This window comes from Armigeres subalbatus, chromosome 2, assembly GCF_024139115.2.
Source record: "Armigeres subalbatus isolate Guangzhou_Male chromosome 2, GZ_Asu_2, whole genome shotgun sequence".
NCBI classification, from domain to species: domain Eukaryota; kingdom Metazoa; phylum Arthropoda; class Insecta; order Diptera; family Culicidae; genus Armigeres; species Armigeres subalbatus.
The window spans coordinates 403129206-403273384 of NC_085140.1; the positions used below are offsets into that span (position 1 = coordinate 403129206).

Below are 144179 nucleotides of genomic sequence, written 5' to 3' on the forward strand. Positions count from 1 at the left end.
TTTTTTGGTCAGAGTGGGGCCATTCATTTTTACGTCGACCGGCACCTCATCTAACACACCACAGCCATCACCTCCGCCTCCCCCGGAGACCATTGGGGTGACCGATTAAGGCCACTTCGTCTAGCGAAAGGGTCCTTCCCGAGCATCACAAGTCAAGTGAATCTGGTTGCAACAACTTAATTGTGACAGAAGTTGGTCACATATAAATTGCTGTGATCTATTTGAAACATGTGTGCTGCTCGGGTCCTTACCGCCAGACACCGCTCCTCCTACTACTTTTTTATTTTGTTGAAAAAATCACAGCTGTGGGATACCCCTTGCGGTTACTGTTGAATCCTGCGGGTGTAGTCGCCTTATTGATCTCATGGTTATCTATGCATACCTTGCGACATGCAGGGAGGCCATGCGACCCGGGCAGAAGCTATGAACAGAATAACAAAACATGATATGGACTTGATTGATATAAGAGATAAAAGAACAGGCAACAATATCAAAAATTTGCACTAAAATATCATTTCAATATCAAGATATGCTATGGATAAGAACAAACTAATGGCACATGATATTGATTACTTCTTACAAATAGCATAACTTGACCTCATTATGATATTTTAGTACAAAATATTGATATTATCGTCTGATCTTTTATCTCTTATATCAATCATGTCCATATCTCATTTTGCTACCTTATCAACATATGATATTATTGAGTTATTTTCGTCCACCCGGGGAGGGTTGACACTCTAGTGTTCAGAGCCAGATCAGCACTAGTCAGGTAAGAGCATCTGAGCCTACCCCATACAGTTTGACAACTGTGTGACAGGATTGTACTGCGTGCTACAAGACCCGCCACGGTTTTATGGGACGGAAGACCGCCTGACCATTCAGACCATTAGCCCATTCGCCATTTCAGGTCGGTGCCACCCGACCTAACTAAGAGAACAGAATGTCCATTGTCCAGACTACCAGCCCTCGCTTCACAATATTGAAATATTCAAAAACATAGTCAAATAACATGCATCCAGTATACCATAATCAGAATCTTACTGAAATCAACCCTGATGTGCTTGTGCTTTTAAAGCGGAACACAGTCGCTTCGACTAAAGTCTGCTCACGGACACTTGTGGTTTTCGAGTGGGATTTAGTAGAGCCCACTGCCAAACCCCACCACGTCCTAGGCAGACCCCCTACTCGCAGTGACTTGGGGAGGGATCGAAAAGCCTTTGGACATAGTCCCTGCTGCCCCTGCTACAACAGTCGGTTATTGAGTGCAAAGCTGTTGTTGCCTTTCTGTCCGTCCCATACCGCATCCCTGCTGGAAATAGCAGGTTGGAATCTGGACTTGTGGGCGATACAGGAGATAATATCATCTCCTGACAATGAGGGTTTTGTCAAAGCAAAAGTAAACGGAGTATACTTTTGTAGCTGCTACTGTCCTCCTAGATGGAGTATAGAGATGCGTGAGCGGTGCACTAGGGTTGCCGGTTCTCTAACGCTAGAGGTCATATCCTGCTAGAGTCTCTACCGGTATTAAACGTAGTCCTGCTGAACGAAGACCAATTGCCAACGTTCAGAGGCCCGAACGATAATTCATGTATCGGTGTGACCTTCTGCAGAACGGGATGGTCGGTGGAGCCACACTGGAAGGTTCATGAGGGGCATACTTCCAGTGACCACCAGGATATACGTTTTATGGTCGGATTTGCGAAATTGCTTGATTCTTATACAATACATGTAAGCTTTTATACAAATATTGCTTGAAAACCGCTTCTCTCTGACACCTGATGGTTATATTTACCAGTTGTCAAGATGATGCACACCGTTCATACACATCTTCTACCAAAAATTCCAGCAATTTTTTTAAACCATCTCGAATTCAAACAACGTCTTTCAATCGTGTACCATAAAACTCTACTGCCACAAAGTTCAACTTCTTAAAATATTTGTATTCATCGAATTGTGGAACTGTCATAAAGGCACGGATCCGATAAATAGAGATGTTCTGATGAGTCCATTAGTCCACTCACGATAGCGTTTCGGCCGGAGCTGGCGAGCAGCGGCGCATGCGAGCCTCTGGCTCTGGCGTGTGAATTCCTGGCCGACGTCTCTGGAGAATGGTGACTTACATCTTTCCCGCGAGATCGTGAAGATCATAATGCCTTCCAACCGTGTTCCATCGCGCAACAATATAATATGCCATCAAACACCACGCACCCTCCCTCCCAGCAAATGCGAAGACGTTGCCGGACGGTTGAAGAAGTCAAATAAAATGGAAATTAAGATATCGAAGATGATTTGTTAATTTTCGCCGTTTTCTCGATTCTCATGCGGACATGATCCGCTTTGAGTTGTGTCCACTTCTCATGTTTGTGTGATTTTCTCTTGGCCGTCCAAGGAATTTGGCGTTTTGGTTGTAGCCAGCAGCAGAGAATACTTCAACAGTAGGGTGTCCCATTAGTTGCTAGTTTAGTCAGTCATGACGTCCAATTCTAAAATAGAAAATGTGTCTTCTGAAAAATAGCAAAATAAAAAAAAGTAAAGAACAATTCTCAAGAAATTGCTCAATTATTAATTTATAGGAACATTTCGATTATTTATTCCATTGGTTGGTGATTTTCCCAAAGCGAGATTTTTTTTCAGTTACCCTAACCAACAGCAGCAACAGCACCCGTTTGTGATGTTGATGATGATGATTGTTCACTTTTTAATTTCGAACACGATTGCTCGAATCGATAAGCCGATCTCTCGCGCAACGACCGACACGATCAAGGACCCCAACCCCCGATTGTTGCTGCTGCCGAGATTAATACGATCAATTTCAGCAAAATTTGTTTGCCAGCGAAATTATCGCTGATCCCGGCCTGGGCATCAGTCTTCGATAATGGGCTGCGCTAATTGCGGGCAGTTTTGGATGCAGTCGGGGTGCGCGGAAGGATAAAACTCCCAGGGAAGGCCAAAGGGGGCTCAACCTGGGACGTGTGGAATGGGCAAAATAAATCGCAACTAAGGCATGCTTTAAGGCAGATTTGGGTCAAGCTGATTGGCATACAAAGTCCAGTGTGTCTTTATGGGTATGAGTTGCAATTAATTGGCCAATTATTTCGATTCAGTTTACGAGCTTTTTTTCCAGACAGAAATTGGGTGAATGGGAGGAACTGGTTGTCCAGTTGATCTGTTTGTTGTAATTATTGTAATGTCATTGCAAATGTAATCAAAGTATAATAATTGGGTGAACAACTTTTTACGATTTATTTAGTATCTATGCTTTATTTCCTTCTCCGGGTCTTGATCACCACCATACTTCCTGAATATTATCACATCCGCTCAATATTTCTTCAGTTTACGAGCAACCTTCATATAGTAAATTCATGGTCATCATACTCTACGGATGTTCAAACTTATGCAAGGTTAAGTAGTCCACAAGTTGAATCATCCATATTTATAAGAAGGATATAAAAATACGGAAGTATGTATTGATATTATTGATTTGAGAAGGTTTTTAGTTATTCTGAACAAACATTTCTGCAAAAAACTCGAGATTTTTAAATGCAAATGTAATAGAAAATTTTGATCACTGGTAGCACGCATATATTTAGGAAAATGGAATAATAAGGATATTTCATAACTCATATTCAAAGATTAGACATTTCTACCTCAATCTTATTCAATTCTCCCAAAGTTTGTTGAACTATTTCTTGTGACCACATATGATCACTGATTCTTCCCAACCAATGGTGTAAATGGGGAATGCTCATGTCCTTTTCCGGTATGTCGCGACAACTTCCATATGACGATGGTGGTGTCAAGAAACTACTCATCACTGATATTGTCCCATACGAGATGGATGGTGTTGTGATGCTTTTAAGGATGTTAAATTATTAATGATAAAAATTAAACATTGAAAGCACTTTTATTTGGCATTGATTAATTGGATTTTGATGCTAATGACGCTGGCGGTGAGTACGCGACTTTTTGTAATGGCAACGGGTGACCCAAGCCCAACAGCGTGCCAAGAGTCTTGGTGCGCCACACACAAACTGGCCTGAGGTCCGTATCGTGGCATGAAATTTTAATTAATTACAAGACTTACGGGGACTTCGGAGGCTGCTGTTGCGCGATGCGTCTGTGGTAGGTACTGTAGACGCAACCTTGTGCCTCGCAGGAGCAAATAGTGCAGTTTGAATGCTTTTAAGAGTTGCAATATGGTTTTCAGATAGGATTTGCCTTTTTGATGACTGCGAAAATGAAGTAGGGTAAAAGTTCCCATAGTCGTGGGTGTTCCTATAGTTGCGGTAGTGGTGTTTTCACATAATCTACGTATTAAACGCAGCAACCCATGTGAATATTCAATTTGTTGACCTGTCATTATGTGAAATAAAATAAAACAGGTTGGAAATCGCATCAAAATCGGTTAAGTATCACTAAAATACCTTATCTTTGTCTTTGCTTTGCACCAATAATTGCGGTAGTGTTCCAATAGTTGCGAGTATCATATGAAAACATTGGGGTATCATTGGGGGCAGCAGGGACTATGTCCAAGGGCTTGACGATCCCTCCCCAGGCCATCTGCGAGTTGTGGCGCCTGCCTAGGATGTGGTGGGGTTTGACAGTGGGCCCTGTTAAACCTCTATAAAAAGCTGCATGTATCCGCAAGTAGGCTCCGCCAAAGCGACCGTGTGCCGCTCAAAGCGCACAAGCCCAAGTCCTGGTGTTAGGTGTGACGCTAAACAGCCCTGATACGACGGCTCTCCGACGAGACAGGAGGTTTGCGCAGGCCCAATAAGCCGCCTTTAAAAACAACTATTACGAACGACATAGAAGATAATACGACTCGATACAATCGGCAACGACCTAGGCGACGAATAAAGGATCACGATTGGAAGCTTGGAACATGGAACTGCAAGTCGCTAGGCTTCGCAGGTTGCGACAGGATAATCTACGATGAATTACATCCCCGCAACTTCGATGTCGTAGCGCTGCAGGGAATCTGCTGGACAGGACAGAAAGTGTGGAAAAGCGGGCATCGAGCGGCTACTTTCTACCAAAGCTGTGGCACCACAAACGAGCTGGAAACCGGCTTCATAGTACTGGGAAAGATGCGCCAACGTGTGATTGGGTGGCAGCCAATCAACGCAAGGATGTGCAAGCTGAGGATAAAAGGCCGTTTCTTCAACTATAGCATCATCAACGTGCACTGCCCACACGAAAGGAGATCCGACGACGAGAAAGAAGCGTTCTATGCGCAGCTGGAGCAGACATACGATGGGTGCCCACTGCGGGACGTCAAAATCGTCATCGGTGAAATGAACGCTCAGGCAGGAAGGGAGGAAATGTATAGACCGGTCATCGGACCGGATAGTCTGCATACCGTATCGAACGACAACGGACAACGATGCATAAACTTTGCAGCCTCCCGTGGAATGGTAGTCCGAAGCACTTTCTTCCCCCGCAAGAATATCCATAAGGCCACATGGAAATCACCTAATCAAGTAACGGAAAACCAAATCGACCACGTTCTAATCGACGGCAAATTCTTCTCCGACATCACGAACGTACGCACTTACCGCAGTGCGAATATTGAATCCGACCACTACCTCGTTGCAGAATGCCTGCGCTCAAAACTCTCGACGGTGATCAACACGCGTCGGAGTCGTCCGCCGCGGCTAAACATTGGGCGGCTACAAGACGGTAGACTAGCCCAAGACTACGCGCAGCAGCTGGAAGTGGCACTCCCAACGGAAGAGCAGCTAGGCCCAGCATCTCTTGAAGATGGCTGGAGAGATATTCGATCCGCCATTGGAAGCACCGCAACCGCTGCACTAGGCACGGTGGCTCCGGATCAGAGAAACGACTGGTATGACGGCGAATGTGAGCAGTTAGTTGAGGAGAAGAATGCAGCATGGTCGAGATTGCTGCAACACCGCACGAGGGCGAACGAGGCACGATACAAACGGGCGCGGAACAGTCAAAACTCGATTTTCCGGAGGAAAAAGCGCCAGCAGGAAGATCGAGACCGTTAAGAGACGGAGGAACTGTACCGCGCTAATATCGCACGAAAGTTCTATGAGAAGTTGAACCGTTCACGTAAGGGCCACGTGCCACAGCCCGATATGTGTAAGGACATAAACGGGAACCTTCTTACAAACGAGCGTGAGGTGATCCAAAGGTGGCGGCAGCACTACGAAGAGCACCTGAATGGCGATATGGCAGACAACGGTGGCGGTATGGTAATGAACCTAGGAGCACGCGCGCAGGACATGCGACTTCCGGCTCCGAATCTCCAGGAAATCCAGGAGGAGATCGGCCGGCTGAAAAACAACAAAGCCCCTGGAGTTGACCAACTACCAGGAGAGCTGTTTAAACACGGTGGTGAAGCACTGGCTAGAGCGCTGCATTGGGTGATTACCAAGGTTTGGGAGGATAAGGTTCTGCCGCATGAGTGGATGGAAGGTGTCGTGTGTCCCATCTACAAAAAGGGCGATAAGCTGGATTTCAGCAACTACCGCGCAATCACATTGCTGAACGCCGCCTACAAGGTACTCTCCCAAATTTTATGCCGCCGACTAACACCAATTGCAAGAGAGTTCGTGGGGCAGTACCAGGCAGGATTTATAAGTGAACGCTCCACCACAGACCAGGTGTTCGCCGTACGTCAGGTATTGCAGAAATGCCGAGGATACAACGTGCTCACACATCATCTATGTATCGACTTCAAAGCCGCATATGATACAATCGATCGGGACCAGCTATGGCAGCTAATGCACGAAAACGGATTTCCGGATAAACTGATACGGTTGATCAAGGCGACGATGGATTGGGTGATGTGAGTAGTTCGAGCTTCAGGGGAATTCTCGAGCCCCTTCGAAACGCGCAGAGGGTTACAGCAAGGTGATGGTCTTTCGTGTCTGCTATTCAACATCGCTTTGGAGGGAGTAATACGATCCTGCCCTTCGTATCACGACCCTGCCCTTCGTATTGACACGAGTGGTACGATTTTCACAAAGTCCGTCCAGTTATTTGGTTTCGCTGACGACATTCGTATCATGGCACGTAACTTTGAGATGATGGAGGAAGCCTACATCAGACTGAAAAGCGAAGCTAAACAGATTGGACTAGTCATCAACACGTCGAAGACGAAGTACATGATAGGAGGAGGCTCAGGAGAGGTCAATGTAAGCCACCCACCACGAGTTTCTATCGATGGTGACGAAGTCGAGGTGGTTGAAGAGTTCGTGTACTTGGGCTTACTGGTGACCGCCGATAACTATACCAGCAGAGAAATTCGGAGACGCATCATGACAGGCAATCGTACGTACTTTGGACTCCGCAAAACGCTCCGATCGAATAGAGTTCACCGCCGTACCAAACTGACTATCTAGAAAACGCTCACTAGACCGGTAATTCTCTGCGGACACGAGACCACAGGGAGTTTTTGAAAGGAATGCGCTGCGTACCATCTATGGTGGGGTACACATGGCGGACGATACATGGAGGAGGCGAATGAACCGCGAGTTGCATCAGCTGTTGGGAGAACCATCCATCGTTCACACCGCGAAAATCGGAAGACTGCGGAGGGCCGGGCACGTAGCCAGAGTGTCGGACAGTAGTCCGGTGAAAATGGTTCTTGACAACGATCCGACGGGAACAAGAAGGTGCACAGTGGGCAAGGTGGATCGATCAGGTGGAGGACGACTTGCGGACCCTCCGCAGACTGCGTGGCTGGCGAAGTGCAGCCATGGACCGAGCTAAATAGAGAAGACTTTTATGTATTGCACAGGCCACTCCGGTCTTAGTCTGGTAATAAGTAAATAAAGAATCCATTCCTACCTTTATTCCGGTAGAAGTCATTAGAGCAAAAGGGCCCTGCGAAAATTGGTCATCTGAACGGTAACAGTAATAATCCGAACCTCAATTTTTAAATAACTTTTTGAATATGAGATTTTCAGACTTATTCATGGCGTCTTGTAGTCTTGGCTCCGAAAGTCTCAGAAAAACCGAAATAGCGGACAGAACTAAGACCATTCCAATCGACATGTTTATTTCCGATAAAAGAAATATTCTTTGTTTTCTCTACCTTTGGTTTTGTAGTCGGTTCGCTAATTGGGCCTGTAACTACTAAAACTGTAGTATTTTCCATACCGTAATTCTTGACTTTGGCGCCCTCCTAAGAGCTGGCGCCATTGGCGGGGGCCAACCCGGCCAACCGCACGCTATGGCGCTGTCTTCATGTTTTCAAAAAGTATCAAAATTCAAGCGGTCAGCCCAGCATCACAATTCTTATACTAAAATAAGCCTCCTGTCAAAATTTCAGCTATTTCGGATAAAATTTCGAGGTGGCTCTAGTAAATTTAGTGTTTTTGGACTATTCCCAATTTTGAAAAAAATCTAACAAGAGGTATAAACGCTGAAAACTACCGCAACAACCTCTATGCGTAAGCTTTTTTTACCGTTAAACTCTTAAAAATCAGAAGTTGTTCGAACAAAACATAAATCAAATCTCATGATACGAATTGGAGGATCTGCAAATCACTCTTACTGTTTTGGGTTCTGTGATTTTTTTTGGAGATTTTTCGTGATAGTTATAATTAATGTTTTTTATACGTGACAAAACTATTGTGATAATAATCAAACCTATAAGATGCATACCGTCCAAAAATCAAATTGACCGTTACAGGATACCCACGGAACGATTGGTTCGACGAAGAGTGCAGACAGATTCTGGAGGAGAAGGACGCAGCGCGGGCGGTCGCGCTGCAGCAAGGTACCCGGCAGAACGTGGAACGTTATAGACGGAAGCGGAGACAGCAGACCCGCCTTTTTCAGGAGAAGAAACGCCGCCTGGAAGAAGCGGAGTGCGAGGAGATGGAACAGCTGTGCCGTTCTCAAGATACACGCAAGTTCTATCAGAAGCTCAACGCATCCCGCAAAGGTTTCGTGCCGCGAGCGAAATGTGGGGGGATAAGGATGGGAGCATCTTGACGGACGAACGTGTGGTGATCGAAAGGTGGAAGTAGCACTACGAGGAACATCTGAATGGCGCTGAGAGTACAGGCAGTGAAAGTCAAGGCAGCGGAGGAGATGACAACGTCAGTTCAGCGGACGATGGAAGCCAACCAGCCCCCACCTTGAGGGAAGTTAAGGATGCCATTCAACAGCTAAAGACCAATAAAGCAGCTGGTAAGGATGGTATTGGAGCTGAGCTCATCAAGATGGGCCCGGAAAAGCTGGCCACTTGCCTGCACAAACTGATAGTCAGAATCTGGGAAACCGAACAGCTACCGGAGGAGTGGAAGGAAGGGGTTATATGCCCCATCTACAAGAAAGGCGACAAACTGGAGTGTGAGAACTTTCGAGCGATCACCATCCTTAATGCCGCCTACAAAGTGATATCCCAGATCATCTTCCGTCGTCTGTCACCATTAGTGAACGAGTTCGTGGGAAGTTATCAAGCCGGCTTCGTTGACGGCCGCTCGACAACGGACCAGATCTTTACTGTACGGCAAATCCTTCAAAAATGCCGTGAATACCAGGTCCCAACGCACCATCTGTCCGTTGATTTCAAGGCGGCATACGACAGTATAGACCGCGTAGAGCTATGGAAAATTATGGACGAGAACAGCTTCCCTGGGAAGCTTACCAGACTGATCAAAGCAACGGTGGATGGTGTGCAAAACTGTGTGAAGATTTCGGGCGAACACTCCAGTTCGTTCGAATCACGCCGGAGACTAAGACAAGGTGATGGACTTTCGTGCCTGTTGTTCAACATTGCGCTAGAAGGTGTCATGCGGAGAGCCGGGTGTAACAGCCGGGGTACGATTTTCAACAGATCCAGTCAATTTATTTGCTTCGCGGATGACATGGACATTGTCGGCCGAACATTTGCAAAGGTGGCAGAACTGTACACCCGCCTGAAACGTGAAGCAACAAAAGTTGGACTGGTGGTGAATGCGTCAAAGACAAAGTACATGCTTGTGGGCGGAACCGAGCGCGACAGGGCCCGCCTGGGGAGCAGTGTTACGATAGACGGGGATACCTTCGAGGTGGTCGAGGAATTCATCTACCTCGGATCCTTGCTAACGGCTGACAACAACGTTAGTCGTGAAATACGAAGGCGCATCATCTGTGGAAGTCGGGCCTACTACGGGCTCCAGAAGAAACTGCGGTTTCTTTTTTTTTTCGCCACCGCACCAAATGTGTCATGTACAAGACGCTCATAAGACCGGTTGTCCTCTACGGACATGAAACATGGACAATGCTCGAGGAAGACTTGCAAGCACTCGGAGTATTCGAGAGACGGGTGCTTAGGACCATCTTTGGCGGTGTGCAAGAAGACGGTGTGTGGCGGCGAAGAATGAACCATGAGCTCGCCCAACTCTACGGCGAACCCAGTATCCAGAAGGTAGCTAAAGCCGGAAGGGTACAATGGGCAGGACATGTTGCAAGAATGCCGGACAGCAACCCTGCAAAGATGGTGTTCGCTTCCGATCCGGCAGGTAACGGCGACGTGGAGCGCAGCGAGCGAGATGGGCAGACCAGGTGCAGAACGACTTGGCGAGCGTGGGGCGTATCCGAGGATGGAGAGATGCGGCCTCGAACCGTGTATTGTGGCGTCAAATTGTTGATTCAGTGTTATCTGTTTAGATGTTAACTAAATAAATGAAGGATACCCACCATCAGTGGCGCCGGGAGTGGGTGGGACAAGTGACATGTCCTACGCATGAATTTTCTTGGGTGGGACAGCCAAAGCATTGTCCTACCCATGATTATGGTAGGATGAAGTCAAGGCTGGCAAGAATCTGTGTGTTAGCAAATGGTTATTTCAGAGTGCTAACAATAATCATAGAGATTTCTGCGATCAAGAATGTTTTTGTTTATTTAGTAATTTGGCCTCGATGTAGTATGTCAATAAGTCACTTCAGAGACTAAATTTTAAAATGTTTTGTGTGGTGAGCTGCTAGTGTGAAGTTTTTTCTACAACTCTTCTGAACAAATTGTTGTTTGAATTTCACTAAACAGCTAAAGCGCTAGTTGTTGCAACTACAATTGAACGATAATAATTTCAAGATGTATGTCATGCCTTGCCACCGAATTTCGGAAAAGCAATATTTAAAATGGAAATCGTAGAAAATTTCTCAAGGTACGTGAGTATTCTGTCCGCGATAACTTTTCAAATCCTGATTAAATATTTTTAGAAACAATTATACATTTGGAACGGTTAAGGTCACTCCTGACAGAATCCAAGCCTCAAAGTGCTCGCGTTTTCGGGGGCACATCACTCGATACGGAGGCGGCGGACAACTGTCATAGTGTCATTTTTGTTGATTTGGCTTTGCTGCGTCGCAGCATGCGTGAAAAAATAAAAATGACAGTAGTGCGTTGCTTGCGTATCGAGTGGTGTGCCCCCGAAAACGCGAGCATCCCGAAACCTGGATTCTGTCAGGAGTGACCTTAAGCCTTTCTGCGGCAGTATAGATTAAACGCGCATCGATTTCTCAACACCAGAACTTTCTGAGACAAGCTCGGTGTTCTACACGCTTAAAATCAATAACACAGAGATATGTTTGCTTCGCACAAAACGGACCTAATGCAGAACAACACCTAGATGAGCGACAATTACACAGCCACAAAAATAGCTCGTGTGGTTTTATTGAAGCTTGGATTACAATATTTTCAACAATATTTGGTTCGTCATAAAACAAGGAATCTGTACAAACGTTTACATGTTAAAAAAGGACCGTTATCACGACCGTACGAAGCATTTTTGTGCCTGTGTAACTGTCGCTCATCTAGGTGATGTTCTGCATTAGGTCCGTTTTGTGTGAAGCAAACACATCTCTGTTTTATTGATTTTAAGCGTGTAGTGGCTATACCGCTTCTGTCTATAAGCAGAAAGTCGTGCGTTCTGCCGCAGGTTCATCCCTTTCTTATTTTGCATGGCTTAGTTCTTCATGTGTTTCTTGTTCTCCCAAAACGATTCCTACTGTTTACCTGCCACACTAACAGTTGAAAAACCTACCGTGGCGTTGGATAGTGCCTCTGTGGTAACGGATGGTAGAGATGCTATTCTCATGCAACAGTCTAGGCTTCTAACACGCACGAATTTGTTCGAAACGCTAATGCTTTCTATTTGTCCTACCCACGACTCAGAACGTGGATGCGCCTCTGCCCACCATACTTAACAAACAACAATCACAATTTTTTCCCTGAAGAAAACATCGAACCCGATGTCGAAACGTAGGACAAAATTTAAAAATTTGTTTTAATAAATCAGACTACATAACCGAAAAATATGAAAAAAAAAATAATAACAGAGCCCAAAACAGTAAGAGTGTTTTGCAAATCCTCCCAATTCGTATCCGTTCCATTCCCAATTAATGAATGCTCTGGAGCTTGATCGTGAGCTACAAAGCCTGCCTAAGGTTAATTTTTTTATAACTTTATCGTGATTTCCGTAAACGGAGCATCGGGCTAGTCAAGACTTCAACGATGGCGTTATGAAATAGCTCTTTATCGTTCCATTTTTACCAAATCCCGCAGAAAAGTACGACTTTCAAAAGTGAGCTAGGCATATCGAATGGCATCTCGAGAGCCAAACATCATGGAAATATGCAGAATATAGGGAAAACAATTTCGCAAGCCGTGTACATTAGACCTCTTCATGTTTTCAAAGAGTATCAAAAATTCAACCGGTCAAACAGAATCACAATTCTTATACTAAAATAGGCCTCTTGTCAAATTTTCAGCTAATTCTGATAAAATTTCGAGGTGACTCAAGTCGATTTAGTGTTTTTGGGCTATTTTCAATTTTGAAAAAAATCTAACAGGAGATATAAACCCCAAAAACTATCGCAACAACCTCTAAACAGAAGCTTTTGGTGTGCTCTACAAGTCTTGTGAACATTGCGATTCGTTCCGTTCACGTATTGACCATTGTACAGTAGGGCAGTTCAAATTTCAAAAATGTTCGAAAATTCCAACTCCCATATATCTATTAGCATCATTTTGATAATATAGGAGTCCTGGCAAAATTTCAGGCAATTCGGTGGCCATTTAGGGGTGGCGCGAAGTCAATTTATGTTTATATGGAAATTTGTATGGGAAAAACTTAAAATTTATTCAAGTCTCCCTATAATTGTCAAATTGTGATGAATTCAAATAAACATCCCCAACCTCACTTTTTGGAATCTATACAAATGAGACCTCCGGATAACACATTAGTTATGAGTGGAGTGAACGGTTCTATTGACAGTGTGAATATGAGATAAATGACTAAAATGGTGTAATTAGCCTCAATGTAGCAGTGGAAATATAAATCGAAATTAATGAGTTACCCACTGGTTGAGCTCAAATAGATTCCAAAAATGGAGTTTGGGGATGTTTATTTGAATTCATCACGATTTAAGAGTTGTAGGGGGATTTGAATAAATTTTAAGTTTTTTCCTTGGAATTTTCGAACATTTTTGAAATTTGAACTGCCCTATTGTACAGCTATGCACGAAACATCTCAAAAATCACCACTACAGTCGAAGTCAACAACCATTGAAAAAAATATTTATGACCCTCGGGAGTCGGTGTATGCCATTTCTCAAAGCGGTACCTTAATCTGAAGATGCTTCACATCAAGTTTGGGACACATCGAGATAGAAAACGACTGCTTCATTTCTTCTCAACAGCAATGAAGTAGAAATACATGCACAGCACCAAACAAATGGCACGACTATTCATCCCGAAAAAAAAGTTCCGAGAACAGGTTTATGATCAAAGGTCCTTATCTGCCATGATGAGGCTGTTATAGCTTAGTTGTAGTTTCTAGGGAAGGTGTAGTCCCCTGTATCGGGTCAGGGAGGTCGAGATACAGAAAGCTAAATTGTATGAGGATTGAAGGGACTGAAGAAACCCTTTAAAGGACAGAAGAAACCCTTGTCTACATTGTGAGAAATATCGAGAAACAGAAAATCGACATGTGGAAAATCTACCTATAATGCTCGAGAAACGTACCATCACTGCTAGGTGAATTAATCTTTTATATTAATTGTTTGTTGGTATATTTTTCATAAACAAATATGGTCCTTACTCAAATTTTACTTGAAAATATGTACCAGAATCTCTGTTGCATTCGATCTTGATTTATGTGAAGCAGAGCTGAAACAACTTTTCCCCGGCGACCGATCGTTGTCGTCGGGGAGGTATTTTGCGCAATCGAGTGAGGACAGGACCGCATGAAAACGATATTAATGGTTCGATTACACTCTATCGTTGGTCTTATCACGCGATGTTATGAATGGTACTTTCTGAGGCGTTGATGTTCATTTGTGCTGTTCCATTTGGTAGCGAGATGCAAGCCGGGAGTTTCTTTCGCGTGTAAATAACTCACTTCGGGATGTTGTTCGAAGCATTGGTTTAACCACACTTAACAATAAATATTGCCTTCCTATTCTACTTATTAGTGAAATGCTTTTAGTAATGATCAATCCTAACATAATGTTTAAAGCTTATTCGAAGATCTGGTAAGTCACACTGCGCTGTAAAACAACAATTTCTTGGGTTTGCATCAATCAATGGGTTCAATTTCAAATTCTAACTTCCTAAATTTCAATTAACATAACGTTACAGCCAAAATCACTTCTAGAACAATGCTCGTTTCCTCACTGTTGTCACTTGGATCAGTCTTGCCGGGTTATCGCCTGAAAAGTTTTCATCCCCTGTCCGTGTCATCGTGTCCTTACCTACTTACAAGTATAGACTTCCTTCACATCGATACATGTGCTGCATGTCACCTCGCAGCACCACTTGAAGCTACATTTGCAGTTCCTTTTCACCTCAACCTGCTTCCTGCTCTGTCCTCGCTCGCAGCACATCAAGTTGCAACCATCCACCCCGTTCGAGGTGATATTACACTCTCGGCCGTGGGTTCCCAGCGAACCCGTCTTCGAATTCGGCTCACAAAAATCATCCGAATCTTCCGTGTAAACCAGGTCCCGTTTGGTTGGCAACTTTATCGACGGATCATCCGGCATGAAACTGTGGCCATCGTTGCGGGCTATCACTTTGGTTGCGCCGTCAAAATGTTCTTTGAGACGGCCGCCGACCTCCGAGAACGGAGGCATTTTCATCCAGCAGGTTCGCATGGTACAGGAACCGGACAGCCCGTGGCACTTACATTCCATTCGCATGAATTGCTTAACGGCCTATGTAAATTGAATAGAAAAGAGAAGGAAAAAAGTTGACGAAGGCAAAGCTAATAAATTAATAAGACTGATTTTTTTTTGGCTTTTTGAAAATAAGAAATATATAAAATGCAGAGATAATTACTATAAAAATGTGGGACGGAAACCATCCGATAGATGATTATTGTACAATACGATTTAAAAAAAGTCAAACCTATTTACGTAGAAATTATGAAACCGAATATAAACACCTATTACAATGGTAGATGCGTTTTAGCAAAGCAGGTTTTTAGAATTATGGGGCTCACTCACCATAGCCAATCTCATTTATAACCAAAAATATTGATGTCGGTAAGATTAGAGCAATTATGTCAATTTCTGTTATATTTTTATTACTAATTTACATTATGCTCACCAATCGTCCGGCGTTGTAAATTGAATACAAATGAGAAGGAGAAAGGTTGACGAAGGCAGTGTTAATACATTAATACGACTGTTTTTTTGGCTTTTTGAAAATAATAAATATATGATTATTGTTCAATACGATTTCAAAAAAGTCAAAACTATTTACGTAGAAATTATGAAACCGAATAAAAATACACCTATTACAATGGTGGATGCATCTAAGTAAAGCAGGTTTCTAGATTTATGGGGCTCAATCAGCATAGCTAACCTCATTTATAACCAAATATTGGTGTCGGTAAAATAAAAGCAATTAAATCAATGTCTTCTGTGTTATATTTTTATTACTAATTCACATTATGCTCACCAATCGTCCGGCGTTGTTATTATGCAGCTTCACAAGCGTGCGAATGTCACTTTTCTTTCGTAACCGCGCGTCCAGAAAATCTTTCGATTTCCTAAATCCAAAATTCACATTATCATCACACCCACCCCACTCCCAGCTTCCATCCTTCCCATTGCCTGCTGCTGGCTTTTGGCCCTGCAACGGTTTCAAAACGTCCTTTTTGTTGGCACCAGGCGCGGCCTGACTATTATAGTTGAAATTGCTATTGACGTTCCGATACGAGGTAATCAGCATCGTGTTGCGTGCGTTCACCTTCCGGCCGGACCCGGCTCCATTTTTTCCGCCTTTGCGTCCGCCACTCTTTCCACCACCAGGCCACGGTCCGGGCCCATCAATACCTCCGGCGCCAAGCCCTGTAACGTCACCCGCCACGATACCCTGGGGGTAGTTCTGGACGCTTTTCTTGATATGGTTTTGGCAAGAGCACTCCACCAGATCGCCCATCGTACAGGCCTTCGTAACGGCGTACGTGATTCCAGCGGCTGTGATTGCGTGTACGAACGCCGTCTCGCGGGTATCTGCAAGCAAGAGGGAAACAAACCCAAACGTTAAATAATCCGGTACCGTACTGCGTCTGTATTCGGAAGCTGGTCACATTGATTTGGGCGAACATTAGAATTTTTATAAAGAAATATTTGTCAAAAATGTTGGTGGATTTTCAAAGGTTAATTTTTTTTTAATATAAGAATATCTGATGGTTTGGTCTTTGTGATTTATATACTTTCGGAAAACTATTATCAAGCCACGCCTCTGGTGTTTGGAATCGTTTCCCTTGTAGAACCTTGTAGAAAATGTCATTATAGATACATAGATGGTTACGCCGGAAACTGGGCGACTTGATACTTTGAATTGCTCTGATTAAAGCAGAACTTGTCATTTCCTAACTCACATACTAATTTGTTTATAGAAAGTCGACTATGAATTAGTCCTGCTAAAGGTTTTGTAATTCCACCATCCGGGCTAGCGATTTTTGAATTCTTTAAATTTGCGGTGACTGGCTGTAGGAATAATATTTCAAGGCTCTAGTTAGGTCCACGGAAATCGAATTGAAAGAGTTATGAAAAAGAGAAAATTTTCAATCTGTATTTATCGATGCCACATGATTTTCTATGGAGACTTTTCTAAATACGAATTCACATTTATTTATATTCCTGGTAAAATACGTGACAACCGAATAGAACTGCTATCGACTACTGCCTATTTAGATCGCTATTTGATCGTGCTCATAAAATGAGTGAGTTTTCTTCTTCTTCTTCTTCTTATTGGCATTACATCCCCACACTGGGACAGAGCCGCCTCGCAGCTTAGTGTTCATTAAGCACTTCCACAGTTATTAACTGCAAGGTTTCTAAGCCAGATTACCATTTTTGCATTTGTATATCATGAGGCTAACACGATGATACTTTTATGCCCAGGGAAGTTGAGACAATTTCCAATCCGAAAATTGCCTAGACCGGCACCGGGAATCGAACCCAGCCACCCTCAGCATGGTCTTGCTTTGTAGCCGCGCGTCTTACCGCACGGCCTAAGGAGGGAGTGAGTTTTAAATACCTAATATTCTGGCTATAACTTTTGTGGTCATTTTCAATACAAAACATTGGGACTGCATCGTTAAATGCAAATTGTTGCAATAAATCGGTTAAAGATAAATGCCCGTAAAACGAGTGAGTTTTTGAAAGGCATTTTGCATATAAAAAACCCAGATTAATCCACCTAGCGGTGATGGTGCCTTTCTCGTTTCTTTCGAGTGAGTAATTTCTACGCACTTTTGGTGAAAAAAGAAAATATTTTGACCATAACTTCTGAGCCTATAGTCCGATCTAGAGGCCTGAATAAGAGAAACGCGGATAGAAAATATGACTCTGCCAACACTGTATTCAATCTTCTTCATCAAAGGACAACACATGAAAAGGAAGAAATGATTCATGTAGATAAAATCTTACAATCCCCTATTTTATGTGTCCACATCACATAACAATAGAATCCAATAAACAATGGAATTTCATTTCATAATCTATTTATAACTTGCATATATTATTGAAAACTAATGTAAAATACATTTAATTTTGTATATTGAAAAATGGCACAAAATCGAATTTTGCCGTTTTCAGTATTTGAGCCAACATTTTGGCTGCTTGACAGGTCTCCTGCTCGATTGGCTGCTGTTTTTTGACGGTTCGATTGGCGGCACATACCTATCCGCGTTTCTCTTATTCAGGCCTCTAGTCCGATCCGGCCAGGAAACAATGGGACCGGATTCCGCATCGAATGCAACTTCTTGCGAGCAAATCGGCTGAGGATACATATGTGACTAAAATGGCCATAACTCCATAGTCCGATTCCGCCAATTTTAAATACGAAACAATGGGACAAGATTCCGCGTCGAATGCAACTTGTTGCGAGAAAATCCGTTAAAGATAAGTGCCTGATAAATGAGTGAGAATTTTGTACGTGTATCTTACGTAAAAAACATAATTTTAGCCATAACTTCGAAACCCATAGTCCGATTGGGCCAATTTTCAATACGAAACAATTGGGCAAGATTCTACGTCGAATGAAACTTGTTGCGAGTAAATCAGCTAAGAGTAAGTGCCTAAAACGTGAGTGAGAATTTTTCTTATACATTAATATATTTTGGCCATAATTCCGAATCCCATAGTCCGATTGGGCCAATTTTCAATACGAAACAATGAGACAAGATTCTACGTCGAATGAAACTTGTTGCGAGTAAATCAGCTAAGAGTAAGTGTCTAAAAAGTGAGTGAGATTTTTTGTTGTAAAAAAATATATTTTGGCCATTACTTCGAATCCCATAGTTCGATTCGACCAATTTTCAATACGAAACAATGGGACAAGATTTCGCGTCGAACGAAACTTGTTGCGAGCAAAACGGTTAAGCATAAGTGCCTAAAAAATGAGTGAGAATTTTGTACGTGTTTCTCATGTGAAAAAGTGGATTTTGGCCATAACTTCGAAACCCATAGTCCGATCTGTCCAATTTTCAATACGAAACAATGGGACATGATACTGCGTTGAATGAAACTTGTTGCGAGTAAATCCGCTAAGAGTAAGTGTCTAAAAAGTGAGTGAGAATTTTTGTTGTAAAAAAATATATTTTGGCCATAACTCCGAAGCCCATAGTCCGATTCGGCCAATTTTCAATACGAAACAATGGGACAAGATTCCGCGTCGAATGCAACTTGTAGCGAGCAAATCGGTTAATGATAAGTGCCTGAAAAATGAGTGAGATTATTTTGCGCACACACATACACACACACATACACACACACATACACACACATACACACACATACACACACACATACACACAGACATCACTTCAATTCGTCGAGCTGAGTCGATCGGTATATAACACTATGGGTCTCCGGGACTCCTATAAAAAGTTCGTTTTTGGAGCGAACATATAGCCTTTACGTATACTTTGTATACGAGAAAGGCAAAAATGTATTTTGGCCACAACTTCTGCGCCCATAGTCCGATATAGCACATTTCTGATACAACTTGTTGTGAGTAAATAGGTTAAGACTAAGAGTCCGAACAATTTTTGAAATGTATTTTACGAAAAAAATTTGTCTCCGGGCCTTCTATAAAAAGTTTGTTTTTGCCTTTCTCGTATACTAAGTATACGGTAAAGGCTATATGATCGCTCCAAAAACAAACTTTTTATAGAAGGCCCGGAGACCCATAGTGTTATATACCAATCGACTCAGTTCGACGAATTGAGGTGATGTCTGTGTGTGTGTGTGTGTGTGTGTGTGTGTGTGTGTGTGTGTGTGTATGTGTGTGTGTGTGTGTGTGTGCGCAAAACTACTAAAAAAAATGTCACTCATTTTTCGGGCACTTACCCTCAACCGATTTGCTCGCAACAAGTTGCATTCGACGCAGAATCCTGTCCCACTGTTTCCTATTTGAAATTGGCCAGATCGGACTATGGGATCAGAAGTTATGGCCAAAATACAAATTCATACGAAAAAATCGCGTAAAAAATGTCACTCATTTTTCGGGCACTTATCCTCAACCGATTTGCTCGCAACAAGTTGCATTCGACGCAGAATCCTGTCCCATTGTTTCCTATTTGAAATTGGCCAGATCAAAATATGGGATCAAAAGTTATGGTCAAAATACAAATTCATACGAAAAAATCGCGTAAAAAATGTCACTCATTTTTCGGGCACTTATCCTCAAGCGATTTGCTCGCAACAAGTTGCATTCGACGCAAAATCCTGTCCCATTGTTTCATATTTAAAATTGGCCAGATCGGACTATGGGATCAGAAGTTATGGCCAAAATACAAATTCATACGAAAAAATCGCGTAAAAAATGTCACTCATTTTTCGGGCACTTATCCTCAACCGATTTGCTCGCAACAAGTTGCATTCGACGCAGAATCCTGTCCCATTATTTCCTATTTGAAATTGGCCAGATTGAACTATGGGATCGAAAGTTATGGCCAAAATACAAATTCATACGAAAAAATCGCGTAAAAAATGTCACTCATTTTTCGGGCACATATCCTTAACCGATTTGCTCTCAACAAGTTGCATTCGACGTAGAATCCTGTCCCGTTGTTTGCTATTGAAAATTGGCCATATCGGACTATGGGATCGAAAATTATACCATTTTTTATGGAAAAATCGCTAAAAAAAACTCACTCATTTTTCAGGCACTTTTCCTCAACCGATTTTCTCGCATTAAATTGCATTCGACGCAGAATGTCTCATATTTTCTTATTGAAAATTGGTCAGATCGGACTATGGGCTTAGAAGTTATGGTCAAATTACTATTTATTGTGAAAAAGAGTTCGAAAAAGTCTAGCTCACTTTTTTAGCACTTAGACTTCATCTATTGACGCTCGCAACAGATTGCATTCGATGCAGAATCTTGTCCCATTGTTTTCTATTGAAAATTGTCTAGATCGGACTATGGGATCGAAAGTTATGGCTGAAACACAATTTTCGCCTTTTTATACGAGGCTGTATGTTCGCTCCAAAACCAAACTTTTACAGAAGGCCTGGAGACTCATAGTGTTATATACGTATAAGCTCGACGAACTGCGATGATGTCTGTGTGTGTGTGTGTGTGTGTGTGTGTGTGTGTGCGCACCAAAAGTGCGAAAAGTTTAGCTCACTTTTTTGGAACTTATCCTCAACCGATTTAATTCCAACAATAGATAGTAGAATATATAGATGAGCGAAAGCATGGCTGAGTCGATTTTTCTGCCCGTGCACACGCACATATGACGTCACAGCCCTTAACGTTTCCATTGAAATCGTGACGTCATGCTCGTTTGGAGACACGTTTGACAGTTCGTTTGGATACAGAGGATTTATCTTCACTCATCTATATATTCCACTATCTATAATTCCAACAAGTTTCATTCGACGAGGAATCCTGTCGTATTGTTTTCTATTGAAAATTTGGAAGATCGGACCATGGGCACAGAAATTATGGCCAAAACATACTATGTGTTATAAAAAAGCGAGAAAAAAAGTCTAGCTGACTTTTAATGGACTTACCCTCAACCGATTTACTCACAACAAATTGCATTAGATGCGGAATCCTTTTCTATTTAGAAAGTTGGCCAGATTGGACTATTACCTTAGAAATTATGGCCAAAATACTTTTTGCCTTTCTTGTGCAACAAAGTTGTACCGAAAGGCTATAATTTCTTTCCGAAAACGAACTATCGGATGCTTCCACACTGAAACACTTCCCTCCCTCTTCATACGGGAGTTTGGCAGAAAGACGGTCATGAGATTTATATCATAACAAATATTGCCCTCCGCTCGTTTGATGGGAATTACATTTTCGTTTTCTTTTTGGGTAGTCGGAGTTTCATTTCAATTTACATCCAAAAGTGATATCCTTAAAATATATGACTGGGTAAAATAAAACAGGGGTATGTACGTCAAAAAGATTGGAAAAGGAAACAAAAATGTCGAAATTCTTATTAGCATATTGTAGATCAAGCTGAAAACCGAACCGAGGTTTCGCGACAATCGCATTTTCTCGCGTTTCCGGATGTTGCAACTGCATCGCGAGTAGTGCACAACTTTGCCATAGTCGGGCACCACTCGCGATGCAGTCGCGACACCCGAGAATGGGACAAAATATGATTTTCGGTTTTCAACTGGATCTACAATATCTTTGCCATAAATAATCTGATTTTCATAGAACGGACAAAGAAATTTGTCTTTTTTACTCCTAGCTACTAGCTCATCTATTTTCAAGCACACACATTTTACGAAGGTCGAGAAAGGCACCATCACCGCTAGGTGGATTAATCTGTTTTTTTTTGTTAAGTATAATGGCCAAAAACTCTGAAACCAGAGTCCGACCAGCCCAATTTTTAATGGAACACAATGGGACAGGATTCCCCGTCGAACGCAATTGTTGCCGATTTGCACCGTTAACGGATAAATGGAAACAGCTTGAAAAATTGGCGAGACTTTTCACGCCTTTGCTGCGTAAAAAATGTATTTTGACCATAGCTTCTGATATTATCAGCCCAGTTTTCAATAGACAGCAATGGGACATACATCCCCGCCGAATGCAACTTGTTGCTAGCAAATCGGTTAATGATAAGTGGCAAAAAAAGTTACCTAGACTTTTCCACAATTTTCAATAAGAAACAATGAGACAGGATTCCGCGTCGAATGCCATTTGTTGCTAGCAGATCAGTTAATGATAAGAGCCCAAAAGAGGGGCCCTCCTTAGCCGTGCAGTAAGACGCGCGGCTATAAAGCAAGACCATGCTGAGGGTGGCTGGGTTCGATTCCCGGTGCCGGTCTAGACATTTTTCGGATTGGAAATTGTCTCGACTTCCCTGGGCATAAAAGTATCATCGTGCTAGTCCCATGAATGCCAAAATGGCTTAGAAACCTCGCAGTTAATAACTGTGGAAGTGCTTAATGAACACTAAGCTGCGAGGCAGCTCTGTCCCAGTGTGGGGATGTAATGCCAATAAGAAGAAGAAGAAGAGCCCAAAAGTGAGCTAGACTTTTGAACATGCTATTTTTTTTTATAAAAAAAAAATTATTTTGGCCATAACTTCCACGTCCATATTCCATTCCAACCAATTTTCAATTGGAAACAATGAGACAGGATTCGAATGCAACTTGTTGCGAGTAAATCGGCTAAAGATAACTGCCTGAAAAATCAGCTAGACTTTTTTACTCGTTTTTGTCTAAAGAAAACGTATTTAGGCCATAGTTTTCAGCCCATAGTCCGGTCTGGCCAATTTTCAATAGGAAACAATGCGTCAGGATTCTCAGTCGAATGCAACTTGGTGCAAGTAAATCGGTTAAAAGTGAGTGTCAAAGTAGTGTGTGATACACACACACAGACATCACCTCAATTCGTCGAGCTGAGTCGATTGGTATATAAAACTATAGGTCTCCGGGTGTCCTATAAAAGATCCTATGAAAGCTTATACTTCAGGTAACTCTTTGTTGAACAGTTGTGTTCATTTTTTTATGGATCACAAGGGCACTCTCCGTTTTTAGAAAGTTATTAGAGACTCCTACATAGTTATGTGCGTAGAACTTAAGTCATATGCTCCAGGGAATTCTTAGAAGACTTTTTGAATGGAAAAGTTTGTGCCCTTTTGTCGGTGTTGGCCGCTGTTCCTCCAGTTTCCCCGAACGTTCAGGATCCGATTTCACCGCGTACAGTCAGCGTGTTTGTGGCCTTCCACGAAGTCGCCGGCCTCTATCTGGTTCTCTGAAGAATATTGTTTTCGCTATTCTTTCTTCCTCATGATTCTGCGCTACACGTTATTTTCTAGTTTTCCTCCTAGTATTGTACGCCGCATTTTCGCTTGAAAACTCCGAAAGCTCTCCGGTCCGCCTCTTTTTACGTCCATGCTTCATGTCCATAAAAGGCCACTGGTAGGATCAGAGTTTTGTAAAGAGCAAATTTCATTTCCGTTTGCATGTTGCGGGACCTAATCTGGTTACGTAATTTGCAGAAGGCCCTATTTGCAGCAGCAATACGTGTGTTCACTTTACGGGAAACGTCATTGTCACATGTCACGAGCGTTCCAAGATAAACAAATTCTTCAACAACTTCAAACACATCCCCATCAAGCACTACCTCAGCACCAACACCACAAGTATTCCTCTATCTCTACCTGCCACCATGCACTTTACCTTGTGTTGGGTCTGAGTAAAATGCCTTCAGCGTGTTATAATAGATTCACACATCAGCGTGTCAATCGGCGAGCAGCAAGCCATGATTTTGCCTTTTCCAGTCAGACCTCCGCGGCGTGCACACGCATCCTCGGGGAGTCGCCGTCATAACTTCGTTCTCCACTTCACTATTGCTATGCGATCGATTCCAATGAGGTCGATGGTCCGCAAAGTCCAGGAGCATATGCGACCGTGTGATGATGGTGCCGTTCCCCTGCAGGCCAGATCTCATAATAGCGCCCTCGAGTGCAATGTTGAACAATAAATTCGAAAGTACATCACCCTGCTTCAATCCGTTTTAGGTCACAAACGAGGTTGAAACTTCGTCTGCAATCCGAATACTTGATTTCAAGCCATACAGCGTTGCACGTATCAGTCTAATCAGTTTCGCCTGAAAACCATGTTTACATTATCTGCCACAGCTCATTTCTTTTCATTGAATTGTACGCTGCTTTGAAATCAATGAACAGCTGGTGAGTCTGCCAGTTGTACTCCCGGAATTTATCAAAGATCATCCGCAGAATTTTGTACGCCGAGTTCAGAAGGGTGATCCCTCTGTAATTGCCACACTCTAGTCTGTGCCCTGTCTTATAGATTGCGCATATGAGACCATCCAACCAGCCGGCAGGCAGTTCTCATGCTCCCATATTTTCTGGATAATGTGGTAGATTGGATGATGCAGCTGCTCACTTCCGTGTTTGAGAAGCTCGACCAGGATATCGTCCTGCCCAGCAGCTTTACTGTTATTCAGCTCGTTTAGAGCCTTCTTTACCTCTTCCAGCGTTGGTGGTTCAACAGCTTGAACGTCCACGACTATGTCCATCCTGCTTCTTAATACACCTTTGTTTCCACCGTTCAATACATTTCGAAGTGCTCCTTCCACTTGGCTGCCGCCATAGTCTTGTCTGTCAGCAAATTCCCCTCTCGGTCATTGCACATGGCGGGTACTAGCGCAGTATTATTCCCGCGCCATTGACAGTTGCGTAAAACCTCCGCATATCGTTTCTATCTATGCTTTACTGCGCTTCATCTATGACACTTCGTGTTGTCTTTTTTCTCCGGTGGATTCGTTTCTCATCTGTCGCTATCTGTTGAAACGGATACGAGCCACTGGCATTCGACTCCTAGCAACATTTTTCTCGTCCGTCACTCGCTGGCACTCCTCATCAAACCAACCATTTCGTTGGTGTCGCTGTGCAGTGCCTAACACTTCCTGCGCTGTTGTAGTCACAGCTTCGTGGATATTCGCACAATCAGTTGACGTCGACAGATCTGACATCTTGGTGGTACTGTTCAGCAACTCTTCCCATTGACAAGCGTTTGCAACTACAAGGTAGTGATCCGAGTCAATGTTCGGACCATTTGAAGCATCTAACATCTATAACATCCGTGAAATGTCGTCCGTCGATCAGCACGTGGTCTATCTGTGAGCAAGTACCTCCACTCGGATGTTGCCAGGTGTGTTTACGGATATTCTCTTGTGTGAAGTAGGTACTGTTGATTGTCATCCCTCTAGCAGCAGCAAAGGTCACAAGTCGCAGACCATTATCGTTGGTAGCGGAATAAAGGCTTTCCATACCAATGACAGGGCGAAAGAAACTTTCTCTTCCGATCTGCGCATTTGCATCCCCGATGACAATCTTTACAACGTATGTTGGACACTCTACGTAGGCATTATCAAGGCTCTCATAGAACTCATCCGTCACGTCATCAGGCTTAAGAATTTGCCCTTCATTCTCATCACGCAAATCCGGTCGCTTATCGGCTTCCACCGAATAATGGGCTTTATCTGCTTCCCGGTAATCATGAAGCCAACTCCACGCTCTGCTTTGTCACCGCCGCTATAGTAAAAGTGGTACTTGAATGAAGTGTTCGCTATGGGATCCACCGCCCAGAATTCACATTCTCCAGTTCTAGGCCACCGCATTTCCTGAATGGCTGCCACACTCACGCCGACCTTCTGCAGCTCACGAGTCAGGATCCCAACAAGTTCTCACGCTCCAATCGTTGTTCACATGAACCATTTAAAAAAAAACAGGTCTTTGGTAATGCGTGTAGACTTTAAGGCCTATCATTCAGGGAATTCTTGAATGTTCTGGAAAGGTCTTGGTTATGCGTGTTAACTTATTCGGCAAAACAACTTTTTCGGTCTAATCTGGGGACAAGTGCGATCTTCCCTAATTTGCAGTAGCCATCAAGCAAATAAGTGCATTGTGTGTGTTATTCGTCGCGAGGAGAATAAAAATATATCTATTTGGTATTCGGCGTTTCTTTCGCTTGTATTGCGCCTTGCTTCGGTTGAGACAAGTGCTATCTTCCATAGTTTGCAGTAGCCTTCGGTCAAAAAAGTACAGAGTGCTGCGCGTCGTTTCGATTGCCCAGAGCGCGATCCTCCACAGTTTGCATTCCACCGGGCTGTGATTTTTTTTTCTCTCGTCAATGTTTGGAAGATCGTGTGTTGGTGCTGCGCATCAATTCGGTCGTCCAAAACGCGATCCTCAACGGTTTGAATTTGCCACCGGCCATGCACGGTGAGAAGTGTTCATACTCGGTACATAGACATTTCGTTCGATCTAGTATTGTTGTGCTTTGTGCGATCGAGAAGTGAATCAATTGATACGCGTTGAATCGTGTTCCTGCTCGGAGTCCTGGTTGTTAGTTAGTTCTGCTTTGTTCGGCCGAATCATAGTTAGTTAAAATTATTGTGTAAAACAATGGCACGGTCACATCGCTTATCAGAGTGAATCCCGATCCAACGATGCCTATCGACTAACTGATAATCCTTCCTTTGGTTTTTGTGGAGACGCAGATGTAAACATGGTCTACAATTCGCAGAAATCATTAACTAATATTTCTTCCCTCTCCCTAACTGTCTAACAGTTAATCAATCAGGTTTTCCTTCGTGCAATTTTACTGATTCTGGTCAATCACGGATTAGCAACCATAGATATGTGTAGTCAGCCAAAGCAAAACTAAGCTCAAAAGCTAAACAACTTTTTCGATCTAATCAGCTGTTCGGCCAAAAGACATTTCCAGGCCGTGTGACCCATTCAGTCTCATGCCATTTTTGACCAAATGGCAATTTCTGTCAAACGACCATGTAGGCCAACGATACTTTCAGCCAAACGACTTTTTCGACCAAATAAGCAGTTCGGTCAAACGTGTTTCGCATCGGACGCGGATCCAGGTATTTAGTTCTGTTTTGTCCGGCCCATTCAATTATTGCAGGATTGGACGTGTTTGCAAAATCATAAAAGTATTTGGTTCTTTTTTGTGCGGGTGAGTAAATTAATAAGAAAGTAAAGCCTTCAGTGCGCGTTGGTTCGCGTTTTATATTGGACGCAGAACGATCGCGCAATCATAGTTGTGTTTGGTTCTGCCTAGTATGGTCGATAAATTGATTAATTATTGCGTGTTCATATGAGTATAAAAAGCTTTGGGGTCTTCTTCTTCTTCTTCTTCTTATAGGCATTATCCCCACACTGGGACAGAGCCGCCTCGCAGCTTAGTGTTCATTAAGCACTTTCACAGTTATTAACTGCGAGGTTTCTAAGCCAGGTTACCATTTTTGCATTCGTATATCATGAGGCTAGCACGATGATACTTTTATGCCCAAGGAAGTCGAGACAATTTCCAATCCGAAAATTGCCTAGACTGGCACCAGGAATCGAACCCAGCCACCCTCAGCATGGTCTTGCTTTGTAGCCGCGCGTCTTACCGCACGGCTAAGGAGGGCCCTGCTTTGGGGTCACACCACTTATTAGTGTGAATCCAGATCCCACGATGTTCCTCCATGTGAATTTTGTAAAGACGCAAAAGTGAACAAGGTCTCTAAATAGCATACATCACCTATTAATGTTCCTTCCTTTTTCATAATTGACTGTAAGAACTTGGCTGGCGCCGCTATTAATCTTCTAAAAAAGTGTAACTGCAGTCCTCTCCCCGTTAGACCGTCCTAACGAAGTGTTCCTCGCAACGTGCTTCTTACCTACAATTGTTTGTTTTCAATAACACCGATCTCCACGTAGGATCAAGATCGAAACAAGGCTCGAAATCCTTCAAGGCCAACACGTTGCAGCTTATGATCAGCGGCTGGAACTGATGCTCCACTATAAACAACTCAACTGAAAACGCATTCATTAAGGGCCGACAGTCACTCTTCCAAAGATATCTGCCACATGACACTGAAGATACGAAAAATCTTTTACCCACGGGATTGACACTTGTATTCCATCACTACAGTTCGCTTCGTAACCAACATTGAAAATTCCACACTGACAGCCATAAGGGTAACCATGGGAAGAAAAGAAATAGGTGAGCTCCACGTTGATAGTTTCATAAACGACAAGCAGGAGACAGGAGACCCCCAGAACCAAGTCCACGTTCATGGACACATTGATTTAACAAAATATCGTGTAATTCGGTTCCAACTGATACGTTGCACTTCTCGATGTTAATCGAGAAAGTCGGCAGATTGATGGTTACTTTTGGTCAGCTTCGATCGAACGATGGCCTCCAACAGCTGCCTTATCTTGGAATTTGTTCTCACCAAATCCATGAATCTAGAAGAACCCCTTGATGCGAGGTTCACTGTTATTAATGAAGATGATTATAATAGCCATTGCAAGTAGTACATACGACTGACTGGTAAAATCATGTCCGTAGTTGCCATATTGGATACTTAGAAATCAGGTATATTAGGGTTGAGGTTCTGCGGACCTGTAAACTTCTCTTGATTACGTCGCTTTTGGAAATCCAAGCTCGCCCCGACGAACTGGCCCTGTCAGGAATAAATCACAACAGTGACTATTGATGAGCTTGGCAGAATGTACAAAAAAAAATACACTCAACCCTCTTTTTACGGCAATTTTTTATACGTCACTTCGTTTTACGACCTCCTTTTTACCACGGGACTGACACTTGTATACCACTACCACAGTTCATTCCGTAGCCAACATAGAAAATTCCGCACTGACAGCCATAAGAAGAATAATGGGAAAGAAAGAGATAGGTGCGTTCCACACTGACAGTTCCATAAACGACAAGCAGAAGAACGGAGACTGCATCTACACTACGAAAACATAACCAAAACATCAGACCCCCGCTTTTTACGGCATGTGACGTAAACAGAATTTGAAACATTATTGACATCCAAAAGTAAGCCTATAAGAAGGTACTGTTAGAAACCCAAAGAACAAAGTAGGTGAACTGTGGGTAAAACCGACACTGCGGCTAAAACCGACACCACTTCAAATCTCTGATTTCAAGTGATTATCGGACAGAATTTCGACAAAATAATAAACGTTTGATTTCTTGTATTTCTAGACATTTTGTAAATGGCGGAGACGTGTAAGAGTCATAATAAACAGACAGTTAGCATTGATCATCATTGAGGAGATGAGTTATGTAAAATTTTGGCATAAGCTTTTACGACAATAATTAGCTAATTTTTAGTATTTAATCCATCTCTGATCCATAATTGAACATCATTTTGTGTATGTTGTGGAAAAATAGTTAACTTTTCTAATTATAAACATCCATACATCCATCATCATTATTATGTTATCAGTTGGGGTAAATTCGACACCTGCCATCGAATCACGAAATACCTATGTTTTATTGGACTCGTCATTCGCAAAATATAATTCAAATATTGAAAAACGAGGCGCCGGGGAATATAACTTAATCATAGACTGATTACATACCATATCATCATTGGGCGTGACAATAGGTCTAGGGTGTAATATTAAGTCATCAAAGAAAACATGCAGGTCGGATAACAATAACGCTCGAAGAAGAACCGTATTTTTAGGCTTATTTTGCTTTTAGATATCAATCCGTTCTCTAGTGTTGTCCTTTCGTGATTCATTTTCACCCCTGTAAACATGTAGCTTGTCACCTACGGCACTAGTCGTTTTCATTTCTTGTCATAACTGCACCATACGCATTTATTTGAAATCGCCGTTATAAACAACTTTTTAAAATAAGTGAAATTTAAATGTAGGTCAATATTTACAGTAGTTAGTAAATTTGTTACTAACATTCTAATACTCTATATATTTTTTACCCGACCCATTAAGGAAACTAAATAAAATATGATATGTGGTGATGATTTTAAAAATATAAAATTCTGTTCAACCATCGTTTCTTAGTGACCCCTAATATAAATTCCATACACAAATATCAAAATGAATGTTGTTTAACTTTTTCAATTATGTTGTTACATAGTTTAGAATTGTTCTGACGTTCAATTCCATACTGACCCTGAGGTGTCGGTTTTACCCTCATGTGGTGTTGATCTTACCCGCTCCCCAGCTGTTTGGACTGTTCGCGTTTTCATCATAAATCAAATTCTATCAAGAAAAATTGTCCTGAGAGCTCATGGAATGATGCATGAAGAGCCAAACTATGCTTGTATGAAATTTCTAGACCGGAAAATTGCTTCATTGATTGGAGAACTGTAAAGTTGCTTAAGGTGTCGGTTTTACCCACTTTTCCCCTAGATGCTTTGTATATTCATCATTTGCTTTCAACAATTGTTCCATTCCAGGTCATCCAAGAATTTCCTGGAGTCTACACGCGTAACCAATGACCTAAGGTCTACAAGCGTAAGGGAATTAAGAGCTGTTATCTCTATTTAAAAATGGTTCATGCCATATTTGATATATTAAACCAAATTCCGTTCCAGGTTATCCAAGAATTCCCTGGAGTATAGGTCTTCAGGTCAACCCGCGTAACCGAAGGGGTGTTATCTCTTTTAAAAATGGTTCATGCCCTATATGATTTATTAAACCAAACTCAATATGCCTTAAGCAGCCGTTCCTTTCACGGTCATCCAAGAATTCCATGGACTCCTCAGCCGCGGTAGCAGCCCAATTATGTCCTCCGAATATTTGTCTTTTACTTGCGTCTCAAATTTAGACATATGATATGTAGTAAGATCTCCAAATCGTCCTGGAGTTTGAATCAAATGGTCTGCCGAATCAACCAAGGTTTCCATGATGTACCCAGCCGCGGTATCAATCCAATTATGTCTTCTGAGTATTTTTCTTTCACTTGCGTTTCAAATCCAGGCATAGTTTGAATCAAATGGTCTACCGAATCAACCAAGGTTTCTATGATGTCCCCAGCCGCGGTAACAACCCGAGCAGCACAAGTCAGATAAAAATGGTTGTGATTAAATCCGGTCACATATGAATTGGGTCATGCCCTTTTTGATCCATAGAACCAAAGTGGATACGGCGTCAACTATGAATATCATGCATCCCTGAAATATAAGCCTTGGTCTACACGCGTAACCAAAAGGCTGTTATCTATTAAAAAAAAACATGCTCATACCCGTTTTGATCCATAAGACTGAATTGGGTACCTCTTCAACTATTGTTCCATTCCATTCCATTCCATTCCACATAATTTAAGAAAGTCATGGGTGAAATGTTAAGCAGGACAGGTTTATTATTTTTAATTTTTTTGTTCCATAGACCCATATTAGATACGCATTCGACAATTATTCCATTCCAGATCATCTTAGAATTATGTGGCGTGGAGGCTTCAAAAGCAACACGGAAAACCGAAGGGTGGTTGGCTTCTTTCTCAAAAATGGTTCATATTTTTTTTAAACCAGAGAAGTGATAGATCAATACTCAGAAGACAAAATTGGGTTGACACCACGGCTGGGGACATCGTGGAAGCCTTGCTTGATTCGGTAGACCATTTCATTCAAACTTCAGGACAATTTGGAGATCTTAAATCATCTCATATTCGCGGCTGAACCTCAGTAGATACAGTAGACCATTTGATTCAGACTCCAGGACAATTTGGAAATCTTACAACTTCATATATGCAAGAATTGAAAACGCAAGTGAAAGACAAATAATCGGAGGACAAAATTGGGTTGACACCGTGGCTGGAGACATCGTGAAAGCTTTGTCTGATTCGGTAGACCATTTCATTCAAACTTCAGGACAATTTAGAGATCTTATCTGGAAGATAATATGCCTGGATTTGGAGAGATCTCACAATACCTCATGTAAAACGCACGTGAATGTATTTAAAAGTATCAAATGATCAATAAATTAAGTGAAATACCTACTAGAAATTTTAGCAAAAATTCTTTTTACGTAACATTCGGTTCACGTCCCCTCAATAAGTGACGTAAAAAGAGGGTTGAGTGCAAGGATGTTATCGATCATTTAGTAATCTGCGTTCGATCATTTAGTAGTTTGTCAATAACTCATTCCAGAGGCTAAATTTCAAAATGTGTTGTATGGTGGACTTCTAGTGCAAAGGTTTATCTACAACTCTGCCTAACAGCTCGTTGTTTGAATTTCACTAATAACGGAGCTATAGCGCTAGTAGCAGTAACTTAGACTAAATGATTGCATATTTTGTTATCATTTAGTATAAATATAGCAACTAGAACCGTAACTCCTTTAGCAGTGGAATTCGAACATCGACCTGTTAAGGAGAGTTGTAGAAAAACCTTCGCACTAAAAGTTCACCATACAACACATTTTGAAATTTAGCCTCTGGAATGAGTTATTGACAAACTACTAAATGATCGAACGCAGATTACTAAATGATCGATAACATCCTTGGTTGTAGTCTGACATTCCTTCGCGAGGTGCCCAGATTAAAAGCAGCTTGTGCATGCCTCATGTAGTAATGTAACGATGGTCTGCGGATATTGATACCATCCAAAAATATGATCCCTTACGGTAGCGTGTGAAACCGGGGGCTCCGAAAACCTCCGCACTGCGATAAGACCGAAATTGAAAGTCAATATAAATTTCCAGCTGAAGGGTACTGATAAAATAAATATCGTTTAATTAAATTATGTGCTGGCACCCCTTTGGTACCCGCGCTCTGTACGACACACACCGTTCGACACGCGGTGGGAGAAATCTCCAAATTAGCATAAATAAATACACTCGACTGTGCGCAGCTTTTGGGGTCCCTGCCCAGATCTCGCGGGTGGCGCTAATTGATTTCAAAATACGCAACCGATGATGGCTAACATCATTTGCATTTGCTAAACGATGTTGCCACTGGCTGGATCGTCCTCGTGGGCCTGGTAAGTTGACTCTTTGCAGTCAATATTGGCTCTGAATCGGTGAGGGGTTCATCGAAATTTTTCGACGACCAAAGACGCACCCAAAAAGCGACAAAGCATTTAACAATTTCTCGTTAACCAGATTGCGGGTTTGTTTGTTCCTCCATGAAATTATGGAAAATTGTCTTCGGCTGAATCTGATTAAGTCATTTTCGGTGTTCAGACACGACCGACGTTTGCTCAAAGCGAGTTGTTGGCGTAGGCGGAGGCGCCAACGAGCTTCATTTCAGGTTGCCGGTGGGCTGCGCGCACGGTTCGGCTCAAAGACACATGAATTGCTTCACTGGAAAATCAACAAACAATTACGGATGTGCACGCGCTCATGGAAGGCGCCGCCGATGTATTGATGGAAATAGAAAAATTGGTTAAATTTAGGCGAGATAAAATATAAACAATTGATGCGAATGCTGGTGACTATGACTGGATGGATCTTTCGCAAATTATTATACATATGGATATGTTAAATAAATTAATTAATGCTTGCAATGAAATAGGAGTCTAATAAGAATATCAATTATTCGACAATACATACTTTAGAAAGAAAAAAAAATACTAATTAATTTATTAATTCTCAAGTTCACTTTATATTTCACGGGGTTATTTTCCACAAACATTAGGAAATATTGTTGAACGTGAGAAAATAACTCTAGAAACAACTTCTGCACAATCAGAAGATATATTGCATAATTTCCCTCAAGAGACAATCGTGAAAAATGTCCGAATATTTCATGTTAAATTACCGATAATTGACGGCTGGAGGGCACTCGCCCAACTAAACCCATCCTGATCCAGATTTCCTGCAAAATGTCAACGCTGTCCGATGGCTGTCGAGTTACCTCCTTGCTTCTGATCGTCTTTTGAATCGAAAAATTTAAATCGAATGTAACGATATTGTCATCGCAATAAATTACATTTACCCCATTGAGAGTTTCAGTTGTTGCGGAGTGTGCATGTGGGACCTGGCTGCATCTTGCATGGGAGAATGCGGTTACTTTTTGACGAAACATAAAGACTTGCACAGTTCCATTTCTACACCAAGTCAATGCTCGAATCGTGCCCTTCCTCGTCGATCAGCTTCTCCGAAAAAAGAGACTACCGTCATGCACTTGCCCTTTATTAGCGACATTCATCCGGATCGAGAGGGAAAACGACGTGACATCCAACGACAACGAACGGGTGGAGGCAAGCGCTGTGAAATGCTCTGACTTGGCCTGTCGGAGATTTGTTAGCGATCGGATCAATAAAACAAACAAACAACCTACCTTGTCTCAGGGAGCTGAAGTCTGTTATTGTTTTTACGTTCCACCCCCTTGGTCTTTCTTGGGCTGACCGCGCCAGCACATGACTACTTTATGCAAGTTCGGTGTAAGGAATGGTCAAGCGACGGGGACAGTCAATTTTCTCTTTTACATCAGGACGTGGCCCGATGTTTGTTAACCGTTTGTTGGTACCACGCGTAATGCGGCAGATCTACTGCCATGTTCACGGAGGAAGCGAGTCACGCTGCTCCTATCGATCCATTTTTGGTGGACCTTGACGTAGATCTTCGCGGAGGTCAAAAAGAGACCGCATGATCATTATAATACGCGAATGTGTTTATATTCTGCAGTGAGGATTATCAGCGCATTCTCACCCATCCATCTGGACGACTCCCGTGGACAAGGAATGTAACCCTTTCGGCGCGGAACGTTGAGCACAAGCTGGCCAAGGTGTTATTTACCTGGACTGCTCTGGATAAACGACCTCTCTATAGGTACCCAACCAAGTACGTTGAGAGTTGGGATCATCCTTTGTCGTCGTCCAGACATACTTCCAGAAAGGGGTTGTAAATCACATTCTGCCTCCATTTTTACCCAAAGTCCACATATCGCTGATTCCAGCTCGAAGCCAGATTTGCCTTTCAGATTCCATCTCCGATCCGATCGCCCTTTCTTGTCGTCCGCCGCAATTCACTGAAGATAAACAATCTCATTGAAATTGTCAAGATTACATCACTTAAATTCAATAAACATTAACCATGATTCGATCGCATAAAGTTAATTTAAGGTATTCACAAATTGACAGGTAAATTGTCTCCGCTAGAGTTGGATCTGGACACGGACGACCCATCGCTTCATGGTGGTGGGACCCAGATGGTTCTGGTTGATCCTATTTCGAGTCGAACACGACATGCCAATCAACGCGGGCAAATAGTGACTCCCCATCAGACAAGCTCACAACTACTGACTGGCTGACGACGGTGGTCGATGGCAATGGCAAAGGCTAAATGGTAAATACGTTTCGATTACAGAAGGACCGCGATGGGATTGCCTTGCGCGTGATCGGTTTACAATCAATTTGGTTCGACGAACGAGCGCAAATGGTCCGAACAGATGACTGCGGACGGATTACTGACGGGTGAATTGACTGGTTGACACGAGGCTGAAACTTGATCAATTTTGTTGCGTTTTGCGTTTGCCAAGATGACAACGGTTTTGACTACATTGGCTGAACGTTCGTTCCATGTTCGAGGTAGATGTCCGTGTTACGAACGGCACGAGTGCGTATCGTTTTGAGTACGAATTAGAGAATCAGCGTCTCTGGGGTGTTCCTGATTTGAGGCTCGATTGATTGTGATGAATGTTGGCAGCTGTTGCAACGTGAGACCGACTAGCTGCGTACATAACACGTTGGTCGATCGAGGAAGTTTCTGCTACGGGGCGATCACTTTCCAAATATTAATTGTTCCCGAATAGGATTGGTCCTTAGATAGTAAACTGATTCAGTATTCGCACTAAGAGATGGAAATGCTAATATTATCTTCCAAACTTAGACATACATGTTCATGATAGAATTAGAGGCGAAAGTATAGATTTGATAGTGCCTTTAGGATACGGCGCACAATTCGGCACACGGGAGCCGGCGCGTAACTGGCGCGCAAGGTTGCAGATTAAAAAAAAAGAATCGCAATATGCCAGCTAGTCCGGGAGAACGCGAAGTGAAAAAAATAATTTCTGCATCGAAGATCAGAAAATTTATCAGTGCGGGATTGATCGTGTTGCAGAACCTTATTAAAAGAAGCACATTAATTACGCATTTTATAGATTTGATTTATGGTTTTTGTCTGCGTGTTTTCAAAATATTTTAGTTCACAATAAAAATGTATTCGCTTACCAACGTGACTTCCCATGAATTACCATCTCAACAAGTCATTAGACGAGTTTGTACTATTCCATTCAATTCCACTACTTCATTGTACCTTTGACAGATACGTATTTCGACCTCAACAGTAAGGCCGTCTTTAGTGTCTAGTACTTGACTCAACTAACCAACGATTCCTTTCCCATGGCGTTCACGGAGATGCAGAGGATTCCTCGGTCTCTGGTATCAATGAGTGTCGAACAAATTTTCCTCTCCTAATCCTAAATTGACTGTGAGGAGAAATGTTTACGAATGCAATGGTGGATATGCTTCAATTTTGCCTTTCTCGTATACAAAGTATACGAAAAGGCTATATGATCACTCCAAAACCAAACTTTTGATAGAAGGTTCGGAGACCCATAGTGTTATATACCAATCGACTCAGCTCGACGAATTGAGGTGATGTCTGTTTGTGTGTATGTATGTATGTGTGTGTTAAGGTGGCTCAAATTTGTATGGAAAAAACTTTTTTCAATTTTTTTGATGGGCCGCCCTCTTATTCGGTTCTATTTGATGCCCTGATGCTCTGGACAAAATTTCAGCCAAATCGGTCAACGTTTGGGCGGTGCTAAACTCGTTGGATGTTTATATGTAAAAATGTATGCAGAAACAAACAAAAACAGTAAATTGTACCTAGACTACACAACTTACGATGAAGAACTATGGTACTCTTTCAGATCTTGGAGAATTTAATACAAAATGTTATGCAGAAAACCACGAGAAGATTAGAGTTTGCCCGGCTCTGAAGTGGGGTTTGAGCAAATTTCGTTTCTTTTGGCTTTGAAAAGAAATACATTCACCCCTATAACACTCCAGTAAAATGCTAATATCTTTGCGTAATAAACTCTAATCTTCTCGCGGTTTTCAGCATAACATTCTGTATTTATTTCTACAAATACTGAATGAGTATCATAGTTATTGATCGTAAATTGTGCCGTCCAACTGCAAACCACTGTTTTTGGATGTTTCTGCATACATTTTTCCATATAAACTTCCAATGAGTTTAGCATCGCCTAAACGTTGACCGATTTGGCTGAAATTTTGTCCAGAGTATCAGGGCATCAAATAGAACCGAATAAGAGAGCGGCTCTCCTTAGCCGTGCGGTAAGACGCGCGGCTACAAAGCAAGACCATGCTTAGGGTGGCTGGGTTCGATTCCCGGTGCCGGTCTAGACAATTTTCGGATTGGAAATTGTCTCGACTTCCCTGGGCATAAAAGTATCATCGAGTTAGCCTCATAATATACGAATGCAAAAATGGTAACTTGGCTTAGAAACCTCGCAGTTAATAACTGTGGAAGTGCTTAATGAACACTGAGCTGCGAGGCGGCTCTGTCCCAGTGTGGGGATGTAATGCCTATAAGAAGAAGAAGAAGAAGAAAAAGAAGAAGAAGAAGAGAGCTACCCATCACAAAATTGAAAAAAAGTGTTTTTTAAGCCACCCTAGTGTGTGTGTGTGTGTGTGTGTGTGTGTGTGTGTGTGTGTGTGTGTGTGTGTGTGTGTGTGAGTGTATGTGTGTATGTGTACAAAATTTTGTAGACACACTTTTTGGAACTTAGCATTGACCGAATTACTCGCAACTAGTTCCATTCAACTGAGAATCCTGTCCCATTGTTTGCTATTGAAAATTGGCCAAATTGGACTATGGGATCAGAAGTTATGGCCAAAATACTATTTTCTATGCGCAAAACACGCTAAAAAACACTCACTCATATTTTTTAGTTTTTTTTTGCACGAGAAAGGCACCAACACCGCTAGGTGGATTAATCATGGTTTCTTAACTGAAGTCTGCGTTCGAAATAAAGCATAGAAATTTGATATCCATCCTTAATTGGTTTAAGGCAAATATGAATGTATGTTTTTGATAAATAGTAACCAACTTTTCTAATATGCATTGCCTTGAAATCTCGTGCTCCTGACGAAAAGATGATATCATTACTTTCCTTATAGCAAGCAAATGCTTGCTTTTTGTGAAACGATTATATAGCTAAAACTCATATTTGTCCAATAGGTCATTTGGCCGAATAGCTCATTAGACGTCTCCTCTAGGAATTCCTCCGGAAGTTCCTCCAGGAATTCATCCGAAAGTTCCTCCAGGAATTCCTTCGGAAGTTCCTCCGGAAGTTCCTCCAGGAATTCATCCGAAAGTTCCTCCAGGAATTCCTTCCTCCGGAAGTTTCTCCATGAATTCCACCGGAAGTTCCTTCAGGAATTCCTCCAGAAGTTCCTCCAGGAATTCCTCCGGAAGTTCCTCCAGGAATTCCTCCGGAAGTTCCTCCAGGAATTCCTCCGGAAGTTCCTCCAGGAATTCCTCCGGAAGTTCCTCCAGGAATTCCTCCGGAAGTTCCTCCAGGAATTCCTCCGGAAGTTCCTCCAGGAATTCCTCCGGAAGTTCCTCCAGGAATTCCTCCGGAAGTTCCTCCAGGAATTCCTCCGGAAGTTCCTCCAGGAATTCCTCCGAAAGTTCCTCCAGGAATTCCGCCAGAAGTTCCTCCAGGAATTCCTTCGTCCGCAAGTTCTTCCAGGAATTCCTCTGGAAGTTCTTCTAGGAATTCCTCTGGAAGTTCCTCCAGGAATTCCTCCGGAAGTTACTCCAGGAATTCCTCCGGAAGTTATTCCAGGAATCCGTCTGAAAAAATTTTCCAAGAATTTCTCCAGAAGCTCCTCTACGAGTACCTGATAAATTTCTCCTGAAACTCTCTCTGGAGTTCCCCCAAAAACTCCACCAAGAACACTTAATAAACTCCTTCGCAAACTCTACAAAAATTACTACGAGAAATCTTAAGATATTTATTTTGAATTCCACCCGAATTTCACATGGCATTCCATTTGATCCACTTACCGGGAATTCTTCGGGAAAATTTTCGAGGAATTCTTCGGGAAAATTGTCGAGGAATTCTTGAAGAGCTTCTTATGAAAATTAAATAACGAAGTCTATCAAGATCTAGAAAATCTTACGCGCATTTCTCTGGGAATTCTTCTTAAATTAACCCAGAAATATCTACTCCATAATTTTCCAAAGGATTCTCCCGGATAGTAATTCACAAATAAATTCCTCTAAATATTGATTCTTTGGAAATTTGATTAGGAGTTCTTCCGAAAAAAAAATTGCAAGAACTCCTTCACAAATTCTTCCAAGTTCTCTCCGGCAATTCCCACGGACACTTTTCCAATATTACTCCAATAATTAACCCAGGAAACTCTACAGAATTTTTTCGGGAAATTTCCTTGAAAAATCCTCCGACATATCGTAAGGAAATTATTGCAAAGATTTTTCCACTTTTAATTCAGATAATTCTTTATGAATAGTCCAAGAAGTCTCTTAAAAATACCAACAAAAGTCTTCGCGAAGATTCCTTCAATCCCAGAAATAGCTCTGTTCTCCTGTTCTCTATGTTCCCCTGAAAATTTCTCAAGGAAATTCCCTAAGGGACCGGGAAATTAATCTTTCATAAAGAATTCACGACGGATATCCGAAGGAAGTATTTTTGAAGAAATTCACAAAGGATTTCCCTGGTTTGAAACTCAGAAGAAATTTTTGTATGAATTCTTGAATGAATTTTCCCATGGACTTACAAGAGAAATTTTCGAAAGAATTCCTAAAAGAGTTTCTGAAGAAATTCTATAAGTAGACTTATTAGTCCATGGAGAATTTAAAAATAGGTTGTCGAGTTTCCTAACAATTTTTAAATGAAATTCTGGAATATTTTCAGAACGAAATATTCTAGTACGAACTGCCGTAGAAGTTCTAGGAGCAATTCCTTGAATCCTTGAGGAACAATTTCCTTATTTTCTGAATATTAAATTGCAGGTGGATTTTTTTTGAACAAATATTGTTTTGTTTGATTGAGCAACAACAGTCTAGTGGTTCCCCAAAAAACAATTCAGACTGAATAAACTACTTTTTTAGCTAAAATTCTATTTTTAATAAAATTAGCCCTTGACCAGCTTTTAATTTTGTTGGGTCTAAACTTTATTGTAAATGGAAATAAATGCTGCATAATTATAAAAAAAGATATTTGTCATATGAACTAATTTTTTCTTCTTAATTAAAGAGGCTTTCAGCTCTTGGCTGGTTCACCTCTATGAATTAAAATAATATGAACGGAAAGTAAGTATTTCCGAGAGGTGCGAGGTAAATGTAGACTTAACAGTAAAAATTTCCATCGGCGTGGTAAAAAAATATTTGATATGTGATTAATTTTCATACGGCGGTGCGCCGATTTATTTTTGACGACAGCGGCGGCGTGAGAAAATCGTTGGCGGTGACGTGGTATGGCGGCGCACAGGTCTAGGTGAAATAACACATTTGGCTATTCGGCCAAATAACCTACTTGGCCAAATGACCTATTCAACCGAATGACCTAAATCCTGTTCACGTTAAATTTCGGACACCCATCATCCAGGGCGATTTTTTAAAATTTTCACAAACTACTAAGAAGATCAATTTACATGACAACTCAATCTCTCCACTTTATGTGATTCGTTCAGCGTGTTTTCATTCTTGTCCAAAGTGATAAAATGGCTACAAATCAATTGGACATTGTCACAGTGTCCGAAATTTAACGTAGACAGGCTTTATTTGGCCAAATGAATTATTCGGCCAAATAACCTATTCTGTCAAATGACCTGTTCGGCCAAATAGCCTACTCGGCTGAATGACCTATTCGGCCAAATGACCTATTCTGCCATTTGACCTGTTTGGCCAAATGACCTATGACCAAATGATTTGTTCGGCCTAGTGGCATTCAGCCGAATAAGTTTCGGCCACACGACCCACAGTGGTGCGTTTGGCTAAAATCGTGAACTTTTTGTTTTACCACTTCAGGGTGTTATTTTTTGGCATCGGTGTCTTCGGGAATAAATTTTAGAAAAATATGGCGCATCGAATGACGAAAAGTTGTAGTTCCAATTTTTGCCACAGGTGGCGCTGCAAAATGTAACTTCTTTAATAAACGATTTTTAAATATGGTGTCTTTGGCAAAGTTGTAGTGAAATTTATTATGAATTTTATTGCTGAAGACACCGAGTGTCCATCTATCATCGTTTTTGAAATACGGGCCTTTTTTATGGACAGACCCTAAAAAAAACAGTATTTAAAGATATTTTCGAAACTAACAGTTTCAGGTCAATACAATGTTCTACAAAAATGTATATATAATCAAAATAGACCATTTTCTGGAAGATACCAGGGATGGTTTTTGCAAACATGACTTGTAATCGGCGATTTAAGATCGAAAATAGTGATATTTGAAGACTTCATATGCAACAGAGAGGCAAATTGGGGCAAGGAAATCTCCACAGGATTTAAAATATCTGGTCTGTAGTTTCATATGCGTATAATTATGTCTGTCTCTACGTGTATCCAAACAAGTATTTCTAAATTTCATAAATCGACATTTTCAACAGATATTTATATAATAATTGAGATTTGACCACACTGCATACCACGCTGTTGAATGTTAATGTCAAAAGAAGAGCAGCGTGAAGCTATTTTTCTGTTCTCTTTATCCAATTATTTCACACAATGCAAATCTGACGTCATACGCTACTAGGGATGTCTTAAAATCCCGAAATCGAAAATTAATCGATTATCACAACGATGAATCAATTAATCTAAGTAATCGATTAATTTGCGACATCACTATAACACTAAGCGAGAGAATGAATGAGTTGACACCTTAACATTATACACTTACCAATGAATCCCAAGACTTCAGGTCCGAGGAAGGCAGCCAAAGCCTATTAGGGAAGTGTTGGCGGGTCTTGATCTCGAATACATGTCCCTTGTCCACCAATGTTTAAAAGTTGCTGATGTTAGACTTTAGCTGTCGTAATCCCTTAAGAATGTCTTCCTCTTGTTGTGTACCGGTAAACCTCATTTGTATGTCTTCCTCTCTTTGCTGTCTCCCAAAAAAAATTTGTCTCGTTACAGAAGTGGAACATCGCCAAGGATTCCAACTGTGTGAACATCAGCATTGTAATTAATTAGGCACCTAAATTCCCTTCCTTTCCTATTGTATAATTGGGAATACAATACAACCTCGACCAAACCGCGAGTCTTTCGGTTTCCCAAAACTAACATTAGTGTATAATAATCATGAAAAACTGTGTTCCGGCTCCGTAACGCTTCACGGCAAATTAACCTTCCAAATTAATGATAGTTTAAAAATGAATCCCAAGCAGTAGCTGGTTTTCTACTCACCACTGCCATCATTCAGGCGCTATCATATATACTTCGATTAATCGATTAATTGTCGAGATAATCCAATTATTTTGAAACGATTGCTTACCAACGGTTAATCGATTCAATAATCGACAAGAATCGAGAATAATTGATAAGTTACTAATCGGTAATAAACGACATCTCTATTAAGTCGCAAATAAATCGATTACTTCGATTAATCGATTTATCGTTGTGATAATCGCTTAATTATAAATCGATTACTACACAACGATGGATCGATTCAATAATCGACAAGAATAAAGAGTAATCGATTAGTTACTAATCGATTATTCGGGATTTTACGACATCTCTAGGAGCGTATGACGTCAGATTTGCATTGTGTGAAATTATTGGATGAAGAGAACAAAAAAATAGGATCACGCTGCACTTCTTTTGACATTAACATTCAACAGCGTGGTGAAATCTCAATTATTGTATAAATATCAGTTGAAAATGTCAATTTATGAAATTTAGAAATACTTGTTTCGATACACGTGGAGACAGACATAATTATATGCATATGAAACTACAGACTAGATATTTTAAATCCTGTGGGGATTTCCTTGCCCCAATTTGCCCCTCTGTTGCATATGAAGCCCTCAAATTTCACTATTTTCGACCTTAAATCGCCGATAACAAGTCATGTTTGCAAAAAACATCCCTGGTATCTTCCAGAAAGTGGTCTATTTTGATTATTTATACATTTTTGTAGAACATTGTATTGACCTGAAACTGTTAGTTTCGAAAATATCTTTAAATACTGTTTTTTTTAGGGTCTGTCCATAAAAAAGGCCCGTATATAAAAAACGATGATAGATGGACACTCGGTGTCTTCAGCAATAAAATTAATAATAAATTACACTACAACTTTGCCAAAGACACCATATTTAAAAATCGTTTATTAAAGAAGTTACATTTTGCAGCGCCACCTGTGGCAAAAATTGGAACTACAACTTTTCGTCATTCGATGCGCCATATTTTTCTAAAATTTATTCCCGAAGACACCGATGTCAAAAAATAACACCCTGAAGTGGTAAAACAAAAAGTTCACGATTTTAGCCAAACGCACCACTGTGCGACCCTTCCCCATAATTATGTAATAAACTAATTATTTAGAAGTAATTAAATAATTTTAAATAATGTTCTGCTCATTTCATATTAATTATTTAGAGTAATTCCAATAAGTTAATACAACAGCTCTACCGAGTCGAGTCAAGTACGAGACACTAAAGACGACCACACTGTTGAGGTCGAAATACGCATCTGTCAAGGTACAATCAAGCGGTGGAATTAAATGTGGAGGTACAAACTCGTCCTATGACAAGTCTATTGATGAATTATGTGATTTCACAAGCTTTTCCAGCTTATTATTTTTAGCTGTGGTTATTGTTTCAGATTGTCTATACAGAACCTCGTTACTGGCGTTTCTTTCCTCCAAAAGAAATAGTTTTAAAACTTTAGAACGGAAGACGTTTGGTAAAAAACAGCTACGCTTGATTATCAGCAAAATATATTTTTGATTACAGTCTTACATAAGCAACCTTCAAAAGTCGAGCAACTTTCATGTAATCGAGACCCGAAAACACTTCCCCAATAGGCTTTGGTTGTTTTCCTCGGAGCCAGAGATATTCGACGTAATCAATATCCTGATAATCCTCGCCGCAAACACAGAGATTGCCTACCGATGATTGTACATTAGACGACACATGGTTCAAATTCAGTCTCGTCCCATGATGACGAACCTGAGAGCACGTGCGCAGGACATACGTTTTACAGCGTCCGATCTCCGATCTTCCGATTAGCCAGCTGAAAAATAACAAAGACCCTAAGATTGAGCAATTACCAGGAGAGTTATTAAAAAACGGTAGAGAAGCACTAGCCATAGCATAGGACTGGGTAATTACCCAGAATTGAATGAGGATGTGGTTCTGCCGCAGGAAATGATGGAATGTGTTGTAAGTCCTAACAATTAACAACAATTGCAACAATTACGCAATCACATTGCCGAATGCCACCTACAAGGTATTCTCTCAGATGTTATGCAGTCGACTAGCACCATTTGCAAGAAAGTTCGTAGAGTAGTACCACATGGAACTCATGGACGAAGGAGCGAGATATTGCAGAAATACCGCGAATACAACGTGCCCATCATCATCTATTTATCAGCTTCAAGGCTGCTCATGATACAATCGATCGAGACCAGCTATGGCAGCAAATGCACGAATATGGATTTCCGGATAAACTTATACGGTTGGCCTGGTTTGTGTGTATTGTCTACGTCGCGTAGAAATGAAATAGTTTGATGTCCATGACTGTCCATGTCAATTACTTCATAGATAGGTTCAGCTATCGCTCCTTGGTTTTCGAGCAGTGCAATATGGTTCAATAACATGAAAAATGATGCTTTTCTGCATCAACTTGATTTTATGGTAAGAACAATCGCGTGAAGTAAATCAGATTAACTGGGATTCAGTTTGGTCCCGACTTATCATATTAAATCCCAAGACAAGCCTCGTTGGATAAACATACAACTCGTGCTGAAAAAATCATCCTATTGCAACTAGTTGCACAAGTTACTATTATGAGTGCTATAATGGTCCTTGATGCACTCCTTTCTTTTTTATGGGAATGTAGGTCATTTTATCACTTAAATACGAACTGTTAAACCAGTTCGTATCCACAAAAAAATATTTCATCAGTCTTCTTCGATCACAGGTTCTGTGATCTGCTTAAGAACTAATCTAGACCAACATTTGAAAAGGGCGTAACAGCAAAAATTTATTCCTTCTGATTCTTCGTCCACACATATAGCTTTATATGTAGACGAAGAATCAGAAGAAATAAATTTTGGCTGTTACGCCCTTTTCAAATGCTGGTGCTCTTGTTTCGGACGGCAGAACGATCGCGCGATTTGCCAAAATTTTGTGTTTTGCATTGCGCGGCCGGTAATAAAGTTAATTAGTTCAGTGCGTGTTGGCTCTTGTTTCGGACGGCAGTACGATCGCGCGATTTGTTGAAATTTTGTGTTTTGCAGATAGTTCGCGCGGCCGAGTGAGTAAACATTTGGTGCGTGATCGGACGTGTTACAGGTAGGAATTAGAGCATTCGTAAAATCCGAGTTTTTGGTTCTGATTATAATGTTCGGTGAATAAGTGTGCGTGTTTTGTATATAATGCGAAACATTTGTAAAATCCAGGTTACTTTGTCCTCCTTTGGACGGTTCGTAAGTAAATTGATGAATATATTTTATTATTTTTCAGCATATACTGTTATTGACAAACGCTCTATATTGTCGAATAGAGCTCCTTATTATTCACCTTACCCACTAACACAAATTTTCCTTCCCGAGACATTTATGAAGGTAGTATGGGTTCCCTGCATCTTCACTAGTAGATGTTGAACTAACATTCCTTCCCTTCCTTCCGTGATTGTAAGGACGTGGCCAGGTATACAACTGCTACTGTATAGGAAAAGGTACTAATCCCAAGTACCAATTTGCGACAATATACAGTAGCTTGTTCAATTCTCGCTTAGCTTTTCAAAAGGACCTAAGTGTAGCATTTTTTGATGAATTAGTTTTAATACTGCAATCAATAGCTTTCATATTGTTCTGTTGATTGCGCTATTCAAATTGATTCATGAAAGAAATGTTGCTTGGGTCCTTTGAAGAGTTAAGCGGGGATTAACGTGTATAGCCACCCACGATTTGTACAATCACATATGCTATGCTATGCTATGCTATGCTATGCTTACGCCCTTTTCAAATGCTGGTCTAGTAATAATTCCATACACTAAGATAGCACTCACCCCTGGTCAATATCCGCCGCATGCTGCGTTTGATCGTCCACGAGCAGTTCCACATGTTGTTTCGGAACTGGTTCTCGCACTCCCGGAAGCCCAGACTGATGCCCCGTTTGATTTCCTTCATCAGCGAGGTGTCATTCTTGCAGATGTCCGCCAGCTTTCCGGTTAGCCGTTTGGTTTTTTTGTTGTTCCGGTTCTCGCAGACCTGCGAGGGATCCAGCAGAATGTTGCTGCCTTCGGCCCTGTGCGGGAGAAACGGAGAAAAGCAAAAGGGGAATTCGATCAACTCTACTTGGATCAGCCCATCGAGCGTGAATGTGTGCATTCTTAGTCTTGACTCCAGGGGTGGAAGTTTATAAATAGTAGAGTAGCTGCTGTAATCGTTAAATGGTTGTAATAAAATTTAAATTATTTGCTCTCCGTACTCGAAGAGAAGCTGCTGGAGTACGAGAGAAGAAGATTATTACGAGATGTGGTGTAATTATTGATCATTAACCAGCAGTTTGCTCGTTTGTTCCTGCGATGCTCGGTGTTGAAAGTGAAATTGAACTTGCTCCGGATCGGTCTGTGAGCGGACGGCAATAAAAATCTATTTTTTCGATGTTTACAATAAATAATCTCGGTTTAAGTGGAAATTGTAGATTTTCCAGACCACAGCGATCGGTTTGAATGGTTTCTGGGAGAGGGCAATGCTTTTGATATTGGGTGTTTCCTATAAAGTTCCAAAATTAATGATTATTTTTCTGCGTTCTCCGGTGAAATATATTTTGGATTTAGTGCATTTACGAAGGATAATTCGGAATTAATTGACACAGAAATAAAGTCGTACCGCAATCTGGCTGAACACACAAACCGACGATCCTCGCTTGTGGAATGTATTATAAAGATAAAGCGTTTAAGATGAATAATTTATTAACATTTTTACGGCAACAAAATTAGATATGCAAAACAAGTCTCGACCATATGAATGGCCCTGGTTCTCGCACTTGACCCTTGGTGGCTCTCACATACGCACAGCCGGGCGAAGAGGAATTTCAGTCCTTTGCCCATATTTCGAACCGGCACGTCCTCGGTGCGAGTACAGCTCCGTAATCCAAACAAAATCCGAAACAAAACGCTGATCTCTCATCATGCTGAGCACACATAAGCAGAGATGGAACATTCAGCATAAAATAACATGCTGCTGTCGTCCGGGGCATGGCTGATGCTGCTTGCGATGCATCGAGCTTATTTCTTTTATTTCGCTATAAAACTAATACAGATTAAGATAATGTAAAGAATATGTTATCCTCCCTTGTGGAACATTAAAGTTGATAGGTTTTCGAATTTTATGGCTGGAAACCTTAGGATATCGATTTGTAGGAACTACAATGTTCGTTTTGGTCCAGACCGTGAATCTAAGCGATAATGTTATCGCGCACACTTGGGCAAAATATATGTTTAAATTTAAAAATTATCCAGAATCCTGTGAGCACCACCAAGTAGTTCCAGTAGTGAAATCAAATGGGTTTTTTCTAGCTTCTTATATGACAAGCGAACACAATCCACTAAAAGCTTTAAAAAAAATCTTACAAAATCGATTAGTATATGGTGTTGCATTCTTTGTCGTTATCGCTTCGCTGTACTACAAATAATTCAATACTATTAATCAGCTTGCAAGATCCATGACTTATTGAGCTTCCGACTAAATCTGTGGTTTGAATGACTCTTTAAACTAAAAATGTGATTTCAGATAAATATTTTCCACGGCAAGATTCACTGCTCCAGAGCCATGACAGCACTCCCACCAATCGATCGATGGTCACCACATCTTAATGAGAGATCCTTGTAAGTGATACGATATCATTTTTCGCATTCATTAAGTGAAAATAATGCGAAATAAATCAGTTGCAACGATTTGACCTCAAATTGCCGCGACGCGATGACTACGACGACGATATGCACTTCCAATTGTGTGGGAAACTGTGCTCCGCAATGCGCAACCGCCGGATTCCTTCGACGTGGCGGCAGTTCAGCAGCTGGTCGTAATCAAGCGCCGCGGCGTTCACACGCGGTACCTGCCTACCTTCTGCCGGGTGCGGAATGATTTAGAGAGCAACCAACTGAACGATTGCGTTAATATGAGCTATTTGGGTGAAGGCGATTGGTCCCCCTGACCACATTGCCTGTGTCAATGGCAAGCGAGGATACACTTTCGGTGGGTAACCTTTGCTCAAAAAAACAAACAATCCGTTTGTGGAAATCGCTCGAGTTGAAACGTACACACATTTCGCACAATATCTGAATGTCTTGTTATATAAACCTGCTGACATGTCCATTAATTGACTTTCAACAGGACAGTTTGACTCCTGACGACCGTCATCATCGTCAGCAGCAGCAGTAGAAGCAGTCCCGGCACTATCATCCCCGAAAGGAAAGGTGCTTCAAAGGCTCCGAAGCATGTCATGTTTCTCAAGAGTATCAGTTCCGTTCTGCTTTTGCGCTGCTGGCTGACTATGTATCGATCAGCAAACAGCAACTAAAGGAGCAAAAGTATCGGATTTCGTCGTCTTCCCGGGCCGCCGTGGAATGCGTGCCATCCATCCATCGACCCGTCGGGTCATCTTCTCCGTACTCGATCGATCGTCGTTCAGCGTCGCACAGTGGGTCCTAAAGTGAAATATCAACTAAAATATCGTTTTAATATCTTCATGACTATTTTGGTACAGCCGAATTCAAATGAACTTTTCTAGTGAGATATGGATAGAAATTTACAAACCAAAAGTTTTGCTCAGAAGATGCAACATAATCAGAGAACGTCGAGCTCAACTGAGTGTGCAATTAGGAACTTTGACAGCGCTTGAATTTATCTAACAGATGATAGCTAGAAAATCTGATTATTTTCAGTTTCAAATTTGACATTCTGTCTCACTGTGTCTCAGTTGCAAAATCACTTACGGAGGACATTTTTTCGACACCGTCCGTTACCAGCTCCCGTACAAAGCGGCTCCCCCAGTCAAGATGCTTCCAAGGTGATTGATTTTGCCCCACATGACTCCTCGGGATCCCGCCTCCACCTGATCGATCGGACCTCGATTCGTGGCGCGGAGCGGTTATTATTTGCATGGTCAACTACTCGAAATTACTCGCTTCGGTGAATTTATTTGAAAAGCTATACCTGTCCTTTCGTGTATGTGATCCCTGCAATGTCCACCAAAGCTCAATTGTGCGACCCTCGTTCAGCTTTTATTTTTTCTCCATAGGTAGGTACTCTTCATTGTCAAATAAGAAAGATGAGGCCGCTCGAGCATTAAAATATTTGATGATGATGTTTCGGTGCACTTTCGAGAGCGAGAAAGGAGGAAAAAACAACAAACTTTCCGAAGGGCCCTCAGCTTGACGGCGAATAAATAGGCAAGCATCCTCAGATGCATTTTGTGCCCGTGCCTCCCCGATCCTCCGTCCTGGAGTTTGACTTAGCGGTCAATGTGTGTTCCTGGTTGTCGTCGTGCATCGTTGCTGTGTTTTCTGGCTCATCCTCTTGAGAAGAAGCAACAGGTCCGATGGTCGTCGATCCACGATTAAACACACGGTACGGGGCTTAGGCGCGTCGGTCGGTACTAGTGATCAAAGAAAAGTGTGACGGTTTTCCGCCTCGTTAATACCCACCACCGGGATCGATCGGTGATCGGATGGAAGTGGACGGTGCTGCGGTGGAAATGAATGTTTGCGTGGCAATGTGAAATATTGATCTTACATGTCTTCCTGATTCCAGAACGATATGGTCAATGAAGTGTATAATTAGGGGATGAGTTGTTTAATTTAGTGAAATCATTTTTTTTTTACTATACTAAAAATCTATTTTCATATAAACTGGAAAAGTCTTTGAAATAAAATGCGGTTTTGACTAGATTTCTGTGCAATTCAACATCGCGCATATTTGTCACCCATCATGTTTACACTGCTGCACTCGCGAGGAAGGTGGGATCGACTGCCCGCGAATGTGTATAATCACGATGACTGACAGGATCTGTCATTTGACCCATGCATGCTAGGCCTGTTCATGATAATAGGCCTGTCCAATGCCACACATCTCCCATCTTCTCCAAAAAAATGCATTAACCCTTTTCTTCTGTATGAAAAAAATAACACCTACGACATATTATGTATCATCCGGTTACGCTCTCATCATAATACAAAAGCATCTTGCAGCAAACAATCATTCCCGGCACTCCATTGTATTGCGTGCATCTCATTTCATAATCGAAGAACACACTTAAATGATGGTTCACATAAATATGGGAAGCCACTCTCAAGGAACTCCCATGCAGTGGGCGTCTCGACTCACAATTGTACTCACAACTCGTGAAGTAACACTTCACGTGTACTACAAATCACTACCACTACTTCTGCTTTTTTCGAACACACGTCCAATGCACTGTGCATTCACATTTGTTAAACAGCCAGCAACAAAAACCAGATACCGTAACTAAAAAAAAAGGTCGATGAACAGCTCCAAATCATGGCCGAATATCTAATATCAGTTAAATCAATCCTCTTGTGTACCTGTGACATTTCGGATCCACAACACCAAACTACTTGTAGGTCATCGACCATCGCTAAGCAAGAGACTCTTGCTTGGCTGAACTGTGATCACTCCGATCAACAATAACACCGTTCTTCTTGCGGGCGTCCCACCAACGCAGAGGAAGAAACTTTTGAATGCGGGCGTCCCACCACGCAGAATTGTGATCATTCCGATCCACAATAACACCGTTCTTCTTGCGGGCGTCCCACCAACGCAGAGGAAGAAACACTTGAATGCGGGCGTCCCACCACGCAAAATTGTGATCATTCTGATCCACAATAACACCATTCTTCTTGCGGGCGTCCCACCAACGCAGAGGAAGAAACACTTGAGTGCGGGCGTCCCACCACGCAAAATTGTGATCATTCCGATCCACAATAACATCGTTCTTCTTGCGGGCGTCCCACCAACGCAGAGGAAGAAACACTTGAATGCAGGCGTCCCACCACGCAGAATTGTGATCATTCTGATCCACAATAACACTATTCTTCTTGCGGGCGTCCCACCAACGCAGAGGAAGAAACACTTGAGTGCAGGCGTCCCACCACGCAGAATTATGATCATTCCGATCCACAATAACATCGTTCTTCTTGCGGGCGTCCCACCAACGCAGAGGAAGAAACACTTGAATGCGGGCGTCCCACCACGCAGAATTGTGATCACTCCGATCCACAATAACACCATTCTTCTTGTGGGCGTCCCACCAACGCAGAGGAAGAAACACTTGAATGCGGGCGTCCCACCACGCAGAATTGTGATCACTCCGATCCACAATAACACCGTTCTTCTTGCGGGCGTCCCACCAACGCAGAGGAAGAAACACTTGAATGCAGGCGTCCCACCACGCAGAATTGTGATCATTCTGATCCACAATAACACCGTTCACAAATTGCACCTTAAGTTTTTCCAAAGGATAGTTGAAAACATTCAAAGAGTACCCCGATCTTTCGAAACTTTGCCAACCTCGTAGCAAACACTAGCCATCAACAAATGAGAAAACTTCTGTAACACCTTCCAATCCATTGCACATTCAAAGAACTGTACGAATACGTGTTCTTGATAATTCAAACTATTGTAATAAAAAAACATTTAAACATTATAACATTTAGTTTCAAAATGAACTTGTTTTGAAAATAAAACTCAGAAGTTCTTATTGGTGTATTTAAGTTTATCGCCAATCACACACTTGATTAATCCATTAACAATCAAATCAAATCGGCGAGATCGTATCTAAGAAACTACTTCTCTTCACAAATTGAAAGAGACTGGCAAACAAGCATATCTTTTTGCGTTCCTTTTTCCACAAAAATAACTCGGTTTGACATAGCAATTAAGAGTGTTTACAAAAAACTAAAACATAATCGTCACTCTTCTTACCAATGCAAAAAGCTTCGCTGCCTTTACTTTTTTGGCTGTGTCCGAAATTGTTTTTTTTTTCACTCACTTCTATAAACATGATGGGTGACTTTATGCGAAATATGTTTATGCACTCCTGGCAGGATCGCCAAATGTGCAATTCAACATCGCGCATATTTGTCACCCATCATGTTTGCACTGCTGCACTCGCGAGGAAGGTGGGATCGACTGCCCGCGAATGTGTATAATCACGATGACTGACAGGATCTGTCATTTGACCCATGCATGCTAGGCCTGTTCATGATAATAGGCCTGTCCAATGCCACACAATTTCAAATAGAATTAGAAAATTAATTGTAAAAAAAGAAACAAGAGTAAGCCAAATGGCAAATGAGCCTTCCAAATGAAAGCAAGACTATGTCAAATGGGCAAAATAGTAGAACTTACGCAGTCTGCAAAAAGCCATTTAGTCATTTAGATTTTTCACCTTAAAGTCAAATCAAGATTATAGATATTCAGCAAAACATACAATATCTAGATCCTACCCGTTCTACATTTTTTTTAATTACCAGATCTTCCCCCGCTGCTAATTTAAGCCTCATCAACTCGTTCCACAACGTTGATGATGCTGTCAGTTTTTTCAATGAGATTGTCACACAGGTTGGACCTGATCGTAAGCCCGCAAGGTCTAATGGCAGATAGAATTACACGGACAGATAAATCAACCCAAACTTTGAGTTCAATATTGGCACTGATGAGAATATCGCAGAAAAAAATTACCCAAATTTGGGTAGTTTTCCCTTTTTTTCCCATGATTGCTATCAAAACTAGAGTAAGATGCAAACACCTCACCAAGGTTGCTCAGCCCAATAACCCAAATTTGAGTAAATTCAATATTCTCTATTTTGGGTTGATTAAGGTCCGCTTTGGATAAATTAAACTCAGCTTTAGGTAAATTGTTTACATAGGATTAAAGGCAAACTACCTAGTGCCAGAAAAGTCATTTTACTCAAATTTGGGTTATTGGCCCAAACTACGGTTTTGAGTGCAAACAACCCACTTTTAAGTAGTTTTGGTTTTCAGTGTAGATCAAACAACAACAATCTTTTGCATGCCGAAGATGTTGCAACAACCGATCGACTCGCTACACATGGAAATTTTACATTGCTAGGAGCCAAATGCCATAATCAGCTTCTTTATTCTCGCTATCTTAATGGTACGCAACATTACATACGTACAAACTTCGAGCAGTTTTGATCATTTGTAAAAATCTAAGCGTAATGAAGATGAATTACCTACAAAGTGCGCACTGCTCGCAGACTAGCTCCAAGCTGCTTTCAATAATTTTGTGGCGGAACTTTCTCAATCACACCCACACGACGCTGCTTGATTTTAAATTAGGGGAATGATGGCTTTGGCAGGTTTTGTTCTATTATTGTCAGGGTTTTTTTATGACTGATTATGCTCAGATGTGACCTAAACATTCTTTGCATATCAAAGAATATTGCGGCCCAATTTAATGAAATTCGGTCGACAAAAACCCCCTGTCAATAATAGAGAAAATATTAGAGAAAATAAATAGCCATATTATCAACTTGCCCAAAAATCTTTGAAATAATTGTGAGCCATACAGTTTTGGCCAGTTGTACGCCCAAACAGTTCGGTCACCTCTAACATAGCCCAGTTTTCTTCGAAGTGCATTCAAGCAGTTGATGCTGGTAATTTAGAATGCTTCTTGGCCGAATAATAAGCTAGGTCGGAAGCCAAATTCCATTTTTGGAGATTGGACGTTTGGCCGAAACGATTATAGAGCCGAAAGAGACATACTTTTTTTTTGCTGAATGCGTCATTTGAGCTAAAATGCCGTTTGACCTAAATGGTCGTCTGGAAGAAAGGGCCATTTGGCCGAAAATACCAAGAGACCGCTTGAAGAGTCCTTTGTCGGCGAATACCATGCAGGTTTCCGTGAGGGCCAATCAACGACGGATCAAATGTTTACCCTGAGACAAAACCTTAATAAATTCCTGGAGTACAACTTGCTAACACATCCTGTTTATTGATTTCAAGGAAGCGTACGATTCAGTGAAACGGAATGAATTATGGCAAATTATGTTAGAACATGGTTTTCCGGCGAAAGTGATACGGCTGATTCGTGTAACAGCTGACAGATCGAAATCAAGCGTAAGGGTTACATCTACATCCCCATCGCATTACATCCCCATTACATCTTACATCGCATTACATCCCCACACTGGGACATAACCGCCTCGCAGCTTAGTGTTCATTAAGCACTTCCACAGTTATTAACTGCGAGGTTTCTAAGCCAGGTTACCATTTTTGCATTCATATATCATGATGCTAACACGATGATACTTTTATGGTCTGGGAAGTAGAGACAATTTCCAATCCGAAAATTGCCTAGACCGGCACCGGGAATCGAACCCAGCCACCCTCAGCATGGTCTTCCTTTGTAGCCTCTCGAATCTACTGTTCAATATAGCGCTCGAGGAAGCGATTCGGAGAGCTGGTGTGCAAAGAAGCGGTACCATTATCACAAGATCCCATGTGCTCCTGGGATTTGCGAACGATGTCGATATTATCGGAATTGATCGCCGTGCCGTGGAAGAGGCTTTTGTGCCTTTTAATAGAGAGAGACAGCGAGGATTGGACTCACAATCAGTACCAGCAAAACGAAGTACATGACCGCTGGCAGACAGTGTGGGTTCATTGGTGGTGCTGGTAGTGAAATGGTGCTGGATGGTGAAAAATTTGAAGTTGTAGAAGAATTTGTGTGGGGGGTCCCGTAACGTAGTTGGCTACACGTTCGCCTTACAAGAGAATGGTCATGGGTTTGCTTCCCAGCTCCTCCACCAAACCCTCGTCAGTCGCCGGAGGCACAGTCTATACAGTGGCATATTGGGAAGCGCCCTTTCCGTTACGATGTCTGTAAATGACTGACAAATTGTTCGTCTTGGAGGCATTCCTCCAACGTACCTGGATGAATGGCAACGATCATTGGGTTCACGACACGGAAAAATCTACATTATGGACTCACGGTGAGATGGTCCATCAACGACAACAAGAGATTTCGGATTGTTTGATCGTAGGGTATTGCGGACAATATTCGGCGATAAACAGAAGAATAGTATCTGGCGGCGTCGCATGAATCACGAGTTGTTCAAGGTGTATAAAGGGCTGGATATTGTTAAACTTATACAATACGGCAGACTACGGGGGTTGGACACGTTGGAAGCGCGTCAAGCGAAGATAATATTTAGTAGAGAACCCGGAAGAGGCCGTAGGACTTTTTTTTAGAGACTTTTTTCGCAAGCTGTCATGATAAAGAACTGATTCGATTAAATGATTAATTTCTTTAAAAAAAAGCTCAAAACGCGTGATGCACTGGTTCTGATGATGCATTTCAACTAGCTCTACACAGCTGTGCACAACACAAAATGAGCGAGAACAAAATGAGAATCATCACTCCTCGGGGCTGACAATCCGATTCTGTTTTTTCGCTCTTGTATAAAAGTTCGTTAAATTTGTTTTCATGGCTTGTTGTGATTCGGAACAGTTTTTGCCTTTATTTTTAATCGTTGTTCGTTATCTTCTTCTTCTTCTTATTGGCATTACATCCCCGCACTGCGACAGAGCTGCCTCGCAGCTTAGTGTTCATTAAGCAGTTCCACAGTTATTAACTGCGAGGTTTCTAAGCCAGGTTACCATTTTTGCAATCGTATATCATGAGGCTAATACGATGATACTTTTATGCCCAGGGAAGTCGAGGCAATTTCCAATCCGAAAATTGTCTAGACCGGCACCGGAATCGAACCCAGCCACCCTCAGCATGGTCTTGCTTTGTAGCCGCGCGTCTTGCCGCACCGCTAAGGAGGGCCCCTGTTCGTTATCTATTGAGAGCGATTTTTGAAAACCCTGCTTCTGGTTTTTCCAGTCTGAAAATTATTCAAACGGGTTCACATTTACATTGCCCGACGTTTCAGCCAGTTTATTGGGTCTTGGGCCTTGAAAAATACCCAATACACGGGTCGAAACGTCGGGCAATGCAAATGTGAACCCGTTTGAATAATTTTCAGACTGAAAATCTAGAAGACAAGAATAATTTATTTGAATAAATTGATTGAAATAAAATTATTGAATTATTAAAATCAATTTATTGAATGATAACCAAGGAATCCTATGCTGTTGCAGTTTGGGACAAACGCTTATTGCGAGTTGGGTTTGTCCCAACATTTACAAGAGAGGACAATGTTGTTGTTATTGGCAATGTTGTCGTTTTACATTCCCTGAGATAACTGAACAAATTATTACCATTTTGCCCTGCTGGAGTGCCTTTTTACAACTGGTCGATTTGACATCATTTCATTGACACACCATTTTTGCCTAAATCGTACATCAAAGTTATAGGGGAAAAGGTTCGGTTGTGGGCACCCTTTGTGTTTGGTCCTTAACTTTAGCCCTAGTTGAGCTTATTCCGACATTTGTATACCAATGGAAAGCTAGACTAATAACCTTACTACTAGCGAAAAAAATAGTTTGATTTCATAGGTTTGAAAAAAAAAATATTGACAATTTTGCAAATTTGACATTTTTTGGCATTTCAAATTTGTGGTTCGGTTGTGGGCACCCTTGGAAACTCCACTAAAAGTAAAGAAGCATGAATAGAAACCACCCAGATTTAGAAAAAATGAATAATTTATTCATTCTAACAGCCAGGAGGCACTAAAAAATCAGATCAATCCACCTAGCAGTGATGATGCCTCCATCGGTGCATTACGGAGGATATTGAATAAAATATATTGATATTGATATTGAATCAAATCAGAAAAGTCTTCGATAAATGGGTTTCAATTTGTCATTGATTTACGTTTTATTGATATACCTCACAGTCAAAAAAAACCTGATTAATCACCCTAGCGGTAATAGTGCCTTTCTCGTTCATTTCAAAAATTAATATTTTGGCCATAAATTTCGATACCATAGTCCGATCTGACCAATTTTCAATAGGAAACAATGGGACAGGATTCTCCGTCGAATGAAACTTGTTGCAAGAAAATCAATCAACGATTTGTTCCAAAAAGTGTGGATATAATTACTAGACATACCCAAATAACAAAAATATGAATTAAACTCATTATTTCAATCAATTTTGTCTAAACAATTATAAAAACTGCATAAAAACGTCATTTGAAACAAGTTAGGGGACAGCTAAAACGATATTGAATGATTTGTCAATAAAATAAGGGTGCCCATAACCGAACCAATACAGGTGCCCACAATCGAATTTCGCAGCCTTTTTGGAAAATAAAGAAAAAAAAAATCCGCGCTAAAATTTTAATGGCAATCATCATTAAGCCTCAAAATAGATTAAATTTTTTGTATAAATATGCAATGGAACTCACTTTTTGAATTAAATCACTTCAATTTATGACACTTTGAAAAAGGCCAAAAAACTTTCGTGTTGTTTTTTCGTAAAACAAAATTGATTTGTTCCTAGCTCAAAGTAGAGATCCTCATCCGGTTTGATAATAGCAAACTAATAACGGTTGTTAGATACGTAGATACGTAGGGGTGCCCATAACCGAACGGTGCCCACAACCGAACCTCCTCCCCTACTAAAAAGCGTTCATTTCACTTTTGTTATATTGTTTGGTTCATAATGTTATATTTATACCAATCGGCTCAGCTTGACAAAGTGAGAAAATTTCATCTTTTCAATCGTCTAAGACGAGTTAAGTAACTCCATTTAATTCCACCAATTATTTCGATATCTTTGCAGATACGTATTTCAACCACAACTGTGTGGTCGTCTTCAGTGTCTCGTACTTGACTTGACTTCAAGTACGAGACACTGAAGACTCCTGAGAACAAGTGGTCGAAAATACGTATCTGCAAAAGATATTAAATAATTGGTGGAATTAAATGGAGTTACTTAACTCGTCTTAGACGATTGGATACATTCCACTAAAAAAAGAGCTTGAAATATTTTTTCTGAAAATGGGTTCATCTTTTCAATAGTAATCTTTTAACCGATTTTCATGCAACAAGTTGCAATCGACTGGAGGAAAGCTTGGTTGCGTACAAAAGTTATTGAACAAAAGTTATTTGAACCAACACGAGAAAGACAGTATCATAATTAGGTGAAATAGTTGGGGTTTAAATATTTTTAGTGATTTTTTATAATCATGAGTATTCATTTAAACACTTTACCGTTCATAGATTAAATACCAATTGTTAGGGCTCAAAACTTTTCAAAGAATTTCCGCCAACTAATGTTCCCTTTGTATTTTTTTTCAGAAGTGAATTATTCTCAATCTGTGGTGTCACTGAATTCGATTTTTTTATATCTATGAGACCCAAAAATATTCAAAATGAAGAAGGGCGAAAATTTTGAACAAAAAAAATCGAGGGTTTGCTGGAGCTATTTAGAGTTAAGGACTCTCCTCACGGCGTCTAAATTTGCTTGCGTTTTCCAGGGCACACAACTGAATATGGAAGAAACTCGCAGCTGTCATTTATATGTTTTCAACTTTGCTGCGTCGCAGCATGCGTGAAATAATAAAAATGTCAGTTTTGCGTTATTTCCGTATCGAATGGTGTGCCCTTGAAAACCCGAATACTTTTCAATTTGAGTACCGTGAGGAGTGTCCTTAATTTTTTTTTATTTTCTCATGATAAAGCTGTCAAAACGTACACTCAACCAACGGATGGTATATTTTAATACAGCTCTGCCTAAAAACCTTACAGAAACTGTATAAAAAATTGGCATACAATAATATTTCGGAAGATTTTCTTCAACCATTGTATTGAAATTATACAATTTAGTTTTATTTTAATACAGTATCTGTATGAATAGCTAACATTTCTTGTATTAAAACCATGCACAATTTGGAAAGGGCGTAACAGCCAAAATTTATCCTTTCCAGTTTTTTGTATATATGTATACCTATGTATGTGGACGAGGAACCAGAAAGAATAAATTTTGGCTGTTACGCCCTTTTCAAATGTTGATCTAGTATTGTCAAATTTGTTTTATTGGGTTTACGCAATCGTGTTATTGGGCAGGTTTCTATTCCAGAGACAAGCAGGGTTTCGAATTTTCTTTCCGATGAGACCAAAGCGGTCCCAGGAAGAATCTGTTTTCGTTGTTTACCAATCTTTTCTCTGAGACTCGACGAAGTGGGATCGAAATTCGAAATGAGATATCAATAAATTAAAGGATAATGATTTATTAATAGTTTATCTTATCCTGTTCAGATACTTGGCAGTAAGCTCTTAGGGCATTGAAATGGAAAGTAGGCTGTGAAATAAAAAAAAATCAAAAACAAATCGCCACCCACCAAACACGGAATTTCTTTTGCAATTTTTTGCGGGTAGAGCAGGATTGCACCAAAAGTAACTATATTTTAATGGCTGATTGCGAATCAATACATAAGATAAACTGATGCTTGACAGTAAGCTTTTAGGGCATTGTACGGATTTTGATCCTTTGATTGGAAATCCGTCCACGGTTGACTCGTTGATTCTCAGCACATGTATGCTACTCTATTAGGGAGGGCACGTATTCAATCATGGTAGACCTCGCGAAAAAGAAGGTTCTATTTTTTCTAATGTGCGATTTTTTTTTATCATTAGGAAAAGGTTTTTGATTCATTGGCGCCCTTGAATTTTAATTTCTCAAATTTATGGGTCTCAAAACTACTCAAACAATGCATCCTACTTGAGCAAAATTTTCAGAGGAGGAAGTTTGGGGTTTGCCCAAAAGATGACCTTCGTTGATGTAATTCTTTAAAATTATTTGATTGTTATTGGTGGCTCCTAAGAAAATATGTAAATATCCACGGAAAGAACAATTGAAAAAAAATTCTTATCCTACGAGCTGGTTACTCAGTGAGTGAGTTGAAGTAACCCCTATGATAGCACTGGTCCGGAGAAATTTTTAAAATTATAAATCAAAATCAAAATAGAATTAATCAGAATTTTACCCGGGAAATGGTTCACGTATCTATGTAGAGATGTACTCTACTTTAAACCTTGCAGTGCTTGTGCTCAAGCTTATCAAATTTGTCTTCAAATTTCTAGAATATCCTTGCCAAGCTAAAATCATGTTCAGTGGTTACTTTTTGCAAAAAAAAAAAATGGAAATCGCCACTTTTATGGCGAACGTGTTGTGTTAAGATGCTGAACAAAATCTCAATTTATTTTAATTAGTATCAAATGAGTTCGACAGGGTCATCTTCGTCTCGCGCGAGACTCCACAGCTGTAGTACCGACCGACTCTGACTGACTATGTTTGTGTACGGTTTTGCACGGTTGAATGAACGAATCGACAGGCCCCGGCCGCATGGAGGAACGAACGAATAAATATTATTGGTGTCAATAAAAAGCGCCGAGGTGGTTTTCCACTAATTCAAATTTGCTTCGTTAATTGATCCATTCGAACGGCGACGGCGTTGTTCGTTTTGTAACTTGCTGACCGGTTGCGAAGTGAGGTGGTTTTCGCTGATCGTAAAAGCATCAGACATTCGGGTTTTGATGCTAAGCGCTGGGAGGTTTGGTTTCGTTTTAGGGTTGCTGAGCAGCTAATCGATTAATTTGGTTTATGCAGACATTTTTCAAATGGTTTTCGTTTGTTTTCATTTATTATTCAAAACCAACATCCAGATATGCTTGTGATTCATAAGTAAATACAGTGTGGTGATTTTGCCGTTTATCTGCAAGACAGATATCCTCGTAATACCCTGGAATAAAAAAATCAACAGTACGCAGTTAAAACATTAAACTCATAAACTAGAAAGATATTATTTGTTCTGAAATCTGAAAACTTGATTTAGATATTCTAATCGCCGCACATACCAAATTTTTGTTCTTCTCAAAAACCGTATTCAACACCCAACCAGCGGATGGCAGATTTTTATACAGTTCTGCATAAGAACCTTACAGAAATTGTATAATAATTGGGCATATACAATTTCGGAAGATTTTAATACAATTGTTGTATTGAAATAATACAGATTTGTATTATTTTAATACAATATTTGTATAAAAAGCTTACAGATTTTATACAATAATTGTCAGATTTGTTTTTTGGGTGAAACATCACATGAAACAGCTCAACTATTTTCTTCTAATACAACGCAACTTTGAAATCATTGAACAGATGTCGAGTCTGAAAGTTGTCTGGGTAAAATATATCAATGAATGAGTTTCCATTACATGATCGAAGGATCAGACACGGTGGAACGTGCTGGACACCGCGGGTGTTCCTACCGCACCGTGGACGAAAACATCGACCGAACTCGTCATCGTTTGTAATTAACATTTTAGTGCTAATAAATTATGACTACCGCTCTGGTTATCCCCACATCGAGCTTCCAGTTTCCATGCTGCTATCAATATAAAATCAATCTTATCTCATCAAATTAATCGCTCGAAATTAATTTTCTAATCACCGTGTTTATTAGACTATACACTGCGTGGCTCACACACCACAACACACAGATAGGCAATCGCGATCCGGGTCCGAACGTAATCTTCTCGATCTACACTCCGGGGTGCCGTTTCGAGACCCCTCTTTGCGGTGATGATGAACTAGAAATTAGAAATTTAAATTCCCTCGCTACCCATTTCTGTTTCCCAGTCGTAGGTCTGTCGTTGTCTTCGCGCAGCAGAACACCCCGAAGAAGTGACCCAACTAATAAAGACATAAATTAGTCACTTGAGTCGGGCTGAGCTCGAGCCTTCCGAATCATAAACATGTTGATTTTATAGTTTATCGATCTTGTCGTATCAAACCGGATAGGTTTTTCGTTTTTAAATAAAGTTTAATTTGGTCAATTAACACTCGATTTCAATCGGAACTCGAGCAATCATTGTGGCACGTTCCACTCTTTAGTTAATTGGGGGTACAAATTGGAGCGACCAATGCGAAGATCACGATCTCCGAGCCGTTGGCACGAGGGGAGTTCGGTAGCCAGCACCTGTTGCCACCGGTTTATGTGATTTTCCCGACCCATTCGACTAAACGGAGTCTGATGGAAATCATTCAACTCCTCTCGAGGTAGAAGTCTTTGGCTATGCGAACTGGCAGCGGGTGCCGCAGTGGCGATCGGTGGTTGATTAGATGTCCATCAAAGAGCGAGATGTGTACTTGCCGACCTGCGGGTGGTTTGAGGTCTGTTTGATTTCTCGCAATGTGCAGTTTGCAGCTTACATTTACTGCAATTGTGGAGTGGCGATGTGCAAATTTGCCTATGAGCACTGTGCCGAGTGAAACGTGAGAAAAGGAAACACAGCTCTGTTGCAGTTGTGATGGCCACAGCGAACGGCTTTCAGCTCTGGGGTAATGCGTTGAGTAAACGACTTGATCCGTTCAGGCGTTTATGAACTTGACTTTTCTTGTAGTTGTGTCAATGTTTACCCAAAGAAATTGTATTGCAAACTGGCAGTCAGTATCTTTGGATTAGGATGGTATGGACCAAAATTAAAAACTACCCCTAAAAAATTAGAAATTTTCCATAAAAAATAGGTATGAGCCAATAAATAAATATAAAATTTCTACAAATAATTCAAAACAATTAAGAAATCGACGAAACAAAAATAAATAAGCACTTTTAATAGAATATTCGCTATTAAAAGTGTTTATTTATTTTTTTATTGCAATTTTAAAATAGAATTTTCCCTAAAAAAATCAAAATATTCCATGGAAAAAATACAAAATTTCCATAAATAAATTAATATTAGTAACAAAAATAACAAAATTTTCCAAAAAATAAACAAAAAATTAAAAACTTTCCATGAAGAAATCAATAATAAAATCTGAAAATCTGTTAAATCAGCCAAACGGAACATCCCAAGAATGACAAAAAAATTATCGTCATCGACCAAACTTCTTCTTCATTGGCAGTATATTTTTAAACGGATTATTTTCACACGGATTTTTTACTCGGCTTTTTTACACAGATTCTCGGAATAACACGGATTTTTTTTTCACATTGATAATTACGTTCACCAACTTGTTTACAAACTGTTTAGATTGCTTCAAATGGTTTTGGTAAAATGGAAAATATGTTGAAAAAATTGAACCACTCAACATGTGGAAATACATTTTTACTTTAAATGTCTTGAATTTAGTGTCAAACCAGAAAATGAAATTTAATTGGAACAAACTTACAGTTTTGGCTGTTATTGCATCCATATAACGGTCTCTTACTCACACTCCTATGCCATCACTCCACTAAGTCACAGTCAGTCAGTTTACATCTGTTCACAAGCAATGCTTACGCGGATCTCTCACAACGGTGTGTCGGATTGCGAGAATCGGATAAAATGGATTGATAGTAATTATCTGATCAGAATAAATTGCAAATTGATAAGTTGAGTTTTTTTTCATCTGCATGCATTTGGTGGTAGTGGGTGGTAAGTGAGTCGTCGCGTGACGAATGGTACGCCCGCGACGGGAAGGATTTATTTGTGCGATTTGTGTCAGTTTCCGAATCCGCGTTGCTGCGTAGAAGACGGTACGACGCGCCGGGAAGGATTTACGTACCGTTCTTCCGTACTCCGTCTTCGTTCTGTCGATCTGTGGTGGTAGTGAAGTAGTGAAGTGACTGTAACAAAATGTCAAAACCGGAGAAGAAGCTGGCCGAGTACATGATGAAGCGCAAAGCATTAATGGTGATGCATGAATCTGTGGAAGGTTTCATAAAAAAGTACAACGATGAGCAGGACGTCTACCAGATTTAGATCCGTCTTGATTCCTTGGACCGTGTCTACATGAAGTTCCAAGAGATCCTGGTGGAAATTGAGAAGTTTGATTCTTTCGAGATGTTTGATGAGCATTTGCAAGAGCGAGCTGCATTCGAGAAGAGATTCTGCAAGGCCAAAGGGTTCCTCTCGATGAAGCGGTGAACCAATGACCCATCGGGCCTGGGAGGAGAGGAGAAGACAAGCGGACAATGCATACCGGAGTTGGTCTATTTCTTTTATCAACGGGCTCGAATGTTAAAGTCCGTAGTATCCGATCTGCAGATGCGCTCCAATCATCCCGACCAAGTCAAGGTGGCCGGTTTTACTCAGGTTCCAAAGAAGTTCGTTAAAATGGTTTCTGATTCCACCACGACCTAATCCAAATCCTGCGCTCCGAGCTGTATTTCTTTTCCAGAAAGTCACTTCCTGCTCCAATGTCCAGCATTCTCCAAGATGTCCGTTCGCCAGCGCCGTGAGCTGGTATCCCAGAAGCGTTTATGCTGGAATTGCTTCCGCATTGGACACCAAGGCAGAAATTGTACACCCAAGTACGACTGCCGAAGCTGCCATCAAAAACACCACATTCTCCTGTACCAGAATCCAACCGAGCAATTTTCCTCCACTCCTGTTGCTGTACCTGGTCAGCCGTCCCAGCAACCGAATCCAGCTATGTCGAACATCGACGTAGTCCCCGGATCAGCGAATTCGAACTCCCAAGTTAGTATGTCGGTCCTGTTGGAAACGGTTACTCTTCTTGTTGTAGACTGGAACGGCATGGAGCACTCCGCTCGTGCACTACTCGATTCGTAGCTTCATTGCCAAGAAACTGGCCAATGTACTCAACCTCCGCCGTGCGAAGGCAGCCCTGCCTTGCCGATCCTAATCCTGAAAAGGCCTACCGTCTGTTTGCCAACCACTCCTGAAATTTCCCGAAGTTCCATTACCCGATCCGAAATTCCACGTTCCCGCTGACATTTATCTGGCAAAACATATTTTTGCATATAAACGATAAAGACGGATCCATTAAAAACTGGAAAACGATCCATTAATAACATCTGAATGGTCCTTAAAATGCTACCATAGATCCATAAAATAGTTAATGAGATTCCATAAAGAATAATTTTTCGATACATAACTAAGCTAAAATTTAGCAATTAATTGGGAAATATGTTCCATTAACATGGTCAAGAAAAACAATACAATTCTTGCTATTTTCCCATGAAAATATGACAAATGATCCAGAAATCTTTGGAAAATGATCCATAAAAAACTATATTTTGATCCATAAAACTTCAAATTTGCGCTTTTTTTTATCGTGATGATGATCCATAATTTCAGTAATATGATCCATAATTTTAGTCATATGATCCATAATTCTGGCCATTTGATCCATAACTTTGTTCAAATGATCCATAGTTTTAGTGATATGATCCATAATGATCACAGAAAAAAATAATGAAAAATAAACAACGCGTAAAACTTAACATGCGGAAAATTACGCTATTCTACGCTGATATTGACCTCTTTCTATCAAGATTGCTTACAACTTGTGTGCAATATTGACGATTTACGTCAAATATTGTATACATTTAGGCTATATCCCGTGTGGAATTACGCTAATAATGGCGTTCCATTTATGTGCATGATTTTTAGCGTAAATTTCAGTGATTTTTTCTATCTGTGATCCATAGATTTTATAAAATGTGTGGATCAATTAATATAGTTTCATTGGCCTTCTTTCCAAGCATTATAGATCACATTATCAAAATTATGGATCATATGACAAAAATTATGGATCATATGGCCGAAACTGTATGGCTCACAATTATTTCAAAGATTTTTGGGCAGGTTGATAATATGGCTATTTATTTTCTCTAATATTTTCTCTAATTATATTCTCTAATATAATTTAAAATCAAGCAGCGTTGTGTGATTGAGAAAGCTCTGCTACGAAATCAGTGGCGTAGCCAGAAAATTGGTCTGGGGGGGGTTTTCCGAACATTTTTTTTTTCGAAAAAAAAAATTTCTACTGAAAATTTTGTCTCTGGGGGGGGGTTTTATGCCCAAAACCACCCCCCTGGCTACGCCACTGTACGAAAGTATTGAAAGCAGCTTGGAGCTAGTCTGCGAACAGTGCGCACTTTGTAGGTAATTCATCTTCATTACGCTTAGATTTTTACAAATGACCAAAACTGCTCGAAGTTTGTACGTATGTAATGTTGTGTACTACTAAGATAGCGAGAATGAAGAAGCTGATTATGGCATTTGGCTCCTAGCACTGTAAAATTGCCATGTGTAGCGAGTCGATCGGTTGTTGCAACATCTTCGACATGCAAAAGATTGTTGCTGTTTGATCTACACTGAAAACCAAAACTACCCAAAAGTGGGTTGTTTGCACTCAAAACTGTTCTTCTTTTTCTTCTTCTTATTGGCGTTACATCCCCACATTGGGACAGAGCCGCCTCGCAGCTTAGTGTTCATTAAGCACTTCCACAGTTATTAACTGCGAGGTTTCTAAGCCAAGTTACCATTTTTGCATTCGTATATCATGAGGCTAACACGATGATACTTTTATGCCCAGGGAAGTCGAGACAATTTTCAATCCGAAAATTGCCTAGACCGGTACCGGGAATCGAACCCAACCACCCTCAGCATGGTCTTGCTTTGTAGCCGCGCGTCTTACCGCACGGCTAAGGAGGGCCCCCACTCAAAACTGTAGTTTGGGCCAATAACCCAAATTTGAATAAAATGACTTTTCTGGCACTAGGTAGTTTGCCTTTAATCCCATGTAAACAATTTACCCAAAGCTGAGTTTAATTTATCCAAAGCGGACCTCAATCAACCCAAAATAGAGAATATTGAATTTACTCAAATTTGGGTTATTGGGCTGAGCAAACTCGATGAGGTGTTTGCATCTTGCTCTACTTTTGATAGCAATCATGGGAAAAAAGGGAAAACTACCCAAATTTGGGTAAATTTTTTCTGCGATATTCTCATTAGTGCGTATATTGAACTCAAAGTTTGGGTTGATTTATCTGTCCGTGTAATTCTATCTGCCATTAGACCTTGCGGGTTTACGATCAGGTCCAACCTGTGTGACAATCTCATTGAAAAAACTGACAGCATCATCAACGTTGTGGAACGAGTTGATGAGGCTTCAATTAGCAGCGGGGGAAGTTCTGGTAATTTAAAAAAAAAAGTAGAACGGGTAGGGTCTAGAGATTGTATGTTTTGCTGAATATTAATTAAGTCGTGCACTATAATCTTGATTTGACTTTAAGGTGAAAAATCTAAATGACTAAATGGCTTTTTGCAGACTGCGTAATGACCGAAGAAAGAACCCCAACTAAGATTCGAGTTGACAAGCAAGACATCATCTGGGTTCTCTGTGAACGACTTGCAGTTGTTCAGGAATATCTACTGTCGATCCATCTACGTTTCCGTAGCCACCAGATTGCACTCGTCGCTGATGTCGTAAAGATGGAAAATATTGGTGCATCCTCGCTTCCATCGATCATGCTTTGGCGTCCCCATCGATCGCTGCTTACGAGCTGCAAACTGTGACGAATGGTTTTGCATCCGCGCCATTTTTGGCAATCCGCATCCTCCAATAAACTGCACAAGACACATCTGAAGAATACCCAGCTGCAGCACCGAAAGTGCCCAGCAAGAAGGATTTCTACGTGGATGATTTCCTCTCTGGATCTGATGATGTTTAATCCGCCATCCAAGTCCGCCAAGAAACATCCGCCATGTTGGCATCAGGCGGGTTTCTCGCGGTCAAACTCGCCTGAAGTCCTTGCCGATATTTCTGCCGAAAATTTGGCAATTGCACCATATCACGATCTCCAAGACACCCAGTCCATTTCAATACTCGGACTAATTTGGGAACCAAAGTCCGATATGATGGCATTCAAAGTCGAACTGCCACTACCGGCAGCCGTACTAGCGAAGAGAAAGATTATGTCGTATATCGCGCAGATTTTCGATCCACTTGGCCTGGTGGGACCAACAATTGTTGTCGCCAAACTGTTCATGCAGCGCTTATGGGCACTGAAAACTACTGATGATGGGGAACCGTATGAGTGGGATGCAGTATTTGCGTCCAACCTCTTCAAGAAAGTTGATAAATCCATACCAAAGTCCGCTGAAGTTTTCCTGTGGACAGATTCGTCCACTGTTCTCCACTGGTTGAGGGCCCCAGCCGCTGGGAAACTTTTGTAGCGAATCGAGTGGCTATGATCCAAGAGACTACACAATCTTACAATGATATGGAAATGCTAATATCATCTTCCAAACTTGGACGTACATGATCATGATAGCATTAGAGGCGAAAGTATAGAATTGATAGTTCCGTTAGGATACGGCAGGCATGAAGAATGTTTTTATAGAAGTCGATTTGAAAGCGAGCGGAGGGCAATATTTGTGATGGCACATATCGCACGACCTTCCTTCTGCCAAGCTCCCGTATGAAGGGGGAGGAAAGAATATCAGTGTGGAAGCTGATATATCTCCACTGGCAAAAGGAAGGTGGTTTGACTTGCTCATATGCCATCGCGTGCGGAAGGATTTGCTATCGACGAGTACTGTCTCCAAATTTCTAATATGACATCAGCATTTAGTCGAATAGGATTTTTATTGCACAGTTCTGTTTTCTCATTGCGTCCGTCTCGTCGCAACCAACTTGGCTGCCTCGGAGAGAACAAAGCAGAGAAAGGCACTGCTGCTGTACCGTCGACCAATAACAGCTGAATTGATGGATGCCCCCACCAAGGGTAGTACACTAAATTAATGATTTCGTGTGTGTTACTTCTACGTGAAGTTAAACGATTTACAATGATATGGAAATGCTAATATCATCTTCCAAACTTGGACGTACATGATCATGATAGCATTAGAGGCGAAAGTATAGAATTGATAGTTCCGTTAGGATACGGCAGGCATGAAGAATGTTTTTATAGAAGTCGATTTGAAAGCGAGCGGAGGAGGGCAATATTTGTGATGGCACATATCGCACGACCTTCCTTCTGCCATAGCTCCCGTATGAAGGGGAGGAAGAATATCAGTGTGGAAGCTGATATATCTCCACTGGCAAAAGGAAGGTGGTTTGACTTGCTCATATGCCATCGCGTGCGGAAGGATTTGCTATCGACGAGTACTGTCTCCAAATTTCTAATATGACATCAGCATTTAGTCGAATAGGATTTTATTGCACAGTTCTGTTTTCTCATTGCGTCCGTCTCGTCGCAACCAACAGCTGCCTCGGAGAGAACAAAGCAGAGAAAGGCACTGCTGCTGTACCGTCGACCAATAACAGCTGAATTGATGGATGCCCCCCCACCAAGGGTAGTACACTAAATTAATGATTTCGTGTGTGTTACTTCTACGTGAAGTTAAACGATTTACAATGATATGGAAATGCTAATATCATCTTCCAAACTTGGACGTACATGATCATGATAGCATTAGAGGCGAAAGTATAGAATTGATAGTTCCGTTAGGATACGGCAGGCATGAAGAATGTTTTTATAGAAGTCGATTTGAAAGCGAGCGGAGGGCAATATTTGTGATGGCACATATCGCACGACCTTCCTTCTGCCAAGCTCCCGTATGAAGGGGAGGAAGAATATCAGTGTGGAAGCTGATATATCTCCACTGGCAAAAGGAAGGTGGTTTGACTTGTCATATGCCATCGCGTGCGGAAGGATTTGCTATCGACGAGTACTGTCTCCAAATTTCTAATATGACATCAGCATCTAGTCGAATAGGATTTTTATTGCACAGTTCTGTTTTCTCGTTGCGTCCGTCTCGTCGCCACCAACATAGGAGAGAACAAAGCAGAGAAAGGCACTGCTGCTGTACCGTCGACCAATAACAGCTGAATTGATGGATGCCCCCACCAAGGGTAGTACACTAAATTAATGATTTCGTGTGTGTTGCTTCTACGTGAAGTTAAACGATTTACAATGATATGGAAATGCTAATATCATCTTCCAAACTTGGACGTACATGATCATGATAGCATTAGAGGCGAAAGTATAGAATTGATAGTTCCGTTAGGATACGGCAGGCATGAAGAATGTTTTTATAGAAGTCGATTTGAAAGCGAGCGGAGGGCAATATTTGTGATGGCACATATCGCACGACCTTCCTTCTGCCAAGCTCCCGTATGAAGGGAGGTACTGAAGAATATCAGTGTGGAAGCTGATATATCTCCACTGGCAAAGGAAGGTGGTTTGACTTTGCTCATATGCCATCGCGTGCGGAACGATTTGCTATCGACGAGTACTGTCTCCTAATTTCTAATATAACATCAGCATTTTAGTCGAATAGGATTTTTATTGCACAGTTCTGTTTTCTCATTGCGTCCGTCTCGTCGCAACCAACTTGGCTGCCTCGGAGAGAACAAAGCAGAGAAAGGCACTGCTGCTGTACCGTCGACCAATAACAGCTGAATTGATGGATGCCCCCACCAAGGGTAGTACACTAAATTAATGATTTCGTGTGTGTTACTTCTACGTGAAGTTAAACGATTTACAATGATATGGAAATGCTAATATCATCTTCCAAACTTGGACGTACATGATCATGATAGCATTAGAGGCGTTCCGTTAGGATACGGCAGGCATGAAGAATGTTTTTATAGAAGTCGATTTGAAAGCGAGCGGAGGGCAATATTTGTGATGGCACATATCGCACGACCTTCCTTCTGCCAAGCTCCCGTATGAAGGGGGAGGGAAGAATATCAGTGTGGAAGCTGATATATCTCCACTGGCAAAAGGAAGGTGGTTTGACTTGCTCATATGCCATCGCGTGCGGAAGGATTTGCTATCGACGAGTACTGTCTCCAAATTTCTAATATGACATCAGCATTTAGTCGAATAGGATTTTTATTGCACAGTTCTGTTTTCTCATTGCGTCCGTCTCGTCGCAACCAACTTGGCTGCCTCGGAGAGAACAAAGCAGAGAAAGGCACTGCTGCTGTACCGTCGACCAATAACAGCTGAATTGATGGATGCCCCCCACCAAGGGTAGTACACTAAATTAATGATTTCGTGTGTGTTACTTCTACGTGAAGTTAAACGATTTACAATGATATGGAAATGCTAATATCATCTTCCAAACTTGGACGTACATGATCATGATAGCATTAGACATTAGATAGCATTATCACAAATATTGCCCTCCGCTCGCTTTCAAATCGACTTCTATAAAAACATTCTTCATGCCTGCCGTATCCTAACGGAACTATCAATTCTATACTTTCGCCTCTAATGCTATCATGATCATGTACGTCCAAGTTTGGAAGATGATATTAGCATTTCCATATCATTGTAAATCGTTTAACTTCACGTAGAAGTAACACACGAAATCATTAATTTAGTGTACTACCCTTGGTGGGGGCATCCATCAATTCAGCTGTTATTGGTCGACGGTACAGCAGCAGTGCCTTTCTCTGCTTTGTTCTCTCCGAGGCAGCCAAGTTGGTTGCGACGAGACGGACGCAATGAGAAAACAGAACTGTGCCTATTCGACTAAATGCTGATGTCATATTAGAAATTTGGAGACAGTACTCGTCGATAGCAAATCCTTCCGCACGCGATGGCATATGAGCAAGTCAAACCACCTTCCTTTTGCCAGTGAAGATATATCAGCTTCCACACTGATATTCCCCTTCATACGGGAGCTTGGCAGAAGGAAGGTCGTGCGATATGTGCCATCACAAATATTGCCCTCCGCTCGCTTTCAAATCGACTTCTATAAAACATTCTTCATGCCTGCCGTATCCTAACGGAACTATCAATTCTATACTTTCGCCTCTAATGCTATCATGATCATGTACGTCCAAGTTTGGAAGATGATATTAGCATTTCCATATCATTGTAAATCGTTTAACTTCACGTAGAAGTAACACACACGAAATCATTAATTTAGTGTACTACCCTTGGTGGGGGCATCCATCAATTCAGCTGTTATTGGTCGACGGTACAGCAGCAGTGCCTTTCTCTGCTTTGTTCTCTCCGAGGCAGCCAAGTTGGTTGCGACAAGACGGACGCAATGAGAAAACAGAACTGTGCAATAAAAATCCTATTCGACTAAATGCTGATGTCATATTAGAAATTTGGAGACAGTACTCGTCGATAGCAAATCCTTCCGCACGCGATGGCATATGAGCAAGTCAAACCACCTTCCTTTTGCCAGTGGAGATATATCAGCTTCCACACTGATATTCTTCCTCCCCCTTCATACGGGAGTTTGGCGGAAGGAAGGTCGTGCGATATGTACCATCACAAATATTGCCCTCCACTCGCTTTCATATCGACTTCTATAAAACATTCTTCATGCCTGCCGTATCCTAACGGAACTATCAATTCTATACTTTCGCCTCTAATGCTATCATGATCATGTACGTCCAAGTTTGGAAGATGATATTAGCATTTCCATATCATTGTAAATCGTTTAACTTCACGTAGAAGTAACACACGAAATCATTAATTTAGTGTACTACCCTTGGTGGGGGGGCATCCATCAATTCAGCTGTTATTGGTCGACGGTACAGCAGCAGTGCCTTTCTCTGCTTTGTTCTCTCCGAGGCAGCCAAGTTGGTTGCGACGAGACGGACGCAATGAGAAAACAGAACTGTGCAATAAAAATCCTATTCGACTAAATGCTGATGTCATATTAGAAATTTGGAGACAGTACTCGTCGATAGCAAATCCTTCCGCACGCGATGGCATATGAGCAAGTCAAACCACCTTCCTTTTGCCAGTGGAGATATATCAGCTTCCACACTGATATTCTTCCACGGAGCTTGGCAGAAGGAAGGTCGTGCGATATGTGCCATCACAAATATTGCCCTCCGCTCGCTTTCAAATCGACTTCTATAAAAACATTCTTCATGCCTGCCGTATCCTAACGGAACTATCAATTCTATACTTTCGCCTCTAATGCTATCATGATCATGTACGTCCAAGTTTGGAAGATGATATTAGCATTTCCATATCATTGTAAATCGTTTAACTTCACGTAGAAGTAACACACACGAAATCATTAATTTAGTGTACTACCCTTGGTGGGGGGGCATCCATCAATTCAGCTGTTATTGGTCGACGGTACAGCAGCAGTGCCTTTCTCTGCTTTGTTCTCTCCGAGGCAGCCAAGTTGGTTGCGACGAGACGGACGCAATGAGAAAACAGAACTGTGCAATAAAAATCCTATTCGACTAAATGCTGATGTCATATTAGAAATTTGGAGACAGTACTCGTCGATAGCAAATCCTTCCGCACGCGATGGCATATGAGCAAGTCAAACCACCTTCCTTTTGCCAGTGGAGATATATCAGCTTCCACACTGATATTCTTCCTCCCCTTCATACGGGAGCTTGGCAGAAGGAAGGTCGTGCGATATGTGCCATCACAAATATTGCCCTCCGCTCGCTTTCAAATCGACTTCTATAAAACATTCTTCATGCCTGCCGTATCCCTAACGGAACTATCAATTCTATACTTTCGCCTCTAATGCTATCATGATCATGTACGTCCAAGTTTGGAAGATGATATTAGCATTTCCATATCATTGTAAATCGTTTAACTTCACGTAGAAGTAACACACACGAAATCATTAATTTAGTACACAATCTTGCCATTGGAACCATGTTTCCGGTGCTTCCAACCCAGCTGATTCTCCCTCCGTGGCGTTGATCCGGTTGACATCAAGCAACATTTGCTGTGGTAGAATGGACCGGAATGGTTATCCTTGATACCATCGGAGTGGCGGAGTGTCCAGATAACGAAATGCCTTCCGTAGATCATTGATGGATGTCCGAATCCAAAACTGCAGTGGCCATGACAGTCACCTTGGATACTCAGTTTTCTGATCAGCTCTACAGCCGGTATTCCACGTTCATCAAACTTCGTCAATCTATCGCATACTGAATGCAATATTTTCGTGCTCTGAATTCGAGTCCTTGACCTCTGTCGACTATCACGAAGCAGACATCTCTCTGTGCCGTCTAGCCCAGCGTGAATTATTCCCAGAAGAATTGTTCAACATTCGCTCTGGAGAACGTCTCTCATCATCAATTGAAACCGAAAGTCGACAAGGATGGCATCATCCGTGTCGGTGGAAGACTTGTTTCCGATTGTTCTCTCGTCCAAACACCCGCTATCCGCTCTGCTGGCCAAGCACTATCACCAAGTTCTACTCCATGCTGGTCCGCAGCTGATGCTCGCCACAATCCGCCAGAAGTACTGGACATCAGCTACGCTACGCCGTCGAGGCCATTCACCGTTTGCGGCATCGACTACTGCGGCCCCGTGTACATCAAGTCCTTGGTTCGCAACCGGGCACCGCCCAAGGCGTACATCAGGGCTGACAATAGTCACCGTCGCAGCAAGAAAAGCCACAGTAGCGACGAGTTGTATTGTCCTCATTGCTACTCGACGCATCGTCAACGACGCGTACGACGTTAGCTTTCGTCGTACAACCAAATCGTCATGACGACATCAAAGAACGAAGACTTCATACCATTATTCTTCAAGCGGCTCTGGCCCGTCTGCCATGCGAAGATTTTTGTTGATTATCTATAATTATGAATTTGAAGTAACGTATGAAAACGTTATAAATGTTATCGAAACATTTATGTCACCAAAGTTCGTACTATTTGTTTATTTTAGACACCATTATGTTTTTAACTACTCCAAGCAAGCAACCCTAGCAGCACAATTCACGTTGATTTGGTTGATATAACTCATATATGACCAAATTTAGTCTTATATGAGTATAATAGACTGATTTACAACATGTGTGTTGCTCGGGAATTATGTGAAGAAGTGATGACGGAAATCGTCTTAACTTTTGGCTACGCGTGCGACTATCTTTGTGCTAGGCAAGTGGCGGCGCGAAGAAACCGAATAGGTGTCGTGTCGTGCAATTTTATGACGAAGACTATATTTTTTTCGCTTTCGTCATACGAGTAGAATTACTATTGTCAGCCCTGGCGTACATAGCCATTTTTGTATGTTTTTTGTTTTTGTCTACGCCGGACTTTCTAGCTGCCCTCCACCGTTTCGTCGCTCACCGTGGAAGAATAAATGAAATCCATAGCGATAATGGCACCGCCTTCAAGGGTGCAGCAAATGAGCTACGCAGAATCTACGAGATGCTGAAGACTAACCAAGCTGATTCAAGACTGGTGTGCGACAAACGAAGTCGTTGGCGGTTCATCCCTCTACGCGTTCCACACTTTGGCGGTCTGTGGGAGACAGCCGTCAAGTCTGCCAAAAACCACCTGTTGCGCGAAAGCGGCCATGCCAATATCACCTATGATGACATGTGTACTCTATCGGCACAGATAGAGATGTGCCTCAACTCCAGACCTCTAGTTCCTATTCCACCTGACCCAGCCGATCTGGAAGTTTTGACTCCAGGACATTTCTTGGTCGGAACCAGCCTTCAAGCCATCCCGGATCGCAATCTGTGCGACATCCCGGACAACCGTCTGACCCACTTTGAGTTGACCCAGAAACGATTCCAACGAATTTGGTCCGGGTGGGTTCCGGAGTATCTCCAGCAGCTCCAATCTTGAGCAACATAACGCAAGCCACCAGCCACCATGGTGGTAATTACGGACGACAACTTGTCGCCTATCCAATGGTTGCTCTTTCTTTCTTGTACTTTGTTTTCGACGTGCTGATGACTAGTCCGAACCAGTTAGCTTCGCTTTTCAGTCTGATTTAGGCTTTCTCCATCTTCTCAAAGTTACGTGCCATAATATCTATGTCGTCGGCGGAACCAAATATCTGGACGAACTTAGTGAAATCGTACCACTCGTGTCGATCTCTGACTTTCGTATTATCGATGTTGAATAGCAGACACGAAAGACTATCACCTTGCAGTAACTATCTGCGCATGTCAAAGAGACTCGAGGACGCCCCTGAAACTCGAACTACGCACATCAACCGATCCATCGACGCCTTGAACAACCGTATCAGATTATCCGGGCATCCGTGTTCGTTCATTAGCTGCCATAGCTGACCTCGAGCGATTATATCATATGCGGCTTTGCAGTCAATGAATAGATGATGTGTGGCAAGTTGTATTCGGGGCTGTTCGACCACACTGAGAGTTGACGTAAAGCCAATGTCATCTTCTCTCCCCGAACAACCAAGATATCTGTGTATAATGGTGTCGGCAGCCAGTTATCTGGCTAAGAATAACGCTACGGATTGCCTGTTCCGATGGTATAAGTCCACCATACAGGTGACCCCAAATCCTTGGTGTGATGCGGCTTTATGCTTACCGTGCCTACGAATGAATGGTTAGGGGGGTCTAAAAAGAACCTACACACTTAGTTCGGCTCGGCATATTTTCATTCTTTTACCGAGATCCGCACAGCCGAGCGCTCGGTTCGGGACTTTCTGCTGATATCTCAGCTGAAAAAGCAATTTGTTTACTGTGGTACTCAAAGGAGCCGCTGTAATCAAACGTCGATTCAGCTGATATTACAGCTAACGAACTTTAACCGAGATTTGCACAGCCGAGATCGGTGGAAATGTTTAAGTGTGTAACCGCTAACGGAGCCTATGAAGCACCAGGGCACCCTTCACAGTATCTAGCCCTTACTGCGCTAACCGGAGCTATGGCGTAGTTGACTTTTTGCTTCTCCGAAATAATCGGCTACTCTTATTCAATCTCAACTTGAGGTTAAATAAGGGTGGGATTATGAGCATGTTTTTATTTAGTTTTTCAACAAATTGTCACCTATATGGATTCGCTTTATGCGTTATACACATTGTACTCTGTGTTTCGTCTTTGACTTTCTTGTTAAGATACCAATTTGGTTTCATCGTTGCTGTTCATATTAATGCTGAAGTTGTGGAGTGCATTATCTTAATTTGCAATGGCTTCAGTTAAGATAGCTCAAATCAATCTTCAGCATAAAAGAACAGCAACGATTAATCTTTGTAGACTTATGCAAAATGGGAAATCCCAAGTGGCTTTGGTGCAGGAACCCTATTTTTGCAAGGGTAGCTTCTACCTAGGTAACCTAGTGAACCCGGTTTTTGCTGCTTTCAGTAAAGAAATTGCAAACTCTCGATCAATGCCGCGTGCATGTGTGCTTGTTAACAATGCTATTGTTGCTACACTTATCTCTGAACTAACAACCAGAGATGTATGTGCTGTCACAATTGATGCAACTGGCGGAACCCCCGTCAGGAAATACGTCTATTGTTCGGTTTATTTACCACATGATGAACCATCCCCTACGGATGCTTTCAAACGAGTTGTTATATATTGCACTTCAAAAGGCCTTCCGCTAATTGTCGGCAGTGATGCTAATGCTCATCACATCATCTGGGGTAGCTCGGATATCAATCTGAGAGGCTCCAGCTTGATGGAATACTTAAGTAGTACCGAACTTAGTTTACTTAACATAGGCAATCGCCCAACCTTTATGGTATCTAATAGAGCAGAAGTGTTAGACATAACCCTTTGCTCCAATAGAATCAGTCACGAGTTGACGAATTGGCATGTGTCAGATGAGGAATCGATATCTGACCATCGCTACATCTACTTTGATCATTTGAATGTTACTTCGCAGACCTTGCGTTTTAGAAATCGTCGTTCAACAAACTGGGATCTTTACACAGAGTTGCTCTCTACCAAATTTCATGGATATCTACCTTCTATAGAAACTCCTACCGACTTGGATGATGTAGTTGATACTACAACGTTGCACATCGTGGAAGTTTTTGAAGAAGCTTGCTCTTTACGTTCTGCAATAACCTCAAGAGGAACCCCTTGGTGGAATTCCGATTTGGCTAAGTTAAGGAAGCAATGTAGAAGAAGTTGGAACAGACGCCATTCAGCAGGGACGGATTCTTTCAAGTTGGCTCGCAAAGCTTACAAGAAGGCTCTACGATCTGCTGAATGATCCGGCTGGAAAAACCTTTGTGCAAATGTTTCCAATTTGAGTGAAGCCAGTCGATTGAATAAAATTCTTGCGAGATCCAAGGATTTCCAAGTTGGCGAAATTCGCAAGCCAAATGGCGACTACACTTCTTCTGATGAAGAATCGTTAGAGCACTTATTTGATACGCACTTCCCTGGATGTGTCGATATAACATCTTCGGATGATCCTGATGTCTTTTCATGTAGCTATGGGTCTTGGGCTCAAGCACGTAGAATCATAACTACTGAATCGATTCAATGGGCACTTAACAGTTTTGCTCCTACAAATCTCCAGGGAAGGATGGGATTTATCCCGTTCTACTTCAGAAAGGTTTTGAGCATATCAAAGATGTTTTGAAAAAGCTTTTAGTATACAGCTTTGCTACTGGGTATAATCCCATATCCTGACGAGATGTCACTGTAAAGTTTATCCCAAAAGGAGGACGTGCTTCGTATGAAGAAGCAAAGAGTTTTAGACCCATCAGTCTGACCTCATTTCTTCTGAAATGCTTAGAACGTATTATCGATCATCACATTCGTGATGACTGTTTGGCAAACATGCCTCTTCATGTTAATCAACATGCTTACCAATCTGGAAAGTCCACCGTGACTCTTCTACACAAGGTTGTGTACGATATCGAGAAAGCATTCGCTCAAAAGCAATCATGCTTGGGTGCTTTCTTAGATATTGAAGGTGCTTTCGACAATGTGTCTTTCGATGCAATATTGGAAGCCGCACGTTGTCATGGGCTACCTAATATTATTACCAAATGGATTCACCAGATGCTTAAAAACCGACATCTCTACTCGACATTACGTCAAGCAGCGATTAGGAAATTAAGTGTCTGCGCATGCCCTCAAGGGGAGTATTATCTCCACTTTTGTGGAATCGCGTTGCAGATACGCTATTGAGGTTACTCAATAATGGCGGTTTTCCTACCTATGGATTTGCCGACGACTATCTTACATTGATAGTGGGTTTGTGCATTACTACCTTATTCGACCTGATGCAAAATGCTCTTCAGGTAGTTGAAAGTTGGTGTCGCCAATAAGGCCTTTCGGTCAATCCGAATAAAACATCTATTGTTCTTTTCACGGAAAAACGTAATCGTAATGGTATTCGTCCATTACATCTTTTTGGTTCTGAAATCAATGTAACTGATCAAGTAAAGTATGTGGGTCTAATTTTGGATTCAAAGCTTTCCTGGACTCTAACATTGAGTTCAGAATCAAAAAACGTGTATGGCTTTCGGCCAATGCCGACGAACCTTTGGTAAAACTTGGGGTCTTAAACCCAAATATATCAAATGGATTTACAAAACAGTTGTACGACCAATTTTGGCTTATGGATGTCTTGTGTGGTGGCAAAAGGGGGAAGTGAGGACAATTCAGTCTAAATTAGGCCATCTTCAAAGGATGTGCCTAAGGGCAATGACTGGTGCGTTCTCTTCAACTCCCACGGCTGCTCTCGAAGTTCTCCTCGACGTAGCCCCACTACACATACATCTCAAACAAGAAGCATTTTCTTGTACTTACTGACTATGGGTTCTCGGTTTTATGGAAGAGAATCCTGTAAACCGCAGTTCTACACACACTTCGTTGTTACCGCTTATGGTTAATTGGGACAAAATTTTCCTTGCTCCAAGTGATCTCACGCGCGTTAGTAGTTTTCCTTATAGGACATTTTCAACACAATTCCCCTTGCGGGATGAGTGGACATCTGGCTATTTGGAGAGAAGTATGTCGGACAGCATTGTTTGTTACACTGACGGCTCCCTCCTCAAAGGTAGAGCAGGTGCAGGCGTCTATTCGCGTGAGCTGAGATTGGAACAGTCACACTCATTGGGTACACACTGCACTGTCTTTAAAGCGGAAATATTTGCCATCATGTGTGGAGTGCAATCTGCACTGCAGCAACGCATTATGGGCAAAGTAATATACTTCTGTTCAGATAGCCAAGCAGCTATTAAAGCTCTCGCCTCGGCCAACTCAAGGTCGAAGTTAGTAATCGCATGTCGAACTCAAATTGAGGAACTGAATTCAGTAAATACTTTACACCTTATATGGGCACCTGGCCATTCTTCCATAGCTGGAAACGAATTGGCTGATGAGTTAGCTCGTAATGGAGCATCGCATGACTTTATTGGTCCTGAGCCAGCTATTCCAATATCCAAGTGTTGGGTGAAGCTTTTGATCAACTCTTGGGCTGTCACTCAGCACAAATGGCATTGGAGTAGTCTGGATTCATGTCATCAAACAAAATTGTACATCCGGGATCCATCTCCGGTAGTAGCAAGCTATTTAGCTAATCTGTCTAAACAGAATTGCAGTGTCTTAGTCAAGGCCTTGACAGGTCACTGCCGACTGAACTATCACATGGCAAATATTCAACGCGTTGAGTCATCTGTTTGTGACAGTTGTGAATCCGATTATGGAACTTCTTATCATCTAATGTGTAACTGCCCAGTCTATGCACAATTGCGCTTCCAAATATTTGGTAAATACTTACTTAGTGAAATTGACTTCAGAAACCTGAACCTTCAGAGTATTTTGTTGTTCATAACCCGTTGTGGTAAGGAGCTACATATAAGCTCTTGTACGCTTATGCGTTGTATGCCCTCTTCAAGGGCCCTTTTCCAAACATTCCCTTTGTTCTCCCATCCACATTCCTTTCCTTTTGTTCACTTCCTTTTCCGTCAGGTGTGTGATGAAAAAGGCTGTGAAGGCGATGGCACAAATCTCCCAAATTGAGGTGAACGTGCCCCTGGAGCCGACGTTCTGATACCTGATACCTGATATGCACATCAACCGATCCATCGTCGCCTTGATCAACCGATCAATATTATCCGGAAATCCGTGTTCGTCCATTAGCTGCCATAGCTGACCTCGAGCGAATGTATCATGTGCGGCTTTGAAGTCGATGAATAGGTAATGTGTGGCACGTTGTATTCGCGGCATTTCTGCAATCCCTGGCGTACTACGAACACCTGGTCCGTGGTAAAGCGTTCACCCATGAATCCCGCCCTACATTATTTTTTTTTATTATCGATTTTTTAGCAATATTGTTCTAGCAAGCCAACACAGATAAAAATATGTTGTGATTTTTAATGTATTTTCATGCACATATTTGGAGCAAGCAAATAAACGGAAAATTCAATCGAACTGTTGTTTTAAATCAAAATAAATTCCATCTACGCTAGCTTGTAAAATTCAATCCAATTTGATTGCATATCCAATGTTTATTCGTTGATCGAAAGTAGCTGTGTTTTTACATGTCGTTGAATTTCCAATACTTTCTGCAGTGAAGTAAACTTCCCTAGTAAAAGAAATGCAATATATTTAGGGCAATTATGGGTTAAACGACACAGTTTTCTAAACATGATCGCATTTTAAAGCAAAAGTACTATTAAGACTACTTTTAACAATAGGCTCCCATACATTGATCCAGATTAGACGAGCTCAGATTAGGCGGTGCAACTGTTAAGGTCCCAATACTTAAAAATTTTTGAATACTTCTCGGCGGGAAATTTTCCCATGGCTAATGAGTCCAAACAGCATCGAATGAGTCAACCCAACTTTCCCAGCAACTACCTCCATACGGACGAAGTGAATCAGTTATAAAACAGCAAAATGCTTTTAACTCTTCGTCATCAGCAATCTACTCGAAATGGTCTTTGCAAATTGTACGGTGGCCGGCGCCCTCCTTCCCCCATTGATAACCGAAGGCCGAGCGAATCAACCGTCAGTCCGTCAGCGTCTTCGCTTATGATTCATTAAATCACTATCTCCTAAGAGGTACCGAAGTGCATCGGACTCACGGCGATACTCAGCGCTTCTGTGTTCAGCGGAGACTAATAAATCCAACACTTTATCTTAATAATTTCATAATTAACCGCTTTATGGAAGCGAAATTGCACTGCCACCGATGATGCTGCTGCGAATCTTGGGACCATCTCATCTTCCGCGTCTAGTTTGTGAACATACAGTGTTGCTCGTGCACCTTGCCACTTGTCCTGGATTGCACCATCGCAAGATGTGATAAAAAGCCATATGCCTTGCTGCTGTTATTGCGGTGATGCTGCCCTCCTCATAGGACCTGGGGAGTCGCATCGTCTCATCTGCGAGCTCAGCTGATCCACGACGAGTCTGCGGCAATGCACGAGAGGCTTCTGATAGAGGCATTCTTAATAGCATTTACGCTTTTAAATGCGATTATAAATATTACAAACTGCCTACTACTCGAACAAATCAACTCGCAGAACGGATCTCGGCCGAGCCAAGACAGATGGTTATATCATTAGCGTGATCGTCGCATCGTCGTGGTCGTGCCGTGACGCGGGAGTGATAAGAAGGGTGATTATTCGGAGGAAACTCGGTCTTGTTTATTTAATTCTTGGAGGTCGCCGTAACTAGATGCAATGCAGTCTGGGTGCGAGATGTTTATCAACACATCATCATTAAATTGTAATTGCTATGTGGTGGTGTGACGATGCGACGCTGCGGTGGTGAAGTAATTACGCGATGTACGTTGAATGTACTGTTACTATGATAGTGCCAGTACGATAACAACTCTATCATCAATATTTCTCATTTTGCAATTAGCTGCTCTACACTTATAATAAGGGTTAGAAACTTTATTTACTTTTTCCTTTTTTTAAACAGCACTTATTCTATAATGCGCGTGTTTTCAAACCTACGTTTAACAACCTTTCATATTAAATCGCAAATTGTTTTACAAATACAAACAGTGAATCATAGCATATCTAACTCATAAGACAGCTTCAGATATCATTGGCTGTGTAAAGCATGATAATAAGTTTCTATGCTATGCATCATGCATGTTTTAAGAGCTGTGGCATATTACCACTAGGCCGAAGAAACCATTAGGCATTTTGCCGAAATGGTCATTTGGCCGAATATGACATTTGGCTGAATATGACATTTGGTCGAATAGGACATTTGGCCGAAAAGAACATTAGGCCGAATAGGACATTTGGCCGAATATGTCATTTGGTCGAATAGGACATCTGGCCGAATAAGGCGTCCTATTCTGCCAAATGACCATTTCGGCAAAATTACCTATTCGGCCAGATGACTTTTGGCCTAACGGACAAATGATATATTCGGCCAATGGCATTCGGCCGAACGGTTTTCCCCGCCTTGGTTAGACCGAGTAAAAGTTCCTGAAAGACGATATCAAACAGTACATATTCTATATATAAGAAGTGAAGAAAGGTTCACAATTCTGCAGGCAACAATCGATCGGATGAAACGGGAGGTTTTTGTTTTCCTTTCGTTATAAGCCAAATTTGAGAACTGTGTTAGGTATCTGTGTGCAACTTTTATCATCACCTTCCAAAAGTTGACAATTTTGCGGTTTGTCGATGAAGAAATCAGAAAAAAAATATTCTCGACTCCCAGGGCATCCATTGTGCCTGCTACATAAAATACATATTTATGCAATAGCAGGCATAGAGAAGCTTTTAATTAGTTGCTGTGGAAATGTCAATAGAACACTAAGTTGAAAAGCAGGCCAAATTCCAGTTTAAACGTAGAGCCAATGAAGAAGAAAAAGACATAAAGTAACTGATTGGTTAAAAGCATAGTTACTGTACATAATTATAGTTATCGTGTGCTCAATTGTAGAATCAACACAGTCCTTGTTTTATTGTCACTTTTTTTCTGCTAACATTACAATCCCTTTCTTTTGCCAAAAACAATAGTCTGACAAGCAATAAACCTCCATCCATGATCTGAAATACTACAACTCAGAAGTTACATGAGCATTATATCTACATTTTTCAAATTTTTGTTTTAACTCATTAGCTATACGAATGAATCTGAGGATCTTATTTTTAATCACTCTAATTATAGTCATAACAATAAAATCAGTTCCAAATTGTACCGAAATAACGATCAGAAAACATGTAGAATAATAATTAATTTATCACATACTTTGTATCAATCGACCTCCAACGGTACAAACTATCCTAAACCCATAAATTAACCTTCTCCTCTTACGCAGGTACTCGATATTACTTACCACCAAGATCCAGTGATGGGCATAATTAATATCAAATAAATTGCAATCAGCACAAAACGCATGTTGCTACTTGCTAGTGCACGGGAGTTCCGCTTCTTGAAGTCGAATGCACTGATCCTGCTGCTGTTGCTGCTGCTGCTGTCACTTGCTGATCGCCACTTCCTGCCACTCTTCCTCGCGATCGCAACAAAATATCACAGCCCGTTAAAAGTGATTATATCGAGTGTTCCTCGCGTCGTCACTTTTTTCCTCCTCGACCCCACTCGCGGTTGCTATAATGGGTCGGGTTCACTGGGACAACTGAGATTTTCACTGTCGGTCGGTGTTTTTTTTCTCTCTTATGCTTATATTGATTTTATTGAATTTTAATTAAGTCGTGATCCAATCGAAGGACTGTTTTTTTGAGAACTTTTTTTTCCCGCACGCATAGACAGTTCGTTTTCCCTCCTGCTCAAAAGCTCTGTCACTCCGTTCAAGTCATCAATTATGGCGCAAGTGCTGGGGCTCAACGGCAAAACAAAAACGACCAACCACGAACACTGTAACTGCTTTTTTTTCTCTGACGGTTAATTCGCGCCCTCGGGCCAATATCACACGCACTGCTGCTGATGGTGGCAGGGTTAATTTTCGAGCGGAGCAGTTCCAAGCGAAATGCTATAGTGGTTACTTGAAACTGACAATCAGTTTTTGTTTTGAACGGTTGGATGAACCTTTGCTTAATTTTTGAAAATCGACCACTTTATCATTACTTCCAAATAAATTTGTAAAATAATAATACGTTCAAACCCATAGCCAGATCTCTAAAAACGAGACACTTTTTTAAATTAACACTTTGAGGTTTTGAATCACAAAGACGCTTTTGCAAATGTATGACCTAGGCTTCCATAAACGTAAATCTAAGTCAGTTTAGATCATAGAACAATTAATATATTTTATAGATTAATAAATAGTCCTTATTTTTCCTTCATGTAGTTTTGCAACATTTTAACTGTTGCTTAATTTATATCTTGTGGATATTACACCTAGTATTTACTCGGCACTTTCCATTACTGTGGAGAAGGTCGAGGAAGATGTAACAAAACAAGAAGCCTTTAAGACTTTGCGAGTCAACGAATTATTTGGTGTAACAATAATATTGGTCAATGCTCCAAATTAGAATATTGAACTCTCACGTGAAATATGTGCATTGTGCGAGACATGATGTGTATATGCAAGGATCACGCAGAAGCTGCTGGTGTTCATGTAATCCAAATTCAAACCAAATCTGATCTAAATCCAATCCAAATTCATTCCAAATCCAATTTTAATCTAATCTAAATGTTATCTAAATCCAATCCAAATCTGATCTTAATACAATCCAAATATAATCCAAATCCAATGTGAATCAAATCCAAAACTTATTCGAAACCAAATCCAACCCAAATCCAAATTGTAAATCCAATCCAAATCTAATCCAAATCCATTCCAAATTGAATCCAAATCCAATCGGAATCTAATTCAAATTCAAACCAAATCGGATCTAAATCCAATTCAAATATAACCCAAATCCAATACAATTTCTTTACATTCCAATTCAAATTCAATCTAAATCCAAATCGAATCCAAATCCAATCCAAATAAAATGTTAATCCTATCCACATCAAATGTTAATCCAATCCAAATCCAATATTTATCAATTTCAAATCTAATTCAAATTCATTCCAAATTAAATCCAAATCGAATCTTAATCCAATCCAAATGTTATCCAAATCCAATCCAAATCTTTATCCAATCCATATCTAATCCAAGTCCAATGTAAATCAAATTCAAATCTTTATCGAATGTAAATCCAGTCCAAATCCAATTCCAATTCAATCCAAATCTAAATGCAAATCAAATTTAACTCGAATCCAAATCCAATGTAAATCAAATCCAAATCTTAATCGAACGTAAATCCAATCCAAATCTAATTCAATTTCATTCCAAATTAAATCCAAATCAAATCTAAATCCCAATCAAAATTCAACCCGAAGCTAAACCAAATTCAAAGCCAAATCTAATGTAAATCGAGTCCATATCCAATGTAAATCAAATCCAAATTCCTACAAATTCCAATCAAATCCAATACAAACCCACTTCAAATCCAATGTAAATACATCTTATCTATCTTCTTCTTCTTTTCTATACAGTCAAACCTCTATGAGTCGATGTTCTATGACTCGATATCGACTCATGGAAGCAAATTATCCCATATTAAAAAATATTTTCTGGGTTACTGTGATGGTCCCTTCAAACAGATTTCCAAAGATTTCCTATTCCACATGTCGATATTTCCATGAGTCGATGGTCCCTTCAATATCGACTCATGGAGGTTTGACTGTATAATAAAAATGAAATGGTCTGTGTTCGTATCCGCATTACCCAAAAAAGGCAGGATGGATTTTCTTCATTCCTTCAGCAGATATGTTCGTTACAGTTTCCAACGGGTTTATATGATATTTCCTAATGCAAAAATCACGACTAAATTAGAGTAAATGGTGGAAAACTGGAATTAAGATTTGTATAGGAATTTCGCTTGGGCAGTTCAGAACGCGCATTTTCGCCAACTATGCAGGACAACGTCTGTCGGGTCGACTAGTTACTAATAAGATAAAAAAATTGCTGAGATTTTGGAAGATATGTACAATTCAGCAATATGTATAACAGATGTCGTTAGTGTTTGTACAACGATTAATTTGATGAGTAAATATTCAATGTGTTATGTCTGTTTGTCTGTGGAATATCCATAGAGTTTAAAAACCTCCGATCTGTACTATACACTGGTGGAAATAAGTATGGAGACAAGCTCGGTTTCCATACAAAATGGCCATGTTGGGAGGTCAATATCCCGATTCTTAGTGATTCGATTGATATGATTTTTAATTTATAATTAATTTACGGCCATGAAACAGGAGGCTGATCGGAGAGCTTTCGGAGTGTTTGAGCATAAGGTGCTGCGGACAATACTCGGCGGTAAACAGGAGAACGATATCTTGCGGCGTCGCATGAATCAGGAGTTGTACCAGGTGTATAAAGAGCTGGATATTGTTAAGCACGGTAGACTACGGTGGGCTGGACACGTTGTTCGTATGCCGGAAGAACGTCAAGTGAAGATACTACTTAGTAGAGAACCCGGAAGAGGCCGCGTACACGATGACTTTTTGCAGTTGCAGAGAACCTGAGGGCGCACAATGTTCAGGGCGACTGGAAGCGATTGGCCCAAGGTCGAGTCCAGTGGAGAAGAATACTCCATTCGGCATAGGTTCATCGAAGAGCTGTAGCCCATCAAGTGTCAAGTAAGTATGGAGCCCCATATAAAAAAGGGATGTCTTTATAATTATAGAGATGTATACAATCGAAAGTGCCTAGTAAAATGTATGCCAAATCGAAGCGCTACGAATCAATATTTCGATCTTCAACACGATTAAAATGTATGCAAATCACGTTTGTCTTTATACTTATTTCCGGCGGTGTATACCAGTTGAGAGTTGAAATGACCAAAGACTATCATATTATAATCCACGTTATATGTTTTGTGGTTGTTAGAATATTCATATAATAGGTATCAAGTACAAAGGTAGCAGAAATAGCAATGGGTGATACGAGTGGAATTGGCACCATTCAATTATGTGTACTTTTCCGTCATCAAGCTAAATTTAATCGAGGAGATTGTGTAAGTCTAAGTTATATTGCTGTACAGTACACGATTCACATTCTTTTTTTCTCCTGGTCAACGACCCGAGCAGAAGGAATTACCTCAATCTGGGAGGGAGCTCTCGATACTACACATCAAATAAATAAATACTATCGTCAGACAACAAGCAAATTTATATCAAGAATAAACAATCAACGTAGGCGCCACCTGAAAAGACCAAATTTTGTTTTGTGTCTTATTGTTGTTATATTGCTTTAGAAAATTTTCTTGACGAGAGTTTTGTTCTCGGCTCGCACTGACATGTCATGACAGCTACATTTCGACTCGGCTTGACACACACATTTTTTGGATCTGTTTCTCCCTCCCAGACCTCAATAATACCTCATTCTGTTATAGATACCATACCCTGTTATGAACTAGCCTTGCATAAGAGGTAAAATACCAAAACATAATACAAAAATTTTATATGCAACGTACTTTACGCATAACATACTAAGGTATTTCAATACCAAACGCATCATATATTATTATTCGTTTGGTATTGAAATACCTAAGTATGTTATTTTGCATACAAAAGTAAAGTATTTTGCATACACAATTTTTGTATTATTTTTTGGTATTTTACCTCTTATGCAAGGCTAGTTCGTACCAATTTCTGTTATCGAGGTCGTCGCTCCTGCTCGGGGAAAGACATTTAGATGTGTTGATAGAAACCAAATAAACCGACTTTGTGCAATGAACTGACATAACAAATATGACATTATCCTATCGGTTTGCATGCGATATTGGAAACAAAACGCTTAATACAAAGAATGTCATATAACAATGTTCTGGGTGTAATAATCCATCATTTGTATTAGAAAATATTACCGAAAATAGTTTTGGTCTGATTAAATAAATTACTGAATAAAATGTTGGTAATTCCAAATGAACAAAATTAGGATTCGATCAATTACCAATCACAGTAGACAACATTCTTCTTAGATATCATTGATTCACATTTTCCATGTTATTGATATTTTTTATTTGATTCATTTACAGTAAAATCAGTCAGTCACAGTCACAGTCACAATCAGTCACAGTAAAATATTATAAAAATTAGCCACAACGGAATTCAACATTAAATGTTAAATTCGGCATTACTCAACGAATAACTCTATGCCCTTGCTAAGGCCTTCACTAGCCTAGCGGTAAGACTCGTGGCTACAAAGCAAGACCATGCTGAGGGTGGCTGATGTTTTTTTGACGATTCCCAGTGTCGGTCTAGACAATTTTCGGTTTGGAAATTGTCTCAACTTCCCTGGGCATGAAGTATCATCGTGATATACGAATGCAAAAATGCTAATTCGCTTAGATACCTCGCAGTTAAAAACTGTGGAGGTGCATCCCCAGTAGGGGGATGTGATGCTAACAAAGAAGAAGAACTAAATGCTCTACAAACATTTTGACGAAAAATCTGTGACATATTCAGCATACTGTAATTGTAATTGTAATTCACCAGCCTTCACCCTGGCCGACTACACTTAAGTTAGGTGAAGACCTACATGTATTCAGCGTACTGAAACTTGAACATTTCCGTCTCACAGGAATTTCCGTCTCATGTAAATTTAATCCATCCTTTATTCCAGTGATCCCCAAAATGAGGCCCGCGGGCCGCATGCGGCCCTCGAAGCCTTTTCCTGCGGCCCGCGAAGGTTTTCTGAGAATAGACTGCATGTGGCCCATTGATAAGCATTATATGACATGAAAAGCTTTGTAATATTACCAACATCTCAGTGCACTCGGGAACCTGTCAAGATCACATCACTATGATGTTGAAGAACAAATTATAATCGTGAATAGTTTTATCATCATGATTCATGAAATTCATACCTTTATACATAGATGATATGTAGGCCGACAGAAAATATACTTCAATGTTATCGCCCCGGTTTATGATAATAGTAAATTTGTATTTAATCGCAGGTTTGAAGGTTGATTCAAGGTTGAACTACAGGTAAAAATAATGTAATCATTCACTGCTCCGTAATAAGAATGCTTTTATTTTTCAAAATAAGTTAGGTTTTGGCAAAAGTTAGCTAGAATTTGGTGGATTATCACCTCCAGAAATAAGTTGAAATTTCCGTTCAGAATCCCGAATAGATTATCTTTAGAATTTGAAAAGGATTCTATTTAGAACCATAATCCGATTCTGTTCAGATTCCCAAACGAACACTTTTCAGAATCTCAAACGAATTCTATTTCGAATCACAAACGGATTCTGTTCAGAACTCCAGATGGATTCTGTTTAGAAGCTCGAACGAATTTTGCTCAGAATCTCGAGCGGATGCTTCTCAAAATCCCAATAGAGTTTTTGGTAACCCCTTCGTTATTTTTTACAACAAGTTATAGTGAACAATAAACCTCAAGCATGAAGCGGTAGCGGAAGCGGTTGCCACATGATCGTTTGGGAAAACAGTATAGAATATTTTCTGCCAACAAAGTTGAAAGATGCTATGGCTGAAAAACAATTTCTCAAATCAAGTCCGCTACGGCAAAAAACGGTACTATAGACTAAAAATCAACCTAGGCGATAAAATTTGAAAAATATTCACAGGAATAAAATAGTTTGTTCGAATATTCAATATTCCATAATATGCAATATAACTGAAAAACAAATCTTACAAATTGACTGCGGCCCGCTTCAACAGCTCACAACTTCTGTGCGGCCCTTGATAGTAAGCATGCTAGGGACCACTGCTTTATTCTGATGAAGAATAATCGAATCATCAGATCCCATTACTTGTTACGCTTTGAGCGACCCGGAAAGAAGCAGAAATACCCGAGTAGTTAACGAGACAGGCTCACACACTGCGGGCCAAAGTTCGGTTCCCATGCTTGTCCTAGATTCTTTTTAATTTTACAATGAAAATATGACCTATAAAAATTAAAGTACATGTAAATTTAAACCAACCTATACTGCCGCTAACCGCAAGTCAGACTTATCTGGATATGAGGTCCATATACAGATAAGTCTGACTTGCGGTTAGCGGCAGTATAACTTTATGTTGTTTGACACGGAGGTCAATTTATTATGTACACTTGAACAGGAATTTACAGGTTTTGTTCGCCCTGTGTGATTCTTGTGCTCTAATAGAACTACTTTTTCCCAAATCAGGGTAATCCCTCGAATTGGTGCTGTAGTTAATGCCTCATCGTCGTGTTTTAATAATGCTCCGACAACGTTGGCCGATCGCAGAGGCTTTGTTGTTTTCCAGCAGTTCAGTCTCTAACAGAGTTTCCTGAAGAACTGGAGCTGGGAATAAGATTCCTGGGGCGTGCTTAAAGGCTCGTAACAATATTGCCTTCGTTCCCTAGCAGCACAATTCACATTGATTTGGTTGAAATAACTCATATATGACCAAATTTAGTCGTATATGAGTATAATAGACCGATTTACAACATGTGTGTTGCTCGGGTTGTCTGCCCATGCTCTGATCAGACCCTCATAGTAGCATTATTGTTCGAGAGCATAGATTCCGCATAACTGCACTTAAAACTAATCCAAAGTACTCTAGAATAGTTTTTAGATTTTATGAATTAGTTGCATTCATTACCGTCAATAATCAAATTTCAGCCATATTCAAACTTCGGACGCTTCAATTCATATGGAAGATTTTCTTAAATATTTCATCGATTTTTTATCAATCAGGTTCGAAAGTACTAAAGGTTCTAGCTTATTGAAGTATAGTGGAGAACAGTCCAAAATACCCCCAGTGGTTTCCAACCTTTACAGTGCTGCGACCCCCTTGACGATCAGTCAAGTGGCCAACGCCCCCTGAATATGTTATACTGAAATCAAGAACAATAATATGTTTTTGAGTAATTTTATTTCGTTATCTTTTATGATTCTAATATTAAAAATTCCTTCAGAGCGATTTTTGTACTTGTATTAGTCATACCAGCTTAAAAGGTTCTTTGTCTGATAAAGCTAATATCAAATCGGTCTCAATGTTCAATCTATTTCTCGCTTTAGTCTTTATCTGGAGATGTGTTAAAATTCATTTTCGCATAGGTAGCGGAGTTTGAGACAAGTGTGCCACCTTAATCGATTTGTTCTGTATCTTTTGAAAAACTTTTTGTTAAAAATCGGATAAACTTTCAATAACAATTAACATTTAAATTTTCAATAATAAGGCCGTTACAAATATTTAATTGACTGTTTGTCCTACTAGTCTCCGAAAGGTCAAGGGGGAGGATAATAAAAAATAAATATTAAAATGAAAAAAAAAATGAAAAAATAAAAAAAAAACTCTTCGGATTTGTTAAAGAATGTTTTGAAAATCCTCAAAATTATCCGAATTTTATTTTGTTGCCCCTCAAAATATAATTTTTTGGCAAAAAAAAATCCGAGGGAGACAAAATTGATTTTAAATATTTGTATCTGCCTAATTGGAAAAAATAAATGCAAAAAAGCTATTTCTGAACCTGTCATAAGACGAGTTTATACAATCCCATTGAATTCCACCACTTAATTGTATCTTGACAGATACGTATTTCGACCTCAAAAGTAAGGCCGTCTTCAGTGTCTCGTACTTGACTCGACTTGAAGAAAATGATCGCAGCTTAGACTATTTATACTATGCGTAGGTATAATAATTTATCTAGATACTTATCTTACTACGGTGCTTATTTCTACTCGCTTGATGCGCTTAATGCTTAGGTATAAACTTGAAGAGCCAGGAGCTACCATTTCCTTGATCTTTATTCAACAAGCTCTCAGCAACATCAAGTTTCCACGGAGAAGAGACATTTCTTAAAATTTTAATATTTTTTAATATAATATATAATATTTAATATAATTTTTTTTTTGCTGAGTAATTTAATAGGTATTTTACTGAATAAATTCCGGGCGGCTCACTTACCCCAAATTACGTAAATGTAGATGCAAAAAGTATCGAATAACTCACGAGATGCTGAATGAATTTCTGAATGAATGTTCAAAAATTCATTCAGAATTTCATTAGGAAAGACTAGCCACGTCCAAAGTAACGAAACGAATTGCGAATTAATGAAGCATCTTCTTGAGCCAGCTAAAGAAAATACCTATCAAGTGAGTCAAGATGCGCAATAATTTTAAAATCTGAATGAATGCCTGCAAATTGTTTTTGAACTGAATCAGATGAGTTTTCCTGCCCTGTAACTTCAAAATCGACGAATTTATATGATAGGTAAGCGAGACTTATCTACCATCTTTCTTATTGAGTGTCGTGACGCTTACTCGCGGAATTAAAAAGTTCGGCTGGCAATTCTGAGATGCCAGTCACGATCAAAATCAAATCAAAAGTCTTGGAAATCGCCTATAGAATGATGCAGAAGTTTCTTTGTGGAAACTTCAATCTATACCGTCTTCGGTTGTTAAAGCCGAATGGTCTTTTTCTCTCACAGAACATCATTCGTATTCATTCACCCAGTAATTGCCGGTTCTCTCTCACCCACACAAAGCGCATCATCTAATGAGATAAATTGCGTGCGATCGTACCTTATTTTGTTGTCGTCAATTGTTGTGCCTATCATCAAATTAGAGGCTGTTCATATATGATTTCCCTAGCTTGATAAAAATGATGAACGTGTGTGCACTGATAAAAGTCCTTTAACATATTTTGTAGTCAATTCCTGCTGAGAATCTTATCTACTACATTGAGATTAGCAAAGAAAATCAGCTTTACACTAACTTCTTAAGAAAATTTCATTATCACCCCTCAATTCTAAAACGCTGTGTTGAAAAGAAGCCCCTCGTGACCTGCATTCGATTTTTGTAGAGTTCTTTGAACAAACGTGTGTTGAGAGCTCCAGATTTGATATAGTTCACGATTCTGATAACAGTATCCAGCTCTTTTTTCAATGGTTGGCCTTGGGTCTTACAAACTAAGGTATATCGGTGAATCGTGCAATGAACACCCTTGGCATTTACTCTTCTCTAGAATCCAAACGTTGACTGATGCATTTCTGTTGCACCATAAGTACTTACTTCCTCAACTTTTCTCCACTGCAAGCCAGAAGATTCAAAAAAGTATTTATTGTAGTCATAATTTCGTCGCTCTTTGGTTGTAGTTTTCAAACACTACAGAAAAACATCTTTCGGACCAAAAAAAAGGATGAATTTTTTTTGCAAAGATCTCACGGCTCCCAGGGAATCGCGGACCAACGGTTGCCTTAAGCTTTTTCGATGTTTCTACTAATATTATCAATTTCCCACCTTATCGGCTTATGACTGTCAGATCAACTGTGAACAAAATTGTTTGATTTAAATTATCACATTATTTCCTAAAATTGAGTACTTCTTTTCATGCATATTTCCATGCTTTTGCTTTGAATTAAAACAGATTTATATTAAATATATTGGCGATGATTTTAAATGTGCTTTAAAAGTGATCGGCGCGTTTTGTTGCCAGCGAAACTGACAATATAAGCAAGAATACCGAACCATTTCAACGTGTAGATGCAAAATTAACAAAATCAGTTACATTTCAAAATGATCTCCTATTCAAAACAACAAGGTTTTCATGACTTTCTAACGCATTTAAAAAAATGTTTAAAAATTGGTCTGGGACAAAACGCCCAAATGGTGGTTGAAAATGACTCAATTGCATATACAGTGAACTGCATAGTAAAAATCCCACTTGCCGTTTTTCATACAAAATGGTCAACTTTGAAGATCTAGATCTCGATTGCGTGTGAACCAATTTTTCTGAAAATTTGACCAGAGCTCAGATATAACTTGAATTTTACCACACATAAGTTTCGATCATATTGATTCATAGGGTAAACAATTATCGCGATAATACCAAAACGATTTTTTTGGCAAAAAAATGATTTTATAATATTTTGAAAGCTACAACTCTTAGTGTACAAGTATATTCCGCAAATTATTTTGTATTGCCAAACTACGCGTTTTTGCTGAATAAGTCATCAGTTTACAACCTATAGAATTCAAGATATTTAAAAAAATAAATTTTTGCCAAAAAAATCATTTTGGTATTACCGCAAAAAATTTTTACCCTATGAATCAATATGGTCGAAACTCAGGTGTGGTAAAATTCAAGTTATATCTGAACTTTGGTCAAATTTTCAGCAAAATTGGTTCACACGCAATCGAGATCTAGATCTCCAAAGTTGACCATTTTGTATGAAAAACGGCTAGTGGGCTTTTTATTATGCCGGTCACTGTACAATGGTGAACGCATGGTTGTTTGTTTTTTCTTAATGGACTGAACGACAATCTTTCGAGTGAGGTGGAAGAATCGTATATCGTTAAATCTGAGTAAATTTAAAAATTGATTATTTTTCCATTGCAGTTCAATAATGAATAACTACTATTGAATTGTTATGGTAATATTCGTTTATAATTGTCCTACAACAGATTATATAAGTGATTTTATGAGTGAGGCCATTTTGCCCCGTGGGTGCATTATGTACTGTTCTCCTCTAGTTCCATTCTAGTAAGCCATGTTAATTCAATGTGGCGAGATTATTGAAAGCCAGTCTCAGTGTGTTTGCAAATATTCTTCTCGGTACTGTGTAATCAGGTGTCCGAAGTTTAAATCTGTGCGTTGGAAATCTGTCTAAACCTGTGTGTTCAAATAATGCAATGCATGCTGCTGTTCGAGGATTGAATCAAACAAAAGCCGGTCATTTTCATAAATTGCAAACACTCTTCGCAATATCTCGTATTTCAAAGAGGAATACTATACTTAACGATTTTATTGGAGATTCAAATTATGTGACTTAGAATGTGTGTAAACAGGCTGATTGTAAATCAAAAAGTGCTCAAATGTCCAAAGTTTGAGTTTGCACGGTACATTAGTTCTACCGACACGATGGTAAGCCCTGATATCCTAATTGTTTGAAAATTTTGCCGTAACGAGAAGTTAATTAAATGATTTCAGTTTCTAAATTTGAATAATAAACATGGATTCGTGTTTTGAATCGAGTAAAGTGTTGGGTAGAGATCAAAAACCGCATATCTCCTTAAGCCTTCAAGAACTTCCAAGATTCTGGATCACTTTTGCAGTCCTGTCACTATTGTACCTTACCAAAGGTTATAATATAATAAATCTTATATTATCGTGTCTAAGGACTGTTCATTGAAGTAAGTGGACACCTTTTTATGAATGGTTTGAGGTTAAAACTTAACGAAAAATTCGTAATTTTCGCTGTGTTTGTAAAGAAATTGTTTACTTTTGCAGCACACCTGAAAAATTTGAAAAACCTTAGAAATTCCGCACGATAGATCGGATCAGTTTATCAACTCGCAGATTAATTCTGCCCAAATGGTATAGTGCATTTTGTTGGACGACGAGATATACGTCAAATTGGACACCAGTGCACTTCCAGGGTCACATTTTTTTCAACGTTGAACAGAGGACAGATGTGCCTGATGACGTGCTATATATCCGAACCGAAAAAATGGGAAAATGTTTTGGTATGGCAAGCAGTTTGCTCCTGCGACTCCGTATTTCACAAACAACGGTGAAAATTGAAGAAAATAATGCATCAAAAAACGACTTCTAACCATCTACCGAAAGCATGCTGGAGAAGAAAAAAAGTCGATTTTGTCAAAAAATGCCTAAATCCACCAAACTGCCCTGAACTGCGTCCTATCGAAAAATACTGGGCAATAATTACGCGGCATCATAAGATAGATGGGAGAGAAACAAGCTCTGTTGACTGCTTCAAGAAAATTTAATCTGCGGCACAATGAAAAGTTACGGAAGAAGTTGTGCAGAATCTAATGGGAACTGTCAAGAGAAAAGTCCGAGCATTCTTCAGAAAAGAGAAGTAAATATTCAAAACCACGTGAATTCGTTCATATGTATGTTGATTGTCATTTATATAAAGCAACCTTATGAATAAATATGTTCCTGTTCAAAATAAACATGTTCCTTTAAAAAACAGGTGTCCACTTTCTTTAATGAACAGTCCTTAACCTAATTTTTTTTTGAAAAACTTGATTTAAAAATCTATATGATGTAAATTTTCGGAATTTTCAATATCTGACTTGACTGCGTTTTAACATTGGTTCTTGCCAACGATGTATGAAACATGTAGAACACTGAAGTAGTGAAGGTTGTAGTATACCTATATGTAATTTATTATCAGAAACGGATCACTGCACTGTACTTCAACTATTGAAATGATTCCATCGGAGATTACGCAAAGTTTCATCCAAACCGAATCCCAGAATCCACCGCTTACCGATTTCGCATGGAACTACTCTTGCTCGCGGTGCTGCAGGACTAACTTTTCCCGCTGTCACCGATGTCAATGCTGTGCACTTTTCCCCCCTCAACCGTCGCCTTCAGCTGATGCCGGACTTGACCACCGCCGATGATGCCGCGGTCGTTGCTGTTGGCCTTAATTATGATTGCAGCCCACCAGCACCAATCGCTCTGTGTCAATGAGTAATTATTCACTTTGGAAGTCATTTTCGGTGAAAAGGAAGACATTAATTTCTGCCCTGCCGTGGACACGGGTAGCTTTCGAAAAGGGCTGGCCGGGACACTTGCGTGTGAAACCGAACCGAGGGGTGTTCCCGCTGGTCCCCACCAGATCCGCAGCCAATTGACAGCCAAGGTTCCCGTACAACCAGTTCACCGCACGGCTGCCCGGACCTGGGACCACCACCATTTGCAAAACAAAAAAAAAAACGGGACCACCTGGGCCGGGCACTGAACACCGGAGGATTTCACTTGACCCCGAAACGGGGCGGAAAAACTTTCACGCGGTGCGCGCCAGACACCGACTGGACGCAAGATCACTACCACTAACTGAGGCACACTGCACGCCGTTCCCGAGCAATACCGCGGTAGTACATTTGGCCGGTTCAAGCACACTTCCCGAACTAAATACTAATTATCTTTCGGATTTTATCTGAGTGCGGCTTATTTTCATTCGGCGCACCGGCGCGCGGTGGAGTAAAAACTGCGCTCTCAGGAAACGGCAAACACTCTCACGCTGCCTCCGCACCGTATCCAGCAGGAGAATCCAAAACAGACCATGTGCCGAGGTTTTTCCTTGTGCCCGGCCGGAGTCCGTCGGTGCGACGGTAGTCGTTACTGGCGGCGGCGTTAGCAACGCGCAGCGGCGGTGGCGGCGGCGGCGAATCTTCAAACACTACTAGAGTGGCCCGCTCTTGATTCGGGTTGCAGCCAGCCAGCTCTTCGCGCATCTGCGCATCAACCACTAAGAAACTTTGTTGCTTGCTCCTTTTTTTGGGGCTTTGCTGCTGTTGCTGCTAAGAGTGCGAATGACGACGACGACGACGACGATGATGATGGTACTGCCGGTGCGCGATGATTATTATTATGGCGATGATGATGGGCATCCCCCGCAAACGGTGCTAATCGCAGCGCATGCGAATGTGCATGAGAATGGATTTTTTATTCGGCAATGCTCATTTCCTTTTTGCGCTAAAACGTTTGAATTGTTGGTTGATCCACTTTGAGCCCTGTGTGAAACTGAAATAAATGGCTGGGGTTACGACATATCAACCTGGCTCGGCTTAACTGAGCTTCATTTATTGTCTTTACACACACATTTTTAGAGCAGTCATGTTTCATGCTGTGCCAATATTGACTTTTTTGCTGTAATATAAATATTAAAAATGATTCTGAACGTGCCTTCCTGTTATTGAACCAATAAACTTTAAAGAATTTCTAACATTGAGACGCTGTGAAAAATGTTCAATAAATTACTTGAGAACCGTGGTTTGGCTTGTACAGGTAAACTTCGATATAACGTACATATCGATTATAAAGTTGTACGTTATATTGAATTGTACGTTATATCGAATTGTACGTTATATCGAAGCATGAATAATCATCCTTATTTTACACTACTATTGTTGAACTATTATGTACTTTATGAGCCAAATAATTGAATTCTTCCTTAACTTTTCAAAAGGACCAAAGTAACATTTTTTCATCAATTAATTTGAATACTGCAATCAATAGCTTTAATGTTATTCTGTTGATTGCGCCATTCAAATTAATTCATGAAAAAAATGTTACTTAGGTCCTTTTGAAAAGTTAAGCGAGAATTCCTCATTTTTCTTCTTCTTTTTCTTCTTCAATTATTCTACATTTCAACTGGAACTTGGCCACCTTTTCAATTCTATTAGCATTTCCTCATATATCTTCTTCTTCTTATTGGCATTACATCCCCACGCTGGGACAGAGCCGCCTCGCAGCTTAGTGTTCATTAAGCACTTCCACAGTTATTAACTGCGAGGTTTCTAAGCCAAGTTACCATTTTTGCATTCGTATATCATGAGGCTAACACGATGATACTTTTATGCCCAGGGAAGTCGAGACAATTTCTAATCCGAAAATTGTCTAGACCGGCATCGGGAATCGAACCCAGCCACCCTCAGCATGGTCTTGCTTTGTAGCCGCGCGTCCTACCGCACGGCTAAGGAGGGCCCCTCATTTATATATTGAAAGCATTTCTATGCCCGCCATTGCACGAGTATGTATCTTGCAAATACAACGGATACACTATGACCAGGGAGTCGAGAATGTTTCCCATCCGAAAACATCCTGGTCCGGACCGATAATCGAACTCGCCATCTCCAGATTGACAATCCCACTTCTTTGCTGGCAAGGCTACTGGAGACCCCAATTCCTCATTTATTATCTATATAAAGCACAGAAAACAATTTGTGTACACAAGGCTTGCTTTTCGTTACATCGTTTGCATGAATATTTATTGATTGAGTACATATCCGCGATCTTAAGCCGATTTTAAACTAGGGCACGAGCGGTTATGTGACTCATCAAATTAAAATTTTTCTCTGAAATTTTATTATATACTTCAACATTATTCTGAAAAAAAAAATCTGATATCCCGCCATTTTCGATCAATCATGGCGAAATTTCCGAAGTAATTCCTAGAGAAGTTTCTGGAGAAATGTAGGATTTTTTCATGAGAAATTCCTTTTATATTTTCTTTTTTTAGTAAAACTATACAAAATACCTGAATTCTATCCAATATTTTGTTGGAAGTATTCTTCCAGAAATTTCAATACTTACTTGATGACATTTTCAATGGAACGTTTGAAGAAATTTTTGATGGAATTCTGAAGAAAATTCCAGAGGAATTTCCAAAGAAATTTTTGAAAGAGTTGCTGAAAAACTGAGGAATGTGCATGTCAATTCCTTAATGGATTTCCTATAGGAAGTTCTGAATGATTTGCTAGATGATATTCTAAAGGAATTTCTGGAAGATTTTTAAGGAATTCCTGATTTTTTTATCTTTATTTGCGCGTTTTTTTTTATTTTAATACTAATAAGGATTCCTGAATGGATTTCTAAAGATATTCCTCAAGGTATTTTTGATGGAACCTCCATAGGAATTTCCGGTGAATTCCGGTTGAATTCTTTGAAAAAACCCAAAAAAATCATCCGATGAAATTCCTTCGTGAACTTTCAAAATCTAAAAAAAATATATAGGAATCTGTGAAGGAATTCCTGAACGAATCTCCTAAAACAGCGGTTCTCAAACTGGGGTACCTTTGCTGGCCGCAGGGGATACCTCGGACAAAAATGCGTAATGGCGGATGTATTACAATTCCAATAAAAACTTATTGATAAAGTTTTGATATTTGTTTAGCTTTTGATTCTTAAACTTTGTGTTGTACATAATATGCATGGCGATCAGTCATTCACAGTCTAGTTAATCTTGGCTACCACAACCAGCACAGTGTTTGAAAGACTGTAGGACAAAAGGTCGAAAGAACAACACGACGAAGTTACAAAATTTGAAAATCTTTTATGTAATCTATACGATCGAGAAAAGAAAATGTATAAGCATCCGAACCAAAATCTAGAATCTGAACGTTAAAAAGCCCCCATTTTGCTTAAAAGTTTCGAAAGCATCATTTTAACAGGCCCAAAAGACTTCTTTCAAAAGACTCGGAAACCTTCTTTCAAGAGGCTCGAACGCCTCCTTTCAAGAGCCTGAGAGACCTCCTTTCAAGAGTATCAGAAGTCTTCTGTCAAGAAGCTCGGGAACTCTTTTCAAGACGCTCGGGATTCTCATTTTAAGGGACTCGTACACCTTTTCTTAAAATACTTGGAAGCCTTCATCTAAGATTCTTAGAAGCTTTCTTCAAGAGGAGCAAAAGGCTACGAAACCTCCTTTGAAGAATATAAAGAGCCTTCTTTCAAGAGGTTCGGATGTTTCTCATCATTAAGGCTCAGAGGTCTCCTTTCAAGATCCTTAGAGGCCCCTTCCAAATGGTTCAGAGACTCGGAAGCCTTCTTTCAATAAGCTCGTAAGCCCTTTTCAAGAAGCGCGGGAGCATCCTTTCAATAAGGGCGAAAAAAGAGGCTTTCAAGAGGTTCAGAAGCGTTCTTCAAGAGCCTTAGAGGCCCATTCCAAATAGTTCATATACCTCCTTTCAAGAGGCTTGGAAGCCTTCTTTCAAAAGTATAAGAACTCTTTTTTCAAAAAGCTCGGGAGTCCCGTTCAAGAATCTCGAAAGCCTCACTTCAAGAGTAAGCCTGTTCTTAAAAGGCTTGGAACCCAGCCAACACAAAGTCGCATATAATAGCGAATAAATATACAAAGTGGAGGCGATATAGGCGCATGCCTCCATTTGACTGCATGCAAAATGTACCTATATGGCCTCCACTTTGTACACTTATTCGCTACGATATACGACCTTGTGTTTGCTGGGAAGCCTCCTTTTAAGATTCTCAGAAGCCTTTTTCCGAGAAGCTTAAAGCATCCTTTCAAGAGGGTCTAAAGCCTTCTTTCAAGAGGTTCGAAAGCCTCTTTTCAATCGGAAATGGTTGCAGCAACTTGATTGTGACTAAATCTGGTCACATATGAGTTGCAATGGCCTATGTGCAACATTTTGGCTGCTAGGGTTTCAAAAGTATTAGAGACATTCTTCCTAATGGTTTAGAGGCCTCTTTTCAAGAGTCTCGGAAGCCTCTTTTTAAGAGGCTTGGAAGTCTTCTTTCAAGATTCTCAGAAGCTTTCTTTCAAGAGGCTCGTTTGTCAATAATATTATATGCTGAAAAGTTATAAAAATATATTCATTAATTTACTTACTTTGAGGGTAAGATATATGTTGTGAAATGTAGATGTGGCTTTTTGATATTTTAACAAGGAAAAACAATCAAATAGTAGTAAGTTTAACAAAACAAGTGTAAAGAATTAGGTCACATGAAATATCTCACTGTCCGGGCCCGGGGGACAGCTACCGGATACAGACATTGCTTTTTCACCACAGTTTACATTATATACATATATAACAAATCATTCTTATTATTCAAAATATGGCTTATGTTGACCATCTCCACATAAAATGATTTCAAGGGGAAGCATCGTTTGGTCGAAGCCCATTCGGCCGAAAGCCATTTGGCCGAATGCCAATAGGCCGAACAAGCCATTAGGCCGAAACCCATTTGGCCGAAACCCATTTGGCCGAAAAGGTCATTTGGCCGAACGGGTCATTTGGCCGAAAGGGTCGTTTGGCTGAAAGGGTCATTTGACCGAAAGGGTCATTAGGCCGAAAGGGTCTTTTGACCGAAACGGTAATTTGGCCGAAAGGGTCATTTGGCCGAAAGGGTCATTAGATGGTCGGGTTTCACATTTTGCAAACCCGAACCCGATTCATAAATTCCTTTCAAACCCGGACCCGACCCGAACCCAAAATAAAAAATCTTATCAAACCCGTACCCGACCCGAACCCGAATTAATTCAACTATTTAAACCCGAGTTAGACCCGAGCTTTTTTTCCGGAAAACTCAAACTAGATATTTTATAGTTCTTTTTACAGCAAATAACGAAAAAGCCTCAAATTTACCAGAAACGAATAAAAAATATTTAATATTTTATTTCTGTGAGACGTCTCCCTTCTCACTGTAAAAAGGTGAGTAGTGAGACGTCTTACTACTCACTTCACGCTCCTCATTTTTTTACAGTAAGCAGTGAGAAATGAAGAATGAGAATTAAGACGTCTTCCTTCTTACTTCTAATTTTACACTTTTAAAATGACTTTTCATTCCTCATTTCTCACTTCTCACTGTAAAAAAAGAGGAGCGCGAAGTGAGTAGTGAGATGTCTCACTACTCACTTCGCACTCCTCATTTTTAACAGTGAGAAATGAGGAATGAGAACTAAGACGTTTTCCTTCTTACTCCTAATTTTTTACTTTTCAAACGACCTATTAGGCCAAATGTCTTATTCGGCCAAATGTCCTATTCGGCCAAATGACCCTTTCAGTCAAATTACCCCTTAGGCCAAATGGCCCTTTCGGCCTAATGACCATTTCGGCCAAACGATCCTTTCGGCCAAATGATCATCACGGTTAAACGACCCTTTCGGCCAAATGACCCTTTCAGCCATATTAACCTTTCGGCCTAATGACCCTTTCGGCCAAACGACTCTTTCGGCCAAATGACCCTTTCTGCCAAACGGCCAAATGATTTTCGGCCTAATGGTCTGTTCGGCCCTACTTAGCCGTGCGGTAAGATGCGCGGCTACAAAGCAAGACCATGCTGAGGGCGACTGGGTTCGATTCCCGGTTCCGGTCTAGACAATTTTCGGATTGGAAATTGTCTCGAATTCCCTGGGCATAAAAGTATCATCGTGTTAGCCTCATGATATACGAATGCAGAAATGGTAACTTGGCTTAGAAACCTCGCAGTTAATAACTGTTGAAGTGCTTAATGAACTCTAAGCTGTGAGGCGACAATGTCCCAGTGGGGGATGTAATGCCAATAAAGAGAAGAGAGAGGGTCTGTTCGGCCAAATGGTATATTCGGCCAAACAACTTTGGGTCTAGTGGCATTCGGCCAAATGGGTTTCGGCTGTTTGACCCTTCCCCGATTTTGACAGGATTCGGATATATCCACTCTAATTTGGCAGCTGACCTTGACTCCGCAAATGCAACAGGATGGTGAGCTACCGGTCAATGGGAGCACCTTAACTAATTTTCGGTTGGAAATGGGATATTCACCCAAATTAATGTTTGGAACGGATAGCTGATGTCTTCCTATGCAAAGTCCGATGATTAAATTACGCAATACAAAAATGCCCAAAAATGTATTTGCTATCGATCATAGAAAACCTTACTGTTGTAGCCTAGTGGAGGACAGCGCTAACTACGGATTGTGCTTTTATCCGGGTTTGTTCGGAAGTGTCATCGATGACGACCAAGAGAATGTCGTCGGCATAAATATAAGTGTGGACGAGAAAAAGTGTAGCTGCTAATACAGATCCCTAGGGTACGCTAGTTTCTTATTTGTAAGCCCTCTAAACCTGATTTTCAATGACCACAGTGGAAACAGTGCCCAGTGAGAAAATTTCGAACGAAAGCCAGGCTGTTGCGTTCAGGTGTGCATGTGCTATACCCAGGGAATCAATTTTTCCCGTCTTGCTACAAAAAACAAGCGACACAACACTGTATGTGACAAGCTTCAATTTTGCTTCTATTGCAATATTGTTATGTCACACATTGAATGTATACACAACATAAGCTGATACACATTTGGAATTATTGTTATTGGCGATTAAAGGTTGCATGAAGAAGAAGAAGTCGAAGGATGATATTAGAAAAATATTGCACGGGGAAGTATACTGAAATTTTTTTAAAACTCTTCTCAAAAATTGTAGAAGCAATTTAATTAAAAACGGAAAGCAGTACGGGGTTGGACTTTTCTTATACTGTATATCAAGTATGATATCATAAAATAAAATTTGAAATCGAAAAATTGCGTTAATTATACAGTAGAAAGAAAGTCCAACCCCGCACTGCTAACCGTTTTTAATTAAATTGCTCCTAGAATTTTTGAGAAGAGTTTTAAAAAACTTCCCGTATGTTTCCCCGTGCAATATTTTTCAGATATCATCCTTCGACTTCTTCTTCTTCATGCAACCTTTAATCGTCAATAAGCAACCGATTACTAATTTGTTGCGCGAAATAATGTTGCTGATACAAACGCTTACTGCAAATAGTTTGTCATTAGTTGAAAATAATAAAACAAACCGATGTTTTGTTGCAAGTTGTTTTTTGTGCAACAATACTTTGTCAGAAACGGCGAAGGAAATGATAAAAAGTAACGGTACCGAAATCTAATGATGAGTTTTGGAAATAAAAAGAAGAAGAGGAAGACGGATGAAAGTGTTTTCATGCCTAATTAACCTTGATGAAAGTAGGTTGACAATTTGAAGGTGCGTTCATAAAATTTGGAAGGTACTATTAAAAACTAAATCATGCAAAGAACGAGAAATATGTTGGTTGGTAACAGAAAATATGTTTATTTGTCTATTTCTCTACTAGTAGACAGTCACGTATATCGAACGTCATCATCGGGTGGCGTGTTGTTCAATTTTTGTTACGATCTACCCAAAACATAAGGGGGTGGAGGTGGGTGCATCAAAATATTGTTACGCGTAACAAATGTATAACATGGTGTAGAATAATCTGTATTTAATATGTGCTTTCTTCGGAAAAACGTAAACTATACACTACGAAACAATTTATCACATCCTTCATCCAAATTCTATTAAAATAGAGTGTTTTGTATGCAATTTTTTTTTACGTTACTCTTAGGGGGTGGGGGTAGCCATAATAATTGCAGTTTGTTACGAGAGGGTGGGAGATTTTTGGAAATCACGTTTTGCGATACGTAATATTTGAACGGACTCTTTCATCGTCCTGGTACCATCTAATTTGAAACCCACGTTCGGAATGGTATGCCCTGAATAAGCTGCTTAATTAGAGTGGCACAGCCTTGTATGGGGAGAAAAAAAAATAATTTTAAATTTTGAATAAAAATTTTAAGTTGAAGTTTACATTTTTGAAAACTTCGAATTTTAAGTTATAGTAGACAAAAGACTTCAGGGCCCTCCTTAGCCGTGCCGTAAGACGCGCGGCTACAATGCAAGACCATGCTGAGGGTGGCTTGGTTCGATTCCCAGTGCCGGTCTAGGCAATTTTCGTATTTGAAATTGTCTCCACTTCCCTGGGCATAAAAATATCATCGTGTTAGCCTCATGATATACGAATGCAGAAATGGTAACTTGGCTTAGAAACCTCGCAGTTGATAACTGTGGTAGTGCTTAATGTACACTAAGCTGTGAGGCGGCTTTGTCCCAGTGTAGGAATGTAATGCCAATAAGAAGAAGAAGAAGACAAAAGACTTACCAAGGGATCGCCGTTCCAGTGCCAATTCGTTGTAGCGCTGGCCACTTACCGCCAACACGCTACGGTTAAGCTTCGACGTAGTGTCGAGTTTCATGCTCACAATTTGATCCTTGAGCTCATCTTTTATAATAGAATCAATCATCTCACTAGCACTATACACTTCACTCAAAATAATTGTCACTTCAATTCCACTATAAAAAGTCATGTAGACTTTAAAAATCGAAACTTTCATCGGCCTTACTGGAATCAGATAAAACTTACTCAAATCACAAGTGCATCTTAATAAGAAATGTAGTGGAATTCATTAGAAAACATAGAAAATAATATCTATATACTCTTCTAGTGAATTCTACTCAAAATGAATGTATGAAAAATATATGAGTGGGGTTCTCAGAGCGAAAAGTATGTTTATTAACAATCGCTAATGAAACATTTTGCAGAAGCATTATGAGAGTGATTTGCAAAAAATGTTTATGAACAATCGCTAATGAAACATTTTGCAGAAGCATTATGAGAACGACTTGCAAAGAATTCTGTTTGGGTGTGAATTAACTTTCTACTCCTTTTTTGCCTTCGTCCGCTTCTAGTGGACGGGATACCATCTACAGGGAAACTAGAAAAAAAATTATCGAAATTTCACTTCAAATTTAAGTACATGGCCAAACGAAAATTCACTTAAATTTTATTTTATTTTCTAGTGAATTAAGAATAATGAGTGCCATCACTAATGAATCATTTAACTTTTACAACCGAAACTACATGGAAAATATCTGCATATGTTTTCAAGTAGATTCTAAGTGAAAATTATTTTGAGTGTATATAAAACAATTCTCGAAGTTTCACTTAAAGTTTAAGTACATGGCCAAACGAAAATTCACTTAAATTTTATTTTATTTTCTAGTGAATTAAGATTAATGAGTGCCATCACTAATGTATCATTTAACTTTTACACCCGAAACTACATGGAAAATATCTGCATATGTTTTCAAGTAGCTTCTAAGTGAAAATTATTTTGAGTGTTGTTTAGCTTAATATTGAAAGTTTCAAGGAGAAGATCAATAATATCCCTGAAACCTTCCCACTCAACTGCGCAAAAAGCCACACCGTGGCGAGTGAACATTTTCACTAAGCCGCCCATAAGCCGTTGCTGCGATATGCGGACTGTTGCGCATTCGTCATTTTTAGATTTTCTTTTTTTGCCACGGCCGCCCAACTGGAGCACACTGTAGCATTCGGCATGGTTCTCCTTCGCATGCCGAATACAGCTGGTGATAACAAGCGACTTCGGGGCATACTGGCAATCAACACTCACCGTACACTTGAATTTTCCATAATCGGGAACGAATAATTTCCGCACTTTTTCGGAGATGCTAAGGTGTTTCGATTCCATTGCTTCTAAACTAGAACAAACGAACGCGGAACTAACTAGCAAAGCGATCGAAACCGTCGAAGGATGCAAACTAAATTATTAATTTCGTGTGTTGCTACCTTGCTAATGACACAAAAACAGTATCTAGCTGAACATTCCTGTTTGTCTTATAAAATCAAAATGCGATCATGTAAATAATTTTACCATTCCAATTCATATTTGTGGTGAACCAAATCTCAATTGAGTAATCCTTCCGGTTTACATGATTAGAAATTCAAATCTAATAAATATTCCTTAACATGAAAAATCTTTTTTTTTATTCAACTCGAAAATGTATTGGACTGTACACATTTTTGTGAATGAGATGTTTCGGAATATTCATCTAGACACATGGAAATCGCGGCAAGCTGCACAGTGTTGCATCTGTTATTGATGTGCAACAGTGTGCTTTATGTTTGTCGCATATCGGTTGAAGCGCAAGCTTTGTCATGTTTCTTCTCGTTGAGAATAAACGCATATCGTTCAAAGTTATTGTACAGAATTGACGATTAAAGGTTGCATGAAGAAGAAGAAGTCGAAGGATGATATCTGAAAAATATTGCACGGGGAAACATACGGGAAGTTTTTTAAAACCCTTCTCAAAAATTCTAGGAGCAATTTAATTAAAAACGGTTAGCAGTGCGGGGTTGGACTTTCTTTCTACTGTATAATTAACGCAATTTTTCGATTTCAAATTTTATTTTATGATATCATACTTGATATACAGTATAAGAAAAGTCCAACCCCGTACTGCTTTCCGTTTTTAATTAAATTGCTTCTACAATTTTTGAGAAGAGTTTTAAAAAAATTTCAGTATACTTCCCCGTGCAATATTTTTCTAATATCATCCTTCGACTTCTTCTTCTTCATGCAACCTTTAATCGCCAATAAAGTTTTAACAACATTTGTCTTTGTTGCTCACAGTTAGCAACAAAGACAAAGATACAAAAAAATATATTCGATACATAGCAACATAAGGACTTTGTCTTTGTTTTTCAGTCACACTTGATTTTTGATTCACTGGCTATTGACGATTAAAGGTTGCATGAAGAAGAAGAAGTCGAAGGATGATATCTGAAAAATATTGCACGGGGAAACATACGGGAAGTTTTTTAAAACTCTTCTCAAAAATTCTAGGAGCAATTTAATTAAAAACGGTTAGCAGTGCGGGGTTGGACTTTCTTTCTACTGTATAATTAACGCAATTTTTCGATTTCAAATTTTATTTTATGATATCATACTTGATATACAGTATAAGAAAAGTCCAACCCCGTACTGCTTTCCGTTTTCAATTAAATTACTTCTACAATTTTTGAGAAGAGTTTTAAAAAAATTTCAGTATACTTCCCCGTGCAATATTTTTCTAATATCATCCTTCGACTTCTTCTTCTTCATGCAACCTTTAATCGCCAATACCTATTGAACGCCTTCGAGATATAGAGAAGCACAAGAGACTTCTGCAAGGCTTGTAAAGTAGGAACCCGTTCTATATAGCGTGGGTGGAAGATGCGTTACCGAAGATCAAATCTGTCTCTGTCAGTAGCCGACGATATACCAATCTATCGAAAACCTTGGACACGCAGGAGATCAGCGAGATTGGACGGCTTTTCGAAACGTTCCAGGAAGAAAGGCTGTTTTGCGGGATGGCGATAACAATAGTTCGCCGCCATTCATCCGGGAAGGTTTGGTCAGACCAATCTTGGTTAGACCAAATTAAGAAACAAGATTTGAGAGGAAATGTTTTTCGCAAGCTGTTACGATAATGATCGGATTCAGGGGGGTATACTCCATAATAAATTTCTTTAAAAAGGGCCCCATTACGGGTGGCATCTGTCCTGATGATTTATTTCAATTTATTTACAAAACTGTGTGAAATGGTTCCCAACGGTATTTGAGCGAAAACGAAGCGTTTTATCATAACTGTTCGGTGGAGGCTGTCTACCCAATTCTGTTTTTTCGACTTGTATGTAAGTTTGATCAACTTGTTTTCATGACTGATTCGACGAGGTTTTTGTCTCTCTTCTATCGCTGTTCATTATCTATTGAGTGCATTTTCTGCAAACTCTGACCACTACACTTGGAGAATGTGAAGAATAGTTCGGCATTTGTGGAAGGATGTTTAAACGGAGAATTCGGAGTCCGGGAGTTGACAGTTGACTGTCTGACAGCGATGGTCCGCTGGAACTCGGCTGAGTAATCATTTACTGAAACTAAACCTTCGAAGTATTCCCCGAATGCATTGGCCACCTCGGGTGAATCGGAGATGGTACGATCTGGCATGCCATGATGTATGCACTTGTCACAAAAAGCGTTGATTTTCTCACATAGCTCGGCGACGGATAGATCCGGGTTGACGGAGTCTTGAATGACTGACCTGTATTCGAAATGTTTCTCTTCGTATGTCTGCAACACACAAACCTTGTCTGGGTGGCCAGCTGAGCGCTCAAAGGATGTATCTTCTAGCTTTTAAAATTCGGCGCGTTTCGTCTGGCCAGCAACGGAGTGTTGTCCTACTGGTTTGTGGGATGGATGCACCATCTTCTTCTTCTTTTTATTGGCATTACATCCCCACACTGGGACAGAGCCGCCTCGCAGCTTAGTGTTCATTAAGCACTTCAACAGTTATTAACTGCGAGGTTTCTAAGCCAAGTTACCATTTTTGCATTCGTATATCATGAGGCTAACACGATGATACTTTTATGCCCAGGGAAGTCGAGACAATTTCCAATCCGAAAATTGTCTAGACCGTCACCGGGAATCGAACCCAGCCACCCTCAGCATGGTCTTGCTTTGTAGCCGCGCGTCTTACCGCACGGCTAAGGAGGGCCCACTATAGATGGGATGGATGCACCAGCGGCATCTAAAACGGAGGGTAAAATCGGTTAGTGTTGTGGGGATGTTTCGTTCTAACGCGCGTCGAAGGCCATCAAGGTCTCCGAGCAAGTACCGCCCCATGCCAGATGGTGTGCGTTCATGATTCTCAAAATAAGGGATAGCGGAAGGAGAATCGTCGATAATGTTACTAACCTTTCTACTGATGCCCTGTAGTGCGCCGGAGGGTAAAAAAACGTTTACCTCGCTATTCAAATCTCGAAGACGGACTCTGACAACTGGGATGTCTTCAATAAACTGCAGTACGTCATACGAAATACCGGATATTAGAGCCTATCTTTGTAATCCACTTATAATTTTCTCCAAGGGAGCGGTCCCTGGAGTCATGAGAACCGCGATTGTCCTCCTGAAGACCAATGATCCACGATGGCCTGACGTGGGGACTTGCTCCAGTTTGTGTAGGTTATTCCAATAGCTTGTTACGTTTCACTGGAAGCAAATAGTTTTACCTCCAACCAGTGGCGTAGCCAGAAAATTAATCTGGGGGGGGTTTTCTGAACAATTTTTTTTTCGAAAAAAAAAAGTTTCTTACAAAAATTTTGTCTTTGGGGGGGGGTTTTATACCCAAAACCACCCCCGTGGCTACGCCACTGCCTCCAACGGAAGCGTGGGGGTTAGAAAGGAGGAAGCTGGCAGCCTTGCCATTATGTCCTTAGAATCATGAAATAATTATTCGTGAACTTTATTATGTTGATCTTCTGTACGTAAAATCATTGTTTCCTTTTTTAGGGGCGATATAAAGCCAGTGGTCAGGTCAGTCAAAACGGTATCGCTTGCTCTTTTCTCCGGAATTATGAATCCCTTGTGAAAGCTCTACTAACGATTCTTCTTCCTTGGGCTTGTGACGTCGCGTAAAACTAGCATCGAACTTCTGTTGGAGGTCGAGACAGTCTGGTCAGTTAACGCTGTGGTTCCGAAGCGGATCTACGTGATCCGGTGTCTAATATGCGGTAGCCCTGATTCTTCGATACAAGTCGATGAGTCCAATTAGCTATATTCCGTTGGTCCAATTGATTTGATCAATAGGTATGTGATCTCGAAGTCCTCCTTATTTACACTCCATGTCTGTAAAATGAGCTGACAAAAATTCAAAGGATATCAGTTGCAAAATATATACTCTTTTCATATAATTTTTAAGAATGCCTGCCGTGGATTGGATTTATAGCAAACGAAACATTTCGAAAATATCCACTCATTCAATTACTTGGAAGTTGACTGACGTCACTTCAACTCCAAAATAGCATCAAACCCAGTTACTCATGCGATATGAATCAACATTAAAAACACATAAACGTGACCCACGTTTATGGCTTCTACCTATTTTATCAAAGCCAAGTGATATTATTCCATCATAAGTCTCGTTGCACACCAAATACTGTATAAGCTGTATCGTTTTAGCTCAGTAGTGGTTAAAACCGGCATTCAGGTCGACTACCACAACCACTCTCCAGCCATACCAGCGAAAAGGTGAGATACAATCTGTCATAGCGGAAGACGCACGCGTGAAGGATTTATGACATCCACGAGGTTACACGCGCGCATCTCAGCCAGCGTCATCACCGAGCTGACACCCAGCAGCACCAGATCTGGATTTCCACTGTTTGGCTTGAGCCTTTGTAGAATTTTACGACCACGTACCTACATCGGTAAGGTACCTACTACCGACTCGTTGATGAAGAAACTCGCCACAATACCTACTTACGGGTTATCTAAGCGGGATTATAATTAACGATGCGCAGTGAAACGAAGAAAGTGAAAGCATTATATTGTGGGTTGTGTGCATCGTTAGAACGATTGCTCAAATCGACAGTCAGCTACCAAGCCAGTTGCAAATCACATTGGTATAAACGATTCGGAATTGTAAATTATTATATCAACGGGAATTTCTTAATGATAGATTTATATCAACGGGAATTATCAACGTTTATATCAACGGGAATTTCTTAATGATAGATTACCTATTGGTTTATATCGATTTCACAATCACGTTGTGCTATTTTTGAATGGAACAATAGTACACCCAGCTTAATTTTTAGTCAATTTGTTTAATTTTAATCCATTCAGTTTCAGACCTCTAGCGTTAATGAAACAATGATTTAACCCCATGGGAGAATTAAAAAAATCGAAGAAAATATGGATTATATTATTATTGCGCTTTTTGCACTTTATAAGAGTTTTGCGCGATTTTTTTTCTCACAGTCATCTTTTTCTCACACTCAATACACTCAAAAAAGTTTGATTTTCCGTGTATAATATTTGCGTGTGAGTGCTCAATCTGAAAACAAATAGACGTCAAATCATGGCGGGAATCGATTTAGTGTACACGCTTACATGTGACTAACGAGTAATGGATTATAATTGGGTAAATTTCAGTAACAAAAATCGATCAACCCGAAATGAGAGTGCGTGTGAGAAAAAGAAGCGGGCAAATCACAATCTACACATAACTCTTCAAATTGGTGAAATCGGCAATATTTAATCACATTGACATTGTCATATAGGCCTTTTCACGAGACGTTAAAAAACAGCTGATTTTACCGTCAATTGACAGTTCTTCTATGAAAGTGACAGCTTCGGACTTGCAGGCCTGTTCAGCGGTTGTAAACAAGTGCAGCCCCGGCAGTGTCACATGAAAAGGCCTATTACGAATACTATTGTGGCTTACCCGGTAAAAATCGTTTACTCATTAATGGGTACTTTTTCTCTGCTATCTCTTTCTCTCTGCTGAAAAATTTACCCATTTTGGGAAAATAAGTAGATTTACTCATTTAAATGAGTAGATCCACCTATTCTCCCAAAATGGGTAAATTTTTCAGCAGAGGAAAAGAGATAGCAAAGAAAAAGTACCCATTAATGAGTAAACGTGTTTCTCCGTGTAGTGAATTGAAAATTAAACAACGAATAATCAGCCCAAATGATCCATACGTAAAAACGCGCATTCATTGTCGTCCGAGCCCTCATCCAGTTAGGCTCGAAACTTCGCCAGGACCACGATTCACAAAACAGTTATCTCTTCTTGTTTGATGCTGCTTGGGACGCATGAGTCAGAAGTAGCCACGATTTGAACGACTTATAGATATAATGTCCAGAGAAAAAATAAAAACCAACGACTCACAATACGAAGCAAAAATCAACCGAATCCATCGTGGCGATGAACGAGAAAAAAACATTTAGAATAACATTTTCAACCTGTTGCCCCGTTTCGGAATCGCCGCCACTTACCGTTGCGATCGCGGTTTCCCTTCCGTGCCTGAAGAATACAGTAGAACACCATTCCGGATGACAACAAAGGGCACAGGGTTGTAGTTTAGACTTTTGTTTTGCTATTCACGATGTATAAACTTGGTAATTAATTATAAGGAGCAGGGTTTGCAGAAATCGCTCTCAATAGATAACGAACAACGATAAAAGAGAGGCAAAAACTGTTCCGAATCACAACAAGCCATGATAACAAATTTATCAAAGTTGTATACAATTGCGAAAAAACAGAATCGGATAGGCAGCCCCCACAGAAAAATGGTGATTCTCGCATTGTTTTTGCTCCTTTCGTGTTGGTTACTGCACAGCTGTGTAGAACAAGTTGAAATGCATCATCAGAGCCAGTGCTCCCCACATTTGGAGGTTTCTAAAAGAAATTTATCATGGGGTATTACATCCCTAATCAGTTCTCTATCATGACAGCTTGCGAAAAAAATTTCTCGCGGTATGCTACATACACGCTTAGTTATGATAATCTAAAGTCGGTAAAAAATACCGATAATCGAACTTAAGTGCACATACCTAAAATATAGGTGATCATCGATTACCTTAAGTTAGGTAGTGGTGGTTATCAAGAATAATCGTTAAAATTTACCGATTTTCGGTCGTTATTTTTACTTAAAAATAGGTTTTGGATGTTTGTTCTGGTCATGCAAAAACGTTGAAAATTACCGATTATTCGGTTATTATTTGGTGTTTTGTTAAAAAAAACAAAATTCTTAAATTGATTCATTTTTTATATTTATTGAGATGAGTTCGGAAGCCGGCTAAATTTTCCACCGGATTATGGTCCCTCTTGTATGGCATTGCAAATACTGGGTCCTTAGTTTCTTACCCAGCAACTCCTATCCATTCCTTTCCGTGATTCTGGCCGGGATACGAGAAACCTCGCGAGCAACCTTAGGGAAGATCAGTTCACTAACACCGGTGAGAACTATGGTCGCATGCTAACTAGGAATAGGGGTTTGCTCATCTCCGGATGTGTTAATCTGATTGAGTTTCTGTGCCTCATGTTAGGAGCATCTGTTCCCCACGATAGGGGGGCTGATTATCGTCCAAATGGCAGCGAGGGACTCTGAGCAAACCCGCGTCCAACATTCCAACAACGTGCACTGCAAAGCAGACCTTATGGAAGGTGAGCGGCGTTCGAGTCCTGATCCATCCTGGAAGTTCGTAAATGTGTCACAAAAAAACCATTTCCCGGAATTCTGCAAATAACCAGAAGTTTAAGTATTGCTCCCGGAAGTTGGCCCTTATCAATCGTCCACTTATCATCAGAATATCTTTATATTGCCCGAAGGATTCTGCTGCAGGAACCGGAAGGTGTTGATAGGCTTCACAGCAACGAGCCAGCAGAAAATCTTGTTTTTACAAAGTCAATAAAAATCTTATTTTAGGTAAAAAATAACGTCATCGCCTGAAAACGTGAAATACCTAAAAGTAGGTAAAAAGAAACGAGAATTATCGCTTATTTTTAACGATATTTCTAGTAAACATCCATTACCTAATTTTAGGTAAAATAAAAACCTAATTTTAGGTAATCTTATCTAAGCGTATATGTACATCGTATATGTATAGGGCACTGCACGGAAACATCTCTTTCTCTTTCGTTCCTCGGTAATTTTGACGTTTACTGGCCTTGTTGTTTTCTAATTTCTTTGCAGCGAGAAAGAGACAAAGCAGCCCGTGCAGTGCCCTATACAGAGATGATGAACCTCTATAGGGCACTGCACGGAAAACTCTCTTTCTCTTTCGTTCTTCATAAATGTTGACGTTTACTGGCCTTGTTGTTTTCTAATTTCTTTGCAGCGAAAAAGAGACAAAGCACTCCATGCAGTGCCCTATAGATGTTTGGTCGAATAGTCGAATGGACGAATGACGTTTGGTCGAAAGGACACTACGGTGAATGGACATTTAGTCGAAATCAGATTTTGGAATGAGGAATCTTTGTACATTTGGTCGAATGACGTATGGTCGAAAGCGGATTTTTTAATTAAAAATCTTGGTATATTTAGTCTAATGACGTTCCATCGAAAGGCTATTTGAAAGAAAAAAAAACTTTTGTCAATAACATTTAAAAAAATAAATGTTTGTAAAAGTCACATAATGATTGTTCCAATATTGTTCAAAGAATGATGGGTTCACAAAAAGAATAAATAATTAATACGAACATATTCCCGCCTGGATATTTACTTCGGCGAACCTCAAAAGAAATTCAGTCGTATGATGTTTTGTTATTAGACATGACGTCGACTTTCATGATTCATGACCTATGATTATTTGGTCGGAATTAAATTTTCAGCCAATAATTACGAATTATTCTGAACTAATTGTATAGGTATATTGTATAGGTAAATATTGAGTGAAAGAAAGAGTTCCAATGAAAAGAATATGAAAACCATTTTCACTCTACCAAATGTCCCTTCGACTAAACATCCTTTCGACAAAATGTCGTTAGACTAAATATTCCAAAGCCGACTACGATGAAGTATTGGCAAATAACATTGATATCATTGGTTTTTGACCATGTGCCGAAAAACAGAATAAAGGGTATTTCACCATCAGTACCTAATATTTTGCTATTTCTGTAGGTTTTAATTTTTCTATAATCCACCAGAGTCTCCAGCAGTTTCTCTTAACTCAGGTGAGAAATCCTCATTGGCATCCTTATACGTTCCTTCCGCTGCTGATTGAACTTCCTCTTGTCCACTGAATTCCTCTAATCAGTTTATCCATGTATCTTGTTTATTTATTCCAAGTGCCAAAAACAACAAAAAACAAATTGCGTAAAAAGCGAGCACAGTGCACCGTATAATAAATATATGAGTGTATGTAGAATCTGATCAAAATGCTAGTTGATGAGGGTCCAGATTTCCCACGTGCGTGGATGAGTGAGTAAGTGAATGATTGAGCGAGTGAGTAAGCGATTGAGCAAGTAAGTGAGTAAGCGAACAAGTGAATGAAATATTATCGTTCATTAGAGTATGAATAAATGAGTAAACGAACGCGATAAACCAATAAATGAAGATATAATCGTATGAGAGAATGAGTGACTGTATATGTTAGTGAGTGAGTAAGCGAGTGAGTAAATGAGTAAGTGAGTGAGTGAGTGAGTGAGCAAGTGATCAAATGAGAGAGTGAGAAAGTAAGTGAATGGGCAAGTAATTTAAAGTAAGTGAATGAATGAGTAAGTGAGTGAGTAAATGAGTGAATCAGTAAGTGAGCGAATGAGTTAATGAGTGAGTGCGTAAGTGAGTGAATAAGTTAGTAAGTTAGTAAGAGAGTAAGTTATAAGATCAGTGAGTAAGTGAGTGAGTGAAGAGTTAATCAGATGGAAAGCTTGAGGGGGAGAAAAAATTAATGAACGAGGGTAACGAGTGATTGAGTGAGTTAGTGAAAGGACTAGTTAATCAATCAGTGAGGTAGTAAGCGTGTGAAGCCGTGAGTGACTGATTGGGTAAGAGAGCAAATGAATAAGTGAGTAGGTGAATGAATTAGTGGGAAGTGAGTAAGCGAGAGAACAAATTAATAATTATTTGAGTAAGAATAAAAAATGGACGAATTAATCAATAGGTGAGATAGTGGGTGGGTAGGTGAATAAGCGATTCAGTGGGTGAGTAAGCAAATGTAAAAGTATAATACAGTCCCTTCCCGATTTTGGCAACACGACCGGATTTTAATGTTGCCAAAATGGGAATGTTGCCAAAAACGGGAAAAAAATTTCACACTAAATTTCATTTTTTTTTTTGTTTGCATGATTGAAGCTAAATACTTATAAAATGTACAACAAAGTATGTGGAGTGTGTTTAAGTGATGCACGTGCATCATAATTGACATTTTTGCGATATTATTCATAACTCGGAGATTGTAGTTCAACCAAATTGAAACAAACTCAAGAATGGTAATTAAACGATAATGTGACTAATTACCCAATTTCATAATACAAATTGAATAATAAATAATATTTGAAATTAACAATAGCGTCGGCCACGTCCTTACAAAAAAAATGTGGTGATAAAAAACGATTCTATTGTATGCAAATTTTCTTGTGGTCGGTGTGATTAAGAGTAAAGTTCTGTGCACAATTTTGAATAACATTATGGAAAAAATGAACGTAAGGCGTAAGACATGCCATTGTTTTGAAAAATGGTAAGGGGTCGTACACTTATTACGTAAGCAATTTTTATAGGATTTTCGACCCCCCTCCCCCCATGTAAGATTTTTTTCATACAAATGATTTTTATTTATATAGTGCGTAAGAAAACGACAGACCCCCCTCCCCCTATAAGTGCTTACGTAATATGTGTTCGACCCCTAACGGAAATCTGCATTCTGCACATTGGTCGGCGAATCCAATGAAGTGTGAGTATGGATTAACTACACTGGACTACAGTTCTCCATGCACTACTTTCATTATTATAACTTTGAAAAGATAGTAGAATCCTTCATCAGACTGAAGAGGGAAGCAAAGCAAATCGGACTAGTCATAAACACGTTGAAGACGAAGTAGGTTCAAGAGAAAACAACGGCCATTCACCACGAGCTTGTATCAATGGCGACAAAATCAAGGTTGTTGAAGAATTCGTGTACTTGGCTCACTTGACCTCCGATAACGATACCAGCAGACAAATTCAGAGACGCAACGTGGCAGGAGAGCGTACGTACTTTGGACTCCAAAAAACACTCAGAACGAATAGAGTTCACCGCCGAACCAACCAGACTCCCTATTAAACAGGTGACGGTAGTCCTCCTTGGACACGATATCCGGACAATGCTTGTGGAGGACCAATGCGCACTTGGAGTAAAAATGGTTCTGTATAACGATCCGACAGGCACAAAAAGGCGAGGTGTGCAGCGATCAAGGTGGATCGATCAGGTGGAAGACGATTTACGGACCCTCCGTAGACTGCGTGACTGGTAACGTACAGCAGTGGACGAAGATGACTGTTATGTACCGCAGATGCCACTCCGGCCTTAGGCTGAATAAATATTAATAAACCCACACGTGACGCATCACTCGCTCATCGAAGCAGCTAGAATTACACCAGCGATCTCATGGAAACTTCACAGGAGGTACTTCACTTCTGATACTTCGCCATCACAAACAAAACACTCGAAAGCAGGCATTGAAAGTGTGAGTGAGCATTGATCTATTGCAATCGTAGCATCTATAGCCAATGAGTGAACTGTCTCGCTCAAATGGATGCTAATCAACGAGTAGGAGCAATTGTTGCTGTGATAAACAATGAGCAACAGCGTCTAACAAGCCAAGCCATGGTGAGGTATCCATGTCAGCTTGTCAGCTTGTCGACGACAAAATCAGCGAGAATGCAAAAAATACGGCATTCTACGGTGGGCTGGTTATATTAGGGAAGTGTGAATAGGGACATGGAAAACGTAGATAAAAAGAGCAGAAAAGTTTCAATAGAAATGGTTTGCGATGAGCGGTGATACGAGTGGTTATTCATTATTTCAGTGAAAGTGCCCACTATTCGTACAGAGCCCATAATACGCATATATACCTTAATGACATTCACCTTTTGTTTTTTTTTATCCTATTTCATATTAATGAAAAGATTTTAGCTCTAAAAAGAAATAAAAAAAATATTTTCGAGATTGTTGCCAAAATCGGGAAGAAAATGTTGCCAAAAACGGGTGTTGCCAAAATCGGGGGTAGACAAAAACGGATGTTGCCAAAATCGGGATGGGACTGTAGTGGGTAAGGAAGTTAGTTAATGAGATAACGAGCCAATATGTGTGTAAGAAAGTGACTGAGTGAATGAGTAAGAATATGATTGAGTGAAAAAGTGAAAGAGTTAGAGGTTATATAAGTGAATGTATAAGAGAATCAGTTTGTGAGTAGATGAGAAAAAAAGATTGAGCAAATATGCGAATGTGTGATACTGTGAGTGAGTGAATGTTTAAGATTTGAAAAATAATGAATGAGTTAGTCTTCGCTAAACCATTCAAACATCACATGTGGTGACAACTTGCTCCAGGGAAATCATTTTGTTTACACTGGGGTCGCTTTTCAAGCGACATACGCATTTTTTACACGAGTTTCCATACAAATTTCTTAGTACGATTAAGCTTATATAGAATGAACACCGAAATAATTAATTTCGTTCTATGAAAAAGCAAGCCGCAAAAAATAAAAATGTTAGTTAAAACCGCAAAGTTTCAAAGAGCGCAGCAGTCAAAATATCATTGCAAAAAATATACAGATAGCAGGTTCCACACTATTAGGCTATTTTTAGATATTTTTACACTACGTAAAAGCCAGTTTTTAAAAATAAACTTTATTCCGGCTAGATTGGCAAAATACCTCTATGTGCATCGGTCCTACCTTGGAAAAACATGTTTTCTACTAATCAATTCAATCAAAGAGATTTATAATTCCCAATGTTAAAGTAACCGAAAAGCTCTTGGAGCTCAGCAAGAGAGCTCTTTGCACCTTCACTGGCCTAATAACCGGACACTGCCCGAGCAGATATCACTTGAAAAATATTGGCCAGATTCAGAGTGATATCTGTCGTTTCTGTAACATGGAACGTGAAACCTCGGAACATCTGCTTTGCAGTTGCGATGCATTGTACAAGGGTAGATCTAAATTTCTAAATAGTGGCTTTATGCAACCAGGAGATATTTGGACTGCAAATCCTGAAAAGGTGGTGGGGTTTATCAACTCAATTATACCGGACTGGGAAAAAACGCGTCTTAGGTTGTTTACTTGACAAATGGTGATTTATGTCCCACGTAAACCTGTTCCAAGATGACCGTTCCGTATTAAAACCAACCTTTTTTGTACATATTGGGGCCCCCACATACTGTCGGCCCCGGGGCCCCCTTCCGGCTTAATCCGCCCCTGAGTACGACTGAAAGTGATAATGTCCAATCGTAGATATAATTCCATTTTTGAAATGAAGTCTGCGTATGGAATGAGGCAAAGAAATATGATATCTATTCGTAAACAGTTTGTTTGGTATTAGGGAAATATGAATGTTTTTTTTTATAAATATAGTATCCAACTTCTGAAAAATGTCTAATATGTTAAATAATCCCTTTTATGAAAATTAGTTATACCGAGAGTCCCTTCATTAGTAAATTATGCCAAATCCCTGTTATGCAAAATTATACTTTTTTCTATTCTTTATTATTGGTGAAATAATCGTAATTTCCAGTTTTACTATTTCTGGGGAATGGTACTTTCTGGCAAATTACATTTTCGCAACTGGTCTATTCTGGGAATGGCTTTCTGGCATATGGTTCATTCTGGCAAACGGGTTTCTGGCAAAAATCATTCTGGCAAATTGATTCTGGCAAATGTCATACAATCTTCCGGAACAATTCCAAGAATGTTGATACCCATATTGCCAGGATTTCTTCTAAATGAATTTGTGGCCACTATAGGGCCCACGGGAACCTATTCCGGGATGTCCGTTCCGAGACCAAATGAATAGGTGTTGCTGACACATTGTGAAGTCATGACCCTCGAGTTTTCTACGAAACTCAGGATACAAGAAATCATAATTTAGTTTCTATAGTATCAACTTATCTATTTTTACCTTTCTCGTATACAAAGTATACGTAAAGGCTATAGGATCACTCCAAAATCGAACTTTTGATAGAAGGCTCGTAGACCCATAGTGTTATATACCAATCAACTCAGCTCGACGAATTGAGGTGATGTCTGTATGTGTGTATGTATGTGAGTGTACAAAAATGTGAGACACACTTTTTGGTACTTAGGATTTGTTCGCAACAAGTTGCAGGGAGATCGTAGTGTGCCGAGCGCGAGTTCAGACGTCAAAATTCGGTGACTGATTATTTTTATTGCTGTTCGTCCGCGTTTTACAAAAGTTTTGGCTGATGGTGGCTCAGTCTACGCCACCCGAATAATTAGGTGTTTGTGTGTGTAGTGTGTTTCAAAAATGATAAATGTTGTGTTTTGATCGGTAGTGTTTTTTTTTCAAACATGTGGAAGTGACGACGTCGAAAAAGAAGTAAAAAGATTCAATCCGGTGAGGGCTGCCCATTTTAGTTTTATTGTAGAATGTATGAATCTGGAGTGGTTGTTGAATGACGAAGGGGATATTAGCAATTTTTCAGATTCAAAATCTAAACAAAATAATGTAGCGCTCGTATCAAATAGTAATGGACTATGTCTGCTAATGCAAACTTAAGCAACGGTACCTTTTGGTTCAAACCATTATTAGTTTTCACTTGATAAAAATATTGCAGTTTGAATCCATGTTATCGAGCCGCATTGCACGCCTCCACAAACCATGGAGCGATGGCTGAAACTTCCTGTGAGGAACTGTTGTGTCCATCAATTATTTCACACTCACCTATGCCAATTTGGCAGTATATTTACCCATTCAGTGACCATTTACGAAATGAATCTATTTTTATTTAGTGCATTTTCTTGCACATTTCGTACCTACTCTTCCTAATTGTCCATTTTTTGCTTATTTAAATAATTTTTAGGATTATATTTAGCTCGGTTCATGGCTGCATATCGCAAAGAATGTAGTCCATGGAGGGTTCGTAAATCGTTCTCCACCTGATCAATTATATTTCTTATATTAATTAATTTTCTAAATTCATATATGAGGAGGCCAACTTGTTTTCATTTGAACATAATAATCATATAGTATTATTTTATTTTCATTTTATTAGCAATAGACTGGAATGTACCGAAAATCAATTCTTCATCAGATTGTCAATGCACCAGATTGACAATCCTTCAATTGCACAAAAGGGGTGGGGAATGTTGTATGGATTATTTTTATTGTATACATTACGTTCATCACATACGTTATACTCATTATTGAAATTAAAATTAATGTACATAGTTGAAAACTAGATGCAGCATATCAAAAATAGTGGCGCACAGCATGAGAGTACAATAAAGGCTGATAACATTTGCTTCGATTTTCTTAAATTGGCCTTGATTCAGATGTGACAGACACTGATGTTGTTCTTCCTAAGGAAATAACCCAATATCTGAAGGAATCGTCACCATATTGTGGTTCAATGTAATTTCTAATAATTAAAAAAAAGCTTTCTAAACGGTCACGCTATATCATATTCATTATATCTTTGTTCTACATACTATCTTCATAATGCATATTTAATTTTCCTGATAATCCAGAGATTCTTCATACGTTTATTATATAATGACGTGAACTTTGTATACAACTACATATTATCATTCCAAGCCGGAATGTTCCGGAATATCAAAAGCCGGCGTTTAAAGGAGTTTCAGGACTTCCAGCATTCCGGAAATAGCTTGAAACGTTTTTAAAAATCACACAGCACCCAATACAATGCCAATTGAGAAAATCATTTAATTACGCAATGCAAATAGTTTGGAGAGTCTCAGTAAGCATGGCAGGCCTTTTTTTTTCCTCCGACAAAATTGTGTTCCAAATGTTGGAAAAAAATATTAAATGTACAAAATAGAAGACTTCACATTTTAACACTCGCTCCAATTTATTGGAGTTAAATTAGTGAATTATCTGATGTTGCAAGATGAATGCAAGCCCACATCAATGGCGACGATTACGGTATACACGATTTATCAGGATCTCATTTTCAAGAACTAATCAAACTGGTTAGTGTTGGCATAACTGGGAGTTCCCATAAAGGTAACAAATTCAACATTTCACCTATATTGATGACATCAGTAATATAGTGGTAGGCTATTTCATTCTCATCTCCTCTTTGAACGTTCAACGCCAAAACATGAATTTAAATCGTAATACTGTTTTCGTTCTTAATTTGTTATGTTTTGGAAAAATGTCTCTCTAAATCGATATCTTCTCTATCGATTTTAGTTGTCTCTTCTTTAACTCGTCTGATTAGTATTTTTTTTTTGAATAATTTATAAAAGTTTGAGTTTTATTAATCAAATGGAAATTAGCAACGCACTTACAAATTATTAGTTAATAATCTTTCATGGCAGTCAACATGATAGAAATATTTTGATGACATTGAGTTTTTAAAACAAAATGCGAGATAGTTTAGTCTTATGGTGTGAAGGAATGCATAGAAGCAATCATTAGGCTATAGTTTCAAGGGTCGTCTACGTAATGGATATTCTATTTGCTGCTGTTTCGCATGTTGCTTTCATTGAAGATTAGTTCAATGAAAAATGTTTGATCTTTCTCGTAAATTGATGTATTCTGAATAATTTATAACAAATCAAAAAAGTGGTTGATTTGCTCAAAACTTCACGTGTCGCCGCTAAACTATGAATAAATAGCATTGTGATGTTTTCTTATGTGCGGTACGTCATTTCCTGAGTGGGACCACGTAATATTACAATTACAGAAACACCCAGCATACATTTTTCCGGGGCAGATAATGTAGGAATGATCACAAACCAATTTGCATTTCAATACAGTAAATAGTTCTTAGCTTTCTGGTGCACCAACGTACAAAACGATAAAACCATATTTGTTATTTTTTTCTGTACGAGAAAAAAAACTATGTTTTGTATTGATTATTTTTCCTCGCGTTCGATGAATATGAAACAATCACGATTATTAATTATCGCGGACAGTTAAAAGATAAATTAACAATAGCTCTACCGGAGCGATTGATTGTCTGCCCTTACGTTGGGTGAACAATGACACAACAAAATACGTCGTAACTGATCTTTACTTTGTTCCCGCGTCAACATTAACATGCTAGTTACTTGGATTACATCACTTACCAAGGTGAATCCTGATCTAAGTAATGACACTTCCTCTCCCTACTTACAATACTCCTTCCCGTAACAACCGTAGAGATGCAGACGATTCGTCGGTCTCTAAAACAACGGTTGTTACAACAACATTCCTTCCCTTCCCTCGATGATCGTAAGGACGTGGCCGGCGCCGTTATTGACCCATTCAAAGTTGAGCTTTCGGAACTTGCACATTGAGGATGGAGAGCTAATCCCAAGTCCCATCTGTTGGTTCCCTGTGCAATTCCGCTAGTTCTGGTCAATCACGGAGTAGCAACTACGAATTGTACGATCATCTCATGCTCATGCTCATGCTCATCATGCTTAGGATTTGTTCGCAACAAGTTGCAGTCGACGCGGATTGCGGTCTAATTATTTCCTATTGAAAATTGGCCCGATCGGTCATTGCGTTCCAAAGTCATTGAAAAAACATTGTTTCTCTGCCAAGGGTCCCCCCTTGGGAAAAAAAAATCAAGAACGAAAAAAAAATTTTTTTTTTCAAAGTTTGCAGCATGCATTCAAATGACCGCAAATGCATATGAATGGGGGACCGACTGTTTACTTCGATGACATTTACTACCAGAGTGCAGCAGCCGTAAAAAGTGTAGACAACAACCTTCCGTGCACCAGTGGCGATACCGGCGTTTCTATCTGTGTTGTTAAACCTGCTACTCTATGTTTTGAGATTTTCACAATTTTCACCATGAGCTCATGGAAGAATGGTAGTTGGAAATCGATAAAATGTATGGGAAAATCAGGTATTTTGCAAATTTATGGAAAATGGTGATGTTTTAGAAGAAAGTAGTGATAAGGAATGAAGTATAAGGTAAAAAGATTATCTCCTGCGCTTAGTTTGCACTGATTAGTAGTCTAATAGTGATAAAATTTCGATTTCACTACCATTGATAAAACCGCCATCTCTTGCATTAATCGTTTTGACTGGTACCTTATTGATGTAAAAAGTAAAATCTATCCCCCTAAAGTGCTATTTCGACCTCTCTTGTGTGTTTTTCTTATTTTTTTAATGCGCGAGAAAGGCACCACCAACGCTAGGTGGATTGATCTGGGTTTTGAGACATGGTCTAGCAAATCCGGAATTCCGGTAACTAGGTAATCCAAATCAAATCTATGTGGTATGGATCGGATAGAGGACGAATGTCTGAATACATAGCAAACGGAATCGTCCGAATCGGTTGAAAACTGACGAAGTTATGGTCATACCAAGAACGTGGGTACCCGGGTACCCTGTCGGTACGTTACGGGGTAAAAATATTCAGAAGCCCCTCTCCAAGCTCCCCCTTACTGAATTTTCATTTTGATACCACCCAAACCTACATTTTTGCCGAGTTTGAAGATGTCACGGAGTTTCAATTTCCTGCGATGTTTAGAACCCCAAAACAATTTCACTTGAAAACGAAAAAGGTACCTGTACCTGTACCCTGTCGGCAACATAAGGGTTAAAGTGTTCTTTATACAACTATGAGTGATTATGCGATAAATCCATGTTTAAATACCCCATCAAAAGACCATGAATTCAACCATGACATCCATTTCTGTTGACTTACTGGCGTTGATTCACGGTGATACCCAAAACTGTCTCGACGTAGAACGAGAAAAGGTCACTGAGGAGAAACCCGCCCGCGGTCTCGGCGGACCGCGCGGAGCAGTTGAAAGCTGACGGTGAAGCATATTTCTGTGTGAGACCATGCCAGCAAAGTGGACAGACAGACGGCGAACGTTCGTTTGGGCCGAAAAAATAAACAAATGAAACCGAGATAACAAAAAAAAAGCTTGATACGAATAAAAACCAGAGCAAAAAGTCCCTAGAAGCTTGCCGGATTGATGCTCTCCTGCTGCTCTCACGCTTCTGCTGCTGCTGCTGTTGCTTCCGAGACTGCCATCATTATGGAAGAGTTGGTTCTACGTCACTTGAATCATCGTCATCTCCGGACCATCTTACTTGCTTGAGATGGTAGTTGGTTTTTAGGCTCAGATAAAAAAAGTTACTTTTTGATAGCTACGACTAAAATGCCGTGGTTGAAATGGGGGGCAAAAATGCATGCGCGTTTTTGTGGCGAAACCTTTCATGAGCACAAAAATGAAAATCACATGCCCATGGGTTTCCGCTGAGCATTGCGGCATAAAAATGCTACCGACGACTCTTGGGATATGGACACATAGTGGCAGTCAATGGTCAACTCTTTTTGTTTGTCATGTTAAATCAAAGCTCGCAACGAGACAGTTGAACTTTTGAGGCGTTTTTTCGTGTTTTCAAAATTCCTTAAAAGGCTGCCAGCTGAAATTACTTTTTGCACGTTTGGGGATTGTGTGATTTGTGACCAACGGTTTATGCCTTGGCTATGGGAATGGGTTGTCGCTCGAAACATTTTCCCACCGGATTTGATCAGTATAATGGTTTTGCTTATTTCAATTATGCGTTTGACCGTCTGATTTTGAAAACAATACTCAGTATAAAACGAAGAAAAGAGTAATCGGCTCTTATAAATTCTAATTTAATACTGATTCATTATCCGAACTATATAAGATATCCTTAATTTGAATTAATTTCAACTAACATCTTCGAATGAAAATATATATTTGCATTTTATAATTAGTAGTTCTTCCATCTTCTGACAAATAAACAGCATTTTTTAGCTGAATCCAAACGAAATATGGTTTAATATTTTAGTAAACAGACTCCAGGGAAGCGACAGGCTGTCGGCTTAGCTGAGAGATTTTTTTATATTGCTTCATATTCTTATCATCACGATTATTGTTCATAATCTTATTCACCAGTTTATATTACAAAAAAAATCAACAATAATCAACACAACTTCAAAACAATGAATGGTAACTTCATGGTCCTCTTTGACCTTGAAGACAGTTCGATTGCATACGTTTAGACTTAGATCAATAATAAATTAAAGATTCAAGTTCAGATAACTAAACTGACTGTTAATACACCGGGGCTTTTTAACTTCAAACAAGATCTAACTTAACAAAACAAACCCAAAAATGAGATGTCGTGCAATCAACCCAAGAGAATAGAGACGTGTGTTGGTGAAGCACATAAATCTGATTAAATCAACGAAATAGTCTGCAATAGTGAGCATGTCCTAATTTATGATTTCTTTACGGCTATTGAATATTTTTAACGCATTTTTCTCTTCTTGTTTATTATTTTAAGAAAATCCATAATTCTTTATGACAACCAACTTTCAGTAAGAAAAATACGCCGCTTTGGACTCTACACAAATAAGCTCGCTCAACTCTCCTGGCTCGTAAACCCAAGCAGTCCCTGGCACATACCTTTGGTACAAAGTTACACACTTAACGATCGAGGAAATTGACTGTGAAAAATATTATAAATGATACGAACATGAAATGCACTTTCGAATGGATGGTTTTCTCTTCCCAACGCCCGTGCCGGCCGCACAATTATTACATTCCCACTGTATAGATCAGCGCTGGGCAGTAAAACCACTGCTGTCTGCGTGGTTGCGTTTGTTATGGAATGCTCCGCTGGAAACCTTTCGGAACCAGGTGAGGGTGACACAAGTCAATCAGTCACATTTAGAGAGCAGCCAGTCAGTGGTGGCGGCACCCGAGCCTGGCCTACCCGAGGTAGAACATGGCCCATTCGAGTAGCTGTTGGTATGTCGGTTTTTGCGGTTTGCGGGCAATCACGACGCGGACGGGGTCCTTTTTGTCACTTGCGCCGTGCCATGGTGGAGTGATTCCGAAGTTGAGTTTTAGTACATCAGAAGTCCTACTATTGTTCATTAAAAGCTAGCGTTATGATAACGAATGCAAAAAATGGTCCCTTGGTTTATGGGCATAGCAGATAATAACTGTGGAAGTTTTGTCCTGAACGAACACTAAGCTGTAAGTCGGCAATATCCCAGTCGTTCCATAACCGTGTGAGAATAATTTTCAAACTACAATTGCAACAAAGTTTAATGAACAAACACCCGCCTGTGCACAAGTTCAACATTTTAGCAGAGTTCTTCACCATCATTCCGATGCGGTTGGCAATGAGATGACAATTTATTATGTCAGTTTTATGGAGGAGTTCATTGTATGGTTTGTTCGCTGTCAGAATTGGTTTTGTCATTGATGGGTGCCTTTCGGGTTGGAAACATTTGCATTCCTCCGGCGGATGCAAGTTCGCTTGCACGAGGGGTGATTGTTAAGGTCAAGTCCAGGAGTGAGCTGCGTCGCCGTGCTCGTCATCATCGTGCGTAGGAGCATTTCTCGCGCTGCTGCAATCAATTTTAATGGCATCAAACTAATAAATCCACAAATATCTGGGTTGTTCAAATATACATTAATTTTTGCACCTTATCCTGTGCCTCCCTGGAGATTCATCGAGCGAAGGGGCGATACAGGTTCGAACAGCGGTACAAAGTTGCGCCACTTCAAAGCACGCCGCGGTACTCATAAAACTCGGTTCGTAATTGGCGATTTAGAGCTGTTAATTGATCGTTAAAATAGTCTACCGTTGGTTGGTTACTGGGAAACGAGGAAAATTTTCAATGCTGCGAAGAATCCACCACAAGCGCAGATGGGCTGGAAACTCTTTCTATTTTTGTTCCCTCTATCTACTCGTTTCGTTTAACTTTTGATCTGAACGATGTTACTTCGAGTCAATTCTAAATCGTTGCATGCTTATTGTATGTTTATATAATGCGAGCGGATAATTCTGCATAAATCAAGCTTTTGCTAGAATAAGAGCATACGTTACAAGATGAAGTTGTATTCATGGCTTCTGGTGATGGTATGGGTACAAATTGGCGCCGTGCTCCAAAGTAATCGTACTACCAATTATCAATTATGGCTTTATAGTATGATAATAAACAATATGCGAATGACTAGGGAAGATCCATAAAGTACGTCACGCAAAAATCGGCGATTTTCGACCCCCCCTCCCCCCTTCGTCACACTTTTTGTATTAAACCTCTAAAATTTTTGTATGAGTCGTCACGCTGCTCGATACCCCCCCTCCCCCCTAGGAACGTGACGTACTTTGTGGATGGCCCCCTATAGTGTCGTGTCCGATGCCGGATCCTTCATTTTCAATTTCCGCCATATTGCGTTCCCTTCGTTACTCGACCGTAAAACAAAACTTCTACCAATAGCCTCGAAAATCGTCACAAGATTCACAAGATCACGCTACAAGATGGCGGAAATTGAAAATGAAGGATCCGGCATCGGACACGACAAATAGTTAAAGCTATATTATATTATACATTTAAGCCCTTATAGTTATTGAAATAATAAAATTTACATTCACACTTTATTATTGCAAACGTCCCTTTTTGCAGAAGACGTTTAATTTGCGCTCTATTTTATCTACACAAACTTTTTGTGAACTTTTTCAAAGACTACTATTTGCATTTTTCAAAAGCGAAACTGAAATTTTGTCACAAGATGGTTGTGTTGCTATATAAATTTGGCAACTACCTAATAGGAGATTAGGAGGTTCAGGGTTCGAGTCCCTCCAAGACACGTGGATTCTTTTTCGCAAATTTCATATCAATTTGTCCATTGCAAAGCATGTGCTGTGCATATGCACAGCCAAGATATTTAACAAAAAAATTGTTTTCGTACGGCCGAGTTGCCGAATAATATTCAATTAATTTTAACTGCCTAAGATTGAAATCAGCAGTGATTCAGTTTCATTCTAAATTTTCGACCACTATTCTAGTTTGAATGTTGAGCAAAATAGAACAAACTCGCAGTGTTCCATTCATGTTTTTCAAATTTTCAATTAATTGAAATCATTATGTTGCTGCCAAGAAAGGCTCCGTAATTGCAAATTGGATTGATCCGTAGATAAAATGACGCATTCATACACCAAAACAATTGAAAATTTCGTGATTCAATCGTGGTTCAAATCTGCAGAAAATAGAACTGAGCGTTTATTTTTTTTACCTTTGACTGGTATAAAAAATAAATCTAGGACAGTCGCTGAGAAAATTAATGTTTCAGATTCATATTTAAACTGACAGCCCCGAACGATTTGAATCACTGCTGATTTTACTCTAATAGTTCAATCAACGCTAACGCTCAGGTCGGTAGAGAGGACTTTTTCCATCCCATAATCGGTAGGGAGAGCCTTCACTCCGCTACCAATGACAACGGCCTACGGCTAGTAAATTTCGCTGCTACCAGAGGGATGGCCATCAGTAGCACCTGCTTTGCACGAAAGAACATCCGAAAGCACACCTGGAGACACCCAAATAGTGAAACTTGCAACCAGATAGAACATGTTCTTGTGGATGGGCGCTATTTCTCGGATGTTATCGATGTGCGGACATTCAGAGGTCCGAACATTGACTCTGATCACTACCTCGTAAATATTCGTTCACTGTTGTCAACTGTATCGAACGAAAGATCACAGCGAACGATGCGTTACAATATCCAACGATTGTCGGCGGGAGGAGTATAGGCTGAGTACCGCCAGAAGCTGGACGAACGGATAAGTGCAATCAACGTTAGCGACAACATCAACGATTTATGGGAGTCGATCCATGGAGCGGTAAGCACAACAGCACAGAGGCGACCCAGGACGGGTTGGTTCGATGTGGAGTGTCAGAGAGTGACAGACGAGAAGAACGTTGCCAGAAGCCGGATGTTGGTGTCGGGTACCCGATCGAATAGAGATCGGTACAAGGAAGCAAGAGCAGACGAAAAACGAACCCACCGCAGGAAGAAGAAAGAATATGAAGAACAAGTGATTAGCGAGGCGCAGGAAAAATGGAGCAGAACGATATGCGGAGGTTTTATGAGTCTGTCAATGGCGTGCGGAGAAAGACAGCGCCATCTCCCCTCATGGGCAACGACCAACAAAGGACTTTGCTGATAGATAAAACTGAAGTGACTGCCAGGTGGAAGCAACACTTCGAGACTTAGCGACGATGGACAAGTTGTGGAGTCGCCTACACTATTATTTATTTATTTATTCAGACTAAGGCCAAAGTGGCCTGTGCGGTATATAAGAGTCTCCTCCATTCGGCTCGGTCCATGGCTACACGTCGCCAACCACGCAGTCTACGGAGGGTCCGCAAGTCATCTTCCACCTGATCGATCCACCTTGCCCGCTGCGCACCTCGCCTTCTTGTGCCCGTCGGATCGTTGTCGAGAACCATTTTCACCGGGTTACTGTCCGACATTCTGGCTACGTGCCCGGCCCATCGCAGTCGTCCGATTTTCGCGGTGTGAACGATGGATGGTTCTCCCAACAGCTGATGCAATTCGTGGTTCATTCGCCTCCTCCACGTACCGTCCGCCATCTGCACCCCACCATAGATGGTACGCAGCACTTTCCTTTCGAAAACATCGTCCAGGTCTCGTGTCCGTAGAGGACTACCGGTCTAATGAGCGTTTTGTAGATTGTCAGTTTGGTACGGCGGCGAACTCTATTCGATCGGAGCGTCTTGCGGAGTCCAAAGTACGTACGATTTCCAGCCACTAGGCGTCTCCGAATTTCTCTGCTGGTGTCATTTTCGGCAGTCACCAGTGAGCCCAAGTACACAAATTCTTCTACCACCTCGATTTCGTCACCACCGATGCAAACTCGCGGTGGGTGGCTCACATTGTCTTCTCTTGAACCTCTCCCTATCATGTACTTCGTCTTCGACGTGTTGATGACTAGTCCGATCCGCTTAGCTTCCCTCTTCAGTCTGATGTAAGCTTCCTCCATCTTCTCAAAGTTACGTGCCATAATATCTATGTCGTCAGCGAAACCAAATAGCTGGACGGACTTATTGAAAATTGTACCACTCGTGTTAATCCCTGCTCTTCGTATTACCCTTCCAAAGCGATGTTGAATAGCAAACACGAAAGACCATCACCTTGCCGTAACCCTCTGCGAGTTTCGAAGGGACTCGAGAATGCCCCTGAAACTCGAACTACGCACATCACCCGATCCATCGTCGCCTTGATCAACCGTATCAGTTTATCCGGAAAACCGTGTTCGTGCATTAGCTGCCATAGCTGGTCCCGATCGATTGTATCATATGCGGCTTTGAAGTCGATAAATAGATGATGTGTGGGCACGTTGTATTCGCGGCATTTCTGCAGTACTTGGCGAATGGCGAACACCTGGTCCGTGGTGGAGCGTTCGCCCATAAAACCCGCCTGGTACTGCCCCACGAACTCCCTTGCAGTTGGTGCTAGTCGACGGCATAAAATTTGGGAGAGTACCTTGTAGGCGGCGTTCAGCAATGTGATTGCGCGGTAGTTGCTACAATCCAGCTTATCGCCCTTTTGTAGATGGGACACACGACACCTTCCATCCACTCCTGCGGCAAAACTTCCTCCTCCCAAATCTTGGTAATGACCCAGTGCAGCGCTCTAGCCAGTGCCTCACCACCGTGTTTAAATAGCTCTCCTGGCAGTTGGTCAACCCCAGGGCTTTGTTGTTCTTCAGCCGGCCAATCTCCTCCTGGATTTCCTGGAGATCCGGAGCCGGGAAAATTATGTCCTGCGCGCGTTCTCCCAGGTCCATCACCATACCGCCATCTTCGTCTGCCACATCGCCATTCAGGTGTTCTTCGTAGTGCTGCCGCCACCTTTGAAGTCGCCTACACTAGATGAGGTTCAAAAAGCTATTAAAGAGCTGAAACACAATAATGCTGCGGGAAAGGACCAGCTCCCGGCTGAACTTCTCAAACATGGCAGTGAGCAGCTTTATGAAGTTCTGCACCATATTATGTCGAAAATATGGGAAGACGAAGAAATGCCTGCTAGCTGGTTGGACGGCCTCGTTTGCCCTCTCTTTAAGAAAGGACACAGACTGGAGTGCGAGAATTATCGAGAAATAACCCTCCTTAATTCGGCGTACAAAATTATGTCCCGTATTCTGTTCAACAGATTGAGACCGCTTGAAGAGTCCTTCGTCGGCGAATACCAAGCAGGTTTTCGTGAGGGCCGATCAACGACGGATCAAATGATAAGAAAATTATTTTGAGCTTTTTAGTGGAATGTCTTCACTTGTCATAAGACGAGTTTAAACAATCCCATTGAATTTCACCACTTAAGTGGTGGAATTCAATGGGATTGTATAAACTCGTCTTATGACAAGTGACGGATCAAATGTTTACCCTTAGACAAATCCTTGGTAAATTTCGGGGGTACAACTTGCAGACACATCATCTGTTTATTGATTTCAAGAAAGCGTACGATTCAGTGAAACGCAATGAACTATGGCAAATTATGCTTGAACATGATTTTCCGGCGAAACTGATACGGCAGATTCGTATAACGTTGGACGGATCCAAGTCATGTGTAAGGGTTGCGGACAGAGCGTAAAATATTCATTTTCATGAAGCTACTTCAGTCCGAATTTTGACAAACATCGCATGATTATTCAAAACATAGAATGAAATAGTCAGACGACTACTCCACGAACTCATTCATTCGACTGTCACTGAGTGTGTTTACTATGTGCAGAAAAAAACATAATTAGCATTGTTTATATTGATGTTTACCGCTGAAAGTGCCTCACGGATGCAAATCGGATTCAGTTCTATATGATAAATTACTTCACTTATTCAAAACGTGTTTAGATTTCAGATAATTTATCATTATATCATTATAGTAGAATGTGCATAAATATTCAATGACTAATATTCAATCGAATATTGACAGTCGAGTGCTGACTATGAATGCGTCTGAAAGTGAGCTGACAAGTGAAGAAAGGTGGACTTCACCAAAAAAAATCGATTATTTTACACTCTGGTTGCGGATGGAATATCAACGTCATTTGTTATCTTACATGGATTAAAGCAGGGTGATGCACTCTCGAATCTACTGTTCCATATAGCGCTAGACGGAGCGATTAGGAGAGCTGGTGTGCAAAGAAGCGGTACCATTATCACAAGATCGCATATGCTCCTGGGATTTACGGACGATATCGATGTTATCGGGATTGATCGCCGTGGAAAATGCTTTTCTGCCTTTTAAGAGGGAGACATCGAGGATTGGACTCACGATCAATACCAGCAAAACGAAGTACATGATCGCTGACAATCAACGTGGGTTCATTAGTGGTGGTGGTACCCAAATGGTGCTGAATGGTGAAAAATTTGGAGTGGTATAAGAATTTGTGTATCTTGGAACATGAGTGACGTGCGATAATGATGTTACCCGCGAGGTGAAAAGACGTATTGCAGCTGTAAATAGGGCTTATTACGGACTTAGTAACCAGCCTAAGTCCCATAGTCTGCAAACGAAAACAAAACTCGCGCTGTATACTACTCTGATTCTTCCGGTGGATTTATACGGCCATGAAACATGAACGTTTAAGAAGGCTGATCAGAGAGCTTTCGGAGTGTTTGAGCGTAAGGTGCTGCGAACAAAACTCCGCGGTAAACAGGAGAACGGTACGGAACCACGAGTTGTACCAGGTGTATAAAGGGCTGGATATTATTAAGCTTATACAACACGGCAGGCTACGGTGGGCTGGTCACGTTGTTCGTATGCCGGAAGAACGTCAAGCGATGATAATATTTAGTAGAGAACCCGGAAGAGGCCGCAGGCTTCGTGGAAGGCCGCGTACACGATGGCTTTTTGAAGTTGAAGAGGACCTGAGGGCGCTCAATGTTCAGGGCGCCTGGAAGCGATTGGCCCAGGATCGAGTCCAGTGGAGAAGGGTACTCCATTCGGCGTAGGTTCATCGAAGAGCTGTAGCCCATCAAGTATCAAGTAAGTAAGTTCAATGGAAAAATTAATTACTTATTTTCGAGTGTTGACCGCCCGGTATGGACGATATTACTTACGGACTCGACAGATGTTGCCCTGTCCAATATTTATTTTAAATTTAAAATTGACTGTCTATTAGAGCGCGGGCATCATGGTATTTTTTTTTTCAAATCAATGGTTTTTCGAACTATTCTGGGTCCCAAACAACTGTGCAGAATTTGAGCTCGATTGGTGCTTCCTTGCTTTCCGCATCGCGTTTGAAGTTTGTATGGAAATTAGTATAGGAAAACGTATACTTTTGCATTTTTACGTCTAGAGGTTTCAATTCATCGTGAACCAAGTGGCACATTGCGTTAAACTATAACAAAAAGGATGCCGAAAAACTTTGCTGAAGAAGGTATATTGCTGGAACTTCCACGAAAAAAAGTTATTCGCTTCGATGATTGATTGTACAAACCATATGCAAAAAAAAATCATACATTCTGCCAGCACTGCCGAGCTACGTGCACCAATAATTTAACTGAGTGTTATTTCAAAATTATTGATCTTATAGGGCTTTGGGCTTTGGAGTTATTCGGAATTATTCCACCAAGTGAAAATTTTGACCAAAAGGAAAAAGGGTTTTGCCCTCTGACAACCATAGGTTGTCCGGTAGTGCTGGCAGAAACATTGATTTCTTGCATATGGTTTGAAGAATCAATTTTCGAAGCGCAATAACATTTTCTGTAGACCTCCAAGCTCCGAATAACTCACGAGATGATGATCCATTCAGTATATCCAAATATTATTTCAGAATTTCATCGAGAAGGCTAACCACGTACAATGTAAACGAAAACGAATTTGCGAACTAATGAATTATCTTCTTGAGCCTTGAGTCAAGAAATAACAAGTTGATCCATAATCTCCAATTTGAGATCGACATCCAAATTGTCTTTGAATTGAATCAGATTGGTTTTCCTATCCTGTATAGCTACAAGTTCAATGATCAAAACCCAGGTAACCAAAAGTTCCTTGAAAAGTACGCTTTTTGTTTTATCAGCTCAGTCAAGCTTATTAAGCGAAAAACGTACTTTTAAAATTTTATTATCATCCCCATGTTCAAAACATTACATTTTGTTAACCAACGTACTTCGTTAACCAACGATCTTCATTTATTTCTTTGCAGAGTTCTTTGAACATACGTGTGTTGAGAGATATGATGTAGTTTACGATTCCAGTTATTTTTGCAATTGTTGCGGTAGGGTCTTACAAACAAGGGCATATCGTATAATCATGCAATGAACTCCCTTGGCGTTTAATTTTCTCTGAAATCCTGATTTTGAAACAAGCATTGCTGATGCACCATACCTAACTACAAACTACTCAAACTTTTTCCACTGTAAGCCACAAAATTCAAAAAGCTATTAACATAGTCATGATGTCGTCCCTTTTGGTTATAGTAAACCACAAAAAGGGTTAATTCTTTGCAAAGATCTCACGGCCCCCTTGGTATGGTCTCGCCCCTCCCCCCCCCAGGGGGTCACGGACCACCGGTTGGAAAACACTGTGCTAAGGTATTGAGTCATGTGATTGACGATAAATTGAAGCCGCTCAAAGCAATAGTGTTAAAAACTACGTTTCCCCATATTAATTACCATATAAATTTAAAACTCGATGCAAAAAGCGAGGACGCAACCATTCGAGCCCACATTTTGCATAGTTGATCGGGATCCCGATTTTGAATAACCTTAATCTCACTTGTTTGGATGAAGTTTGCATTTTTCCATACAACTGCGCCCACTATACTGTCTACTGTCATAGCTTGTAAGAGTTTAGAATTTATTATTCATTGATTCATTATTGATTTTGAATTTTGGTGCAACATTTTGCGGTTCATAAAAATGTACTATTATACCGGAAATGTTTAAATATGACCAAATCCCTATTTATTTAGCAGAAAAATCATTCAGATTAGTAATATGCTATACTTTCCAAGCACTCCAGATAAATTACATACAGTCATGCCTAAATTCCCACCTTTTTCAAAGTAATCTACAATTTTCTTCGCACTATTTTTATTATGAAGCTTTTTGATACCTCAGCAAAGTGAAGCAATTGAAGCAGAGTAAATTGAACAGTACTGCTGTTAAAAAATATTGTTTTCTCAAATGAAAAATGTTACTGTCCAGATCTGTGGGACAGCGCTTCTGATACCGAAATTGATTTCAGACTATTTTTACATAAGATATCCAACAAAACTTTATCGTTTTACAAAATATAACTGAAATTAATCATGTTTACATAATAAAATATCATTCAATCTATTTTAGAACTGTTGATTATAACCTGCCAAAATAAGCCACAGCAGTAAAGTCTTAGAAACATTTTTTCAATATGCATTTTTGAAAAAAGTTCAAAATATGAGGAACTGAAATTCCATACAGCTAAAGGGTTTTCAAATAGCTCCCTTTTGTACTACATAACATGTTGCAAAAACTTCTAGAAGTGTCATTTTGAGAAGTGTCCCGCATTGGGAGGTGTTCATTATATAATTAGAGGTTTGATAGTTACGTTAGGATAAGGCAGAAAGCGAGCGGAGAGCAATTTTTGTGATGATATAAATCTCACGATTTTCCTTCTACTAAACTTCTGTATAAAGAGCAAGGGAAGTATATCAGTATGGAATCTGATATTTTCATCACTGGCAAAAGGTGTGGAAAGGGTTTCTATCGACGAGTACTGTCTCAACATTTCTTATATGACATCGGCATCTAGTCGAATTCGATTTTTCATACTGATATTCTCTTCATATGAAAGTTTACTTTGTTTGTAGTGTACCAGATTTCTATCCGTAATGTCAGCAAAGCAATTTTTGTACCGAATCTTATTAGGGGAACTGCTCCTTGAATTCATAACATGTACCCAAATAAATTGGGTACAAATCAATTGGCAGATATGTTCCGCCATATTATGTTCTCCTTTTCTACGAATGGAAGATTTTAAATTTTCCAAGATGGAACACAGTGGATCTTTCCCAAATGACCAATGGCAAGATTCTTGGGGTTCAATGATACCTTCAAACTGAAAAATTTACGATAATTTTAGAGAACAACATGCAGCTCATTTCTTACACATTTCTCACAATTTGCATTTAAAAATTTAACCAAGAAGGTGGTAGAAAGAAACATAAAATAAAAGAACCGTAATTGTGATTGTTATAAAACGACCAATGCGTCTATATGGGTTGTTATGGGAGCAACGACGCGCATCCACGTCCTGCACGTGATACTTGAAAGGCAACGATTCGCCTCCACGCGTTGCTTTGATTGAATAGTTCGACCGCCATCCGTTGAGCATGAGCATGAGCATGAGCATTATGACCGCACAATTCGTAGTTGCTGCTCTGTGATTGACTAAACTTGCGAAATTGTACAGAGAACACAATGAATGTACACCTACACGTTCTCAATGTACACGTTTAAGGAGCTCAAATATTTAAAGTCAATAACGGCGCCGGCCACGTCCTTACGGCCCTATAGGGATGGAAGGATTGTTAGTCCGACTCTCGTTGCTACCAGAGACCGATTATACCTCTGCATCTCCACGATTGTCTTGGAATAGAAAATCGTTTTAGTTACAAAGGATAATTTATCTGGATTCACTTTGGTAAGCGATGCGATCTATGGGATGGGAAATGACACTAATACGAGTTAAAAGTTAAAAAACATGCACGCCCAGTGGCATATGAAAGCTAAGGAGATTCGCGTTTTGGGCGACCGCACGGAAGCGCAGCACTCTGTACTCACTTGTTCGATGGCTACAGCAAACTATTGAAGAACTCGCTTTTTTTGACCGCGCGCGACATGCGCATGAGCCACCGAACACAAAATACTTTATTTCTTTCCCGACGACTAAAACACGCACTGCACTTACTTGTTCGATAGCCACTCTTATTACCGGCCGCGCAATGCAGAACAAATATTTCGGCCGATCGCGCGATCATTCTGCAGTCCGAAACAAGAGAAATCACGCACTGAACTGATTTTTATTACCGGCCGCGCAATGCAGAACAAATATTTCGGCCGATTGCGTCATCGTTCTGCAGTCCGAAACAAGAGAAATCACGCACTGAACTGATTTTTATTACCGGCCGCGCAATGCAGAACAAATATTTCGGCCGATTGCGTCATCGTTCTGCAGTCCGAAACAAGAGAAATCACGCACTGAACTCTGAATAGTTCGACCGCCATCCGTTGAGGCGCTTTAGTCAAACATTTGTGCTACGGATAGAGGAATTCTTGTTATATTTTTTGTTTATTTCAACAATTAACCAGTCAAATTTATAACAACATTTTCTGGAATGAACTTGTATATAATTTAGTAATGCATTCTTGATCGCAAATTTGTTAGTAACTTACAAAATGTGTTAGTAACTTAAAAAAATATAGTTCATTGCTCAAAGGAATACTCCAGAGCTTACACTTAAAGAAAACCGCATATTTATTATATGTCCCAATCAGTACTGCAATTTCGCATTTTTACCAATTATATCTATGTTTCAATTATCACGATGTTTACATATCTGCCCCTTTCAATCTATACAGCAACGCGAAGGATGAAAGGCATGCTACAAAAATCTCCAAAAAAATATTTATTCCGTGACAGGGCATGAAAGTGTGCAATATCTACTTTATTTTCGTGTTTATTACCACTTTCAACTCGGTGGATTGAAGGAATATGATTAATTTATCGACAATCACGACCTTTTGCAGTACTAGCCCCAATAATTAGTAATCCATTTTAAGGACAATCTTCACGGAATCCAAATTTAAAAGTACTCGCGTTTTCAAGGGCACACCACTCAATACGGAAGCCACGCACAACTGTCATTTTTATTATTTCACGTATGCGATTATTTCGACGCAGCAAAACTGAAAGGACAGCACTTGTCATAAGACGAGTTTGTACAATCCCTTTGAATTCCACCACTTAATTGTATCTTGACAGAGTCGAGTCAGGTACGAGACACTGAAGACGGCCTTACTGTTGAGGTCGAAATACGTATCTGTCAAGATACAATTAAGTGGTGGAATACAAGGGGATTGTACAAACTCGTCTTATGACAAGTGAAGACATTCCACTAAAAAGCTCAACATAATTTTCTTAATGAAAGGACAGTTTTTATCCAAATCAGCCCAAATCAGGCCATAGCAACAAATAGAGGAACTGAGCCAGGTGCACGACCGCACTCCGATAAATCGATGACGCACAGGATATAAATCAGTGACCACGTGGACTACGTCGCATCAGCGAAGAATGCCCAACCAGCAGAAATAGTTTACAATTCAACCTAGCCTTTAGTCTCTAAGAAAGATTTGTTGTAAATGAATTAAGTTTAATAAATCATTTTTTCTTTATCGCATGTTAAAGCAGCATCTCATAACTTATATTTTACCAGCCTAATATTTGATGACATTTTTGTAGACCTAGAAATCAGACCTACCAGACAGTATTGCAACTAAAAAAATTACCTAGAGTCTAGGTCCTGATATGCTCTTACCATAACCATGGGAAGGACAATGCCTTGATTGTCCCACCCAAGAACATTCATGCGTAGGACATATCGTACTTGTCCTACCCACTCGCGGTGCCACTGATCCTCCACAAAATTGAATATTTCCAAGACATCGATTCTCTCAGTGCATTTCTTTAATTTTCCCCAATTGTTGTAAATATCATCTAATTGCAATACAATCTTGAACAAAATCGAAACACGTATATGTACAACTTCATTTACAACTGAATTTGAAAAGATCACATTAAAATGTTTCGCATTTATCGATTGGAAACGAGGTCAATCCAGCACCATTGAAATTCAGTGTAGGCCACTTTTGTAATGGTCATGAAATTCAAAATACAAACATTAAAAAACCGCTAGTGCCAGACTTTGGGTAGTCCTAATTGCATTCCATTTTCGTTGTTCGTTGTCTGAAAGATCTAATAAGGTGGATAATTTAATGGCCTAATCAGATTCACCATTTATGATAGAAAATATCATCATAAAGAATAACTTAACGCAAATCCCCACGATATTTATTACGATAAATGGCGTAATCTGAATAGGCCATAAAATATTCTGATTATTAACAGGTCAGCTTTTCAAAGTTCGTGTAAAATAATTTATATTCAGATTTTTGTTTTTTTTTTGTGTAGCAATTTATGTACCGTGGGGAAATTCTATAACAAACACATGCATTCATACATCCACTGTTAGATTTTCTAACAATTCTGCATATGAAAACCTGTATAAGAATTGGGCATACACACTCAGTTTTTATTTCTGCAGCTCGGCAAAAATTCGTTCAGTCGTGCGCCAGCAAAATAAAAAACTGATATTCTGGCAAAAATGATGTTTGTTAGCTGATTTTCGGCAAATTATTTGCTGATTTTCAGCTATTTTGACAGATATCTCGGCAAAAAACATGTTTGCTGGGGCACGGCTGTGCGAATCTCGGTAAAAGTTGACCATTTTGCTGAGATCCCGGTAAAAAATATTAGGTGTGTATGTAAAATTGTTAGACTCTTATAGAAAAAATGTAAGCTTACAAATATTATAGGTAAAGCTTGCAAAATTGTAAGATCTTATACAATATTTGTATGAGAATCTATCATTTTCGCATATGCCCAGTTCTTATACAGGTTTTGGTAAGTTATACAGAATTGTTAGAAAATCTAACAATCACCGGTAAGGTGATCCTTTTACTATCTAAGTATAACATTATAACCAGGGTTGTTAATCGTTAATTTATCGTTATCGCCGATAAAGTTAATTGTGTTCAACGTTATCGGTTGCTACGATAAAGATGCATCAACTCAGTAATTATCGGAGTTCGATAATTCAACGTTAATTTAACGTAAGTTAACTCGATAATTTTGCAACAATGTGGTTACTAGATTACGAGAAAAAAAGTTATGTATAATTTTGACAGAAGCCGAGAATTGTGTAAACTGATCTTTTTCGAAATTTCTCAATGATGACCCCCATTGTGGCAGGTTGACCAGAGATGATTTTGATTGAAGCGGGAACGGCACGGAACGAAGAAAAACCAAGTGTTCTGTCATTGGCTTGATGGACTATCAAGCACTACATAAGTGTTTGGAATATATGGCACTGGCTACAAATACAACGCGGATATTTGTGCTAACCAGACAGACTTGCTTTGAGATGGAGACATATCTATTGAGAACGCATGATGATTTTTTCTTAGACAATCTTCATCGGATAATCAAGAAGATGTAGCTGGAATCGGAATACTTCGGGATTTAGAATTGGGTTTCAACTGCTAAAGAATAATACAGCGACTTGTAGTATTTCATGTCAGGCATAGGTACCAAGTGGAAATACCCTCCGTGATGAATTGAGCACGACTCGGTTAATCTACTCTCTGAGTCATAAAATAAACATAATTATGTTGTACATGTAGACTCTCTGGATCTCCCAAAATAGATGTTTTGTGATTCAAACATAAGAAATACGATTCTTTATTATGGAAAACCGCGACTATCTGTGAAATTGAATGAATTGATCATCAAGAATGTGTTTGATCAATTTGAACCCCAACTTAATTGCAAGATTTAAATGAGTTACCTAATATTTCAGGGCAATACTAGAAAAGCATATTGCAAAACCAACTTGTAAATATTATAATTTTTACCTGCAGGACATATTACAGTTAACTCGATAATTATCGATAAATCAACGAAGAATCGATAACGATAACGATAAATCAACGCTCACTTTATCGTCAACGAAGCATCATCGTACATTCGTTATCGTTATCGAAGATGGCGTTAAATTAACGATAATAATTTATCGATTAACAACCCTGATTATAACATTCAAAAGGCGTTTGGAAAGGCTTCGGGTCTTTTTCCGAATTCAAATTAAAAGTGACAGTCCGAAAATAGAAAAAAAAATCACTCTTAACGAGTGGATGATGCTACCCAACAAAACCAATAAGATATCTATCAACAATTATTCGAGATCTGTCAAAAGTAGTGAACAACTGATGCAAATATCAAAATTTATGTTGTTGAAGAAAAAAAAGTTGCTATGCGAGCATATTTAATCGATAATTGTTAAAATGTCATTGAAATTTCTAATTTGAGTTTAATTCTCCAAATGACACATACCCTTAAAAGAAGTCCGATCATGATACTGTTCCCTTGTCCATCTCATTGAACATACATATGTTCATCTCATCGCGAAACAAAGAAATGTGGCACCAATTTAGTCAAGTTATTTTTGTTAATTTGCCACTGCTGAAAAAAAAAATCACAAAAATCACAATTCCTTATCATTGCTTTGTTTTTCGAGGGATGAATATCGGAGCAATGGGAGGAAGTACAGGAGCAGTAACCCTATATATCAAATAAAAAGTGTGGATGAAGTGTCGTACATCGAAAAGAAAGAATTTTTGTAAACGAAAGCAATTAAAAATGTACTAAATTGTTTAGGCTAGTGTATTCTAAAACCCACCAAGGGTGTTAAAATGCAGAGAAGTTTTTGTGCCTAATAAATATCGTGTTTTTACATATTTTTTGACATTTGGCAACATATATTGATGCGTTAGAACCAGACTAAATATGACTATGCTTGACTCGACAAGTACAAGACACTGAAGATGACCTTACTTATGGAGGTCAAAATACGTTTTTGCAAAGTTGCAATCAAGTGATGGAATTAAATGGGATACTACTAACTCGTCTTATGGGAAGTGAAAACATTTCCCTAGAAAGCTCTGAATAATTTTCTAATCACTGATAATATCGCCAAACTACGGAATGCCCGCTAATTATATGGATAGTTGTTGCGCAAATAACTGCAAATCAATCCGAGAAAGATGTCAAATAATGCAAAACGTTGGGGGTAAACCCGGTGTACACAACATCACCTTTATCCAGTAGTTATGTCAGACATGTAGCTTCCTGACACAGTTCATATGCGGCTGGGCCCAACAACAGAGTATACTGAAAACAACCGCCAAAGTAAGAGACCTCCGAAGATGTTTCTTTCCTATTGTTCGAACTGCTGTTAATATAATTAACACCCGCTGCGTAACATTTTTTTCCTTAG

The 144179-nt window shown here is 40.2% G+C and overlaps 1 protein-coding gene across 9 annotated transcripts; it reads right to left on the reverse strand.

Moving 5' to 3' along the window:
• Positions 1 to 14391: 14391 nt before the first annotated feature.
• LOC134217569 (protein Wnt-6) lies at positions 14392 to 97769 on the reverse strand. Of its 9 annotated transcripts, none has more exons than XM_062696351.1 (5): positions 97564 to 97769; positions 84193 to 84794; positions 46511 to 46749; positions 15937 to 16493; positions 14392 to 15188 (listed from the first exon to the last, which is right to left on the reverse strand). In XM_062696351.1, the coding sequence occupies exons 2-5, from the start codon at positions 84252 to 84254 to the stop codon at positions 14727 to 14729; spliced, it is 1320 nt and encodes a 439-aa protein (XP_062552335.1). In that variant the 5' UTR covers positions 84255 to 84794; positions 97564 to 97769; the 3' UTR covers positions 14392 to 14726. The 9 variants fall into 9 exon arrangements, with proteins under 9 accessions (XP_062552335.1, XP_062552336.1, XP_062552334.1 ...); XM_062696352.1 differs by having other exon boundaries at positions 84193 to 84639; positions 97321 to 97769; XM_062696350.1 differs by having other exon boundaries at positions 84193 to 84740; positions 97149 to 97769.
• Between the last annotated feature and the right edge of the window lie 46410 nt (positions 97770 to 144179).

Excerpts from the sequence above, each read along its gene's own strand:
- LOC134217569 (XM_062696351.1), bottom strand. The coding sequence starts at position 84,254 with ATGCGTTTTGTGCTGATTGCAATTTATTTGATATTAATTATGCCCATC. Across the intron at positions 46,750-84,192 it reads CCCATCACTGGATCTTGGTG|GGCCGAAGGCAGCAACATTC; the intron begins GTAAGTAATATC and ends TCTCCCGCACAG. Across the intron at positions 15,189-15,936 it reads ATAACAACGCCGGACGATTG|GCCGTTAAGCAATTCATGCG; the intron begins GTGAGCATAATG and ends CAATTTACATAG.